At 38.9% G+C, this 129,585-nt stretch overlaps 3 protein-coding genes across 12 annotated transcripts; all 3 read right to left on the reverse strand.

Moving 5' to 3' along the window:
- Window positions 1–1,982: 1,982 nt before the first annotated feature.
- RNF43 (ring finger protein 43) lies at window positions 1,983–47,301 on the reverse strand. The gene is made up of 9 exons (XM_026708517.2): window positions 45,394–47,301; window positions 28,287–28,409; window positions 20,453–20,527; window positions 16,685–16,816; window positions 14,400–14,501; window positions 12,968–13,123; window positions 12,003–12,105; window positions 7,879–9,309; window positions 1,983–5,654 (listed from the first exon to the last, which is right to left on the reverse strand). Exons 1-9 carry the CDS (start codon window positions 45,628–45,630, stop codon window positions 5,611–5,613), a joined length of 2,403 nt encoding a protein of 800 aa, XP_026564302.1. The 5' UTR covers window positions 45,631–47,301; the 3' UTR covers window positions 1,983–5,610.
- A 2,170-nt stretch (window positions 47,302–49,471) lies between these two features.
- HSF5 (heat shock transcription factor 5) lies at window positions 49,472–63,515 on the reverse strand. The gene is made up of 6 exons (XM_087927740.1): window positions 62,665–63,515; window positions 57,486–57,857; window positions 54,853–54,950; window positions 53,552–54,082; window positions 52,187–52,364; window positions 49,472–49,994 (listed from the first exon to the last, which is right to left on the reverse strand). The coding sequence occupies exons 1-6, from the start codon at window positions 63,362–63,364 to the stop codon at window positions 49,924–49,926; spliced, it is 1,950 nt and encodes a 649-aa protein (XP_087783866.1). The 5' UTR covers window positions 63,365–63,515; the 3' UTR covers window positions 49,472–49,923.
- A 7,528-nt stretch (window positions 63,516–71,043) lies between these two features.
- Window positions 71,044–123,383, reverse strand: MTMR4 (myotubularin related protein 4). 10 transcript variants are annotated; one of them, XM_087927771.1, is made up of 21 exons: window positions 123,286–123,383; window positions 116,192–116,419; window positions 110,584–110,648; window positions 110,375–110,470; window positions 93,466–93,555; window positions 87,196–87,312; window positions 86,285–86,367; window positions 85,431–85,597; window positions 85,129–85,225; window positions 83,963–84,076; window positions 82,739–82,935; window positions 82,064–82,192; window positions 81,512–81,623; window positions 80,682–80,877; window positions 78,736–78,921; window positions 77,855–78,025; window positions 77,308–77,462; window positions 75,438–76,656; window positions 74,820–74,930; window positions 74,249–74,337; window positions 71,044–73,118 (listed from the first exon to the last, which is right to left on the reverse strand). In XM_087927771.1, exons 4-21 carry the CDS (start codon window positions 110,465–110,467, stop codon window positions 72,941–72,943), a joined length of 3,504 nt encoding a protein of 1,167 aa, XP_087783897.1. In that variant the 5' UTR covers window positions 110,468–110,470; window positions 110,584–110,648; window positions 116,192–116,419; window positions 123,286–123,383; the 3' UTR covers window positions 71,044–72,940. The 10 variants fall into 10 exon arrangements, with proteins under 10 accessions (XP_087783897.1, XP_087783933.1, XP_087783919.1 ...); XM_087927807.1 differs by lacking the exon at window positions 110,375–110,470 and having other exon boundaries at window positions 110,584–110,630; XM_087927793.1 differs by lacking the exon at window positions 110,375–110,470 and having other exon boundaries at window positions 110,584–110,633.
- Window positions 123,384–129,585: the final 6,202 nt, after the last annotated feature.

Here is a 129,585-nt window from a genome sequence, read left to right on the forward strand (position 1 = left end):
TCTCCTCATTAAAACCTGCCAGACTCCAAACTTTCAAAATAAGAGTTGATCACCAGTGCATTCCCACATAATAACTGTGGAGAAGGAACAAAATGAGAACCTGATTCAAGTAGATGATCAGGATTACCAACTGATTTTGACCATACCATGCAATGTATGGGAAACTTCATATACAGGTGAAACTCGAAAAATTAGAATATCGTGCAAAAGTTCATTTATTTCAGTAACACAACTTAAAAGGTGAACCTAATTTATGAGATAGACTCATTACATGCAAAGATAGTTCAAACCATGATTTGTCATAATTGTGATGATCATGGCTTACAGCTCATGAAAACCCCAAATCCACAATCTCAGAAAATTAGAATATTGTGAAAAGGTTCAATATTCTAGGCTCAAAGTGTCCCACTCTAATCAGCTAATTAAGCCATAACACCTGCAAAGGGTCCCTGAGCCTTTAAATGGTCTCTCAGTCTGGTTCAGTAGGAATCACAATCATGGGAAAGACTGCTGACCTGACAGTTGTGCAGAAAACCATCCTTGACACTCTCCATAAGGAGGGAAAGCCTCAAAAGGTAATTGCAAAAGAAGTTGGATGTTCCCAAAGTGCTGTATCAAAGCACATTAATAGAAAGTTATGTGGGAGGGAAAAGTGTGGAAGAAAAAGGTGCATAAGCAGCAGGGATGACTGCAGCCTGGAGAGGATTGTCAGGAAAAGGCCATTCAAAAGTGTTGGGGACTTTCACAAGGAGTGGACTGAGGCTGGAGTCAGTGCATCAAGAGCTACCACACACAGATGGATCCTGGACATGGGCTTCAAATGTCGTATTCTTCTTGTCAAGCCACTCCTGAACAACAAACAATGTCAGAAGCGTCTTACCTGGGCTAAAGAAAAACAGACCTAGTCTGTTGCTCAGTGGTCCAAAGTCCTCTTTTCTGGTGGGAGCAAGTTTTGCATCTCATTTGGAAACCAAGGACCGAGAGTCTGGAGGAAGAATGGAGAGGCACACACTGCAAGAGGATTGAAGTCCAGTGTGAAGTTTCCACAGTCTGTGTTGATTTGGGGAGCCATGTCATCTGCTGGTGTTGGTCCACTGTGCTTAATTAAGTCCACACAGCCGTCTACCAGATTTTGGAGCACCTCATGCTTCCTTCCACAGACGAGCTTTATGGGGATGCTAACTTCAGTTTCCAGCAGGACTTGGCACCTGTCCACACTGCCAAAAGCACTAAAACCTGGTTCAATGACCGTGGGATTACTGTGCGTGATTGGCCAGCAAATTTGCCTGACCTGAACCCCATAGAGAATGTATGGGGCATTGCCAAGAGAAAGATGCGAGACATGAGACTGAACAATGCAGAAGAGCTGAAGGCCACTTTTGGAATATCCTGGCCTTCCATAACACCTCAGCAGTGCCACAGGCTGATAGCTTCCATGCCACGCCACATTGAGGCAGTAATTGCTGCAAAAAGGGCCCAAACCAAGTACTGAGTACATATGCATGCTTCTACTTTTCAGAGGTCCAATATTGTTCTATGTACAATCCTTGTTTTATTGGTTGCATGTAATAGTCTAATTTTCTGAGATTGTAGATTTGGGGTTTCCATGAGCTGTAAGCCATAATCATCACAATTATGACAACTCACGCTTGAACTATCTTGCTTTGCATGTAATGAGTCCATCTCATATATTAGTTTCACCTTTTAAGTTGCATTACTGAAATAAATGAACTTTTGCACGATATTCTAATTTTTCGAGTTTCACCTGTATATCCTGATGATAGGAATGGGGCAACCTCATGGATTATGCTGTTTTGCTGCTGTCTCCTCCTGTCACAAACTTGCTTTTCAAGAAACAAGCAAAGGCTAGGACTGTTCCTGTACAATCTAGGAAGTACTAAAGGAAACCCATCCAAACCATACCCCAAATTCCTTCCAGTATTAATTCTTTTGTACATTACAAGCCAACATATACTGGTAGATATTTTAAAAAAATTTATTTCTGACAAATAAACAGGAAGAGGCATCTCTTGAACATAGGCACCCATGATTTTATACAGGAAAAAAAAAAAACAGCCACATGAACAGCTTTACACGTGGATAAATATATTAGCAAAATAAATAAATTTGAGCATGTCCCCATATTCAAACGATCTCTCTTAGACATAAATATTTGGTTTTGCATATGTATATACATAAACATAATTTTTCCCTTTTGGTTTATAAAAGTACCCAAGTGCCTGAAAAGTAGATTCAAAAAATTAATTACAAAGTATAAAAATAAATTCCTTATTCACATTTCAAAGGGTCTGAGGTTGCCAGGAGGAAGGAGCAGAACAACTGCAGCAGACGAAATTTGAAGGCAAAGGTGCTGAAAGGAAAAGAACTATTCAATGTGTTCTCACTGACTCACTGTTTCCCTGTGGAGTAAGTTTTTTCATCCTTTCTATGGCTTGTGCTTTGACTCCAACTGAAACAGAACTACAGCCAAACTGGTGCCTAGTCTTCAGATGTTTTTGACAGGTTTCAGAACATCTAAATGAGCGCTATTTTTGCTCCTGAAACATTTTCCAGTCTAAAAATACAGCAAGGTTAATTCCAGTTTTTCTAGTCTCTCTTATAGTTGCCACTAAATTGCTCCATTTGAAGTACTCCTAGCATACAAGAAATTGTGTATTGACCTGAAAAGACTAGTACTTTCCCCTGAATGTGTAACTTTGAAGTGTGAGAGAGGGGCTGGGTCCATGTCTTGAAATCAGTGAGAATGAGATAATGGGACAGGGCTTTTTTCTGTGTAATTTTCTTGGATTTGGGTTGTTGTTGTTGGTGGTGGGCTTTTTTTTGGGGGGCTTGGGAAAAAAATCATTGTGAATGTAGGATGCTCTTCCTGTTGTGCAGTATGGTGGAAAACATCCCATCAAACTTCACCAATAAGGCAGTGGTAACTCCGTAGAACACACAACCTGTGACTTGGGGCACTCCTTTATGAAAAGATCTTCTGGTCACTCTGTTCCTGTTCTGTACCCAAGGGGAACATAAATCTTTTCCAAAGCAATGTAAGTCTTTATCCTATGATACAATGCTTTCTTACCTGTGGTGCTTTTTAATACATTTTAGGACCGAATTCCTTATTTTGCATAAAATGTTTTCTTGCATTTACAGCTTTCTAGCACCTACATGCCATGAACCTTCTTTATCCATGAATATGTCTCTAAGTTCACATCCAATTTTGGGATGACTATTCATCAAAAGATGTATCTGTCAGCAATTTCTGTGAATTTTCAGCCTTTTTTTTTAACCTGCATTAATCACTGATCTAATCTCATCAATATCACCTATAATAGTTCCTCAACCTAATATTCTCCAGATGGCGTAGGATTATAATCACCAGAATTTCCAGACACACTACCATACTATCAAGCCCAGATAGCTCAGCAATTCTGATTTAAATCTTGGAAAGCACTATAGATCAGGGACCATACTCAGCTCATCCTGGAAATGCTATGGTTTGAATTTTGTTACTTTTTGCATGCCAAACAAGCTCTCCATCTTCTCCCTCTTTGTACCTCCAATTCATTAATATCACAGATGCACATAACCTGATCAATATTTTCCTTACATTATTTTATCAAATATGAAATGAATAAAAATAATAAACTCCAAGTATATATTTTGCATTTCCATTAATCCTAAAAACATTTTAAAGATACATCCCTGGCCAACTTGGTCCTCTTTCATTAGTTGCAATGCATTATGAGGAAAGCGACAGTAATAAGTACACGCCTCTTGGTTTCCTTGCTCACATCACAAAAAGCCTGGAATCTCTGTTTAACCTTTGGTGGGTTCTTTAGAAAGGAATCATTTTAATCATAAATCATTTTCATTTTATGTCCCGTTCAAAATCTTTCCCAAAGGATGAATGTTTGCAATGCTTCAGGAGTTAATGGTCTTGTATAGTCAGTGAGATTCTGAGTATATCTAAAGTAAAGATTTGTATCACTCTTTATGCCAATTCAACTGATACAGTTTCTCCCCAGAGAATGCAGGACTATTAGTTTGGTAAGCATGCTGATTATTCTCAGTCAAATTTAAATCAGTGCATAGATGTACCTAAAATGCCAGAGTATTTTAAATCAGAAAAATATCCTTAGCTACATCTCTAATTTGCCACATTCACAACAGTACCATACTAGTATCCCAAAGCTTCCTGTTTGACTACAGATTACATTTATCAATAAGCAACATCACAGTATTGCTATTCAATTATGCCTCAGGATGAGGTGTTTTAGACATGCCAGTTACCAAACCGCTTGCCTGTATTCACTCAGAGCAAAGAGAAAAAAAGATACTTGGACATATTAACTCTAATTTCACAAACTTCAGCTCTTTGTCTTCAACATGTAAAGTGCAGCATGACTGTCTTCAGATGGGAATTGTTACCTATTCACAATTGGATACTGAGGAGGAGGAGGAGGAAGGAGGAAGAAGAGAAAATAATATTGTGGGATATGTTGTGGAGAGTGCTGGATGTGAGGATTAAAGAGAAGGGTTTAAATCTTTGATTAGGGCTACTCCGAGAAAAATGGAAATCTTGGCCCTATCATGGCAAAGACACCTGGAAATGTCTGAGAATCCCTTTGGGGGCTTGTGCGGGGGGGAGGTAGTTTATTTTTTGACAATTTTGAGAAGCTAGGCACAGAGATTCTTGGTCCAAATCCAGCCTCTGAAAATCTCTTCCCTCCATATCAGTATTAATCTAGGGCTGAAAGTTGTATGGAGAACTGAGTTTTATACTGTAGTTAACAGATGTTGTTAGTTTATGGCATCCTGAAATATTCCTATCTGCCATATTTCAATTCAGTTTTCTAAATGGTAGAAATCAAATAACAATCAATTGGTGCTATTTGGTCTTTTTGCTCCTCAAGGATCAGGCATTTCAGCTGGTACAGCCAATAGCTGTAATTCACATGAAGCAGATTTGGAATTCTCCCATGCTGTTATCTGATGTAGCAGACAGTATTCAGAAGGGAAGGAGATATGCCCCTTCTAGATATTTTGGCAAATTGAGCATTAACAACATTCCTATGTTGCTGAGGATGGGGAAGAGAATTTGGATCTTGCATACTACATTCCTCTTGAACCAAGACTGATAGGCACATCGGAAGAAAAAAATAGCAGGAAAAGAATGGAATGATTCCTCTGTCTAATTTCAACCTGAATATCATACACGCTCTTGGAATTGGGGGAAAGTGTAGGGTTGTTCCTGCATTCTATTTTGCAAATGTAAAAAGCAAATGTAAGTGAACTTGGTGGTGGCTCTTTTTTCCCTTAGAAATTTTAAATGATTTCACTCCACTCTCCTTAAGGAACAATATGAACAGTAAAGATCCTCCTAAATGAACAAGTCTTCAAGATGGCAGCTTCCCAAAACAATGCAAGTGACATTGGCAGCTTATAGTTCTGACAGGCAGGTGACCACTTGTGGGTTGAATTGTCTGGACAGAAAATTCAGTAAGCCAACAAAAGAGGCATGAAGAGTTTGTAAGAAAGCACATTCTCACTGAGTTTCTGGTCTCTTCTCTTAGGCTGTCTGATAAAGTTCACCTCACATCAAACTGAATGTTCATACACATTGGGGATATCTTCTGTAGATCCTGTAATTAAAAAAACACACCAAGCAACTAGATTGAGAAAATGGATCTCCTTTTATGTTGATCAACTGCAACCTAAACTGATACTGAGACTTAAATAAACCTTTAAGTGACATTACATCTTCATTAGATTTGTTCTTACAATGAACACTGAAGACATGGCATTACAGTAATGTCAAGCCTGTTCTCATTTTATAAATAGAAAATTCAACAAAGAGAATGCATTTATGGCATATTTCAATACATTTTCAGGCACAATTCAAAGTCATAAACTTTTTGAAATTGGCAATATTAGGGTTATTCCTTCTCTTTCCAATTGTAAAGCTGTCATCATTCTCAGAGGTAAGTTGGATTCTGAATAGCCATAAAGTTTGTCATGGTTTCCGAGCTTTAGGGCCATTCAGTCATTCAGTTTCAAATCTATCCACCCATTTTTGAGACAGCAGTAAATTATACCCAGTATTTAAAACTGTTTTGACAAATTCCTTGTTTCTGAATATCTCTCATTACCATAAAACCACCCACAAATTATAACACTTTTGTCATTGCTTTTGACAGATAGCTAGACCTACCAAATGTTGATATTTAAATTTATATTGCATACTGGATATATGTTTTCTTCTTTGTTATATATTTATAATAAACAGGTAGTTCTGCACTTGTGACCACAATTGAGCCCAGAATCTCGGTCCCTGAGTCAGGCAATCATTAAACAGGGGTCCTTGGGGCTCTCTGAGCTTACTTGTTTTCTTGAAAGCATTTCATTACCCTAACTAGGTAACATCATCATTGTTAGTGAATGGTTAGGGTAATGAAACATTTGCAAGAAAACAAGCAAGCTCAAAGAACACCAAAGACCCCTCATTTCAACCCTGAGTTATAAATATTCTCCTTTATTGGAATCATTAAGATGCAGGTGATCATTTTGTCTAGTGACTGCAATCCCAGCTCTCCCAGTTGCAATATTTAAGCGACTGTGTGAGTTGTTAATCAGAGCTGGATGAGGTAATCTCTCAGCACATTGAACGAATGGCCTCAAATCTGGCAAAAAGAAAACCCTAGCCAATATTACTGCTCTGCAAGACTCAGAATGCTGATGTTCACTAACATTTTGCCCTCCAGAAAGGAAAAGACAATAGTGTTCACTAAAGTGCTAGGAAATAATATTCTGAAAGGCTCAGAATCCTGGTGTTTGCTAGCATTTTTCCCTCTGAAGGGATGGAGACAATGATGCTTGCTAAAACACTACCAAACGGCAGCATTCTGAGCTTTTCAGAATACCGGCAGTCAATAGCATTTTCACCAGCTTTGAAGTCCATTCCTCCAGTGCACCGAGAGGAGGGGAATTCCCTTGGCATGCTGGGGAAACGGAGCTCAAATCCAATGTCCTCTCCACTCGCAATGTTTCCTCCTGGCTTCCCCATTGATGTTCTGAGGAAACTAGCAGAAGAGAGTGCAAATAGCAATCACATGATTCCAGGGCACTTGGCATCAGCTCATGAATGCCAACAGTTTGCCAAATGCAGTCATGTGACTGGGAGGAGAGGCAATGCAATGTTTTACAATAGTGGGAAGTTCTGAGGGTGCTGTGATTGTGAATGGTGATTAGGCCAGATGTAAATCAAGCACTACCTCTATTGCAAGCCACTTTATACAAAAAGATAAACATACAAGATAAATTTTATGCAAACAGTAAGTTCACAGCAGGGGCAAAATAGCTCAATAGCACAATTGAGTTGGAAGCTACTTTGTAAATCATTTAGTCCAATGCCCAGCCAATATAGATGCGACTCCTATAACCAGATCACCAGAGTATGCTTCCTTTACCAAATAATGCTTTAATAATAAGCTTTCCATTTTGCAATACTCAAAGGTATTGTCATCGGAGTGGAAGTTTAAGTGCTGATTCCTAGAGAGAACGTGCAGAATGAGTAAAACACATCATGCTTGAGTTCCCATAAACTGAAGGGGTTGGCATCTTTGATCAAAAGCTCCCATCCCATTCGTATTATGTTGAATACAGTCCTCTAAAACCAGGATTGTATTAAAGGCCACTAACAAACTAACTTCTATTCCCAGAATTCTATGAGGGCAGCTTGACATACATTTTAGAGGCAGGCATTACAAGATGTTCAAAAGTACTGAGTCTACATACTGCAGATGGAAAATAGAGATGAAATGACCCTGGAAAATAAAGATATATGAGACTCGAAAGGTTCAAACTTACCCTGAAGATTTTGCAGAATTCTATTATTGAGGTAAGAGCTTGTGCTGCTTCTTGTTGCATCCATGTCTGAACATTCTTCTGGAAACATGGGTTCACAATCCAATTGTCCCAGCGTGTCCCTTTTTTCCTGGCTTTCCATGGTAAAACATGGAGTTAGGCATTTTGATACCCCCGGCAAGGCTGCAAAATTATGTGCAGGAGGACCACCTACTAAAAGAGGTTGAATTTCTGAGGAACCCTGGTTTCTAGAAGAACCACCAGGATGGCTAGCAATTCTGCATTCCAGGGTTGTGCTGGAGTCCTCAGGTGACGTCTCCAGAGGACACTTCCATCTCCTTCTACTTGGATGGATTTGCGCATGGTGTTTCTGAGTACCCCACAGTCCAATAGATCCAGCTTGGCTACTGGCTGTCATGTTAATGTCAGACCCATCTGCCAAATACAGTTCAGTGTGTCCTTGCCTAGAAAGATCTAGCAGTTGCATTTTCTCTTTCCTTTTTGGAACCGAGATGTTTTGTGACCCTACCTTTGTCCTGGAATATTTCATCTTGCGTAAGTTAGACTCTTGGTTTGATCTGCCACTTGGACAGTTGGAAGGTTTCTGCCCATAATGGTGATGCCTGTGGTGATGGTGATGATAGTGGACATGTTTACTGGCTAGTTGTGCTCTACTTGTTACCATTGAGTCTACTGACTGAAGTTGCGAATCCTTCCCAGATGAAGAAGAATCTTGTTTGTTTTCTGTGGTCAACTTCTCTGAACCACAGAAGGTGAACGGATCATAATCACTGCTCAGGGAGCTATGAAAAGTAGAGCAACTGCCATGGATAGCCTGAAGACTGATGTCAGTGCAATTCAACATGGAGTCACTGGAGCTGCCATGGCAAGGACCTGAACTGGAGTCACTACCAGGGCCATCAGGAAGGTATCCACTGGGTTCTGTAAGATAACTCTCCGCAGAACCACTACTGTGGTGATGGTGATGCCTCCCATGGCGAAGTCCTCGGTGTAAAGGAACAGCCTGATTTATCTGAGCCCTGAGACCTTGGCAAGACGGCTGGTGTTGAAGCAGACACAGCCTATGAGGGGGCAGGGCTGGCTCGCACACTGGGGACTCCAGGTGATGCTGAGAACGTAACAGGCTTCTGCTGAGAGGAGCTTGGTGGCTACACCAAGGCTCAAGGCCAATTGGCCTATAAGGCAAGTAATGCATAGTTCCAAAATCCAACTGGGAGAGTTCAGGAGAGTGGAAAAAAGGCTGGCCATGGGAGCCAACTGAAGAGCAGTTCCTGGAGGGCATTTGAGGGACAGTTTGTGAGAAGTGGTACAAGGCATGCCCTGGTTCTTGCCGGAATAAATGAGGCCTCTGTCTAGATCCAGAATTGTGTCGATCCTCACGAGATTGCCTGGGTAAAGTAGGGGGAATCCGATCTGGAAAAGAAAATTAATTTTGAGCAGAGACTTAAGCCTTTGTGAATCCTAATCATGCAGTATGGTAATTTAAAAAAATTCTTCTCTAGGACTAGCAGCCATCTTTTTATCTAAATGAGTTTGCAATGTCTCATTTGGAAGCAAAATGCAGGGCCTCACTGTGTTCTGGTAATGACCAACATCTTCAACTTGGGCAGCCAGATTCTCTTCAGCCAATCTGTTTCTTGATGAACTAACTATTGCAGCAGTTTGACCGCAACGTGTCTGGAGCCTCCAGTATGAACTCAACACTATAGCAATACAAACAAATGAAAGTTTATACTGAGTCAGACCATTAGGTCATCAATCTTAATATGATTCTGCACTGATATGCAGTGCCTCACACAATTTCAGCCAGGGGTCTCTCCCAGCCCTACCAGGAAATGCCACAACACTGTTAATCTGCAGCAGTGCCTGAATAAATACCTGATAAAGCGGTAGCAGACAGATCAGCAAAGAACAAAACTGCTTCATCAAATTGGGAACAAATTTAATTTTACTAGTTTCTCAGCCTCATTTGTGGAAGCTGGACGGCTGTTTCCTTCTTTTTTCTTAGTTTTAGAAAAGAATAAAAAAAAAACCTGGAGCACCCCAATCTAGGTTTATCCTGTCCCTTTTCTGTCTTTTCTACACATTCATGAGGGATTCAGAACCAAAACAAATATGGTGTAACAAGAGAAAGGTTTTTGCAGAATCATGCTACTACTATGCTGATCTTGTATCTAGTGATTGGAATCTTATGTTAAACTGACTTCCCATTTGGTATGGAGAGATGCTAAATTTGCAGTCTCAATCTTCCACTATCTTTTGACTGCTTAACTGGAAAATGGAAACTGGCAAGGAAAGCAAGAATTATCCCCTCATCTAAATGGTGAAAGGTCTAAGGCCCAAGTACAGCTAAAAGCCAGAATTATTTCTGACCCACAAGAGAGAGCTCGTAAGAAAGTAATAGGAAGTTACATGAAGTTGCTTATCTATTTAAAAGCCTTTTCTCAGGATTCACCACTTTCAGAAAGACTGAGTTTATACAGGTAAAAATTGCAGAGGGTGAGGTGAAGCAAGGTTTTGAGGATAAAGCAGAGAATTCTTTATATCAGAAAATGAAAATCCTACATGTTGATTAATATGTAAAAAAAGAAGTAGGCTGTTTGGGAAATATGATAAACACCATGACCATTGAAACAGCATTGAAATAAATATTCTAGATAACATAACCCATTTACAGGATCTGCTTCATAGAAATAATTTAGTTTTTAAATATAATACTCAGGAAGATCAGTCTATAGTAGTTTTATAGAGAAGTTTAGATATAGAGATTAAAATTTCTATAATTTAGCAGAGTTTACACCATAGTTCACACAGAAGCTAAGTGAAAATACTTTGGCTTCAAATAATCTGAATGCTGCTGGGAAATACCATCTTCCTCTGCCATACAAGAAGACTGTCAAAATGGACAGAACAATGTGGGTATTGCAAAATGTGGGTGTTTCATTTTCCTGATGACTGGATTACAAAGCTCAGGAATTTAAAGTAATTCACCTATTCAGTATTTTGTTAGTCCAGAATCCAGGGCAACTTCGGGGTGGGGGGGTGGGGGGCAGCTTATAGTCTATGATATGAGGTCATATCCTGTCTTTACCTTGGCAAACAGGATTTTTGGAATGGTATACAAAGGTACTAATATTTTTGAAGTTGCCTCCACAAACTCTTCAGGAACATAGACCATTTAATATAGCTTGTTTGGCAGCAGAAAAAAAAGTGTCTTGTGGGATTTACTAAGGATGCCTTTTCAGTCTTTTAGTTAAGACATTAACTAAGTATAGAACGCCCATCTTTTTTTAAAAAAAAAAGAAGTTTTCTTGCTTTCCGGAATGCCAAGCAGGAATGCCAAGCAGAGTCATTCTGGGGGACAATACATTCTACGATTCGAGGGCAGCCATACAGAAGACCTGCCTTGATTTTCTCTTTTTCATATTTTATTCCCCCCCCCCCCACTTATTTTTCTTTCAAATGTGTATACTTTCATTCTATTCAAAAATTCTAATAAAACTAAAAAAAAAAACCTGCTTTCTTGTATACGGTTTTCTCTGATCTTGCAGAGACTGCATCTTAAACAGAATTTTCTTCAGAAGTCCTAACAGTAAACACATATTGCATAATATAGTCTCTAAGATAACCCCCTGCCAAGCCACGCAAGGTTTCTAAGTCATGTCCGACACTTTGAATTGGATCCAAACCTGAGTGGCTATCAATACAGAAATCACATTTGGTATTTCTCTCAATAGCAGCCTGACTACTGTATTCTGCGCCAACTGTTGCCTCCAAATTATCTGCAACGGCAGCCCCATTTAGTTACTCTTACACTTTCTAGTCCAAGAAATTAGAGATTCATTCAACCAAATACAGCCGAGTTAATGGCTACAGATCTCTTGTTAAAAAATTCAGAATCTTTATGCTCTTAGGTAGAGTACCTCTGAATTCTGAAGTCTGAGTCTTGAGAACAACTGTGGAAGAAGAGTATTGTGCCCTTCATCTGTTTGTGGAATTCCCAGAGGCCTTTGATTGCCAGTGGCATACACTGTGTAGTCTTCTGACTGATCCAGCATGCCTGATTTTTAACTACTACTCTCAGAGATGTTTCTGCTCAATCTTACCAACAATGTTGAACATGCATAATGGACATGTTTGGTGCTGCTGGAGCCAAGGGTCCACACACTGCCGATGGAACTCATGGGAACAGGTGATGATCCGTAGTTCCTGCAAAATAGGAAAAGGCAATGGGATGAGAAGGCAGTGTTCTAGATTCAAAGGAAGGAAGAGTCTTGATATGGGTGGGTCAGTCTCCTGTTACCTTGTGGCTTATCTCACTGGAAAGGTCTGATGGGAATGTGGTTAAATCCCTGAGCTTCAAACAAGTAATAAGGTTTAAGAATCAAAGTCTTGCAAAAACATGTCTCTGTCTCTCAAACCTCACTACTCATTTGAGGCTTCATGTGTTTTTAATCTAGTCTATAGGTAATTTTTTTTTTACAAAATGATGATTTATAAAGATTAAAATAAGATAGTTGAATGATTGGGAAGAATTAAAATAGGCATTAATTCACAGTTAAAAGGGGTTTTTTTTTGACATTGCTCCTTCTCCTGTTCACAGATGGGGCCAGGGTGATCCAACCAGCCTTATAGCACACATATGCCTGTTTTCTACATGCATTATATCATCATACTACCCAAAGGGGACAGAACTTGCAGTGCGATGTTGTTTTCACCATGTGAAAAATGCACTAAAATGCATTTTAGATTTATTTTTCAAGTTTATATAGCCATCAATATTATAAAACATGACTCTGAATGGAGTACAACGAAGTTCAAAATAATAATTAGATCCCACAAAATAATCCAAGACATTCCACAGTGCACACTGAGGCACTCTAGAATATTGAATGCACAAGTAAAGAGCCATGTTTTAATCACTTCATCCACAGATTGGCTAGACTTGGTTTTCCCCTTGCTCTAAAAACAGGAGGCTTTGGCATTCTTCTCACTCACCAGTCTCTGAAGGGCCTGCTTATTTGACCTGAGAATCTATGTGAGAGCTCCCAAACCAGAAACGGAGGCTTACCTGCCCCTCACAAAATTCTTCCAAACAGATTGCACATATGGGAGGAGAACTGCAGGTGCTAACGGAGTCCCCCGTTGGGGCATGCCGATGGGGGTTTTGATACCTCCGTATGGCCATCCGGTTGATTGCTTGTATGGTTGCTTCCTGCACATTGGTCTGAGGAAGGATGAGAATATAGAAGGAGAAAAACTTCAAAGGCCTCACTTCCTGTACAGCTGACATGGGTCACAACAGTCAGCATTTCCTTGCAGTTTAAATAGACGACCAAGTTAAAGGGGTTTGGGTCAACCTAGTTCAATCAAACCGCTCTTGCTTAATACAGGGATTTTTTTAGGAAGCCGTATCTTCTTACAGTGTGCTGCTAAACCATTGCTAGGGCAATGGCAATGGAGACTCACCCATACAAAGTCATGAGAATTTCAGGAGAATCCTCTTGTAGCAGCACAATGTACGGCAGATATGGTTGGGAGGTTGCAGACAAAAAAAACCCGATTCTTTAATCTGCTACTGGGAAGCTAGGCTGAGCCAGATTAGGAAGCGTATCTTGCTTTCCTTGTACAGTAAATATTACAGAGTTGTTGGGAGTTGGATGGTATATACATGCATACATGAATAGCTAAACTCACTAGGCAACTACTTCTTCAAAATTCCCATAAAATCCTTCTTTAGTATATCTTGATTATATCAGATCAAAATTTAATTGTGTCCATCTGTACCAAAAGCCTGATATAAAACAACTTGCTGCTCAGAGTTTCCAAAAATGGAATGATACAAGTTGAAGTACAATATTAAATAAAGTACAGGTAGTCCTCGACTTACAGTGGTTCACTTAGTGACTGTTTAAAGTTACAACACTACTGAAAAAAGCGATTTGTGACTATTTTTCACACTTACGGCGGTTTCAGCATCCCCACGTGATTTACATTTGGACGCTTGACAACTGACTCACATTTGTGACGGTTGCAGTGACCTGGAGTTACGGGATCCTCTTTTGTGACCTTCTGACAAGCAAAGTCAATGGGCAAAGCAGATTCACTTAACAACCGTGATACTAATTTAACAACTGCAGCAGTTCACTTAACTAATGTGGCAAGAAAACGTGTAACATGGGGCAAAACTCACTTAACAAATTTCTCACTTAGCACCATAACTTTGGGACTCAATTGTGATAGTAAGTTGAGGACTACCTGTACTATTACAGGTTTGGAATGATACAATACCCAGTTCTTGTGCTTTGTGAGTTTTTGGTGCCACTGTAAAACATGTGTCTGACATCTAAAACCTATAGTTCAAATTCTGTGGGGACTTAGGTTGGATACAAAGACCAGGAAATACTAATTAAAATCTTAATCATGTTATCAGAGAGAGGAACGTTTTCTGGAAGGATTGAGAACACTCGATATCAGATGGAGTACTACTACACAATTCTTACCTGATTTCTGCTTGGCTGACAACGAGTGCGAACGAAGAAGACTACAACAATGACCAGTACGGTACCCACAACAGTGAGGAGTATCCAAACATCATATTCTGGCTGTTGGGAAGACCCGAGAGATTAGAGCTCTGCCATTCATTCCAATAGGCAACCTCACATGATATGCCAAAACAAATCAGAATAGTGTGGTGATTAAGCGTCGATTCAAATCTCTATACACCCTTGTCATTCACTGGTTTATACTGTATTACATTATTCTATAATTTAGTCAATAATTTGATTAAACGATATAATTTGTTTGAGCAGGAAATCAAACGATATCATGGTAACATGCAGGAGAAAAGTAAGAGACATAAATATTGCTAATGCAAAAAGAAGTAAAGGAGAAAAGGTTAGATTAAGCTGGAATAACTAGAAATTCCACATTAGAATATTAAGTTTCAGATGGTGATGATTAGGCAGAAAATAACAGAAATATGTAGAAATATCAAACATAGATACATATCATCAACATAATAATAATAATACTTAACTTCCAGATATAGGAAAAAAAAACTACCTGAGAAGGAATTATAAAAATATAAAGAGGGATTAAGGCTAGAAATATGAGGGATATCAGCAGAAAACAGAAAGGATAAAGAATGAGAAATCTGAGTACAAAAGGAACAAATAAAGAAATAGGAATGAAAACTATTAAGAACAAATTCTACTTCTAATCAACAGATTTACTACAGGGGAAAAAAATCTGATAGTACTATAACTAAACAAGAATGCAATAAAAGCTCACACATTAACAAAGAAAAGACTATTAAGATAGGACTGAGTGGTTCTCCAGAGTAAGAAGCTTTAAAGCTAGACTGATAGGCGTCGAAGATGAAAGACAACTAAGACAACGCATACAGAGAACGGGACATGAGGCAAAAAGATGACTGCAACAGGTCTGCAACCAATATGCTATTGAGCCAGACTGGATAGGTGGAATTATTACATTAAGTGAAGGAATCAAAGTTTAGGGTTTTAGCTCACCTAAAAGTGTTAAGAAAAATTGAGAAGAATTAATCAAAAGAAACATTTCTGATATAGCAGCAAGAAAAAAAAAATCACGAAAACTGGGATTGAAAAAAACATGAGGATAATACAGGTAGTCGTTGACTTGCAACAGTTTGTTCAGTGTCTGTTTGAAGTTACAACAGCACTGAAAAACGTGACCTATGACCATTTGTCCTACTTACGACCATGGCAGCATCCCCATTTATGTTTGGATGCTTGGCAACTGGTTCATATTTATGATGGTTGCATTGTCCCGGGGTCACGTGATTATCTTTCGTGACATTCTGACAAGCAAAATCAATGGAGAAGCCGGAGTCACTTAACAACTGTGTTACTAATTTAACAACTGCAGTGATTCACTTATGAGGCAAGAATAGTAGTAAAATGGGGCAAAACTTGTATTTAACACATTTCTCACTTACAAACATAAATTCTGGGGCTCAATTGTGATCGTAAGTTGAGGACTGTCTATATAAAAATCACGGAGATGTGCAAATTTGGCAAAAACTGTTTTTTTTTAAAAATAAATAATATTTCCAAGAAAAAGAGCAAGAAACAATTTCTGTTACATTTCTGTTTTGCTTCAAAAGTAAATGGCCAAAGCAGAGAATAAAGGCATTCAACAAGTGGAAAACCCAGGACCATTAGCCAAAGAAGCAAATAATAGTTGAAAGCAACGGGGGAAAAAAGGAGGAAGAACGGATCAAACTTCTTCACAATGCAGATCTCCACAGTGATAGGATTAGTGGCTTCTTTTGGCAGCTTTGAAAGTAAAAACAAAAAAATAGCTTAAGTTGGAAATAACCGAGGTGCAGGTAAAAGAAGATCATAGATAGATAAAATAAATAGAAACTTCCTTGAGAACAGCCAAATTTAGCCAAGGTATGAAGAAAGGATGAATAGAAAAATATGAAAATCAGCAGCATAAATATCACAAATATCCCGTGGCTAAACTTCCCCAGTCAGCAGTTCCTTACATCTAAGTTGGCTGGAGAGGGATTGTGTTATAGCCAAACACATCTGGAAGGGGAATTAATTTGAGAAAAGTTGTCTTAGGCTAAAGAGGAGAAAAAAATGCAGCAGAGATAGAACCATGGCTAATTGCTGTAAGTTGTCTATGATAAAATGGAAAAAACTGGGGCTAGTTAAAGTATAGGTACGCAATAAACATTATGGTGACTTCAGATTTTCAATATGAATCCAGGGAAGAAAAAACTCAGGTGCTTACTTACCCAAGCTGGCATTTCCTTCACCTCAATCTTCACATGGGCTTCACGGTTATTGTTCACTACTCTCATGAGAAGTTCAGCATTGTGGCCCCAGATCAGAACAACAGGATAACTTAGCTCTTGAGGCTTCCTCAACTGTGGAGAGATGGAATATGAATAAGGCTCTCTGGACCATTCTACAGAACGCTCATTTGGCTTGGCGAAAACCTGGAAATCATTTCTTTAGCGTGTTTCAGCAAAGATTGGATTCATGTCTCATCTCTACTGGGGTGATGACTATCTTAAAATCTCATTGAGTCATATGGTATTGACCAGAAAGCTGCTTGCTTAACATAAGAAGACAATCCTACTAACCAGATGAGACCATCAAGCTGCCTTGAAATCCAAATGGTACTCCTTTCTGATTTAGCTAGTGAGCCCTCATACATTGAGTTTGTTTAATTAATTCATTAATCCAATGAAACTCTGGACAGCAAACATAAAATGCAAAATATCAACAGTTGTAACAAGCAACCCCCCACACACCACTGGTCAATGTTTCCTCAATAATATATTAGGATACCCATCCTATACATTGACACTGGATCTTCAGAACTATCAGCCCGAATGCCTGAAAGAAGAGTTAGTAAGGTTATGGGTCATCCATATATTGGGGCAAAGATGTTCTATATGGCAGGCACCATGACAGAGAAGACTTGCTTCCTAAGATCCACCAGGTGAAATTGCCTCACTGAAGCTCCAGGAATATGCCCATTCTACCAGATCTAGTAGGTCAGGCAGAAACGGTTGGGGAGAGGTGATCCCTCAATTACTCTGGCCCCATGCCATGCATCACATTAAAAGAGATAACTAGCCTCTTGAAATGCAACCAAAAGCCTGCTGGAGTCACTGCAGAGCACACAGCTGTGCGTTATGTGGGTGTGTCATGGTGCATGCAATTCTGCATGTGCCACTGCATTCTGGACCAACTGATGCTTGTAAATACTTCTGAAGGCAGCTCCATGAAGAATGTGTTGCAACAGTCAATATGCGAGAGTGATTAATATGACAATGAGAAGTGCCTCCAATCCAGGAATGGGTGCAACTGGTGCACAAGAACATTTTGTGTGAAAGCCCTCCTGGCTATCTGCTCCTTAGGTATAAGCTGCCAGACCATGAAGACCCTAAGATTGCAAATGAACTCTAATTGAGGAAATGTAACCCCATTCAGAGTTAGCTGTGGAAAACTGCCAGGTATGGGGAGTTCTAGAACACACAGCCACTCAGGGTTGTCAAGGTTGAAATGAAGCTGGTTCTTCCCCATTCAGACCTACATAGCCTCCAGGCATTGGGAAAATGCAAGCGCTTCAATAGCATCACTTGGACAGCCTGAGACATAAATGTACAACTGAGTGGCATCAGCATACTGATGAAACTCCACCCTATACCAAACCATATGCAGTGGTTTCATATAGACATGAAATAGGACCCAGGAGCGAATCAAGCCCTGTGGCAGCTGAAAAGCAGATGGCCTAGGGCTGGACCTTTCCCTCCTATCAACCCCAACTGGAATTGGGGAAAGGAGAACCACTGTTTACAATGCCTCCTACCTCCCAGCACATCACAACTGATGGTATCAAAAGCTACTGAAAGATTAAGATGGGCCAACATGGGCACATTACCCCGATCCCAAGCCCAACAGAGGCCATCTGCAAACATGATCAATGCCATCTCAGTGCTACATATAGCTTGAACCCCAACTTCAATGAGTCCAGTTCTTCTAAATCCACTTCCTCCAAAGACATTTGAAGCTGTATCTCTACTACTTCCTCAACAACCTTGATTGGGAGTTGGTCAGAGTTTGTAAGAAGATAGGCAGCTATATAAACTTTTTAAATAAATAAATAAACCTTCCCTGTTTAGATATTGGATGAAAATTGTCCAGTACAACTGGGTACAGTGATGCTCTCTTAACGAGGGGCAGACTACTACCTCTTTTAAGGCAGGTGGAACCATTGCCTCCTACAAGGAGATATTTACCATTGCTTGAGTCCAATTACATGTCACCTCTTAGGAGGCTTTAACCAGCCAGGAGGGACATGGATCTAACACAGGTAACATTCCAAGGACCATGTCCATTTCTTTAGAAGTAACTGAATCAAATTCAGCCCAGATAACTGGGCAGCACAACTCAAATCAGGATAATTCTAAGAAGATTCAAGCAACTTTGTCTATCCGATGCTCAATGTAATTCTCACAATGAATTGGATCCCCAACTTCACTTCATCCAAAAGGGACTGAATCACTTAAAACAGGGTTGCTGGTCAGTAAACTGCAGGTGCAATAAGGATGAAGAAATAAGCACATTTCACCACTCTAATTGCCACAAGGCACTCCTTATCTGTATTAAGTCTTGCTCTTTGTCTTTCGGTTTTCCTGCACATATTTATTTTAAAGCGTGGGTGCTTTTTTGCCATACCGATTATTGTAATCACACTTAGTGGAAGTTTCTATCTTGTTAACCCAATATGAATTAGGGAGACAAGAACAAAAGCAAGCATCATCACAAAATATGTGGATTTAAAACTGTATTTGCAGAGGCAAATATTCAGTCTTCAAAACTACAAGACAAGGAAAAGAGTTAGACCAGATAATCTAAAAAATCTCCTCCAACACTTAAACACCATGATTGTATGACTTAAGGCATTCTCTTTCATGGACCAGGGATAAGATGAAGACAATGTCATGGGGGACAATAAAAAGACATTATCACAACAAGTTTGTTCCATGTTTAACTCCAAGTAGGGAATAGGTCCTTACAGACTCTGATAAAGCAATCAGAAGCTGTAATATTATTGTGTGCTACCCAGTCACCTTATAAATTTGATAAATAATTAAATCTGATTAGCTTCACTGTAAAGACAGACTGTTACTTTTTTTGAACAGGATTGCAAAATGTCCTTGGTTATCAACAATTAGATCATTTCTAGCTCCGAGATTAGAAAACACACTGAAATCTACACCATCAAGAGGTACCAAAAGAAATCTCTGAATACTGTTTTCCTAGTATTCCGTTTCAGGGGTGAAATATTTGTGGATGTAGAGTGATAGAATTGAATTCCAAAGAATAATTGGATCATATCCACTTTCCCTTAAAAAAACCCAAGCATTGCCCTAGCATCCATTTTTCCATGTTTCATTATGGCAGAATGGTAGGTCTAACATGAGGAAATATGAGGCTACCTGGCCCAGATGGGAAAATCTGTAGATCACATGAAAGGACAGCTACAATATTTTTGTTTTTACAGGTCACCTGACATAGGAGAAAAGGGAGTCACCTAAAAGCCAAAATAAGGGAATATTAACAGTGCTGTCTTTTCTCCCAGAAGCTTAGTTGCCCTTTTCTCATATGCATTTCTGTGCTGGTGACCAACATGCTTCACATGTATGAAAAGAAATGGACCTGACAATTCCCCCACAACAGGGGCATGCAGTCTGAGGAAACAGGGCTACCAGGGATGAAGAGACAAGAGAACCAGGCTGCGCGTAGTCAGCTCAAATGAGATTCTGGGATTTCTGTTTGCCCACCTACTTATCAACTGTCCCAATTCATAACAGCACATCTGAAGGTCATTGCTTTTGTCAAGTCCTCTAACTAGCAAATTGGAAAATATTCAGAAATATTTTAAAAGAGGGGAGTGAGAGAAGGAAGTGCTGGCCTCGCTTCTTTTTAAAAGCAAATCGGTTAAAACAAGAAAGGAACATTTCCTCTTTTCTTCAGAACCTCCTTACCTGGTCAGCAGCACTCTGGTCATCTGTAATGTCAAAAAGAACAGCCCGAGCTCCCCTCTCGCCTGCCAGTTTTGCCTGCAAAGAGAGGAAAGAATTCAAGAGAATATAGGTGAATAACTGAACCATTGTGACCACTTAGCACCTCTCATCCTTTGTTATCCACCTCAGTTACTAGATTGGACATCTATGGAGATTTCTCAGTTATCCTGGTCATGGTTGTCCCAAAGGTGCTTTTTTTTCCCAAGAGGCAACTGGACTTTCTGGGTTTTTTTTGAAGACGTTTCGCTTCTCATCCAAGAAGCTTCTTCGGCTCTGACTGGATGGACAACACAACATACATACATAAAACAACATACGTGCACACTTCACACCTAAAAATACACTAAGGCAGAAACTTGTTCACCCCGAGGATAAAATACCAGATACAAACTGAGCAACCTGATATATGCAGTACAATGCAGTGAGCCATGTGCAGATCTCTACATTGGGGAAACAAAACAATCGCTTCATAAACACAAGGCACAACATAGGAGAACAAACCCATCAGGACTAGATTCAGCAGTCCAGCTGCATTTAAAAGACAAAGGCCGCTATTTTGAAGACAGCCAAGTCCACAATTAGGAAAGAGAGGACCACTGGTTTGAAAGAGGGGTCAAAGAGGTCATCTATGTCAAAACTGAACAGCCTTCTCTCAACACAGTGGGATGGATAGGGACTTCATTTATCTCCAGTCTACCACAATCCTTTCAACAGTTCCAAGAAGGCTCCTCACCCATTTGCATCACTGGTGACCCTGATGACACAGATAAACCTCCAATTTTAACTACTCTCTAAAAGAATGCAAATGACCAGCTGTCTTCAAGGAGTGTAAATCCTTCCAATCCCCACCCTCCAGTCAGAGCTGAAGAAACTTCTTTGATGAGAAGTGAAATGTCTTCAGAGAAAAACCGGCAAGTTCAGTTGCCTCTTGAAAAAGTACCTTTGGGACTAGAATAGAATAGTATAACAGAGTTGGAAGGGACCTTTGAGGTCTTCTAGTCCAACTCCCTGCCTAGTCCCTACACCACTTCAGACAAATAGTTATCCAACATCTCTTTAAAAACTTCCAGTGTTGATTGTACTGCTAGATTGCACGTTTATTCTGTGGTCCCCGTCTGTGGGAAAAGAAGGCTGGTTTGTACTGAGTTGCCTGTGTAACTCAGTACAAACTGAAATAACTGGAAAGCAGGCTATTGGAAAGCAAGCTACTGAACTTGGGAGACCCACACTTCATAAAAGGTTGTTCTGCACTTCTAAACAATGCATGTATTTATTTACACACATTTTCACAGAACACAATCCCAGTTTGGGGAAAGGAGGATGCCTAGATTTAGAGTTGTACAATATCACAATTGAAAAGAAAGAAATGGCCACAAAGTGTGTGATTTGTAGTGCAGGTAGTCCTCAACTTACAACCACAATTGAGCCCAAAATTTATATTGCTAAGTGAGACATTTGTTAAATGAGTTTTGCTCCATTTTATGACTCTCTTGTCACATTTGTTAACTGAATCACTGCAGTTGATAAGTTAGTAACCCATTTGTTAAGTGAATCTGGCTTCCCCTTTGACTTGTCAGAAGGTTGCAAAAAGCGATCACACGACCCTGGGACACTGCAACTGTCATGAATGTGAGTCAATTGTCAAGCATCCGAATATAAATCACTTGACCATGGGGATGCTGCAATGGTCATAAGTGTGAAAAATGGTCATAAGTCACCTTTTTCAGTGGTTTTGAACAGTCACTAAATGAAAAGTTGTAAGTTCAGGACTACTTGTACTGAGTTGCGATTAAATCAAGGAGCTCTAAATGTCTTGGGATCCGTAAATTTTATTGCCAGCCCAGCCCAGTTGTTCAGATATTTAGAACATTTAGAAACAGCAATCTTCCTCCCTGAGCCCGGAAAATGTTCCCTGTAGATTGTGTCCCCCATGGGCCAAAGCAACGCAGTGCCCCCCTCTGTCATGCTCAGAGACACTTATAATGGAACTAGATTGGCGCAGCCCACTCCTTATAATATCTGATCTGAATCCTTGGTCAATACTCTCTGCTTGAAAAAGGAGTGATCCGATACCTCCATTTAAAACAAACAAACAAACAAAAAATAAAATAAAAACCCAGCCCTCTATCAGCTATCATAGTGAGTTTTTCTAAGCAATGTACAACTTTAAAACAGCTTTTATTCAGCTTAAAAATAGAAACGTACCAATATATTAAAATACAGAAACCACATAAATCAGTGGTCATGAGCAGTGGAGCAATATCATGAAATGCAAATGTTAAAATGAGTCAGCCTGCTTTCAGAGTCGGTCCAGACTATAATTAGGACTAGGGATGGGCCACAACACTGGCACATTGAGACTGCTTTTTGCTTCAATCCTTGGCATCTCCCATTGAAGATTTTCTTAAACTGGAACTGGAGGAAAGGCCTATGGCTCTGAAAGGATAGCCCCTCTCCAACCTTTTGGTCTGCTCCAAAGCCGAGGACTGCATCCAAATTGAAAAGTAACCAAAAAAGTGATTTGAGACTTCTGTGTGTATGTAAAGCCTTCATATGCACACAGATGCTGATTCCTGGTTTCAGCTCAAAAGGGGACAATGCCGCAGCCACCAACAAAAGGCAGGCCTGCCCTGGGTCAGCAAGATGTGATCTTGCCTCTCTTTGGAAAAATTCAGGAGCCATCCAGGACTTTGACTTTCCATTTGCCTCCTCTCCAGCCCAGCCCAGCCCAGCCTTACTCGGAGGAACAAAGCTCTCCTCTGTTCCTGCCCCACACCGAAAGCAGCCCTGCCACCCAAGCGCCGCAATGTACACGCCTGCTCCCACTTCTCCCTGGTCTACCTTAAATTCCCTTCCCCACCCCTTCCGCCCCAGCTAGCTGGCTCACCTGCTTCCCTCCCCCACATCCTATTGGCACTGGATCCCTGCCAGGCCCAGCAGGCCCCAAAGCCACCCGCTGGCTCTGCTTCAAAGCCTAGGATGCGAACCGCAGCCCTGCCTCACCAAAGCCTGGGGCTGTATGAGCCATTCAGCAGGGGCTTTTCGCCAGTTCTGAGCTTTGAGCTTTAGTGCGGGCAGCCTTCAGGCAGGCACATGAAAAAGGCAAACAAAGGGGCAGTGGGCACTGCCAGGCTCAGCCTCTCCCTGAAACAGGAATTTGGGAATTAAGTCCCTCAGAAGACCTAACCTGTCCTTTAAGATCTGATAGAGGTGAGCAAAGGACACAGGCAGACACTTGAAAGCACTCTGCTTCCTTATCACTCTTAAGATCTAAGGCTGAGTCCTAGCATGTTCTTACAATTAACATATCCATGGGGAAAGCAATACCATCATCAGGGCACTCTGTTTATGGCCAAAGACTTCAATGAAGCAGGCAGGGTTCATTTATGCTCAGAATGTAAAGGGGACAGGCATACTCCAAGTGCATTAAGAGTGCCTGCCTACTGGTAATCCTCGACCTAGTACCACAACTGAGCCCACAATTTCATTTGTTAAGTGAGTTTTGCTCTGTTTAACAACCATTCCTGCCACAGTTGCTAAGTGACTCACTGCAGTTGTTAAATTAGTGACCCGGTTGTTCAGTGAATCTGGCTTCCCCATTGACTTTGCTTGTCAAAAGGTTGCAAATGGTGATCAGACGACTTCGAGACACAGCAACAACCATTAAGCAGCCAAGCATCTGAATTTTGATCACAGGGATATTGCAAAGGTTGTAACTGTAAAAAATGGTCATAGGTCACTTCTTCCAGTGCTGTTGTAACTTTGAATGGTCACTAAATGAACTGTTATAAGTCGAAGACTGCCTATATTTAAGACAACTGGATGGTCTAAACAGGGAACTTCTTCCCTAAAGGACATACAATGACTCTTTTTCTTTTCCCCCCTATTACTCAGACAGAGAAGTTTAACCCTGCCCTGATGATGCAATGGGTGGGTTTGGGCAGTAAGGCCAAAGCATAGGAGCCTTCAGCCTTTTTGTCAAGAAATGCTGGCAGAGTGGGCCTCTCCTTAGCCAAGCTAAGCCAATAGTGACTTCTTGACTCTTTTTACTTCCTCCTTCCCTTCTTTGTAAATCCCACCCCACCCACCCCCATTTATAATTATACACAAGCCCCGGAAGACCAACTTCTTACATGTTTGTGGAGTCAAGATTGCAATATCTTTCCCTCCTTCCTCACTCTATTCCCAGAAACTGACTGGCTATCAGGATTGATGCAATGCCAAAAAAATGTACCTTTGATGATTTTGCAACCTGTTCCTTTGGAAGGTGACATTTTTCAAATTGGTATAAAAGCTGTGTGGTATCCAAAAATCACGTCTCCAAAATCCAATGTTGCTCGGAATCCACAGATTGGTCACTTAACATTTGGGGTAGCAAAATGGTCTCTGCTGCCCTTGATCTTTGTAACCATCTGGTTTCTTACATTGCACTAGGAAGTGGGTAACCTCTGGGACACAGAATGTCCCCAGCCACTATCTGTGGTCCCAAAATCCACGAGACCCTATGCAATGGTCAACCACCAAATCACAGGAGGGCAACATCTGCTTTGCAAAAACAGGAAATCATCGGAAAGGTGCATTAAGAATCCAATAAGCTCTTTGTTATTTTAATAAACCCAATCCCCAGAATTTAGGAAAATAAGGACTGAACATTGTAGCCCTAGACCTTCGGGTGACATTTGTATGTTACTGTCTTGCAAGTGCCAAGAGCAAAAGCAAAAGGCCTTCAGCTACAGTCTTATCTGTAATCCATTTCTTGGCTTGTTTATTTGCTGCCCTCTGTAATATACATGATGATTTAAACAGGCCACTATACAAGTAGTCCTTGACTTACATGCCCAAAATTTCTGTTCCTAAGCGAATTGTGCCACATTTTATGATCTTGGTCATAAAATGGTCATAAGTCACTTTTTTCGGTGCTATTGTAACTTCGGTCACTAAATGAACTGTTGAGAGTTGAGGAATAGTTGTACTATTAGATTTGTAGCTCCTCTATTGTTCATGCAATCTAAGAAAACGTAGAACAAGTTCCTAGAATTGATCTGAACACGTTCATCAGAACTTTATGATATCCACATTACATATAACTTTTAAGGCTTTGTATGCTGTTCTTCCAAAGTCTGTTATTAAATTATATGATAGGGAAATACTAAATATTTGAGCTGCATATACTTTAAAAATGATTCAGAGGAAGAGATTCACACCTCACATGAACACAGCACCTTTTTGCTACTCATTATACTTAAAGCGTATAATTTTCTTCAGGTTTTCTGAAAGATGCTGATGTTTTAAGGAGTCAAATCATTAAAGCAAGGTGCATTTAATAAAACTCTCAAAGCAATGGCATTTTTTTTTTCAGGTTCAGGCCTTGAAAATAAATGCGTGAGCTTTAATGAACAGCAGAGAAGAGCTGCCCTTGCACAAGATCTGAAACATTTCTGCTAAATTATTTTTGAAGCATGCAATGCTAACCGTAACCCTAAATTTATAGTATGAAATCTAATTAACTAACTCTAATTAAGATACATTTAAATGAACTTCAATGCCATTTCTATCCTAGTCCTATTCTTGTTTTGGAGCGCAAGCACCAGCACACTTCTCCAACAGCAAGTTCTAGTTCAGCCCCCATCTCCCCCTTCACCTCCCTGCTATTGATGTACTTTTGGAGTACAACTTTGGACTAACTATTACTACCCATGTTCGCCCCACAGAAGCAATTGGGTCCATCCTCCCCACCCCAGAAGAAAAACCACTAGCAACAGTCATCTTTCCCTCAAAATCTGATACTCTGGAGTATGTTGCCTCTGAAGATAGAGTCTCCACTGATAATTCTTATGGGTAAGAAACAAAACCTCCTCCTGGATGAGATCAAATATCCATTTAGCCTAGTACTGCTCGGTTAGAATCTCTCCAAACTAGGCAGGAAAATAAAAACTGTCTTCTTCAAAAGCTTGAGGCCCTTGGTTTGGAAGGACACACTCAGGCCTTTGGAGTAGATCAGTATTCCTCATCTTTGGCAATTTTAAGAGGCATGGCCTACAACTCCCAGAATTCCTAATGGCTAGGGAATTCTAGGCGTTGGAGTCCCTGTGTCTTAAAAGCTGCAAAACTGAGAAACACTGGAGTAGACTATGGGTCCCTTTGAATGTTGAGTGGGGGAGGACTTGCCACTATTTCTGAATAGTCCCTAGCACCTCTAGCACTGAAGAATCACAGTTGTGGACAACTCTGGCATGAAAATGGTTAACACCTGCCTCTTTTTGGAAGGAAGGAAAAGAGGAAGTCTGATGAGCAAAGTGCAGAGGCTGGAACACTCTCAGCAGCTGCCTTTGATCTCAGCGTCCTTGGAAAGCATGTGTGAGCAGGTATCCGCCAGAATTGCTCCAGCAGGCTGGCTTCGCGACTGCCAAGCCTGCCTTGAACAGAGAGGTCAGAGGTTAGCAGCACAACTTCTCAGCTGTAAGATCAAAGGCACTGCAGAATTCAGGCTCCAGGATTGCCCTGAGAGGTTGGGAACTGAGAGAGCTCAAGTTTTGCTGTAAAGGTACTTCTCAAACTGGGAGACTGGTTCCACTTACTTTAAACCTTTCCTGCAATTCAGCTGTGGTTTGCACGCACATTTGGGATGAATTCATTTCACCCTAAATGAATTTATCCTAATAGAATGTAAAAGACAAACTGATAAAAACCTTAATATTCAGCAGCGACCCTGTCTCTTAAAAATTATATTGATCCAATAAAGATGGGCTTCATAGCACCACAGGTTCTACAAAGCTTTTCAAGATTCTTTGGTCCAAGATATGAATTCACTAAAGGAAATGCAGCTCTCAAAACAAGGAGCATTGCGCAAATTTGCGCAATTAGAATCCAAACATGGATTCTAAGGAATATAGCAGAAATTGTATATGAAATCATGATTAACAGGGATGGCTAGGTATCCCACCGTTGAAGTCAGGCAGCAGTTCTAAGCTGAGTTCAAGACACAGGCTAATTAATCAGTATTTCCTCCCCACTTTAGGAAATCCAGTATTCCCTTATATCATGCTGAGTATTTTATGGAAGCAACAACTAAGATAAAATCACATTTCCACAACCAAATTTAACAACAAGATGTTTTTTTTTCCCTGTTCAATTGTATCCAGTTTTTGGAAACTGTCAGGAAAAGTCCCTGCAAACTGCAAGTTTGTGTTCGTGGCAAGGTTTTTCAGAAGTGGTTTTGCACCACCTCCTTTCTAAAGCTATGAGAAAGAGACTAATCCAAGATCACCCAGCTGGCTTCATGCCCAGGCAGGACTAGAACTCATAATCTCCTGGTTTCTAGTCTGATACTTTAACCTCTATAGCAAAATGTCTCTCTTTAAGTTAAAATATGGTAAATGCATTTCTGGCAGATGGATTGATAGGCAAGTAGGTGAAGAAAGCCAGCCAGACACATGGAAATCTGACATACATCGCACACATTTATTATGTATATGGAATCTTTAAATACCAGTTCCCAAAGGGTCTGCTCCCCTAGTGTCTTTGCTAATGGAAAGCAATACCAGCTCAGTTGAAATGATCTGCAATGATAATTTCTGAAAAGTATTGTTCGTCCATTTTTCTCAATGGAAAAGAGTGTAAGGAAGAAAAACTAGAGTGTATGAGAGACCGTAGGTCTGCCCATCTAGTTTGGGCCTTACCCTACTTTGAATATAAAGATACATACCCAGGAGCTTAATTTGCAATCTAATCAACCAAGGAGCTGATCAAAAAGTTTTCTGAAGGAGTTTATTAAGTCTATTCTCAGCACGTATACCTTATTGGCCAATGACAGGCATGGCCGGAGATCCCGCTCAGGCCTTTCCAGTTTGACAATGGAGACAAATCCTGGAACTGTATGTTCATCCTCGCTGGTATTACACAAAGACAGGGGGTGGAACTGTGAAGAGAAAGGAAGGGAAAGTTACTATTGATATGTCATAGGACAATTATAGAATCATAGGGCTGGAAGACACGTCAGAGATCTTTTAGTACCATTTTCTGCTCAAAGCAGGGGCCTTATACATCCTAGTCAAATGACTGTCCAGTCTGTTCTTGAAAACCTCTAGTGATTGAATACCCACAACCCTGGAGGCAAGCTATTTCATTGATTAATTGCTCTCACTGTCAGAAAATTCCCCCTTTCTTCTAGATTGAATCTCTTTGATAAGCTCTCACCTATTGCTTCTTGTCTTGCCCTCTGGTATCCTAGCGAATAAGTCAATCCTCTCTTCTTTGTGACAGCCCCTCAAGTAATGGAAGACAGCTATCATGTCCCCACAATCCTTCTCTTCAATTGGTTAGTTATATCTAGCTCCCTCAGCTGTTTAGCCTCCAAATCCTTTATCATTTTTGTTGCTCTTCTCTACACACTTTCCAGTCTTAATATCATTTTTGTACTGTGATATAATGGTGGTATAATGATGGTGATATAATATAATCTTGTAATACAGAAGACGGACTCTGCATTATTGAGGAAGGACTGTGGATCAACACGATGTGCAAGTAAGCTACAGGCCAAAGTGCTACAGTAAACTTTTATCAGTTTCGGACAAACATTTACACTTTTTCATTATCATTGAGTTTAGGCATGCTTCCATTTCTTAGACACAAACTTAAGAAAAATATTAAAATATCTTCTGGATGACCTAAATGGCTTATCTAACTCATAATCCATCATAATTCACAATCTATCCAAATGGTACCTTTCAGAAAAGCTTGCATTACAACTCAGTTACCATATTTGTTGGGAATTCTGAGGATCTGTTGACTCAATGGCTCCAATGAGCACAGATTACAAGGTGCTCTGCAGATTACAAAGTGCTCTGCAGTCGGATATTTGATTAAGAGGTTAAAAAAAAACCCTGTGCTCTACATATAGTTACCCTTGAAGATCTTTTAGTAGCTGCCACCAATACAAAAATGTTGCTGCATTATTTGTTAATATAGTAGAAGGTTTCCAGGAATGCTTGGGATTTTTCTTCTTTCATTGCACCACTAGTCAGTTTGCTTCTTAACCCAGTTAAAGATTATCTAGCAAAGTCCTGGCTAAAATTGGGCATGAATTAGTCAATTGCAAAGACACTATCTCTAGACTATTTGTCCAGGTTTAAATCTTAGCTTTCATTTAGCAAGTTCCATTTTAAAGATACCCTCATAATTAGTCAAAAATTCTAAGGAGAACAAACAAGACTGAAAGAAGGAACCATTCCTGTTTAGAATAGAAAGCTGGCAGCAAGGAAAGGATTATTCTTGCAAGATTACAGTTGCTCCATAAACACAGAGAGGTGTTTCCTTTGAATTCAAAATGCCCTCAAGCTTTGTTCATGCGATCTTGAATCACAAAAACATTTATAAATACAACATACATGCATATAAGTGTAAGAAAAATAATTTACTTTCATTCACAAGAATTTCCTTTTGGAATTTTAATGGAAAATTATTCCATAAAAAATCTAGAGAGCCTTGCTAAACCAATGCAATGTTCACCAGCATTCCAAGTCATTCAGTAGCTAGTCAGATTGATTTAGGAAACATACAGTCTAAGCACCCCTTTTCCACCTTTTTGGTCCTGTTTTCAGTTCTACAATGCTTTTTGAAGTATGGTAGCTATTTCACTTGTACTGTATTGTTATGAACTGGCAAGTTTCTCCACAAAGCCAGAGCTATTACCATTGTAGACATCAAATGGAGGAATTGCTTAGAATCTGGCCAGAGAGAGAAAGAGTGTATGTGTTTTGGGGAAGTTGCTCCATCTCCAATACCATTTGGTTGCTTCCAAAGGTATGGGCTACTTAAACATAGCCGTGTCTAATGGCTGGGATGGGGATAGGGATAGAATATTTCAATCACAAAACTGAGCTTAAAAAAATAAAAATAAAGGGAGCAGTTGATCAGTCAACTTCAAGTGAAGTGAAATTACTTTAAGAAAACCTTTGCAACTGGATGATAAAAGGCAATTAAACTAACAAAAATGACCATCTACTGGAGTCTGGAGGGAGTTGTTTTGTCAACTGGCGTCAACACTTATTCAGCTGGTCAGGGGAAGAGTTTATGGCTAATGTAATGCCTGTTCTTCTGAAGAAAGAATGGCCATCTGTGCTGTTGCATCTGTTGTCTGATAGACCAAAGGTGAGCTCACACCTGCTGCCAGCTTTGGCAAAAGATCAAGGGAGAATTTCATTGAAAGTCTGATAGCATCTCTCCCCCCCATATACTGGTTAAAAGAAAGCTGGCACGCCTGTTTTACACAGCAGCTTCTCTGTGTGGGGCCAACAGTATGTCTGATGGATCAAAGCAAGGAGTGCTGCATCTCAAAGATATGGTTCTTCACCTGCTAGCCATCAGGGCATGGTTCACTAGTCTTAATAAACCAAAAATTGCAATCTCTTTGCTGCTGCACTTCCAGAAATCTTCATCACTGCACATGTAATTCTATTCAAATTTTTAGAGAGATTGTGGCTATTTAGAGTTGAGGGATCTGTGGTCCTGCAGATGCTCTTGAATTACAACTAGAATTCTTCAGCATGGGCCATACAGGCTAGGCTACTAGTAATTCAGAAAAATCTGGAAGGCTATAGATTCTTTATCTTTTGTTGCAGTTATTTTAATGTACAACACACACGAGGACATTAACTCTCAGAATGCTGAGGGAAATGCCTCTTCTCTCTCAGCACTGATGTCACACACTATAGATAAAATTAGATTCTGAATTTAATAATCTAACTAAGCAGACCCTACATTACTAGTCCAGAATCCTGCCCTAATTGCACACCCATTGCTGATGTACAAGATTATTATCAGAGGCTAGGGAACTATATGCCACAGAGACTGCCGTTTTTGTGCTCTCACTGTTGCCAAGGTGTATTTTGAACTCCTAATAACCTACTGTGGGACAATGAGACTTTGTAGCCTATATTTAATGAGAAAAACAAACACCCTCCTGACTTCTACATTACTGGAAGGCAGGGTAGAAGGTTGAGGTTTTTTTTGTTTTTTGTTTAATAAGTGACTGCAATAGAAAGCAATCAGAAGACAGGAAAGCAGAAATTCCCTGGAAAAGCATGTGTGATTTCCCCATAACTCGAGACATCTAAGGGGGCTGCCAACGGCAATTACTAAGACTGGAAGAGAACATATCTGGTGGAGAGGTGGAAGAGCTGCAAATAGCTGGTAAAGGGAGGTTGGGCAGCCTTTCCCAGCTCAGTGCTAGCACTGTATATTGCAAGCTTGCCCTTGACTTCATTGGTGAAATACAGTATGGGCGATCTATCATATACTGCAGACTTCCCCATCCTAATTTCCAGATGTTTCGAGACTTTCAGAATTTCCAACAAGATGCTATCCCAATTCATCCAATATGCTTAGCCTGGATGCGGAATAAAATCCATTTTCTGTGCTTCCCCAGTACAACGCACTACAAACTGAGCTCCCACTGAGTTCGGGGCTCCCACAACACACCAAAGCTGGGTGCAGCATAACCAGGATTAGCGAGCTGCGGAAACACAGGCGGGTGCGTTTAAGCATGTCGTGTGAACACAACCATCGAGGGGGCGCTAGCCCGCTCCACCCCGCTGGCTTTGAAAGCCAGAGGCTCAACTGAGCCGCCCGGGCCGGCCGAACCGAGGGCTGAGAAAGCGGCCACGAAAGACGCGCTCCCGCCAGCGGCGGCCCTCTTCGATTTCGACCACGTGCGGAGCAAAGGAAACCTCCTCCGTTCGCTCCAGGGCGGTAGGTTTGAAGGTCAGCCCTTCGCAGCGAGGCCCTTTGTCTGGGCTGGCCAGGCCTGCCCGTGTCCCTTGCGGCTTGCCTGCAGGCCCTCGTCTCCAACTCTCCCCACAGCCAGCGGGAGCGGCCAACAGGGCCTGCGAGGCTGCCTGTGGCGCGGCGAGATGAAAGGCGGGCCGCTAATGTAAGAGCCGGTGGCCTCCCCAGTGCCGTTTGAACTGTTTACAGATCGAGTTAACTATTACAGGCCGTGTGTATCTTGGCCGCCTGCCCGAATTCTTCCGCGCCCGTCAGATATTATTAAACAACCCTTTCGATGCTCGCCTGGAGTTCTTCCAACACACCTCAGAGAGTTGCCGACACTCCAGGCGGAGCCTTTGGTTGGCACTCTTGTTCCCGAGGCCCAAAGAAGAATCACGGTCTCGGGCCCGGGGAGGGGGATTTGGCTGGCTCGCGGCGGCGAGTCAAAGGGAGAAGAAAACAGGGAGAGTCAGGCTTGGTAGACACGGAAAAAGCCTCAGGGTGGGCATAGAGCCTAAGAGCACCCCCTCACCTCAGTTCCCTGGGCAGGGCAAGAAGGCAAATGCAATCTTAAACTGCCGGACCCGCATCTGCAGGCAACTGTAGAGTTGGATGGGTGTCTCTGGGCGGCTTATTGTGACCCGGCTATTTCCTGGGGGGGCAACAGAAGAAACTCCTATGGAAGCCAGGTTGAGGAAAGCCAGCACGTTAATGCAAATCCCCCTCAGCATTTCGGGATTATTGCCACCCTAGTTATCTGGTGGTGCTTCTCATAAGAATATCTTCCAAGCTGTGCGTTTTATTAAATAGGGCAACTTATAACAATTATGGCTCACGGTTGAGAGCCCTTTTTTTTTCTATTTAGGTGACCTGTGGCACAAGTACTGACTAAATGGCAATTTATCAGTGGCCATAATTGTGAAATAAATCAGAACTGGTTGGACGGAGAGAATTCACTCAGTCATAAACAGTGGTTTTTAAGCCACCATAGATGGATTCGGGAAAACCAATTCAACCACTCTGTGGCTCACCCTGTCAAATGCAACTGATAGTTATTTTGCCCCTGCATTGACCCAAATTAGCTTAATAAAAAATCTAGTTCAACTATTAATACATTATGAGAACCAGTGTGATCTACTGACTGGGGGAAAACCCAATCAGGTCAGTATTATCTTCATTTCAGAGACAAGATGAGTTTGAAAGACATTTCTATTAAAACCACCAAGCTCAAGATAGATGAGAGTCGTTTTGTGGTATTTTGGGTGTCGCCTCCATTTTTTCCAATGTATTGTGTTTTCAAAGAACTTGCTGGCTTAGTTCTGGAACAGAGTCTGTCAATGTGAGCCCTAGATAGTATGAATCAAGACAGAGACTTCTTGGGGCATATACAGAATGTCTTTCCTTCAATACAAAGCAAATATATACTAATTGTAATACACCATTTTGGGGGTAAAAGAAATGAGAAGCATTATATTTTTAAAGCTAATTAAACACCTCTAAATGTTACATAATGAGCAATTTATGGTCATTGTTCAGTAGCAACAGAAAAGTTGCTCTCTTTTGGTTTTGGGTCACCAGTTCATTAATGACCTGCATCAATCACCGTTCCAGATCTTTTCAAGATACAGATAGTCCTTGACTTATAACAGTTCATTTACTGTCTGTTCAAAGTTACGGCACTGAAAAATGTGACTGACCATTTTTCACACTTAGAACCATTGCAGTATCCCCATGGTTATGTGATCAAAATTCAAATGCTTGGCAACTGACTCATGTTTATGACAGTTGCAGTGTCCCAAGGTCATGTGATCACCTTTTGTGTGCTTCCGACAAAGCCAATGGGGAAGTCACATTCACTTAACAATTGTGTTCCTAAACAACTGCAGTGATTCACTTAACCATGGCAAGAAAGGTCATAAAATGTGGCAAAGGTCACCTAACAACTGTGACTTAGCAATAGAAATTTTAACTCAATTGTGGTTGTAAGTCGAGAACTACTGTATTCCCAAACCACATAACCAAGTAGCTGTGTCTTTCTGAAGAGACCCAATTTTGTTTATTGCAGATCGTTTCAGTGGGTGATATTTTTTTAACTCTGGTTGTAGTAGCAGAAGTACATTAGGATTGTCATGCTGAGTGCTGTAACATTTTCCCCCAAGGCTCTTTGCTTCCACTACCTCTGAAGGGGCAGACTGCTTTTGGCTGCACTCCAGCCTCTATAAATGCAGGTTTGAGAAAGCCAGTGTGCTTTGAAGGGCTCACTCCCCCCATCCAGGCACAGCAGCTGTTTTTTTATCTGTTACCCTTCAGGTGGGTAGGATTTCATTTCTCTGAGTTCCCCAACAAGCCATGGGTTGAAGCCCTACCCATCTACTGTAGAGAGCAAATAGAGAAGCCAACCAGAGAGACATAATTCAATGATTGTGCCCCAGATCAATTAGCACCATTGTAATGGAATTTTGATACAGTACATTACCTAAATTGTGCTAGAAATCTTAGCAACTATGACTGCTCATAAACTGATGCAACTTTCTTTTTGTAGAGTTTTCCCTACCACCATTATGTTCAGAATCCCTATTTAAATCATTTCCAGTGTTCTTAGCAACTTAGACAATGGCAGATGGGGAGCCTTGGCTCAGGCAGGGAAGCCTGAGAGGAGCTGAGCGGGCAGGAGGTCTGTAAACAAGTGTGCAGCTTGGAACTCTGGGCTGAGTTAATGTGCTCCTGCTGGAAAGCCTGGGAGCTTGCTGTTGGCAGGTTTGGATCTCCTGCATCCCGTGTCACTAGGAGCCATTTGCTGGCTCCTCCAGCTTCCCAGCTTGTTCAGGCAGGCCTGTCCTGCTAAGAGAGGGAGGAATTTGATTCTCACCCCCAGGGGCTTGCTAAGTAACTCTCCTGCACTTCAAAGAAGCTCTTTATTTTGCCTTAGTGATCACACCCTGCAAAAATTTCCCACTGACAAAAGAAATCGTTTTATGGGCAAAGGAGGGATTGGAATGTCTCCTCAACTCTGATGAAGGAAGAAGGGCTCACACACCCTGGAAGAGACAAGGCATGGAGTTGTGGTCTCTGCAATGATAAGTACTGAGACGTAAGTTGATCTTAAAGTTGGAAGAATCCTTGTGGATCCCATCCAGCATCTTGTTTCCCAAAGTGATAAACCACATGTCCTCTAAAAGCCCATAAGAAGGGCGAAAAAGCTCACCCCTAAATATATAATTCCAATGTAAAATATCATCACCAATCTCTGTCATGGATTGTGATCTAAGATTGTTATAACAATGTCAATCACAGTCTTCATTCTGAAATTCTATGGCATTATTCCCCAATCTTAATGCAGACAGAGACACAGGCTTCCATTAGTAACCTTGAGACTGGACCAAATCTAATATATTTTCATTCTTAGATTAAGCTAAAAGGTCACACTACCTTCTACTGAACTCTCTCTAGATCTCTGGAACTTCAAGTACCATAGTTTCCAAGAAGTTTTTGACCTTGCTGGTTTGGGAATAATAAAGGTTGAATACCAGTAACTCTGAAGGGCAATGAGATGTTTTCTGGATACCCAGAGAAAAAATATTATCAACTAAGTACAAACCTGGATAAAATGCCCTGTTCATGCTTTTGTTTAATAGTTGCAATATCTGCTCTTTGACCTGTGTGTAGGTTGCTAGAATTAACTAGCCAAAACCCAAGCACTTTGCAGTGACCCAGATAGACAGGCAACCAGGCCAAGAAGCTTGAGCAATAATTTGGGGAAACATTCTGTTAGTGAAGCTGCATGCAGTCTGGATAGTGCACTTAGTACCGACATTGCAAATTAACAGAAGATGTGGGATATGGATACGGTATACATTTGGAATAGGATTAGCTTCTTTTAGATTGTAGCCTCATCTGGGGCCAAAAGGTCTTCCTTATCTGCCCGTAGTACTTATATCTGATATCTGAAAAATCAGATATCACAGAAACTGACATAAACTTAAGTCATGGCTGTGTTCACACAGTATATTTATTATCCTGGTTAAGTAATGACTTGGCAAGGGCAGCATTTGTAAAACATTACAAACTTTGTTAGTTTTAACCTTGGCTAGGGGTTTTTGTGGCCCAGCATTTTGTAAAAAACACAGCTCACTGGGTTAACTTATGGATCATTATATTTGCAAATCCAGAAAATGAGTTAATTAGTACCCAGGTGAAGTGGGCTGTGTGAATGCTGCCAGTGAGGGATATTAATGGAAATTCTCAAAACTTACCACACAAAAAGTTTACATTTTTCCATTCTCCCTCTCACCCTCATCCCAACAATCAATTGCAGGTGATAACTCAGGTTGCAGGAGAATATGTACCAGCCAGCACTTGTTGTCAATAAATAACAATTGTGGGACTTAAAGCCATAGTGGCTTCAGTCTCCCACAGAAATACTTTCAAGCAAGAAAAAAAGTTAATCATCTGCTATGGTCCCTTCCATGCTCATTAATGTGATTTGAAGACATGGCTGCTCCAGTCCTTAAAGACAAGTATAGTGCAAGATAGTTCATGAGGGGAAGCCTGTTCCAAAGCCAGTTGCCTCCATAAGACCTAAAAAGAGCTATTTTGTTTGCAACCAGTTGCCTGAATGCCATTTTTTAATTGGAAGGGACGGCTAGCTATAAATGTATGAAGCTATATTGTGCACATCTTTCCACTAAGTGTTGTTAGGATAATCCGTGCTTTGAAGGTCAAGATTAAATTCAATGTTTGGAGAGGGAGCAGAGCCAGAGGAACTTCATCTCATCATGAATAGAGCCAGGATCTGAGAAGCTTTTTCTTTGCAACATGGTATTAGCATTGTTTCATACTTTTATATTTTGGGGTTGTTCCTCAAAAGAATTGAAAGTTGTAGATCTGTGTGGCTGCTCAATTCTCAACTCTGCATTAGATGAAATAGAGTTTGATCCATGAAACATGTGAGTTTGCAGCTATTCATAAAATCTACAAAAGATCCTGATCTTTAATTTATCCTAGCTCTCTTTCATCTTGGATCTTTAAATGTACTGGACTTGGTGCTGATGAGAATTGTGGGAGTTAGACACATTTAATGAGAATCAGGTTGGGGAAAATAATTAATAGTTAATATTTGACTGAGCACAAGCCGATGCCATTGGTTTATGCAACATCCTGCAAACTTGGAAAATCCCATTGGTAGAACTCAAAATGATTCTACCACTCTCCAGTGGTGGTATTGTATATGCAATTGTTCTAATACTTCAGAATGGAACTTTTTAGAGACTCTACAACTATAACATCTGAACATCTATAGATCCTTCAAAGATCAGACTACATGCCTATTTAACATGATCAGCTAATCTAGTGGGATTACTAGATTGAAATATGAAGGTTTCAGTCCTCCCTCTTTGCTTGTTCAGGTGGGTGCTCTACAGCATCATGCCACTATATTTTCTCCATAATTTTTTCTGCTTCAGAATGCAACCCTAAAACCCAACAATTCAAGGGAGCAGAGTTTTGTTAGACTCAGTGGGGCTTCCTCTCAAAAAACATGTGGATCTAGAGATTTCAATTTATATTCCCCAGCTGTCTAAAATGGTAACTTGTTTTCTACGCCTGAGTGATCTTGTGATTCCAAATATATACCTAGTTTGGAAGCACCCTTAAGTACTTCAAAAGAACACGGAAATCTAACTTAGAGCCCCTGTGCTGGTGTTTAAAGAAATAATTGTTAGGGGGAGAAGAAAAATGTGAGGAATATTAATGCATGTCTGTTCATGTTTATTCAGAAGCAGCAGAAGTGATGCTGTCCTTTTAACATTTGCTGCTCATCCTAGATCAGCATTCCTCAATCCAGTGTTCCTCAGACAACCCATATGGCTAAGGATTTGAGGAGTTGTAGTTGTCCAGGTGGGGATGCTTCTCAAAAACTTCTTCCAGTAGGATCTTTTCCAAGGTGGGATTCTCTACAGTTTTGTCTTGTCAAATTTTAAACAGAATACTAAGCAATCAACATTTGCTGTAGCTTTCTTTCTATTTTGCCTTTTCAACTTTTCTATTGCAAAATCTCTGCTATAATAGATTTTTCTTGAAGCTAATAAAACTTTTCAATTTCACAATTCAAATTTCAATACATTTAAGAATTTAAATGCAGTTAAGCTTGGAGGAAGACAGGAATTTTTGTATTCCCTTATAAATTTCACTGGTCAATCTACAGTTATTGTACAGTGTTTGTATAGCTAAAGCAGCTTTTTGAAGCTGCACTGTATTAACCCTTTTGATGTAACATCAGATCTAGATCTGTGTCTCAGCATAAGAATGGAGGGTCAGTCTTCACAGCATCCATTTCAAAGTGCTCCATAGATCAATTGTACTTTGTGCCCAAAAGCCCACTTATTGGTTAATCATTATACAAATCAGCACTAAGGAAATGCAGTCAATGGACAAGAGAAGTTAAAGATACCCATTAAAAAGTGTATGACCCATAGTGGGTCCAGGACAGTCAAAGGATATTAAATTCAGCTGAAATTACAAAGACAACAAATCTCAAATTATCTGTGAGATCCCGCTACCATTGTGATATTAGATACTTCTTTATAATAATAGAAAATATATGGCAGTAATTTCTTTTTAAAAAAATAGCCACTTAATCAAAAACCTACAAATTGGTTTCCTCAGAAGTTCAGCTTTTCATATAAAGAGCTTGCCTTCCTTTAAACTAAAGTCTAAATTTGAAAATGTCCTCTTTGATGGCCATATGTGTTATTAACATTTCTCTTTATATTAAATTAAAACACACACACCTGTAATACAAAACTGGGCCAGATCTACATAGGCTTTTTATCTTGGCACTATGACACTCAAGATTCACATGACACATCAACTTTATCTCAGCATAGCAGTTTTCTCAGCTTATTGCCTTTTTAATGAGTCGGTGGTGTAATATAACAATTTGTAGTGCCCAGTGGAATGTTTTTTGGTATTATAGGAATATTTAAGGCAGCTTCCGATACGGAAAAATGTTTGCTGTTTGTTAGAAACAATGAGGAAGTAGTGAAGGAAGAAAAAGAAACAAGGTCATGGAGATAATTAATATAAAATATATACAAAATAGGTTGATGGGAAGAACAACCCACTGGGTCTAAGAGCTTGGAGATAGGTCTCTAATGGATCATCATAATAAGAATTGAGATTTGGCAGCTTCATTAGCTAACTGGATACCATAATTTGTATTTTATGAGGAGTTACTTCATTCGCTTATGTATTCCTGCATCTAAGTGGAGTTTTAGAATCCATCACAGAAAGCAGCAACTAGAGCTTCTAATGAAATGTATGTACCTCATTTAAAACTTCCAAATTCTTAATATAGTCTTAGTATTGTGAAAATACTCCACTGCACCATAGTGCATATGCCATTGTATTAATTGCCATATGTCTTTTAGATGATTAGTTATAGCAAATATGAAAAGCATGGTGTCTCATTAAAAAGGGCTCTAGTGTAAATCCTCACTAGAGAAATAGGATTTACCTTCATCATCAATTCAATTTATGGCAACTAATATAAGGGACTGATCGGTTAATTAAGGATTATCACCACCAAAGTAAAGAGCTCTGAATTGGGAGAATGAGACAAGGGTGCTCAACCCTAAGTATATTTATACCACCTGTTGAAACAAACATGTTATGGCTAACTATTTGTGGGCAAGACAGGTGGATGAATAGAAAATCAGTTTGAAATGAAAATAATAATTTGCATAAAAATTGCAGACCCTTAGCAGTTTAGATTTAGACTTCAGGAAATGGATCTACTTTATTGTTCAAAGAACTGTGGTTTACAACCAGACTGGAGAGTCTGGATGCATCCACTGTAGCTTCTACCTGAGACTCCAAAAGACTTTAAGTGATGTTGAGGTCCCCTGTAATTACTTCGCCAATGTAAGGTAGTTTCTCCCTGATGTTTAACATCAGTTAACATTCAAGTTCATTCATACCTTTTGAAATAGAGTATCAGTTTCCCAAGAATTTAAGATATATCCAGATGAGGCTCTTGTTGTTCAATCACCATGTTTCTCAGAATGTTATGAGAGTCAGATGTGGTCCTCATCCATTCATAGCATCCCTTTTCCCCTTTTCACAAAGAAATATGTTAGCAGCCTAATAATAATTTTGGGAACCCATCTTCTAGAAGCAGCTAAATTAGACAAGGGACTATAATTAACCAACCCATCCATGTGTGAAGAATTGTGCCAATTATAAGTGATCTTATCACAGTAGGAATCCCAATCTTTTTGACCAGGGGCATCTTAATAACTCTATCAAATGGTGCCCATTTATTACAGAACCAATATATCTTTCTGCACATTAAAGGAAAGCATCAACCACTCCCCTGTGGCTTTGTAGCGTTTGATAGTTATATCAAAACATTTCAGCACACAGCATATTCCATAACATGCAGATGTAGAAAGTTCTCAAATATGAAACTTAAGATGGCACTGTATGAGGATTGTACTGGTTCAATGTACATTTCTGGATCAAACTTTGTTTTACTCACATTTTTCATCAGCTTAAAACAAGCTAGCACCATGTGGAAAACTAGATATTAAGCATCTTAAAACTATTGCCACATTAAAGGACATATTAATGCTCCTCTTCCATATATTTAATTCTTCCTCTTTATAGAAATATCTGTGGCTTGCACAGGAGGGGGATAGAAAGATGTGTTTTTCCTCTCCCTAGAAATATTACTGCCAGAATGTCCAAATTGTTGTGGTTAGATAGTTATATGGTATAACACAACATAGCCTACTGAAGAGTATGAACTGTTGGGTGAGTAGCAATTCTGTATGCTTTGACATCAGAGACGAAGAGAGAAAAGCAGGGCTGGTAGAAACAACAAAAAAGTATAACAGGCAGAAAAAAAATCTGCAGGAAGAACAGGAGAGAGAGAAGAGCTAAGAATGGCACAGAAAATGCAAATTCTATGAACTACAGTGATAAGGGAAGGGGGGGGTTTCAAAGAAAGGCTTGGCAATGAAAGTATAAACTGAGATAGGTAGAAAAACATGAATTCATATAAGTTAAAAGGATTGGGTTAAAACTATGGCAAAACATTTTATATTGTTGCTATAGTGATGAAGTTCTCTTGGATTATTATACCTGTTAAAAACCAGCCTTTTGAGTGTCCAGTTTATATTGCACACTTGGGTTGTCTTGGCATCAGGATGCACACTTCCAATTCTGCAGGTGTATTCCTAGCTAAAAGCTTGTATGTATCCAAATGTGGCTTTGGATTGCAAGCTATATCTTTTCTTAAAATACAAAATTGGAAGAAGTGGAATGTTATCCAGTCTCAGGACATACCACCTTCTATGATGCAGCATGAGTATACAGTATAATAAAAAATTATTTACAGATTTCCCTCTTCTCTCCTATTATAACATGGGACTACCACTAACCTGACTTAAAATGACATTGTTTTAAACTCACATTGAGAATTTGGGCTTCAAATTTAGCCTGTTTAAATCCCTATCCCATCCCTTATGCGTCTTTCTTTTCAGCTGCTCCTTTTATTTATCTCACTTCCTCTTCTGTTCTGTACTCTTTTCTACAGATAGCAACACTTGAACTTATCATTCCTTTAATGGTCAGTTACTGATTCTCTTGGGGGACCGGCTGAATGTTGATTGCATGAAGATGGATAAGCCCCACAGTTCATGTCTATAACTGACTCTTAGCAAGTCTCAGGTTCATGGCTACATTACATTCTGCAGATATTTCTTTTGTCTCCAGATTAGCAAGTGTGTGTGTGGGGGGGATTTATTTCAAAGATATTGTGTTACGGATCTAGAGACTATGAGATATTTTCCCTTATTCTTTTTCCCTTAGCCTTACTCAACTGTCAGTTCACTCCCCTATTGAGTTTTCAACTTCTAATGGCTGATCACCTACTGGGATCCTTTCTGTTTCTAAATGCACCATATCTTGAGCATTTCCCATTCCCATCTTCCACTCGTCTACCTTTTCCATGAGGAACATCTGACTTGGGAGATAGTCTATTGGTGCCAGTTGCCCAGTGAAATGGCAGATGTCTCTCTTTTTCTTTAGCCACATTGACACTTGCCTTCGCACCAAGCTAAACTATTAACACAAACAGCTGGTCAATACAATAAAATCCTTCAATCTGGCAGTTGTAAACTATCCACCTTCAGCAAGTCAGTTTTCAAATTGTACCAGGTTTGGTTCCTCAGAAGAAGTGCCTGCATGACAACTTCTTCCTCTTCTAATACAAAAAGAACATCCGCTGCATCCACCAAAATTAATTGCCCTCTCCTCTGGGATCATTTTAACATAATATGTAAGATCCAGGATGCAATCTAGTGTTTTAGTGGAGCTGCTCCTACTTCATTTAACCTGAAAAACAGTAGCTGTTTGCTTTGAAACATCTGGAAATAGAAATCTGTCTCTACAAAATAACTGGTTAGGTGGTTGAGCTATTTGTTTAATCTCTAGATAGAGTTCAAGATACTTGCTTTCACTAATGCAGTCCAAAATGGTCTTGAGTTGTGATCAAATGAATAATGCAACCGTCAGCCTATAAAGCAAAATTTTGAAAATCGTACAATAGTTCTAAAAATAAAAAAACACTTGAAGCTTTCTTTTTTGCCTTTCAATTCTTTTTTTCCCTTAGGCATTGCAGTTTCCCTTTTTATTAGCTAATACATTAATAGGGTTTTTTTTAGTAATTTTAGGATTGATACATAATCTATCTTCTTTTGTAAGCTGCTCTGAAGACATTTTAAACAATGGCCATGATATTTTTTAGAATATCATTATTCACAGTAAACTATACATAGGATATCACCTCAGTCTGAGGCCATAAATACATAAAAACTTATCAGAGCATTGAATATGGTCCATGTTAGTTCCCTGAAAACAGATCCAGGTTGCCTTACAGTTAGGTGGAGCAGACTGTAGCAAACTGACAGTGTTTTAACTGGCTGAGTTCAGGATGCTGATCTATAGGTATAATAAATTCCTTCTACTTTCTATTACAGTATTACATCACAAACAAAAGCACTCCCAATGTGGATGTAAAACGTTAAAAAGAATAAATTTTTCTCCTTTTTGTATCTTACTGTAACCTAACCCTGTAATTAAACCTACAAAAATGCATTTTGATCAATTCCGTATTATGTCACTTCCTCTACTTCTTTTGTTTTTCTGTTTGGGTATGCTGTATGCCTTGGTTAAACAGGGATTGTCCTCTTCCACTTTGTAAATTGCTGTGCACACAGAGGGTACTGCTATTACTATGAAGTGTTATAATTTTAAATGACCTCAGACTGGTCACTGTTTCAGGCTAACTTTCCTCACAGGTTTGTTATAGAGATAAAAGAGAAAAACACTATTTACAATAATATTGGGAAGAGATTGGGCAGGAAAGTGTGATATGAAATCATGAATTGTATAGCAATGGAGGTAGTCAGAAAATATCTGTATTAATTTTTTGGCTTAAGCCCTTTAAAATTTGAAACAGCATGCACAAGAAAATACACACCTTATTCTGACTTTTGGTTTTTTTGGAGAAGTCCTATGTTAAGATCTATTACAGTGTGTTTCTAATTGATACACTTTGGGAACAGAATGGTGGTGATTTGCTCAGAATTACCTAGAAAAGGATTTAGAATCAGGACTTATATTGTAGACATCACTGTCAGCTTGAAGCCACAATATACATTGCAAATATGAAAGACTACTTTTCCTGACACACACTATGATTATATTTTCAAAAATAGCATATGAGCCTGTTTTATGCGGCGGTGGCAGATTACAAGATCTAAGGCTGAGATTATTTCTTCCTTGTTACTCACATACATTTAATAGGCTTTGTTAGCCTGTAGTTCATAAATTTCTCATCTTAGGAAAAAGTTCTGTCATTGAATTAGGCTTATTTCAAAAAGGACGCATGTTCATATAAACAGAGTTGCCTTATGTAGTCAGAGGACATCCCCGTTTTTTTCTACTGGAGCTTTCTCAGGTGGGAAATCTTTTTTCAGTTCCAATTGAGATCATTTGAACTGGATATATCAGAAACGTGATTGGGGATCGTTTGCTTGCAAACTGGGTGATCTACCAATGGACAGTTGTCTTTCCTAAACAATAAAATAGAAAAGTAGTGTGCAATGTTGTGATTTGAATTAACTTCACAGGAGAAGCCAACCAGAACAGTTGCAGTGCCTTGATACAATGTACTCTGGCCATTCATCAATCCCTAACACGTTCAAGTTCTTTTCTCTCTCCATCCCCCTGCAAAGTATCCTGATTAACTGATTGATTCAATCTAATCAACTGTTCCAACATCCTTTCCATTTCAATTTCACCCTGAACCTTACTACTGAAGGCATCACCTACTTAATTATCTGCATTTTGTATAATATGACATTGCTTGAGTTTTGCACCATTCTGCTTGTGAACAATGAATTCAAGTCATGTGAGGACCCTGTAAGGTGAGTCACAGGTTGCAAGACAAGATGGCACATGAAGTCAGGCCAGCAACTGCACTTCATCACAATAGACTGAACTTTACTACAGAGGAGTTCATTCAGTCTTTCCATTTGGTTCTTCTTGCTCTAACTATGGAAAGTTCCTCCAAGCATCTCTTTCTCTGATCAAAGTGAGAATCCAAGACCGACATTCCTGAGTCATTGTGGGAAAGAAGAGGCTTGGTTGTCACTTAAAGCACTTTCTGAAAGGCATGATAAGATCAGTAACATGTGGAAATACCCAATTCAATATATTCCTTATGCCTAAAAAGAATCAAGGGAACATAATTTTTTATATAAAATCATAGAAGTAAAACCAAAACCATGCGTCCAATTAAAATGTCTCTGATAGTTCATGCCTTTGTATTTCATTCATACAGAACAAAATTACAATGTCCCTGGGAACAACAATGTGCACCTGCCCATTCATTTACATTTGCTTAGCTGAAGAGTAGCTATAAAAAGGGATACAATGAGGAAAGCTTTGTGAAGCTATAATGTGGGCACTTCTACTTGGTGGCTTCAGTTACAAAGCAAAATAAAACACCAATGGGACCAGCAGATCTTCCATGGGACTGAACAAGTGCAACAGAATAAAGATTTGCTTACCTGCAACAGTTTGCCTTCAGCAGGGGTGATCTCTGCAATGCTAGCAAAGACTCCTTCCAGTGTGAGGGGTTCCAGTTTGAAAGGAATTACCCGAATTATTGCCTTCTGGGCCAAAGTCCGCTCGGCTTCCATTGCTGCCACCAGTGCCAGTCCCGAATAGCCTAGTCGTATCTGCAGCATAGCCATTAGCAGCCAAGGCCAGAGGACTGCCAGCTGTAGCTGGGGGCCAACACTCATGCTCCCAGCTGCAGCAGTGTGCTCTGGCCACACATACTGCTCAGGAATGTGTCCTCACCCCACCAGCAGGTTCCAACAACTGGTAAAATTGTTGAGGATTATAGCCCTCTGTGCAACGGCAGTCAATGGGGCAAACAAGAAGCAAAGGATAGTTACCTGGAGCTTCTTCCAGGCTTTCCTCAAAGTTTCTTCATGCCACGTGTTTGTAAAATCCTTGAGCTTCACAAGATTATAAGAACCCCAGATCAGGTCTTCCTCCTCCTCCTCCTCCTCCAGATAAATTCAGACATAGTGAGCAAAACCAATGGGGTATGAATAGCATATGGTATGAAGAGTTCTTGGTTTCTTCTAGGAAGACTGCTATACCTGATTTTAGACAGTCCCCCATGGAAGACAATATCAGCTGCTCAAATCCTTTCAGGCGTTTAGTTCCTAGGATGGCAAACAGGATCAAACCTGATATCAGATGACCTTAGCAGCTCTTGTTGACTCCTGAAAATTGAATTTTTTCATATATTCTTTTCTCTGTTAATGCCAACTACTTTTGTCTTTTTCTTCTATTTATGCCACACATTAAAGCACAGAGTAACCATGCATGTACTTGCATTTAGGCATTTGAATGCAAACCTGGTTTTTCTTACTCATTGTCATCTGTTTGATCTTTTATTCATAATTGCATGCCTCCAATGCCTGCGCCTCACTCACTTTGTTGAATTAAAGTTTAAGTTGGAATTTTCCAGCGGTTTGTCATTTTTAATACAGAAAATATAGTCCGTGGCTCCCCAAATTTATGAAATAAAAAAGGCATTTCTCAGATGTTTTCCAAAACTTGGAAGCTAAAAAAACAGGAAAAACAACTACAGATACACCTGTTTTATTTCATAGCTGTAGAAATCTCAGAATGTGTTTCCTTTTAGAAGTTAAATGCAAATTAAGACAACTAAACATTAAAAACCATGCTTGTGATTATATCTATAGAAAAGCTGCAGACATTTATCAGTTAAACTGTTTGATCAGAGAAAGAAAACATAAAATTAAACTGGTATGCAAACCTGTTACATAGTTGTGCCTCTAAAAATCTGTGAGAAAAAAAATACCAGCAGCTTTTTGAAAAATCTTGGACAAAATATTTCAATTATCAAAATGTATTCTAAATCTTACCTATAAATTTCAGGTAAGGAAAGGGAAGTATAGAAAACTCACAGAAACTCTTTATACAGGTAAATGTGAAATTCCACAGTCTGAATCAGAAAGAAAAATTCACTCCTGGCTGAAGGCTTGTGAGTCAGGCGTGGCTGAAATCTAGTTTCCAAAAACAACCTAAAAATCTTGCTAAAAATCCAGGAAAATTTCGTTTTGAATTTGAGTAGTCTCCCCTTCTTTCAGCAAACACAGTAGGCATATCTAGACAGTACGCAGGATGGCAGTTGCTTGAAACAGCAGATATCCATCAGAAGACTGCATGAAAAACACAATGCAATCATTCCTCAAAGGCAAAACGGCCCAATGGGATGAAGTGAACTTGAAAAGTTCTGCAGAGCTCTTGAAAAAGTCTTCTTTCCCGAAAATCGCAACTGGCTTAGCTCCTGGAAGGCAAAAGTAGTTTGTAGCTTGTGCTCTTGGCTTCCCTCCTCTAGGACTACAAGCACTTTCTACCTGCTGACACAAAGTGAAGGTGGAGCAGCCAAAGGCAATAACTCCACCCCCTGAATGTGATTTTTCAGAGTTCTTAGACTCCCTCTCCTGATTCAGTAGTAAATTGCACTTAACATTAATTTCCTTTTGACATGAATTGGCTAACTAGTCTATATGAGCAAGATGCACTTGCTGCATTTTCCAAAGAATTATGTACAGAGAAATGGAAAATAATTTGATCAAATGTGTTAAGACAAATCTGTGTTTCAAGATTTTTAGTATGACACGTTCAATTACACTGAAATTAGAACTACAGTAGTTTCATCACTGAAGGATTGACTTATAAATGGAAAAGCTAAAGTCTGCAGCTACCATAGCTTTTCTTCAAGTCTTAATCTTGGTTGTGTTGTTTTTTCCCCAATAGCCACTGCAAGGAAGATTTTAGGTAATGCTGATTTTTAGAAATCTGGAATTCAACTATTACTGTCTTCTGACATCAGCTGGGTGAGTAATACCACAGGCCAGACAGGAAACTTCAAAGGAAGATTACCCATTTGAAACTGTAATTTAGAATGTGGTATAATTCCACTGGGTACAGCATTCAAGTTACTAGAAAGTCAAGTATTCAGTAATGTACAGAACTCCATGCGAAAACCAGTTTTGCAATAATTTTATTTAGATATGGAGAAAGGTCAATTTTCTTCAAATAAAAGAAGGAAAATATGGATATTTGATGTTTTGATTTGTTCTTTTTATTATAATGAAGATCTCCGATTTCTAGACTGTTACTGATTTTTTTCTTTTAAATTGCTTACTATATAGTGTTGAAATGACTATGTGGATTGTCCTTTCACTTTAGTACACTTTTGAGGGTATAGTACACTTTTGAGAGTGGAGTGATTTAGTACTTAATTTTATTCAAATGAAAATCAAATACTTTACTCTCCCATAGGACTATTAAGACCTAAGCAGCAAAAATCCTAATAACCACTAGATGACAGCATATAGATACAGAAAATTCAACTTATCATTCTTCTGTCTAGTATTATGGATTTTTGCCAGAAAATCTGGTAGTCCTGTTCATGTATTATTATAGCAAACACTGGACTTCTTTGGAGTAAGCCTTTTTATTGTTTATTAATAGAATACATTTTAGCTGAAAGCTGTGAAAGTACTGAGAAAGTTGTTCCAGATAGAGTTATGCTGAGTATTAACATCAAGCAATATTGTAGAGATTTCTTAAATAGTTTGAATATTATTTTCTCTTTTGCCAGTTTGAATATTGTTTGTTTTCTACAAATACTTAAGAGTCAAATACATGAGTCTATAAATATGGTAGGAGATCCAGCTCCTTGGCCTCATTTTCCAGTTAGTTTACAGACAGATGTAAAGATATAAATATCACCATTTCCAGACTGAGCCTTAAAAATAGAGGCTCATTTAAATGTTCTTTATTAATAATTTTGAATTATTAATAAAACTGTGCTACAATACAAATATTTCCTGTAGTCCAATCAGGTATGATAAAGAATGAGCTTCATTTGCAACATTTATTTGGATCTGCAACAGATCTGAATGAAATGCCTTATTTTTAATTTAAGTCAGGACTGATATACAAGCACCTCTTACCATTTTTAAAAAAAATTCAGAGACCTTGCTAAGTATTCTCTCTACTTGTGTAGCATTTTATTTTTCACTTAATTTTTTATCTTAATGTTAGACTGAATGTAAATAGATGGACAAATGGAGCCTCTGAAAAATGATTGGAATTATCTCAAAATAATCAATATGTTAAAGCAATGGAAGCTTTGCAAGAAATAATATACTACTGTCTTGCAAATCAATATGAGGCGATAGCTGAGTTTGTGTAGTTGACTTTGGTTCATCCTGCCTTTCATTGAGAGATAATGGATATAAGAAATCTAGGAATTGTAGAAAGTCAATTGGAATAACAGATCTATTTGATCTGAGTTTTTAGGAAATTGTATCCTTATGCATTTTTCAGAGTTCTGGGAAATCAGAATAGTCTTAAAACACATTCTCATCATGCTACATCATTTGCATGTATTCTAATTACAACATATATACATTCAAGTACAAAGTCATTACTTTTAAAAATCTATTGTCAATAAATACAATTATATTGAACAAGTTAAATAGTTTGCAAAGACATTTAAGATAAGCAATAAAATAACATAAGCCTTAACATTTGTTTTACATTCGCCCTAGAATGAGGAAATTATTAAAACACAAGAACTTACCATTAACATAAAAATATCCAGCAGCTATTAGAGATGGAAAATGAAGAAAGAAAGAAACCACTTATGTAATTAACTAGAAAATGAGATAAACAGTCTTCAAATGAAATTTGAACAATCCTATGGGGACATTTGTGTCAGCTGTTTGAAATACAGCTTTTCCACTTTTAACAGACCTGGACAAATAAGTTTATTAATTATATGAAACAGATTAAAAATAATTTAAACCTATTAAAGAAGCATATTAAAAACTGGTGGGATTATTTACAATTGTGACAAAAATGAGCAATGGAAGAGTTTTATTTGTCATAACAGTCCTCAAAATACTCCTGGAATGAAAGCCACTGCTCTTCCCCAGCTGGCTACCGCTCTGCATTTGTACATACTTTCCACCAAATTCTCACTCCCTTAATTCTTCTTCCTTTGGAAAATGTTCTTGCTTGCAAGCCACATCCACTAGCAAATGTAGATCTAGGAAGAACAGAAATGGCAATCCAATATTTATTCTTTAGTTTGGTTCTTAAGATTTAAAGTACCTCTTAAGAGACAGAAAATGTACCCCTGTCTGTCTTAATTAATGGGGTTCCAAACTCATATTTGCCAGGTAGAGTTCCTTGGCAGCTGTGGCAGAACAGCGATTCAGTGAAAAATTAGACATTTTCTTTCTTGCTACATTGAACAGATACAAATTGGTAGGGGAAGTAATGCACATAGCCACTTAAAAATTCACAGCTGCAGATAACTGTATTTGTGTGGTCTCTTTCTATTATGTATATAAGTGAATAGTTAATAATTATAGTTAAAGAATATAGGATATAACATCAAGATACAAGGGAATACATCTACTGTTCAAGATCACATCTGCGTTGGCTTTAATATGTTATCGGTAACACCAAATAAAGGTAGTGAGTTGAAATTACAGTTGTTTATGTCAAGTAGACACCCTTCTCAGAAAGGCAACAGGTAAAAGCTGAAGCGTAATAGACTGAACTTGCAGATTTAATAGTGTTACAATTAATATTTTTATCTAATACACATGTATGTTAGTGCAGTCCAAACAGACAACAACGAAATCACAGCATACTATGTATTTCAAGAAGAGACACCTGATTAGCATCATCAGAACGAGGATGGTGCTGCCATGATTTTTACACTCCTAAAACAAGATTTCAAAAGCCAAAGAATTCATGTCTCCAAAGAGAAATGTAATTCCTGGACCAAATAAAGTGGAATCAAGGAAGAAATTATTAAAGTTACAAGGATCCATTCCTAATCATCATGATGCCAAAATGATTAGATAGACATTGTGAGATCATGAAATAAACTCTACTCTTTCATATTGTATCACAACAGTGTGCAAGTACATAAGTACAGAGTTTGAGTACAGTGATGTCGCAACAATATTTTGTCAATTACACTCCCACGTAGATGCCTATTGTCCAAATACCAAAATTTCCTCAGCAAAATAGAAAGCTCTCAGAGAGGCAAATACTATGGGGATTAGAAAAAAAGTGAATGAAAATCACCAGGAATAAAACCTATGACCTGGAAGGTAAGGGTGGGGCTTCCTACCAAAGATCTTGATTTTAAAACATTCCAAAAATACTTCACACAAGCCATAAACCATAAGCACTGCAGTTACAACCAAGACATATCATTGCAGAAAAAATGATTTTGGCATAACAGTTCAAATTTAGTTATAAGAGTATTTTAATATTTAAACAACCTATTTTACTGGTTACTGGTTTTTGTTTTTTGTTTTGCTAGAGATATATAGGGCTGTGAAGTTTCTTTCTGTCCTGCAATTCCTGCACCGAGCAGGCCTAAATGACACTCTAAATCATTTTCTGCTCTGACTATATTTTGATTGTAAGGTCAAGAAATCAAATAAAGGTCAACAGATTATACATTTCATTTTTTCTCCATTCTAATGCTTAAGTTCTCCTTCAGTTGAAACACACACACACACACACAAACAAATAAATTCTGCTGCACATTTCTTCATGCACAGAACTGCATGAAGGCTATTCAATGTTTATTATGAGGGATGATCAATAGTGCATTAGTAATCAGAATTATTAGCATGTCCCATACTAATACAGATAGTTTGCAACTTGCAACAGTTCATTTAGTGACCAAAATTACAACAGTGCTGAAAAAAGGGACACGCCCGTTTTCCACACTTGTAACATTGCAGCATCCCTGTAGTCAAATGATCAAAATTCAAATGCTCGGCAACTGGTTCATATTTTTGACAGTCATAGCATCTCAGGGTCATATGATCCCCTTTTTGTGACCTTTTGACAAGCAAAGTCAGTGGGGAAACTAGATTCATTTAACAACCATGTTACTAAATTAGCAACTGCAGTGGTTCACTTAACACTTGTGGCAAGAAAGGTTTTAAAATGAGGCAAAACTCACTTAACCTATGTTTCATTTAGCAACATAAATTTTGGGCTCAGTTGTGGTTGTAAGTCGAGGACTAGCTGTATTTGAATCTTTGTACAAAAGGTAAATGTAATTCATCTTAACTGTCCTTAATGCTGGTATCTGAGGAATTAGCAGAAACAAAAATCCTCTAAAAATTGAGGAAAAGCATGGCCTTAAGTATTTCAATATAAATACATTTATATGAGAAGACACCAAAAGCCTACCATTCTTACCAGGGGATTTGCCCTTCTGTGAACTGCTCCTTCTTTCTCTGCATTTGGTTTGGATGGATGAAACTGAATCTTTGGCACATTTGTTGAGAGGACCCACCTCTGAAACGAGGAAACCAATTTGTTCTGAGGATGCAACAGTCTCTGATGTATTTGTCTCACACTTTATATTAGGATCCTCCTTATAAAGAAGTAAAACACACATATAAGCAATACATTTATTTCAAAAATTTTGGAAACTGGCACACGTCCTTGAAGCCTTTCTCCACAATATAATATTTATTTCATTACTATTCCAGAGGCCCAGGATAGTCTATGCTGTTTCCCACGCATGATGCCATAACAAAGACTTAAGAAAAGTGGGAAGCCTATCATCGAAGATTTCTTTTAAAAGGTTACCTGTGCAAAGGCACATTCAGAACAACCAACAGAATGCATGGGTTATTGTGGAAAAGGAGGCTATCTTTCAAAGAACAATTAAATTTTACTCTTAAAATGATCCCCATCTCTTAATTACCAGTGTCATCCAAATAGGCATCATGACAGCAATAATGGTAAAAACATTTCAGAAACACAATTATTTTTGGAACAATTATTTGGTTAAAATATTTCAGAAATAATTATTTTCAGATATTGTTTTCATTATTTAATGCCTTGAGGCATGACTTAGTTAACCCTAACCTTACTTACCCTAATTGGAGGGGCTTTCCAGAAACAGAACCCTAACAATTGGTAAGGAGCTACTGAATATAGTTTAGAATGCTTTATGAACCAAATTAAACATAGTTTAATGAAACTTATATACCCAGCCAGGGGTGATTGATCTAAGGCAGTCAAGTAAAACTTTCTTGGTTGGTTGAGGATTTGAATTCAGACTTCCTTAATTACAATTTGACCTATGATCACAATAATCTTAATATTATAACTGCAATCATGCAATAATATTAAGCTGCTTTTAAATTTAGCCCATTTTCTGAGTTTACACAATTCAGTCAACAATAACTAATGAAGCTGGGTTCACACAACATGTTGAGTGACAAAAAAGCTAAGCAAAGTTAATATTAACCAAATATTAGCCATAGAAAGTTGTGTAAACACAGCTGCTACTTTTTAACTGACCTGTCAAGTATGTTATATGAACACAGGTGAATTTGCTTTAACAAAACTTTAATAGTGAACATTATATCCAGTTGTGTTAATTATGCACATTAAGCAGTATTTGTATTTTATAATTTTGAGCATCAATGATTTGATGATGCCATGAAATATATTGTTTTAATTCTAATTTAAATATTTGCTTATTACTGAAGAACGTGGAGATGAGATTATCAGTCCAGAATATATCATAGTTGTTACTTTGTTCCCTACCTGTGGCTGACTGAAAGGAAGCTCCTCTTGAACAAATACCATGGGAGACACTGTGGAAGACTGGTTCAGTTGTTCCTTGACCTTTGCTGATGTTTGTGGTGTGACTGTAGGCTGTTGCACTATTTGAGCTGTGGTATTTTCCACAGGTTCTGTGGTATGAATAGCGTAGATAAACTCTGGAGACTGTGGCAAGGAGCATGCTATAGCTTGTTCAGACTCTACAACAAAGGATGTGATATCTGAGCCTACAGGTGTTAGAGGTTCTAAGTGGCTGGTTTGACCTGAAGAAGCTGTATCACTATTCCCTGAATTAACTATTAATTGCTGGTTTCGATTTGACTGTGAAGTTGGACATTGGTTCTCCACTGGTTCTACTTTTACCATTTCCAGCTTTGGGGATGAATGCATTTCATCAACAATCTGGAAGACGGCTTCTAGATTGACTTCTGTCTTCTTGTTTTCATCAGAGGTGTTGCAGGACCAATTAGAAGGCAAAAATTCAACTGGATATGAAGATTGCATTGGTGGATTCTAGTGAGACACAGACATTTATTTGTGCATTTTAGCACTGCTGAGTAAAACAAGACTATATAACCCAATAATACAACTGTCTTTAGCATATGCTGTCTATAATAATTACTTTTTAAAAAAATACAAAGACTCCAAAGTCTTCATTAACAAATTTTAATTCTGGAATCCTCTTTGTTAAAAGAAAAGGCTATATGTAAATAAGCAACTAAATATTTGAATTTAATATAACAATATTGCTGCAGAGATTGAATTTGAATTGGTCTTTCTGACATTATTCTTCAAAAATCTTGGGAGAAAATCTATTGTGTGAACAATTTATATTACTTCAGAGTCAAGCAATATAGAACATTTAAATATAGATGTTTATGGTTTTAGGAACTATTTTCCTTAAAAAGAAAATACAACAGAATTTTTAAAGATTATATATCATTCTACAACTAATATATAGGAAAAAAACTAACATCTACTTATTTTTGTTTTTTTGTAAACAAGAAATTTTAATTATTGAAATAATTTACCATGAACAAAAATTTTACATGTTCAGGTACAGATATAATAAACTTGTGACCAAGGGGGGAATTGATTTGATGTTTCTTAAATTTATTTTTTAATCTTAATGCCCATACACCTAACTACTACAGAAACAAAGTGAATTTTCAAAACTTCATGATATTATGACATGCCATCAATGTCAGGATTCAGAAAAGCATAGAATATATTGAGTTGGACATGCTTTAGATAGCTCACTGGAACTTAGCTAATTCATTCACCTGAAAATAGCTGCAGTGTGTATAGATTGAAGCTGTAGGACTACCACAACCACTTAGGGGATCCATGTGGGTAGGTGGAGAACAACATTGCAATACAGCTAGAAAGAAAAAAGGAAGAAAAATTAAAAAGCAGAAGTGATATTCCCAGTTAATTAAAAGGGTTTTCTGAATTGCATTTAATACTATTATAGTTCTCCCAACTGTAATCTAGCAGGGAATTATGGTATAGTATAGGATCAGCAGAGATGGGCTACAGACCTATATAAAAAGCAAACATGATTTGAGGACTAATCCTTTCCCCTAAGTAAATGATTTATATGTTTTAAACACATTGTTTGAAAGTGTTCTTTTAAGTATAATAGGAAATTCGAAATTAGTTCTCAGCTGTGTAAAGTATACTAATATACCCCCTCTCCCAAATCAACAGCATGCCTTGAGTCCCATAGAGTATGTTGATATAGAGCAGCCCAAGCACAAGAAACATGAAAAAGGACTCTTTAGGGAAATTCTTTATTAATCCAAAATTTGTGAATAGCTAGTTCAGGGTTGGATTACCAAACACAGTTTTGTAAGGAATTGTGCCTAGATTACACTGCCTTAAAGCCTAGGCCTCTGATACAATTTAAACCTCACTAAACCTAAAATTTAAGCCTGGATTGGTTAGATCAAAATAGTTGGGTCTTCAAATGGGCAAATGCAGAAGAATGCATAACAAAGGTTATTCTATTTCTCCCACCACTGGGTCGTTAATGTGTTTCACATAAAGCAATTTTTGAGTCCATTAAAGTATGTGCAGTTTTTCACAATTACTAAGGCCAATTTATATAGAAAGTCAGGTAGTTATCACTCAATGATTTATTTAGTAAACTTTTAAAGGCAGAGCATTACCAAGGAGTATTGTGGAATTTATGAAGGCAATACAGGTAGCCCCCAATTTACAACCATTCATTTAGTGACCATTTGAAATTACAACGGCATTGAAAAAAGTGATTATAACTGCTTTTCACACTTATTACCACTGTAGCATTCCCATGGTTATGTGATCAAACTTCAAATGCTTGGCAACTGGTTCATATTTATGACAGTTGCAGTGTCCTAGGATCATGTGATTACCTTTTATGACCCTCTGTCAAGCAAAGTCAATGGGGAAGCCAGATTCACTTAACAACTGAGTACTAACTTAATAATTGCAGTGATTCACTTAACAACTGTGGCAAGGAAGGTCATAAAATGTGGCAAAACTCAATTATTTTGCTTAGCAATAAAAATGTTGGATTCAATTATGGTCATAAGTCAAGAACTACCTACACTGCATAAGGAAAGAAAAGATTAGCATTTAGTGATAATATTAAAACTCACTGGATACTTTACACAACTAATTTATAGAACCATTTAAGAACTACTTTTAAAATAAGTTTCAAATATAAATGATCAGATAGTCATTCAGAAAAATGATTTGTGTTGAATGAATCTTCTCTAGTCTTTGACATTAAACACTTCCCCCTCACAGGCTTATAATCCGACTACTCAGAAGTCATTTTTAACCAAGTATCTGCTTATGACCTCAGTAGAAGAGCACAGCTTTGACAGCACTGCTGTTTAAAATAGAACAGTCTGTCTGAACATTTTGTTTGCTTGTTGTGTTAAGGCAAAACCCCAGGGCTGTTTTAACTAATATGAACAGGAAAAACTAATATGACAGAGCCATAAGTCCCTGCTAAAACTTCAATGGGTGCAATGTAAACATTAAATAAATGTATTCCTTTGTATGATGACATATACTAGAAACATTGCATAGTTTATGGATCTGTGCAGCAGGTTTCCAGGATATTTGAAGTTTAAAAAAATAGACATATTGTAAATACTTCATTAGTCCATGTTCAAAGTGTATGGTGGACTCTGAATACATATGAAATAGATTTTAGACTTAAGTCATAAATCAAAACACTGCAATTTTCTGACATTATTGAAAATAATAGAGTATAGATCTTTTGGGTAGGTCACATCAAATATCAAGTATTTAAGAAGTAGCTGTGTGATTCCATAGTAAATACAATTCTAAAGTATAAAATTAAGTGCAAATTAAACTATAAATTCCCGGCTAGGTTTTTTTCCCCCTTACATTTCCAGCTAAAAGAATTGTGGGAAGCTGCTATCATTATTTTAGATGATAGCTCTGGGCTGGATTATTGCATTGCTTTGAGACAAATGATTACTATTGCAGAGATAAGAAAAACTATAAATTCAGATATTGTTGGACTATTACTGTTTCCTTCTATTCGCTGCAAGTGGTACAGCCAGTGGTCGCAAAAAAATAGCTGTAATACAATATGTGGCAGGACATAGAAGCCCCAAATATTCCCTAGGGCTCTTTTTGTCTAAACAACAAGCAGATTTGCCATGGTATTTCTATATTATCAGGGATACCTTGTTACGAGTCCAGCAATGAGACAATCTACATACTATACATTAATAAAAATTTGCATCTGTATTTTTATATATCAGATATTTTAATAATTTTGTGGTTGGATGGGAACCTTGCTGGAGATTGTTGCTGCTGTTAAACATTAGACTTGTAAATTTTCTGTACTTTTAAATTTTTGATGAAATAAACTAATATTGGAACTTGTTACCTGTTGGATAGTAAGCTTGGGAGTATGGTGCTGAAGCTGCATAACTGGTATATTTCTGGGAAGATGGGGCCATTGTCTGAGGCCCTTGTTGAATATGCACAGATGTAGAGCTGGGCTGCAGAGTATAAGTTACTTCTGTTGGGAACCTCTGCAACACAGGAAATGGAACGCCTTTGTCTGAAAAAGCTGATGTTTCCACCTGACCTGGGAGCATTCCAAGGGAGTTCTGCCATGTTCTGGGAGGAAAAGGAGTCCGATCGGAACCTTTCAGTGGAAAAGCATTTTGGTTGTGAGATGATGGTGACAGGTAGGAATAAGGAGATAAACTGTCTCGTCGAAAAGATCGATGAACCTGTTCTAAAGTCAATGGTGCTGAAGATAGAGAGGAAAATGAGAAATTTGATATATTATCAAACATGTCAGAAGCCACTAATCACTGCTAAGCATATTTGCCTAGATTGGTTTTAATCAAATGATATAGCAAACAGTACTCAAAGAAGTAACTTTCTAGTTAGAATTGGAAAACTGTTAATTTCCATCAATTGACATATGTATATGATTATGGATAGGATTTCTTAAGTGAGTATTAGCCCTGCTTTGGATAGCAGCGAATTCCTAAAACATTGCCATAGGATTAGGAAGAGTCTAGAGTGATAACATATTCTGAGCTAATGTACTAATTTGTCATCACCCCTTGATTACTGTATTTAATTTGATACTAGGACTATCCATTTCAGAATCAGATATGATAGAGACCTTTGTAATAATATTTAACAGTAATAATATTAAATTCAATTAAAAACTATTAATTGAACATCTAAGAAATAATCTGGAGTAAAATAAAAATATACCTAAAAAGTGTTCATCTGGACCAAGGAAATAGTAGACCGTCAGACTATGCAAAATGAAGATTTTTTTCTCTGTTTGCTACTTGCCATAACTCTGAAAATGAGTTATGGCAAGTAGACAAAGGCCTCAATAATCATCTACAAGTAAATTATTAAAGTGTTCTTTATTTTCAAGTTGTGAAAAGTGTTTTTTTTACAATTTCTGAGCTATTGTACCTTTTGGGATACATTCATATCAGGTTTTTTAATAATATTTATTTTTGTTGCTATCTCTGACTGTTCTATGATCCCCATAGTTGCCTTTGGTAAGATGGATGGCTATATAAATTTTACAAATAAATAATGCAGTAGTCTAATCTATAGACATATTACTGTGGGTTAGTGCATCTACACTTACTCTTGATGATCACACCTCTATGACACATACCTTAGGAATATCTTGCGTGTGTGTTACAGCAATATAGTCTATATGAAGCTATCTTTGAAAATTGTTGAGAAACTAGAGTTGACCCAGCATAGACTTAGGCAATTAAAGAATTGTCACCTACTGGAAGTGTGTGATTCTCTTATTTAAAAAAAAATGCATTGGCTTCTCATTTATTCTGGACTAAATATAGAGAACAAGTTATACCCTTTAAAACATTTTGGACCAAAATATCCGAAAGACTACTTTCTACTGTGTAACAGCTTGAGGAAATTTTCAACAGAGTCCTGATCCTAATGTGCTCTCAGTATTAGTCTTACCTGGAAAGAAAGCTTTTTCAGTAGCAATATCTTTTTCCTCCCAAATGAGATTTGTTATAATCATTGTTTTAGACCTACATTGGATAGTTCAAATATTCTAAGAATTACTATTCTCTTTGCTTTAACTTGCTAGGTACTGTTCAGTTAAATTATTTAAAGGATTACATATAAACATAACTTGTTTTTTTCTGTTTTATCAAACCCTTATTTTATTATTTTACAATTATAAGAAGTATTTTGTCAACAGCAATAGCAGTAGCACTCAGACATACATACCACTCCATAAGTACTGTCTGAGCAGTTTACAGGGTCAGCATATTGCCCCAAATGATCTGGGTCTTCATTTTACCGACCTCAGAAGGATGAAAGGCTGAATCAACCTCAAGTTCAAACTGAACGAATTCCAGGCAGAGGGCAGCCTACAATACTGCATTCCAATCACTGCACCACCAGGGGTTTAAAAAATATTTTTAGCTTTCTTGAGCTTGATTGAGGAAATGCAAAAAGGTATAAATAACAGTTAGGAGGAAAAAAATGCTAACAAAATTTTTACCAAACAAGAAGACAAGTAGAACTACAAATGAAGTATGAAAGCGGTATCATATTGGTCTTTTGTTTCCATGCATGTACTGGTAACCGTCACTGAAGTAGGCAAGAAAAATGTGTACATATTTTTCATATGTATGTATGTTGTATTCCTCTGATTTCACACAATAGATCTGGTATACATGTATTTGTTACTTCTTGTGATGTACATGGGCTTTTCTTACATGGGTATATTTGTGTTCCTAATAATGGATGCAATGAAAAATGAGAATGTATAGTTCTTCTAAACTGCTTATGATGACCATCTATGAAATACTTTTTCCAGCTGTTTGTGAGATTTCTACCTTTTCTCCTCTATGATGCTGGGTCTAAATGAAAAATAATATACCCTATTAAAAATAGAGAGAATATTATAGAATGCCTGCTCCAGTGCTCTCCCTCCTGTTCTTTTTGTTTCAATTTTATTCACCTACTAGCAATCTCCAACTGATCTTGATAAATAATTTAATCTATTTTCATCCTGGTCCTATCCATAGCAAAAGTGGGCACATTGGCTCAGTGGTTAAAGATGCTGAATTTGTAAATGACAGTCTAGGTTTGAGACCTGAGTGCCACATGGTGGGATAGATCTCTTTACTTGCTTCAGCTCCTGCCCATCAAGCAGTTTGAAAGCTTGCAAATGCAAGTAGATAAATAGATATCACTTTAGGGGGAAGGTAACAGCATTCTATGTGCGTTAGCATTTAGCCATGCTGGCCACATGACCATGTTTTCTGATAATGCTGGCTCCCTCAGCTAAGAAACTGATAAGCACTGCCCCCTAGAGTTGTGTTCTATGGAACATGCATAAAGCATATCTCTTATTCCAAATCAGCCAGCTAAACTTAGTTTTTCCAGATTTTTTTAAAAAATAAATTCCCAGCTTTGTTAGAGGAAAAGAAATTCTGCAATTAAATCATGTTTAATTATTATTTATAAAATGAATTGACTGGATTCACAAAACATGCTAAGCTCAAACCTATTTTATGATTTTTCATGATGTAAACTCAACAACTGATCAAGTTATATATAGATTTGGCAGAGTGGTTCCAAATAGGGATAATTATTCTGAATAATTTGTCATAGAGCAGGTGCACTATCTAAATGAATAGGTGAATCCTCTTCCTCATTAAATCTATCAGCCTCTCAAATAGAGAGTAGGAGATAATTGTTAAAAAACAGTATTTTAGGCTTAACAATTAGCTTTAAAAATTTTTCAAGCAGAGTGGATTCAAAATGGATTTTCCTTCAGTCCTTCAATAGGATGCAATAGATAGTGATTGAAACTTGTATGAGATTTTGTCATAGAGTGTTGTTTCATAGTGCAAGGATTTATCTGGTGATATCTTTAACATTAAAGAAATGTTTATGTTCTTGCAAAAGAATTTTGTTGACTTCAATGAGATCTACTTTAAAACTTTACCTAGTAAATTGGAGGAGTGGAGATTCTATAATTAAAAATCTTCTATCCACAGACTTCTAACTACTTAAAGACTACAGGTAGTCCTCAACTTATGAGGGCAATTGAGACCAAAATTTATGTTGCTAAATGAGAAATTTGTTAAGTGCGTTTTATTCCATTTTATGACTTTTCTTGCCACAGTTAAGCAAATCATTGCAGTTGTTAAATTAGTAACATGGTTGTTAATGAATCTAGTTTCCCCATTGACTTTGCTTGTCAGAATGCAAAAAGTGATCACATGACTCTGGGACACTGCAACCATCATAAATAGAAGTCAATTGTCAAGCATCTGAATGTATATCATGTAACCAGAGTAAGCTGCAACTGTTGTAAGCGTGAAAAATGGTCATGTCATTATTTTCATTGTAACTTCAAATAGTCCCTAAACAAACTATTGTAATTCAAGGACTAATTGTATAGAATATGCATGGCAAAGGACTCTAATCACTAGACTGCAACATAGAAGTGAATGGATTCTGCATTGACATTGGATAACCAAAAATTTGAACTAGGGCCCTTGCGTGATTCATATTGCTTGTTAGTGATTACGTGGCTTTATTCACACAATACTTAACTTGGTTACAGAAAATTCATTTTCTGATTTATATAATACATTGAACAATTGACTAGTCAAACAGTGTGGCTTTGAATAACATACTAGGCCACATAAAAGCTAATGGAAACGAATAGCAATCAAGCTTAATATATTGTGCAAATACAACCACTAGAACTTTAATTGATCTGGCTAAGTGTGTTTTGTGAACAAAGCCAGTGAGTTATTAATGTATTCCTATGAGATACTGAAGAGCCAATCATATTTGACTGGATGAATCTCGACTATGTGTTTTGTACTTTAAAATGCGCTTCCAGAATGCTAAGTTGAGCAAATAGCAGTCCAGGTGTGGTAAAAATGATATACAAATACTTGAAACCACAATTGAGCCTAGAATTTATGTTGCTAAGTGAGAAATTTATTGAGTCTTGCCCCATTTTATGACATTTCTTGCTACATATGTGAAGTAAATTAGTAACTGGATTTCCCACTGACTTTGCTTGTCAGGTCTCAAGGGATGATCTCATGACCCCTGGACACTGCAACCGTCATAAATATGAACCAGTTGTCAACCACCCGAATGGAAATCATGTGACCATGTGGATGCTCCAATGGCCATAAGTGTGAAAAACGATTCTAAGTTGTCATAACTTTGAAAGGTCACTAAACAAACTGTTTTAAGTCGAGGACTACCTGTACAGCCATAAGGGCACAGAGAGAGCTCGCTATTCTTCAAACTAAAGGGAGTAACTCTTATTTTTCTTATAAACTGTTAGATGCTCAGGATGAAATGGGAGAGCTTCTGAACATGAACTTTCTCACTGAACTGGGGCTGAACTCTGGCAGGCTGGTTCCTCAGTACCATGTGCCCAACACTGAACCTTTATTGTCATTACGATATTGTTGTTATTGTTAGTAACTTTCTCATTGCACAAGGGAGAAGGTGATGACAATCGTGGTGATGACAATCACGCCCTCCTCTCTCACCGGGCTTGTCGTTCTTGGCAGTTACGGCCCCTGCATGTACCGGCGGGGGATTGTGATGGTGCTGATGTTGCTGGCTGAGGAGGGTCTCGCCACCGTGAAGGGAGGTGCTGAGGAGGCGCTGGAAGCGGTTGGGTGGCCGACTTGTGACTTCCAGGCCTGCGGCGAGCTTGGCCTTGTTCGCGCTAGTCAGTCGTTTGAGGTGCACCAATAGATCGGGCCGGTCGCGGCGAAAGTGCGGGCTGTGAAAATGGTGCAAGGGGCCACCGGGAGCCGAGGCGGCGGCTGAGGCGCCTGCGGTGGATCCGCCGCCAGACGAAGAGCCCCCGCTTCCTCCCGGCGGACCTAGCACCACTTTGCGGAAACCGTACAGATTGAGCTGCCGGATGAAACTAGTGAAATTGGTTGTCTTGAACAGCTCCGGCGAGGAGGAGGTGGATGACGAAGACGGAGACATTGAGGAGCCGCCGGCGGAGGTGGGGCCGGCGCCATCCCCCCCGGGACCGCCTCCCCCTGCGACGGCCATTCCGCTGCTGCCCGCCCCCAGGAGCTCGGCTTCGAACAAGGGCTGATCGATGAGGAGTCCCTCGCCCCGGGCGTCCCAGCGGATGGAGCGGAAGCGCGGGCTGTTGACCAGGCGCCACAGCTTGGCGGGGAAGTTATTGGGGTTAATGGGCGCGGCCGATAACAGTGGGTCCTCCATCGAGGTGGCTCGGTTTGCCGGGAGCCGCCAGACTTTCGAGGCCGCCTCGCGCCCGTTCGCCTTCTCTGCCTGCCTCCCTCCCTCAGTCCAACGGACGGTGGAAGGCCCGCGTGAGGCCGATCGGCTTTTTTCCAACGGACGCCGCCGTCAATCATCGCCGCCGTCGAGGCAGAGCGGGGGCTGACCGGGTTGCTTGGCGGCACGCGCTCTGGCCACCTCCTCCCGCCAAAAGTCTTGGCGAAGATGCTATGCTGGCGGCTGACCGGTTTCAGCCCCTTCAGCTTTTTGCTTAAGGCTGAGGAAACATTTAAAACCACACCGCGCCCCTCTTGCTGAAACAAAAGGTCCAGGCAACACAACCAGGCCTGATAGTTGCATTTTTTTTTTTTTAGTCTTCTCTGACCAGTGATCTTGGAGAGCAGAAGGTTCTGCTGCTCAGTGCTACCCACACTTGGCTTTGACATTTGTCCTTGATTAAAAGAATAACTTTTAAGAAAGATGTAAATGATAACAATATATAATTATTACATATAATAATAAAGTACTTTTGCAGAGGACAGAACCTTTGTTATATCATCCGCAGGCTGATTCTCATTCAGTATTCTTAGAATGGTAGAGAAGGGACCATTGAAGTTCCCTGCAGGAATCCACATTAAAGCATCTCAACAGATGGCTGCCAGACATCCAGAGCACCAAAGCTCATACCAGAAATTAGCTTAGCAAGACAAATTCTGGTCCCAGTTGTGGTCATAAGTCAAATATTACCTGTAATTATTACCCTATTGAACTGCTATTCAACATTTCTAACATTCAATTGCAATGTACCTCGCTGTTATGTAAGACTATTTTTCTATATTCTTTTTTTTTCTGGGATGTTAGGTGATCTTGTACTCCTTCCCTTGGTTGGCTTTTCTCCAGATCCCCTATCAAGATTTGATCAACCCTAATTTCTCTGACCAGTTGGGTAGTCTGCAGAATATAGTAGAACTGATATGTTATTGTGAACTAAAAACTACTATTCTTGATGCACTGCAAAGTTAACATTTATATTAGCTATATCATAGAGCTAACTCATTTGATTCATGATCAGCTACAATTTCAATATCTTTTCAAGACCCAGCTATAGTTTCAAGATCCTTTCCACACATGCCTATGCATAAGTAATAGTAAGAATCCTCCCAGTACATTGATGCATCTGATATGCAGTATTTTTCCTCAGTGAAGAATTTTATATTTTTCTGGATTAAATTTAATTCTGTTATTTACAATCCATGTCTCACCTTTCAATATAACTTTTAATTTTATTTTTTAATAGTTTTAACCATTCAATCCAGTTTTGTATCATCTGCAAGACTTCCTTTCCAAATCATGAATTTAATGTATTTAACATTTGGGTTAATACTTCATGCCAGATACTTTAAACAAATAATTCTATCCCAATATAGTAAAATTTAGAAGCTGTAGGGTTGCAGTGGTTAGAATGCAGTATTACATATTAACTCTGCCCAGTGTTAGGAGTTCAGTCCTGACCGGCTCAAGGTTGACCCAGCCTTCCATCCTTCTAAGGTCGGTAAAATGAGGACTCAGGTTGTTGGGTGCAATATACTTACACTGTAAACTGCTTAGAGAGTGCTATAAACACTATGAAGCAGTATACAAGTCTTAAGTGCTATTGCTATATAAATATTCTAACTGCCACTCCTCAACTATAACTAAGATCCATCCATATTTATTCTTTTCTCACTTTCCCTTCCCAAAGGCCCTCTGGAAATGCCAGGTCTTAACCATCTTCCAAAATACTAAGAGATGAAGTCATCCTTGTCTCTAGAGACAATCTGTTATAGAAGAGGGAGACCATCACAGAAAATTTGGAGTAAACCCTGCTAGCAAAGTCTGAAATCACATAGGACTTTATAGGTGATAGCCACCTTAAATTGCTCCTGGAAGCTAATTTTCACCAGTACAATTCCTGTGATAATAATGCTAATTGTTAATCCAAGCTTAACCATTACTAAATGGGCAAGTCTCATTTAAACTAGCTAAATGGTCAGCAGGGACAGTCCCATGTGAAAAAATATACAGAAGTCTAATTGTGATATATAGAAGCATTATACAAAAGGAAAGGTTTTACACAAAAAGGTTGCACATATATTTTAACAAATAGAAAAAAAAATTAAGCCTGTCCTATAATTTTAAGAGCTTAAAAATACAATATTTTTGTCACTACTTAAAATGTCACAGGCTTTGCTGAAAAAAACATGAACAAGCTGCCTCCAAGTATTGGAGACCATCATTTTTAACTCCTGAAGCTAAAAAGTGAGATAGACGAGACTGCTCTAAATGGATAAAAAGTAGTTCTACTCATTTGCATCATTAGACAGAATTTTTAAAAGTTACAGTGATCCTTTGTGCGCATGGCAGATAGAACTGTTACGGGGCTGAAAAGCAATAGGAGCTTCAAAGTCAATTCAAAATAACTTTTTTTAAAAAAAAAATCAATAAATTATTATGTTTTCTCTGGATGAGCATGCTACAGATACCCTCCATCCATTGTAGAAAAGGACCTATCCTACTAAATCCAATTTTCTGTTACTGTGGAGAAGAGTAATCTGAGAGTTGGGAGATATTGAAACAATCCCCAGGACTGATGCAGTTCATAGCTGATGCTTCTACTGTCACGATGGCTGGAGCTGATAGCTTTTGGAAAGAAGAAAAAGATCTTCATGTGCAGTGATTGTGTTGTAAAATTTATAGACTTGATCTGAGTTTAATAGCATGGGATGTAGGCACTGGCCTGAGAAAAACAAAACCTAAGGAATGCAGCCTTAGACACTGCAAAGACCAGTTAACCCAGTTTGAAATCAGACCGGAATGGAGACAACTAGTAAAAAGTTCTCCTCGCACTTATGTACTAGTCGTTTCCGACTCTAGGGGGCGGTGCTCATCTCCATTGCAAAGCCAAAGAGCCAGCACTGTCCAAAGACGTCTCCATGGTCTTGTGGCTGGCATGACTAAACGCCGAAGGCTAAATGCTGTTACCTTCCCACCAAAGTGGTCCCTATTTTTCTACTTGCATTTTTACATGCTTTCGAACTGCTAGGTTGGCAGAAGCTGGGACAAGTAATGAGAGCTCACTCTATTACATGGTGCTAGGGATTCAAACCACCAAACTGCCAACCTTTCTGATAGACAAGTTCAGCATCTTAGCCACGGAGCCGCCGCGTCCCTGTAAACCACTAAACTATTGCGTCCCTTATCTCATTGAGACAACTAGTAGGTGAAAAATGACATCAAGGAGTACTTCGCCCAGGAACAACAGAACCTATGGTGAAGAGTGTTATTAACATATTAACAAGTGGCTAGAGATAGGGATCTGGATGAAGGGTATTATCATGTGTACATGCAACATCTAGATTGTGATCCATTTCACTCCAGATTCTTGATCTGTTACTTGCTGGTGTTTTGTAAATCAGTAAAGTTTTATGGGTGTGTGCTGAGCCAAAATCTATATTGTAATTAATAAAGCAAGGGATTCTGTGTGGTCTCATCCATTAGTGGTGTATTATTTTGCCTGATTACAATCTTATGGGGAAGGTTGGTATCTTGGTATCTCTTTGATAAGTATGGTATGTGTGTTCCTAGTATAAATTCCTAATCATTGACTAAGGCAATGCTACAGGACCCCAATCTGGATCGGTCCTCTGGTTAGATGACCGACCCAGATTGGATCCTCCAACGTTATCCTGGGACATGCATATCTGCCTTCATTCACTAAGGCTATGTGTCCAGTGGATGTTCATATCCAACCATTTCTTAGTCATGGAAAATTGCAACTGAGAACTTATGTGTGCAATGGATGATGGCCAAAAGTGGATTTCCAATGATTTTTCCCCGTTATCAGTGATTTCCTAAAGAGCAGATACTCTCAACTATGAAGGAAAGTAAAAGAAGTCGTTAGTGGCACTTACATTAGTGGCACTTTTAGCAAAACCCTGATAACAAAATCCTGTAATTCTAAGGAAAGATATTCAGCCCAATTCTGCAAATCATTACAATGGATTTGGCCTACCAGAGCAAGCAGGAAGATATTCAAGTTAGGAACAATGTTTGTAATACTGTAGTGTAAGTGTTGTATGTACACCAGGGGTGTCAAACTCATGGCCCGCAGGCCAAATGTGTCACGTGGGATGTGTATAAATATTTATACACATGCCCCCCCACCCCCATTTTAGCAAAGGAGAAAACATTTGCAATATATCACATGATGTGTCGTAGCAATTTTGACACCCCTGATGTAGATGGTCACTTCACACAAATATAGAAAATACCTATGTGATGCTAACACATACCCCATTCTTTCTTAGAGATTCTCCCATTATTCTTAATCTCCTCATCTGCATTCCGGGTTGCAACTTGCTTTTTTTGTGTGTGGCCTGACCTAATTCTTAAATATATATACACATCCCAACCATATAGTATATAGACTATTCTTGTAATAAAAAAAAAATCTCAAGACACTCCCCCAAATTTCCTGTGTCATAAGATTATTGCTGATGACGTTTGTTCCATTATTCCAGAAAACAGAACATTCCAGTGATAAGAAACATTTCATTTAAGTACAAGAACTTTCTGATGGCATGAACTGCTTACCGAAGGCACAGATTGCTTTAGGTGATGGACTCTTCCTGTTAAACGGTCAGGATTCTGGCAGTTACCCCAATTAAATCATGAGTCTCAAACCAAACTTCCAAAACTTCAAAGGATTTTTTGGGAGTTAACACGTCCAGCACTGCCTGGCTGTAGCCGACTCTGAGACACATAATTCATTGTCACCCTTGACGACCCTGGTTTTCCCCCCACCCCCTGGGTGTGTCATAATTCATATTCTCCAATGAGACACATTCATAGCCAAGAGTCGTCAATCATGTTCTCCAATTAGATTTTTGCACCTCAGAAACTTCAGTCACCTAGTTACTATTTCTGAAAAACTATGTATGGAATGCACTTTTGATTTCCGAGCTGCCGCACTGCTTGTACAAACCCCTTCCCCCCCCACCCTTTTGTTGGCAACTCTAAAAAGACCATAGAAATATTTTTTGAGTTGACATAAATATTTTTAGCGACTTACTATAAGTGATGTTATTGAGGCTTCCTGGACTTGCAGCTCTGCTCAATGATCATGTAGCCAGAAAGACCTTTGGATAGATTCATCTGGTGTGCCTGTTGCACTTTTTCCAGATTAAGGGTTACTTCAGTCACTCCCTTCATGGCTCAACTGCTGCAATGTAATGTGAATGAAGCTTCACCTGATCCAGAATGCTGTAGTATGGATAATGATGGGCACGCCTTGATATACTCATGTAGCGCCTCTTCTTCATGCTTGGCACTGGTTGCCAGTTTACTTCTGATATGATTCAAGGTGTTGCCATTATCTATAAAAACCCTTCATGACATAAGGTCTAGTTACTGAGGGCCAACCTGTCTGTCCTCGTGATTGATCTGGCAAGGTTCCTTCAATTAAACAATGCCACCTATGAAAGCCCAGAGGGCTATGTTTTCTGTAGCAGCCCATCCTCTGGAATGAGTTTCCCCTAAAAGATTTGACTAGCCACCACCCTGCTGGGATTTCAAAGGGCTCTGAAGACATGGCTCTTTGCCTAGGCCTTTGGCAAGGATGAGTGAAGCCACCTGGACTGAATGGTTGTTTTTTCTTGTTCCTATCATCATATTTTATTATACTTGATTGTATTCCCTCCGTTTTTTAATATTTTTGTGTGTGAATCATCAAGAGACATTGGGAGTCAGGCAGCACACAAATTTAAATAACAAATAAAAAATAGTAATAAGCCTCTGTACCTACTTTTACCAAGATTAGCCTCTACTTCAAAACTGGAAGAAAGGAAAAACCTGTGTTCTTGAAAGAAATAACAGATAGGGGTTTGGCAATTTGGATGCCAAAATTAAATTAAATTAAATTAGGTCCAATACTTTGACAAAATGGTGGAAAACTGATTGCCACATATTTAAGAAAGACTGAGGAGGGGTGAATTGTTGTGCAGTATAAAACTAAAAGCATGTTCTCTCTTTCTCTATTCTACTGGTTTTTATTAAGAACACTGCGGTATATACACTGCTCAAAAAAATAAAGGGAACACAAAAATAAGACATCCTAGATCTGAATAAAATCTTATTAAATACTTCGTTCATTACATAGTTGAATGTGCTGACAACAAACTCACACAAAAATTATGAATGGAAATCAAATTTAGGAACCCATGGAGGTTTGGATTTGGACTTTATGGTCTCACAAACGGTCTGAGGATCTCATCTCGGTACCTAATGGCAGTCAGGCTACCTCTGGCGAGCACATGGAGGACTGTGCTGTCCCCTAAAGAAATGCCACCCCACACCATTACTGACCCACTGCCAAACCAGTCATGCTGGAGGATGTTGCAGGCAGCAGAACATTCTCCACGGTGTCTCCAGACCCTGTCACGTCTGTCACATGTGCTCAGTGTGAACCTGCTTTCATCTGTGAAGAGCACAGGGCACCAGTGGCAAATTTGCCAATCTTGGTGTTCTTGGGCTGTAAGCGCAACCCCCACCTGTGGACGTTGGGCCCTCCTACCACCCTCATGGAGTCTGTTTCTGACCGTTTGAGCAGCCACATGCACATTTGTGGCCTGCTGGAGGTCATTATGCAGGGCTCTGGCAGTACTCCTCCTGTCCCTCCTTGTACAAAGGCAGAGGTAGCGGTCCTGATGCTGGGTTGTTGCCCTCCTACGGCCCCCTCCACATCTCCTGATGTACTGGCCTGTCTCCTGGTAGCGCCTACATGCTCTGGACACTATGCTGACAGACACAGCAAACCTTGCCACAGCTCGCGTTGATGTGCCATCCTGGATAAGCTGCACTACCTGAGCCACTTGTGTGGGTTGTACACTCGGTCTCATGCTACCACTAGAGTGAAAGCACCTCCAGCATTCAAAAGTGACCAAACCATCAGCCAGAAAGCATAGGAACTGAGAAGTGGTCTGTGGTCACCACCTGCAGAACCACTCCTTTATTGGGGATGTCTTGCTAACTGCCTATGCTTTCCACCTGTTGTCTATTCCATTTGCACAACAGCATGTGAAATTGATTGTCAATCAGTGTTGCTACCTAAGTGGACAGTTTGATTTCACAGAAGTGTGAATGTAACTTGGAGTTACATTGTGTTGTTTAAGTGTTCCCTTTATTTTTGAGCAGTGTACTTTCACCACCTTGCCTGCCAAGCTAATTTCTGTTGCTTAAAAGCCACGGTTGATAAAATTAAACTGTCTGGAACTAAAAAATGATTCAATCATGGATTTCATTGTGAATAGTGATTATGTATAAACTGTGAGTTTTACTGAAAGGTGTTACTAAGCAATTTAAAAAAATACTTCTCAGTTATTAAATATTGGAGTACACTTTTCAAATAAGGGAACTGTTTTCATTGTTATTTGCAAAATCTCATAGAAACGATATGCTATGAAACCAAAAACCCAGAAGCAGATCTCTGGTTATCTTAAATTCTCATTTTTGAAAGTTTAGAAGAAATAAGAGTAATTCTGTATAATATATCCTGGTGGAAGCCAGTATCCAATGGAAAAGAAAAATATTCAGTGAAAATTAAATAATATGGTCCAACAAAGCAGCACTAATATAGAGATTTTATTCAACTGTATTGAATTCTTACAGCACATTGTTTGTCACAAAGCTATTGATCCGATTTTGGAGTTCTTTTGCCTGAAGACAGTGACACAAAATTCATGAGAGCTGAAAGCAGTATTGATTAATCATGGCTAACTTGAAGGGTCTTTTTCTCTCTTTGTTTTCAAATTTTTGTTTTACATCTGTGCAAATGAGCTGAAAAAGGAACCAAACCCGAACTCTCCTACTAATTACATCACTCTGTACAAAGTTCAGTGTATGGCAAAATCAGATTTCATCTTTTACCCCTTTGAGGTCATGCTGCCTGGAAGAGGCCAGAGGGCAATTCAAACAGATCCAGTGTATAAAGATGATACTGGCTCTAGGGTTTTTGATTCAAAGCAGATTGAAAAATGGAAAGTAAGAAGTGGCAGCCTGAACCATGAATTCTCCCCAAAAGTAATCAAGAATGGTAGCTGATAAGAATTCAACCCAAGTGTGAAGTCAGTATCTTCCAATTTTTGAGGAAAGAGATATTCATGCACCCATCCTTTGTGACTACCTAAGGACTGTTGAGCTGGCTAGAGCCACCCCCCCTCAAAATCTTGTTCATTCTATAGTCCTACATAGATGTACATTTCAAAATAAAATGGTTATGAACACTGCTCATAAAGATCTATGGAAATGGTGGTAACATTATGCTTGCCTTTCTAAAACATTTTAATTTTTGTTTAGATTACGTGAGAGTAGCAGGGTAAAATAACTGCTATACTGCTACCACAGTGAAGCATCCGTAAATCGGAAGAGTCATTTTGAAGGGAAATTTATTGATGTCAGAATGAACAGAAAAGCATTCTTGCAGTGATGATGATCACCATCTATAGTGTCCCTCACACCTTCTTGGGTGTAAGAGGGAGAATCCCTGTTTGTCAATATTCCCTGTTTTCCATCATAAAATTAGCACCTTCCCCCAGCCGTTTATACTCCAGATAAATTTTAAGTGCAGAGAAGTAACATTAGCAGCATTTTGGACTGAAACCCTCAAGCACACAAAACAGCACATTCCAGGAGGTAAAGAAAACCCACATAATAGTCTGCATCAGGTTTTCGGAATAAAGAGCAACCAGAAATATGGAGATACAAATGCAGCATAAGGGAGAGAGAATACACACTGTGATGTGACTCAAGAGGAGATTTAAGCTGTTGCTCCTGTAAAGATACTGGTTAGGAACCAGCTGTTCAATACCCACAGTGGGCAGGAAGTGCACCAAGCCAAAGTTAATTCTGCTTTCCATACACAACAGCCCAGCTGCTGGGATAAAGTCTATTCCCTCAAGGAACACAAGGAAAATGCAGAGATATACTCTGCTTATAAGGGATCTCTTCCTGGTACAGTACTAGTGCTGGCCTTGGGCTGGATATCCAAAAAGGTTGGCAAGCTGAATATGACTGAAATATGACTAACACAGCCAAAGAGAGCTTCTGGAGATATCACACTCTGGGCCTGCATTCTTCTTTCTTACTCAGTTTAACTTGACTGCTTTCTGACATGGGAAGGAGGGAGTTCTGATTAGGTTCATGCCTTTCTATTGCTTTTGGAGGGCAATTATTTGCACTATTATCATTTGCCATCCCTCTAAAGAAAGACACCGTGGTCTCTAACTTGGCTTTATGTCTTGAAACCACAAACAGTACCATAATGTAGGCCATGTCACACTCTTTAATCCAAATTCCTCATCTCCAATACATGGGGCACCAAGTGGGGAAAATTGCCGACAGTGCATACAAGGCTTGGTGATCAAGTGCCGCGCTACCGACCTCTTCAGCTGCAGCAGTGGCAGCCTTCTCCTTCCAGTCTGCAAGTGAAAAGGCCAGGCTTCCACAGATTTCCCCTGCTGGTATTCAGCTAGAAGCTGTGGCAATAGGCTTCTTCAGATGCTGGCTCATAAGTTCCCTGGCACGGGATACCTGGATGTGATCGTAACAGGAATTGCAGACAAGGACTGGATCATAAAGCTGCTGATCAGGAATGGGCAGCTTTAGATGGCAGCAGCCGGCACAAAACACATTCCCACAATTCCTGGGTAAGAAATAACACATAAAAGCAACAATGATACTGGAGCCAGGGTAGGATGATATATGGGGGGTCCTGTTTTCAGTTAACTAAGCAATAAAGCTGACAATGCAATCTGGAATCTTAGGTATCCTGTTGTGCTGTATGTTTTTGCAAAACTTTCCTGAAGCCTAACTCATTCTTTCACTCTCCTCCCCCCCGCCCCCCCAACCTCTCTGTGTATGTGTCTTATAGATAGGAATAAAATAATAGCAATTTTGAGACAGCCTGGGCAGGGCCAAATAGTCTTGATTCAGAATAACTGAATTTTGAGATACACAAAATAGTACAGCACAGATTAAGATGGGTTGTTATAGGCAGTGATAGGAAGGGACATATGCAGGACTTCCAAAGTTCTAGGCAAACCTCACAGATGGGGTCCCCAAATAATCAACAAACTCCGGCACAGAAGGAAGACAGTGGCTGTGCTTTCACTGCAAGGCCTAGTTCTTCCTTGCCCTACTTCCAGATAATCCAGTTTATTAGAGAAGGTGGGCAGTGGTGGCAAGGGTGGTAGATTGAGATTAGAGCTGTCTCAGGAGCAATAGTGGAGGAAAATGTTATGGCTCTTACCAGGGTCATAAGACTCCATGTTTGTTGAAGGCATTCACAATGCAAAGTTTTCTGTTCCATAAAACTTCAGTCTATTTACACAATACGGCCAATCTCTCAGGATTAAGTTTTGTTTAAGATTTTTTATTCTTTTTCTAAAGAATATTTTTCCAATTGCTTAATTATCACAAAGCTACTTTTTCCTGTTAAAGTATTACATGCTGCCACTTAACATACTATTTCCAAAAATAAAGGTTATTAAAATCTTAATGATTTTCTAAGTATGTCATCAAGTGATTGGAAAATGGTAGTTGATTATTATTATTATTATTGGTTTGTCAAATTTTGGCTAAAATAAATATAATGAACTACTACTTCCCAAGAAAACATTACTCTACTATATTCCATTTATCCTCTATGTAGAACTTGTTATTCCCTTTCCATCGCTCTCAATATTTACCACATATTCTGCAACATACTTAATAAAATGAAAAAAAAAAAAGAGAGAGATGGGAAAATGAAATGTGTCATAGTAATTACATTACCTGCAATGGTGTCTGCGTTTGGCCAACCAGAACTCACAGTCACAGTTAAAGCAGTGTGATGCCATGTGGTCTGGAACCCAACGTGTGACCTGTTTAAAAACAAAGTGTCATGGATGATTTCGGTTCTGTTTCTTATAAATAGCAAATCTGTAAGGGAAGAAGTTACATAGCACACACATTTTAACATGTAAACCACATGTTAAGCTTTACTTTCAAAACAACTGTCTGAAGAATAATTCAAAAGGTGAAAAAAAGGTTTAAAAAAAGTGAAAAGGTGAAATATTGGTTGTTCCGTTAAAAAGAGTAATGTTTATTAAAAACTTAAAAGAATGTCAGGAAAAAAAAGATTCTTGCAAGTAGACAACAAAAAAGGAATTATCTGTTTGAGAATGTTTTTTTTACTAAGGGGAATCAGATACAAAACATATGCTTATACCACAGTAGAGGAGAGCAGAATAGGGAAAAACAGAGGAGGAAGCAGCAATGAGAATGGTTTCATTTTACATTATACAAAGTTAAAACACATAAACTTATCTCAAAGCAAACTACCAAATAAAGAAATGTAACATGCCTCGGTTTCCCTTTTATCAACAGGCTCCCAGCTTGCTTCAGATAGACAGTCTTCACTATGATCAGAGTAAAACTCCTCATTTTCACTGCCATCTGACTCCTTGAGGCAAGTCTGCAAGGAAAACCATGAAAGCCATCAGATTATCTATATTACACATATGATCACTTCCTCAAGAGTTTTGGCCTCCCTCCAAATGAACTGAAAATAACCACAAGATCACAGATAATAGCTTTCTATCACATCAGGCGTTATTCCAACTAGCTCAGTATCATCGACTGTGATTTCAGATTCTACCATAATTGATATCTGATCTTTTAACAGATGTGAAAAAAAAACCTGGGACTTCTCTGTTTAGTGTGCTATTGTCCATGCTATTATTATATTCAACCCAGCAGAAATGTGGGAGATAGCATGGAATGATAGAATGAAATGTGCGTGCTTGTATTTATGTCCAGAGAGAAAACCTGTGTCTTCATTCGTATGTTTACACATTTGTGGGTACAGAATGCCTACAAACATGTTGATGGTAGCAGAATCTGTTCATTTTACCTAACTATGCATGCCTTCTTGGGGAAAAGTTACGGAAACTACTGAAAAAGCCCCATCAGTGTCACTTACAAAGTCATCTTCATAGTCCATCTGTGGTTCAGCTGGAGTTGGATAGCAATGACGGATGTCTAATCTATGCTGAAGTTCCCGCACCTGCCTACGCAACTGCTCAACCTCCTGCTTATAGGTAGCTTCGATCTGCCGCAACCTATGCTGGATTACATCTGTGGGGAAGGGAAGTCCATCATCATCTAGATAGAGGGGAGGCACTGGAGAAGGGCTGTTTGGTGGCATGTGTTTGGAGCCAAGTGCCTGCTTCAATTGGCAAGGGAGCCACAGCTTGCTGGATCTCCCCACAAGGCCTGTGCAGTGTGTGCCAGAATGGATGGAGCAGCCAGGCGGCTTCACACTTTCTTTCAAAGGCCACTGGCCACTGAGGCACAGTCCAGAGGTCCAGAAGTGCCTACTGTTCAGTCTCTTGTTACAACAGCCATAGGACAGGAGTCGTCGGGGACCCATATCACCCCCAGGAAGTGATGTCCCCATCCCTTGAAAACTGTCCCAATTTGCTGCTAGAAGAGAGAATTCACTCATCTGGCTTTGAGAAACTCCTTTTCGCCACAACTCTGCCTGAATTTTCCCTGTATGGTTGCCCTCCTCTCCATGCTTAACGATGCCAATTTTATCCTGCCAATCCAGTTCTTCTTTTTGACAACTTGGAGCACTGTGTCTTGGAACAGTCAGAGCTGGCTGGCCTGAATTGGGGGGACCTGCTGAAGTCTGGCTGGAGGAGGAGGATTCTGGATGAGAAGTTTTCACAAGATCCCAAGTGCCATTGGATATCAGGCCAGTGTCTTTGACATGATTGCAGGATAATTTTTCAAACACTTGTGTTTGTCCAGAATTTGGAGCTGGGACTGCGTCTTCTGTTGCTTCTGAACCCACTCTGCTTACTACTTCTACCTCAGAAGGGACAGCACTTAACTGCTGAGACACTTCATGCTTCTGTGGTCTATGTGGCCGACTGATTCTGTGACTGTCAGAGGTGGCGCTGCAAGCACTATGCAGGGGATAGAATTCCTGCTGCTGCTGAGGTACTTGAAGCAACTCATCTTCTCTGGTTTCTTTGCTCGCTGCTGTCTCTTCAGCATTGGGATGTCGGGGTTCCAAACCCACCCTGACATCTTGACAATGGTTGTTCAGATTTGGATCACTTGATGTGCGGGTTAGCAGGCTGCTAGGATCACATGCTGAGAGAAGATCATCCATGGATCTTGTCTTTGGTAATCTGAAACCACAGAAGTCAATTCAGGCAACAGAGATAATGTATGTATTGCAGACAGATACACTTACAAGAAGTTGCGCACTGCAGAGCCTTAGAGGGAAATATATGCATGCACATATGTTCTCTCCCATTTCACCCCATCATGCTTGAAGCACGCACACACACGCGCACACACAACAAGCCCTTTCATAATTCAAAGATTTTCAATTATTTTTTAGCATTACAGTGAGTAGTCAGAAGCAAAGTAGGAAAACTCTTTTAGTCAGGGCTGTAAAGACAAAACTGTTCCTTATGGTATTTTTCCTGGATATAAATAGTTAGGACAGATCCTTGTTTTTTTCCCCTAAATCATTTTAAAGACTCATAAATAATCACCAAGTAAATGGGAAGCTTTATTTCCTAATCTATAAAATGAAAAAGGTCACATCAAACTACCCTTTTAAAGCAGTGAACATTTTCAGAGAATTCGGATAAGTAAAATGATTAACACAACCCTAAGTCCAACCCTCTAGTATAGTCTACATACACTGCATTGTAATTGGTCAGGATAAGCAAGGCTCTTAAAATAAATAGAGGTCATTACAGAGGTACCCAAAGTAGCATTAGAAATCCTGAATTGCACAATTCATAGAATCTTAACTATTTTTCTCCTACCTGTCAAGTGACCGACTGCTGAACTCTTGAGTCTGAGATCCAGAAGGCAAGTAAAGATCCATGCCTTCTTCTCCTAAAGGACATGGAGATGAAGTTGGAAGATATACAGCTGTCCAGAGATGCAATGCACGTACATGGCACACTGGATGCAGCACCTTGACATCAAAGATGGAAGAAAGCAGATTCAGGAAGAGGAGGAGAAAATCAGCATCAGCCAGGAGTCTGGTAGCTCATGAAGGTGCACCTCTAACTAATAATTGATATGAGCTATGGTTACAGTTGTCCTGTCTAACTGAAAGATACAGAGCAACCACTGGACCTTCTTTCCCCTTCCATTTTCAAGGAAACAGTGGGGAAAAACAAAGGCTTCACAAAGCCCAGCATACCAAAAGGTGGCAGAACTCAAAGCAAAAGGGGTGCTCCCACAGTAAGGGGTGTTACAAAACTTTTAATCCTGCATGAAGAAAGCTGTATTTGGTCTTCTGTCGCCCACTGCATGAGAATTTTTCTCTCCCGCCCACCTGGCACAAATGGGAATTTTACTTACTTGCTCATTAGCAGGCACGTAGAGCAGATTGTGGAAATTTTTGTTACCAGCTCTCAAAAGGGACCAAACTGAGCAGGTGCGTTTGGCAATGTTGTGCAGCTCACGTTCACAGGGGCTGTTTCCAAGGAAGGTCCCATAAAGGCAGGAATATGTGTGTTGGACTAACTTTACCTGCAAGTAAAAAAGAAATTTAGGGATTTGAGAGAATTTTTTCACAACAGCCCATGTTGGAGGCAGCTAATTGATATAGTGCTACTTTAACAACAATGCAGTGCACTATGTCAACCCTTTGCAATGGATAAGCAGAAGTCAAATATATATATATATATATATTACAATTTGGATTTGGTTAAATGTTCCGAAGATTTTGCTCTTAGCTTGGTTAGACACAAAAAGCTTTCTTAAAAATAATAATAATCATCATCATAATATACTAATTTTTCTGGTTTCTTTTACTCTTCATAGTGGAATTAAATGGCTGTATCCGCTAACTAAACAGGTAAAAACCAGGATCGTACAACATGTTACCTGCCTTGCTCGGTATGAAATATATGCACTTTGATAAACAAGTCTCTTTATTAGAGAAATAAAGCACACACACTATGTTAGCACACATATTATAGCACAGCATTTTAGTAGCACTTCCAGAAAAATAAATTTTGTATAATAATTCAGTGAAAGGGAAATAAGTACTTTTTTCAAAGGTTTCACATTTTAGCTATACTACAGAGAGATTTATCATAGTAATTCAACTAGAGTGGACAATCAAAAGGAAAAATGACACCATAAGAACACTTTTGCTTTAGAAACATCAAGCTGTCACTGAACACTGATCTATCTTGGTACTGAAATGTATATCCTCTGCTAACACTTGGCCTTACCAAGAAAGCTTCGTTAAATTCAAAGAGACAGGGAAACTGCTTGAGCAGCTGGTGAACAGAATCCAGCCACTGTAAAAACACTGGACACTGTTCATTCTGATCTTCCGCCTTTTCCTGGTGTCCACATCGATCTCCAAATTTATGGCCAAAATCCAGCCAATCTGATTCAACCAGAACCTGGAAACCCTAGCAATAAAAGGAGATAATTTAAGTAATATAGATTTTCTGAGTAGGCTGCAATAAAAAAAGGTAATTCTATAGCTGCCAACATTATTCACCTGATCTCAAATCATTTGTGGATGTATCACAGCATCTTTAGTTCTTCTTCCTTATTTTCCTGCCCTTGCTAGTTGATGATACTATCAACTATAGTGTTTCATTCCTCCTGTTCATCAACTAGGCTTCAGTAGGGGAGCTTCTGCCCAGCTTTGGCTACTGCCCAGCTGCCACCCTTTTTGCAACAGGATATTTGATTGACATCTTGCCCTCACCTCCTTGAAATTAAACCTGTACAGTGGCAGTACTAGTTCGATGACAGTGCAGCACAGTCTATTTGGGACTCCCTTTAAAAATTCAACAAAAACTGCAGTTATTTGTGGCTGCTTAGTTGCTAGTAAGTAAAAGTCAATGCAGTAACATGAAATTTGTTTTGTGGGTATTGTATTGACTTACCAGTAAGGTTTTGAGTACAGTTCAAATGCTGATGTTAATTTATAAAGTATAAGCCAAGCCTATAATAGGCTTGGCTCTCTTGTAACCTTGGAGACTATTTTCTCTGTACTAAATCATAGGGGTTGCTCCAGATCTCCTCCCACAAAGAGCAGAGAGAAAAAGGAGAGAACTCTCCTGCCATTATTGAACAGCTCATCCTTGGACCGTAGACATACTTTGGAAGCCATAACAACATCTAAATGACACTGGATGCACCATGAATTATAACATAGGTATATTCTTTTATCATGATGCATACAATAGTATTTGCATGGCTGGCTACTCCCTGGCTACTTTGCCCCACCACTGGAGATGCCCAAGTCTCGAAGGCCTGGATGATTTCCAGACAGTCCATTTTCAAGAAGGGACACTTTCCCTGATCTTCCTTTTGCCAATTTAATATCAAGCCACGGGGGATCTTTTTTTTATCAAGAACTAGAATTCCTTATCAGACAACTGTCAGGAGATGCATGCCAATGATAGGTGAGTTAAATACCAACTGTAAGAGCTCAAGCCAAAATGTGGCAAGACTTCTCTTTTCAATCCACTTTTCTTACTCCCACTAAGTAAACTAAAAGATCTATTAAATGCAGCATTTTCTTTCCATGGTGACATCTAACCAGATGTTAATGGGGAGCACATAAGAAGGGGCATAAAGATAATACTAGTGCTCCAATTTATATTTCCAGCTGTTGCTATCAAAAGACATGATTTCCATTACCAGCTATCATCAAAGGTTAATCAGGTCTAGGTTCTCCAGGACATAACTGTATCTTTACTGTGAACAAAACATATACTGATCTAATCTACTAAATTCTAAATTACCTTTGGAATCTAGTATCATTACCTATTGCATTTGCTAACTGATTTCTTGCACAAACTTTTAAAATCAGGCTATGACTAAATGGAATTAGCTTTTAAGGCTACAAATTGCCAATTCCTGCTTTTTAAGATACCACAAACACTATATAAATAACAAAACTTATGTATAACTTTATCCACGTATGGCATGTATTCAACTAACTGACTGAATCCTGAAATAAAAACTCAGGCTTATCCCAAACAAAAGAAAAAAATATAAGACAAACATTTATTGTCTCCAACTGCAGATCAGTCAGACAAAAAGAAGAAAAAGATGAAAAAAGCTGCTTTGCTTTAGCATCTCCCATGTAAGTTAAAATTCTCATAAAAACTATTTCTTCTTCTAAGCTGCTAAAACAACTGAAGCAGAATACCTCCATAGTCCTATAATAGGGATCCAGAAGGATCTTTGCCAAGGCAACAATCTGAGGAGTCCTGTCCCAACCATCAGAGCAGTGAACTAACACAGGCCGTCCTTCTCGGTCAACAGCATTTGAGACCAGCACAGCTGCCTTCAACATGATGGAGAGATGCTGTAGCCATTTGGTGCTCTCTAGTGCTGACAGCCAGCTGAAATGGATCAATGAAAGAAAATGCATAAAGATTGTGGCCAATATAAATATTTTTTTAAGTGCTGGAAACAAGAAATCCAAATCCAGCTTATGCCAGATAGAATGTTTTCACTGAGAAAAGGGATGTGCGAAATATTTCAAAGTTAAAATGAGCTTGTTTCACCTCAAATGGGTTGGTTACCGATTCTGGAATATTCCAAGTTTAAAACAGCTTTACTACAAATTCAAAAGTTTCTAAACTACCGAAACATCTAAAACAGCTTGCTAACTATATATGATGGTCTGCACATAAAAATATTTTTGACTGACTGTTTTAAACCTGGCATTAATCAGTTTAACTTGATGACCTAGTGCTGTGAAGGATCAAAGGAAAAAAAGTCTCCTGTAGCCAAACTTCAGTATTATTTACAGTTATATGAATCTCTTTGATAATGTTTCTCTATCAGATTATTACGTATAAACCTAATGAAAAACAAGTGAACAACAAAGAGATCACTCGCACTGGATATATCTTCAAAGCATTCCTCTTTTCTTTCAGTTCTGGCAGAAAGAAAATCTGTGTTTTATAGTCCCTCAAATAATAGAATTCCATAAAGAACATAGTTGTTTGACAAATGCTACTTGGAACTTACTTGCTAGGATCTGGCATCTGACTGCATACTGCCCTTAGGTACTGGAAGCTATTACGGATGGAATGAATGTTAGCCATACCCATGAACACCACTTCACAGTTAGGGTAATATTCTGAAAAACATCAAACAGAAGAAGAAAATTAGTTGGGAAGTTAAATAAGTCTATCTATCACATGAAATATCTTCAACTGTACTCCTCTTCAATGGAAATAGTTCACACTGACCTATCCATAAGGAAACACCATTATGATTATGATATGTGTACTGGAAACAGTACCTTGTGATTCTAATTCCATACAAACTAAGTAACTTTATTATTTCAAGTGAGTTGTAGTTTCCAATACATTCTGTGGATTTTTATAATTCAATGGTTCCACTTCAGTCAAACAAGCCTCCTAAAAGCTCATCATAAACTCAAGAAGGTGGGATGGAAATAAAAATAGAACACTGGCGGGGAAGGTGCTCAAAAATAGGTTTTTCTTGCTTATGCACCCTTAGGATGCAATAGTGAATAGGTTGCCTAAGAAAGCCAGAAGAATATCATGCTTGTACCTTCACATTCACAGCCTCCTCCTTTGGCTCTGTTAGCAACTGCTGCAGTGTAGGACCGAGCATCCAAAATTAGCAGTTTCTGAGGTGTTGCTGAATTCTCTACGCTTGAACATGCAGTCAATGATGAATCTGCAAAAGGTCAAATAGGAATTTCTTATGTCTTAAACAGATGTACAGTTTCATCAACAATACAGAATTCAGAAGGCTTCAAAAGCTGGTTACAATGGACATTGTCATTCATACAAAAAGTACAATCTTTCACAATATGCTCTTTTGGAGTTTCACTGGCTCACTGAAAAAAAAAAAGCACAAGTAATGTTCAGTTTCTTAAGCACTATGTTCTAATAACCATAGGGATTAATTATATTGAATACACTATAAAAGAGTAGTTGTGGTTTTTTATTTCTACTTTTACTTTTGTTTTTACTATTGTTGGTTTATGTTTTACACTGTTTCATTGTTTCTAAGCCATCCAGAGTTCTGTTTAAGACAGGCAAGCTATATATATATTTTAAACAAAGATACATCAACGGCATAATTTTATCCAGATTGATAGGCATTACAAATGAGATTATATTCAGTATTGCCTTGAAAAATTCACCAAATTCTGTCAAAGGCAATGTAGCATTTGTGCAGCAATGGAAATTAGAAAGGAAATAGAATTGGTTTACTTACCAAATCCTGCATCGCAGGCCTCATTTCCATCACTAAGCCCAGACTGTGGGGTCCCCCCAGCCAGCCTCTGTCCAGGGTTCAAGGCACAGGCTTTGGCAATGGAAGTTACAAGATATTCATCATCTGCATTGCGCCAGCCCCACCAACTAATCTCAGGTTGACTGCAGCGTGCAATCACTGCCCCATTGCGCAAATGCCTAAAAATGGAATCAAGCCCTATTAGTAATAGAATGCAAAGTGTTTCAACAAGTCCCAGTTTGATTGAAATATCAAATTCTCCTTTCATAGTGGAGAGGAAACACAGAGTATATGCATATAATAATAGATTAAGGAGATGAGGGGTCCTTGGTGCTCCCTGAACCTGGTTGTTTTCTTGTAGATGTTTCATTAACCAAATTAAGGGTTAATGAAATGTTTGTAAGAAAATAACGAAGCCCAGAGAATACCCCAAGGACTCCTCATTTCAACCCTGAGCTACATTCTCCTTTATTAGATTAAGGAGAATCTTGGTGTAATTTTGACTGATGAGCCAATTTAAGACAAGGCAATATTCCTGACCCTCAAGATCTGGTTAAATATAGCTCCTATCATCATCATTGTATACATCTAGAAGACACAAGTTGAACTAGGAGATTTCAGATATAATAGTAGATGCAATTAGCAAATATGAATTTTTTTTTGCTTATGAAGGGAAATGCAAGAAGTCATGCACATAAAAAAGGATTTAATTAGCTTAATGTGCATTAGAAAATTGAAACTATATAATCTGAGATACTGTTAAAACTCAAAATAGGATAATACTCTTTCCTCCTAGTAGTACCTGTACAGGAAAAATGAACATTAGGTATATTTTCCACCTCTAATTATTTACAAAAATTAATAAAGATGGGTGAACGAATGAATGAACAAATGAATGAATGAATGAAAAATCTCTGAGATAGGTAGGCAGGTACCAAATTGTGCTTTATATGTCTTATCTGATACGTTCTCATTTAAATCTCTAAGATCTATCCTAAAATGATACTACTGTTTCAATAATGGAAACATTTAATGGAATAGTGTCAATAATTGAATCTTAAAGAAGAGCTTGGCTACACAGTTAAACAAAAATTAGAAGAAAGAATACTTTATCATTAGGGTATTAGAAAAAAATACCCTAGTGATAAGCTTTCAGTTGACACATAAGTCTTTGCACAGCCTTATTATAAGACATAAGTTTTGTACCTATACACAACCACTGGAATCCTCTTCCAAGATCTAAAAGAAGCTACATTCTCCAGTTCCTTGTCAGTGATCCAAACAGGAACCAAAAGTTTCTGTGGGTAGCTGGTACATAACCTAAGGAGAAAAATTCAAACAAATGATCAGAAATTGGGGCAGGGGGTGAGAATAAAAAACCAAGATAGAATTCTAAATCTTTAACCTGCCAGATCATATGTATAACTAATCAATATTTTTGATATTTTCAAGTTTGCTCTAGTTTACATAAACAGGTAAGATGACAGACAATCTTAGTTCATCTATAATAGTGTTTCTCAACCCTGGCAATTTTAAAATGGGTGGAATTCAACTCTCAGAATTCTGTAGCCAGCCATGTTCAATACTGATCTATAATCATACAAAAACAGCAAATATGATTCTGTATAAACTGCAGATCTGATGTTCTTTCGGATGGACATATGAAACATCAAAATTCCTAACAGATCTAGTATAAATAGATTCATACTATTAATGACATTATGATTGAAAACCAGAGGTGGTATTCAGCAGGTTCTGACCAGTTTTGGAGAACCGGTAGCAGAAATTTTGAATAGATTGGAGAACCAGTGGTAACCTTCCCCCAGGAATGGGGAGGGAATGGAGATTTTACAGCATCCTTACCCTGCCAAGCCCACCGAGCCACACCCATCAAGTCATGCAACGCCCACCACGCCCTCAGAACAGGTAGTAAAGTTTTTTGAATCCCACCACTGCTGAAAACGGTTAGAATCCCCATAAACATAATAACAATAAGAGCAACATCAATTTTAATTTGATTCAAGGCACCAAGGATAGAATGACAAGGAACAATAGATAATGGTCTCCTTTTGGACATGCAATGCGATGAGGGCATGGGAATATAAAAAGAAGTTCTTGGGATATGTTTGTGAGGCACAAGTAAGAAAAGGCTACTGTAATAACGCATAAAATAACAATAAATGCTATTTCATTATCATAAGGTAGATATTTTAATACTACATTAGCTTGAACTACTTTACATGTTGTCTAGATATAACATTATACCGTTACATCCTAGCATTTACAAGACAGAGGATATAATGCTGTTGATATTCCCTCCCCCTCAACATACATACTTCTTTTGCAATTATCTGGTAAATTTAAAGGCGTACTTGTAGCTGTTGTTGATGTCAGAAACCCTCCACACGTTCTGCAAGTCAAAGCCCATTCGAGCTAGTTCCATTTCAAACCGATATTTCACATGGTCACCTGAAAAACAAACAGTAGTTAATAATCAACAACAATCAATTCTTTCAAAAATTATGGCAAAATAACTCAAAAGATCTCCTTATTACAATATCAGATAAGGAATTCATGGAATTGGTTGCATAACTAACTCTGAATAGTGGCCTTCAAGAGGCTTGGATCTGTAGTTGTAGATGCTTAAAACCTGATGTAACTTATAAGAACTTACCAGGGCGGCAAAGGTGGGCATGCTGGTCTTCCTCATCAGCACAAACTCCTAAGCACCAGGCATGATAAGCAAATGCAAATAGGTCTTCTAGTTTGGTGGGGCGTGCAATGGCTCGGCTCAACCTTTTCAGCCATTCCTGGCATTGCTTAAACGTAGAGAAATGGCACCTATAGGAACAGAAGTACACATGTATATATATTCAGTGCTTAGGAAAGATAGTCTGACAAGGGAATTTCAGGTAAACTCCTGAGGGGAAAGGGAAGGAAAAACAACCTATTGAAAAATGAAAATGCTAGGGACTCCTTGACACAAAGGGCTGCAGTGTTACTTAAATCACTTTAAAAACTTAGCAACAATAGCTAAAAAAAAAAAGACTTTTATAATAGAAAAATCTATTAATGGGCATCAACTGTGGCAGCAACTGAGCCTTTTCTTATGTATATTTTTCAAGACTCTTAGCTGTCCACTGCTGGAAAGCAAACAGATTAATTTTTTTTACTTTACTTCATGTTGGCAGCTTCTATGTTTAGAGTGACAGAAACTTGGCAGCAGGTTGTTGGGGGCAATAGGCTGACTCTGTAAACCGCTTGGAATGGGCTGTAAAGCACTGTGAAGCGGTATATAAGTCGAAGTGCTATCGCTATCATGGTTCAGAGCAGAAATAAAAAAAGATGTGCCATCCCAGTTTGTTGCTGGATTACATTTTCCACCAATAGCTATGCCAACATATGTTGTTAGAAGCTGGAAATCAAAAACATCTGTAGGTTGCATGTTATCCATCCCTAGTTTGAGCGAATCACATTTGCTGACCCTCACCAAGCTATAAGAGCAGGATGTTAATAGACATCCCCTACCTGACTACTTTGGAATCTTTGCAGACAATATGGAGCTGGAACATATCCCGACTTTCCACACTTTCCATCATTCTCAAAGGCACCTAAAAACAAAGGCAAGGGATGAATGAACAGGTATGTAGACACTCAACCACACAATAAGCTCACCGTATATAGTGTCTGGTATTCTAATGGTATTATGGAAACAGCAGCATTAATTGTAAGATATAGTAGGAACAGGAATAAACTCAATTTGGCATGTTCAAGGTCATATCCATTAAATAGTGTCATCAGGGAGGGAGGGAGGAAGAAAGGAGATTAAATTGTCCGATATATGGTAAAAAAGAAATGAATATTGGGAATGTATGAATTTTGGTGCAATTAGAAACCATGTTTTATGATTGAATATACATAGTTTACTCCTTCCAAAGCACATGGCAATATGAAGCTACAGCTTTGGCATAAACAAAGCAAAGATCGTGCTAGGCGTTTGCCTTCCTGAAGGCAATTCTTCCTTAAAGAAATAATTCCCTAACCCAAATTGACAAATAGTCTCTTTGAAACATTTTGCAAGGCATTGTGGGTACTTCACTTGGAACATCTGAAGCTGTCTGATCAAGAGAGCTAAAGGACAGAGCAGGGACCCCCAATCCCCAGGCCTTGAAACCGCGCAAGCGGTGTATAAGTAGAGAGTGCTCGCACTTGCATGCACGCCTACCACTCACACAAAACCATCCCCTCTCCTCCTCCCCCCTCCAGGTCACAAAGTTGGAAAGGTTGGGGCTCGCTGGGACAGGGGACTCTTCAAGTTTGTTTTGCAGCTTAGCGAAAGGATAAGCTACATAATTTGTTTCAAAAGGGAAAAAAAAGATTAACACAGGAATCTATCAGCTCTGCCAGAAATAACCACATGATATATTAACAAGACTTACATTGATTACAGAGTCCTTAAACTTGATATGGAGCCGGTAGTTAGAGATGGCAATGATGGCATCACTTGCATGGCCCAGATATTCCACACCCTCTCCTTGTAGCACAGTAAATGGAACCTAGAAAAGGGAAACTCACATTTTAAAGTAGTTGCCAATTAACCAGTCAAGGTTACAGGGAAAGAGAAGATTAAATACTTGTTTTCCAGACCAAATTTCTAGTATTAAATTTCTTCATGTGCTGCAAATACATTATCTGAAGAAACTTTTGTTTTAGTTTGTTCCTACCTGAATTAAAATATCATTTTCAGAAATTCTACTCCAGGCATCCCTCAACCCTGGCCCCTTTTCAGTGTGAAGCAATTATGTTTTATTCTCTCAGATATTTTAATATTAATTTTGTTATGTAGCAAATGAAGCCTTCTACTACATTACATTCTTGAGTTTTTAATTATTCCCACCTAGAAATGGAAGTTTCAGCAGGTGGTGGTCTCTGGGCAACAATGTCTGGGCTCAGAAATGAGCAAGGTCAAGCCTGGTGCTTGGATGGGACACTACCAGGATGTTTCATGACAAGAGGTAATCCTTGACTTATGACCACAATTGAACCCAAAATTTCCTGTCGAGCATAGGAAAATCAGAAGTCCAGACAGTTTGAACAAACATAAAGATTTATTGCAAGCTTATGCTCTCTACAAGAATCTGAACTAGTCATGGCCAAAGCAAATTGGTTGTAGAGAAGAGTCAATGGAAATCAAGGTGGGCTGGGCTCAGATGTCTTGGGGATGCCAAGGATCTCAAGGCTGATGACATGTTTAAGCCCTCCTGTGGGCTTAGCCTGCTCATCTCCTACATTTCCAATGCTAAGCAAGACAGTTTGCTCCATTGTTAGGCCTTTCTTACCACAGTTGTTAAGTGAGTCAGTTGTTAACTGAATCTGGCTTCCCCATTGATTTTGCTTGTCAGAAGTTCACAAAAGGTAGGAAAAGATGAAGGTTGCAAAAATATAACCCCGGAACACTGCAACCATCACAAATATAGTCCATGCCAGTTGCCAAGCATCTGAATTTTGATCATGTCACAATGGAGATGCTGCAATGGTCATAAGTGTGAAAAACAGTCATAAATGCCGTTGTAACTTCAAACGATCACTAACTGAATGTTTTTAAATCGAGGACTACCTGTAAAGGCTATAGTGGTAACCTGAACAACATCCTAGAAGAAGGGAGTGGCAAACCATTTCTCTACTTCTACCAGGACAATTACATGGTGATGTTTCATCTGATACCCAGGACTAATACTTAAGTAGAGATTGCCTTTCATTTTGGAAATAGTTTTTGCTTTAATATTTTGTACTTTAACCTGTTCTTTTAGCTTACATTTCTTAGATTATGATTTTGAAATATTCTGTGAACTGTCCTGGGAATGCTTTTATTTTGAAGAAAGATACTGTATCCCATTTATATTATTTAAATAACATTTCAGGTCAAACACATTGTCCCTGGCACCTTATTAGGAAGCATATAGAGAATGACAAAATCTATTTGGAAATGACTGGGACAAGTAAGAAATACTATAGGGAAATCCAAAGAGATGTATATCATGAAGAACGATACCAGCTCTACTATGTATTTATGGATGCACAGCAGTTAAAATTTCTGATGTATGCACCCTTTCTAAAATTAAAATTAAGAAGTAAACTACTTTCATTTTCTCCTCACTTCTTACATAATCTCTATGGATGTATTTTAAAAAGTGACATCAATAATTAATTGTCTGAAAGGTCTTTGTTGTTGGCCTGCACTGCATTTGAATTGAACTAAAACAAACTTTTTTCCAGCCTTAATATTAAAGGGATGCCTTCTGTATTGGCTAAACACCTTTTTTACTTGTTTTTATTGGATAACTAGAAAATTTAACACATCCAGTGTTGAACAGAGGTCAGGGTATTCCCGCAAGACTGGAGTGCAATTCAGGCTATGCTGCTTCACTCTGAAAAAATACAAGATGGAAGACTTGGAAAAAAATACACCCGGGGAAAGAACAAAATCAATTTTTAAAAACCCACCCAAACAACGTTGAGTGCATACATGCATTATATATTCATACATATGCTGAGTTACTGAGAAATTATATGCTTAATATATCCAAAAGAACACAGGATAGCAATATTTACAAAAATATTATTACTATATCTAATAAATGATCATAGAGTTTTGGAAGATTTGTTCTCCCAGGGAATAGTTTTCATGCATCAAATTATCTATATTTGTTCTATCTCACCCATGGTCAAACATACAGATCTAATAAAATACATAATTTAGTTTTTCAACCTTTTTCAATAATAAAAGTGGAAACAAGCTAAAGGAATTGTATTATTTTATATGCTTTAGAAAATGAGTCAATAAAAAAATGTTGGGAAAGACTGTTGGGTGATTTTTCTGAATTCTTTGAACATTTTTAAACAGAAGGACTGACTAAGTGGACAATATGTACTAATTTACTTAAAACTGATCCAAAACAATTTAGAGAGATGATAATTCATATAATGTAATAGAGTGTCACATGGATTATCTTTATAGTTGGTTCTTGATGAATTGCTCAAACGGGTTAAAAAGATTTGTTGCAAAGATTTCCATGACATTCATCTATTTCAAATTCCAATAGTTTTCTATCTGAATTTTAAAAATATGTTTAATGAATCTGGGTTGTGATTGTAAACATGTTTTAAAAGTCACCCTGGGAAAATCTTTATTTTCAAGGGTGGCATATAATTTTAATAAGTAAATAAATGACATCCCTAATCAAATACACTGTCACTAACACCTTGGTAGAATATTAGCAGAGAATGACAACCTCTGCTTGGCAAAGATCAGATAGGAAATAGAGGATATATTATAAAACAGCAGGGTCTAACACCACTATCACCATCTGGCATGCTCTCAGCTTTTTGTCCACTGATAAATCAAAAAGACACCAGTTGGCCCAAGTTTTTATATAGTTTCTTCTATATTGCCCTCCCACCCCAGCCTCCCAGAATGAAGCTTTCAGTTTCCTTTTCCCTCAATTCTAAAATAAGAATTTATATCTGGATTTTTTAAAAAAATATTATTGAGGGATAACAACAGTTGATTTTCTAAATATACTTGCTGTCAATCTGATGAGACCCAGTGTTCGTAGTGCTTAAGATGGTGAACTAGGTTCAGCAGAGACCCAGATTCTTCTCTGAGCAAGGAAATCAGCTGAGTGACCGAAAGTCAGCCACTCCTTCTTTGCTCAAACAGCATCAGGCTCCACTACATGCTGGGTGAAAAATGAAACCCTTTGTCAAATCATGCATTAATAAGCTTCACTGTAAGAGCTAGGTGAGGAGCAGTCAAAATAATAAACAGGACAAAAGCTAAGGAGAACAGCCACCTGGTTGTCAATCTCCATTGCATTGGAGATGAAGTGCAAAAGGTAGAAGGGTTTGTTTCTGTTTATCTTCCTTAATGATTTAGAAGTAGTTTTTGTTGAGATTTATTTCTTTGCTCTGGTTAACTGGAATTAAAACTCACAGGTCTGTATAAAAATGTATAGGTGATATGAAATTTGCACAAGAGTATACTACAATTCCCATTTAATTAATATTTTCACAGCTCATTTTATATCTTTGAGGTAGTTTTTTTTTCTTACAATTCTTTATGACCAAAATGATACAGTAAAATTGAAGAAAAGCTCAACAGTACTTCATAGGAAGCAGATAAAGTATTTTTTTTAAATCACTGCTTTTTTTTAATCTAAAGGAAACAATGGTGTAAGTATGCTCATACCTAAACCAGCAAGTCCCAAACTGACATGCACCTTTTGTTTTATCTGACTGTGTGGACTTATTATGAAATGTAAATTTTTAAGGTATTTAAAAAATTATACAAACCAAAAGAAAAATGCATGTTTTAAATTCATTCCTATGAAATTTTTAATTATGTTGTGCCAAGAATGCCCATTCTTAGATTCCTCTTCAAATAAAAGTTTGTCAGTCTCTGCAGGAAAGAAAAGCTCATTTTAACTGGATGACCAACGACCATATTTTCTCTCTGATCCCTTTTTTTCTAGGGCTCATGACAAAATTTATCCCCCCTTCCAAACTATCACTGAGGATATATGCTCAAAAAGGGTAATACTGAAATTTTCCACCTGTTTGAAATTCAGTAGTACCATGTTTATAGAGAATTCAATTATATGACAATTTTTAAATCAAGGTTCAATTATATGACAATTTTTAAATCAAGGTGGGGAAAAAAACAACCACCCCTATTAAGTGAATTAATCTCCTTAAAACATCCTTATAAACCAAAGGAAACCAAAATACAACAGCTAGAGTATGTGCACATTAGCGGTTTGAAAAAGTAATGTGATTTAAAGAACGAAAAATGTCTGGATGTATACTAGTCAATCTGGAAAGCTAAATTTCAACACTTGCATCCATCTAAGACCTAGAAAACCAAAAGATGGATTCTAATTTCCTTTAAAGCCATTTGGAGGGATCAAGGATTGTCACACTAATATCTTGGGAAGTATTAAGCTCTCATCCTCTATCTCACTTACCAAAGCTTTTTAAGGGACATGTCCTCATGATATTAACTCACCCCAGCCTCCTCATTAATCTATACTCAAGAACCAAGTTGAAGCAGAATTTTAGAAATGTCTGTAAATTTAGTACATTTATTAAAAAGAAATAACTGAAATATTACATTGGCATAAGTATTCAGACCCTTTGCAACAACACTTGAAATTTAGCTCCGGTGCCCCCTGTTTCTGTTGATCTTTGCAGACATGTTTCTACATCTTGGTTGGAGGTGATCTGTGGTAAATTAAATTGATTGGACATGATTTGGAAAGGCACATACTTCTCTATAGAAGGCATCACAGCTGACACTGCATACTGTAGGAGAGCAAAAGCCATGAGGTCAAAGAAACTGCCTGCAATGTTCAGAGACAGGATTATTGCAAGGCACAGATCTGGGGAAGGCTACAGTATAATTTCTGCTGCAGTGAAGGTTCCAAAGAGCACAGTGACCTCATGGAATTCTCAAGTGGAAGAAGTCTGACACAACCAGGCCTCTTCCAAGAGTTGGTCACCTGGTCAAACTGAGCAATTTGGGGAGGAAGGGCCTTAGTACGAGAGGTGACCAAGAACCCGATGGTCACTCTGACTGAATTCCAGAGATCCTGTATGGAGATGGGACAGAATTCCAGAAAGACAACCATCACGACAGCTCTCCACCAATCTGGGCTTTATAGCAGAGTAGCTGCCAGAAGCCTCTCCTCAATACAAAACACATGAAAGCCCACTTGGAGTTTGTAAAAAAGCACTCAGGCTGTGAGGAACAAGATTATCTAGTTTAATGAAACCAAAATTGAACTCCTTGGCCTCAGTTCTAAATGTTACGTCTGAAGGAAACCAGGCACTACTCATCATGTGACCAATGTCATTTCAACAGTGAAGCATGGTGGTGGCAGCATGCTGTGGGGGTATTTTTCAGCAGCAGGGACTGGGAGACTGGTCAGGGTTGAGGGAAAGCTGAATGGAGCAAAGTATAGGGATATCTTCAGTGAAAACCTGTTCCACAGCATTCAGGATCCCAGACTGGGTCGAAGGCTCACTTTCCAATATGACAACAACCCTAAGCACAAGGGCAAGACAACACAGGAGTGGCTTAGGGACAACTCTGAATGTCCTAGAGTGGTCCAGCCAGAGCCCTGACTTGAACCCAGACCTGCAAATGGCTGTCCACCGACGGTCGCCATCATTCCTGACTGAGCTTGAAAGGGTTTGCAAGGAAGAATGGCAGAAAATCTTCCAATCCAGGTGTGCAAAGCTTGTCGCATCATACCCAAAAAGACTCGAGACTGTAATTGCTGCCGAAGCAGCTTCAACAAAGTATGAGCCAAGGTCTGAATACTTATGCCAATGTGATATTTCAGTTTTTTTCTTTTTAATAAATTTATAGAAATTTCTAAAATTCTGTTTTCACTTTGTCATTATGGGGTACTGAGTGTAGAACAATGAGAAAAAAGTGAATTTCAACAACTTTAGAATCAGGCTGCAGCATATCAAGATTGACAAAAACTAAAGGGGGTCTGAATACTTTTTGAATGCACTGTGTATTTTATTCTCCTCAAATACCAACTGTATGGAAGAAGATATTCTTTGCATCTTTTGTCCCTATTTCAGACATATGGTTTTGTATTATACACCATTCCTTTGCTAGTGAAACCCAAGTAACTTACCTGTAAAGACTCTTCTTCTTTAATCAGTTCTTTATGTGGGAACAAATCTTTAGCTTGGATATATTCTAGACTGGGGGGACCTTCTTCACCCTAAAAACCAAACAGAAAAACAAATACTTAGAGATGCATTTTACCTGTCAAAATATATAAAACATTTACTTATTTCTTTATGAATTCCATATTTTTACTCAAGGTGTCACATATTACCGTCTCATGGAATTTTTGATTCTGTATGATACATTGTGTTTGGAGATAGTAACTGATTGATACAAGCAGTCCTTGACTTACAACAGTTCACTTAGTGACCATCCAAAGTTACAACAGCACTGAAAAAAGTGACTTATGACCACTTTTCACACTTATAACTGTTGCAGCATCCCCATGGCCATGTGATCAAAATTCAGACGCTTGGCAACTGATTCATATTTATGATTGTTGCAGTGGCTCAGCGTCATGTCATCACTTTTTGTGATCTTTTGACAAGCAAAGTCAACATGGATGCCCGATTCATTTAACAACTGTGTTATTAACAATTGCAGTGATTCACATAACAACTGTCACAAGAAAGGTCATAAAATGGGACAAACTCACTTAACGTTTCACTTAACAGAAATGTTGGACTATGTGGTTCTAAATCAAGGACTACCTGTAGTTTCCCAGTGAATTTACATAAACGAGGGTGGATATTAATCAGAATTCTTTACTTTGTGTCCATCCACCTTACCACCATATCCACACTACTGTCATATGCACAACCCAAATATAGTGTTGATGTCTTGTATATATAAATTCTCCAGGCATCCAATATCCATAAATATAATTTAATACTTTTACTAAACATTTTACAATAACCAGTTTGGGATTAAAGGCAAACAAATATAAACTAGCAATTCCAACAGTATCCCTTTAGCTCCTTCTTATAATTAACCGCCCAGTGCTACCTTCATAACATTCATAATGTACAAAAATGACCTTGTGTAATAATAGTAACAGCAGCCACAGCAGCAGCCACAGCAGCAACAACAACAATTTGGAAAAACAGAGCTAAATTTCTTTAGTTTACAGTGGAAATATTTCGGTATTTCTATTTTACAATTGAAACTTTTGGTCTAACCTCTACTTGAGGATGGGATCTTCTGATATTCCCTCACAATCTCAATATGGTTTCTGACCTAAACACAGTCCACTACAATGGTATTCTTTTTAAAAAATATATTTTTATTATAATTTAAACAACCACACCTTTAATAACACATTTAAATGGTGCCATTTCAAGGATCTTTCAGAACTAGATTTATCACAAAAAGTTATTTTAATAATCATAATTATAAGTGTCCCCCTCTGGGATTATATTCAAAATGATCATCTAATACATATTCCTGTTTCCCATAATCAAATATTTCTGAAAAGTCCACAATAGGCACTGAAAGTAAAAATTATCAGTACTGTTAACAACAAATTACAGTTTATCTAATTGTAAAGGTTTCATAAGGCTATAGAAGAGAGATTGGTGAGACTAAATGAGCTAGATTTGTTTTGTGGATAGGTTCCTGTTACTTTTTCCAGTCTGGCAGAGATTTATCATCTTGATATGTCCAAAGTAGAGATTTTTAAAATTCTAAACAATAAAGTTTCCTTAACACTGCTCTTATCTACCCAGGAAAGCCCTCAGACAGTTTCTTAGGTGAGATTGAATTTTTCTGTTTCAAATCAAAAAAAATTAGTGTATGGAAGAAGCTCTGAAGTAAATAAGCTATAGGAGCATTGTATGATTGGAAAATACTTCAAATTCTCAGAACTGGCCCCAGGATTAGCCTGCATATTTTTACATGATCATGATGGGTAAAGATGAAGAATTTCTTTGCTCTTAAAACTGTTTGGAAGAAAAAGTAGACTCTTAAAAGATAAATATTCACCCTCTAAAAAGAATATTTGCAAATCATATTACCTGGCTTTAAATTCTATGAATTTTCTTATGATGCCTAGTACTTTTTCTTACAAAATGTTGGATTTAATCCTAGATTTTGTTGATAGGACCAGCATTGAACTTTAAGTGCATATGTACTAAACTGAAGAGGCCCAGTTTCCAAGAAGGGGGAGGGGGAAGCAGGACAAGGGCAAATGTCTGCCTAAAAACTTGAGCAGAAATACTGAAGCTGATGGATTATTACTCTGACCTGGTATGAAATAGCTTTGTATGAGAACTTTCATCCTGAAATATGTTTCTGATGTAGATCATGCTGATATAGGTGGTTGAGTAATCTGAAATGTTCCTATATTAATGTATGTATTCCATTTTTCTTCACCTGATGTAAGATTTTCATTGCTTGGTATAAGTAACTGTTATCACCAAGAACAGCATTAAACCAGTTTTATTAAAAGAATGTTAAGTGCAGAGAGTAAAAAATAGTATAACTTTTGTGGAGCTAGCATAAAACAAACATTTCCATTTGAAACTGGGGACGCTATTTTCTGAAGTTGATAACTAAATTTATTTATATTTATTTATCATATCTAATAACTACCCATCTCCCTCACACAGGACAGTGTACAATAAAATATGAAAAGCATAAAACAGTATATAAAAGTTAAAGGAAGAAAGAATGTTACAATTAATGAAACTGGGGGTGGTCTTCAGGGCACTAATCAGCGCTACAGTTATGTGCTCCTTTGTGTGCCCCAAGAAAGCATGTGTTTTTATGCCTTTCTTGAAGGCCGGGAGAGTAAAATTAATTAGTGATATGGAGTTGCTTCCTGCTAATCCAGTAATCACTTCTGCCCTCAGATATTGATAAAGTATCAGTTCATCTAAATATGTTTTTTTAAAAAACCTCTTGTAAATGATACAACCCTTCCCCTGAAATTCAACACTAAAACACTCATGTACATCAATCATTCCAAATATTTCACAAAGGGTTTTCATTTTTGCTCACATTAATACATTTCACAATATCAATACATTCACATTGTATTAAAAATATTAGCCATTTAAAACTGAGGAAAAGTCAAACTACTGAATAAAACAAAAATCAGGAAGAAAGCTGCTTTCAGTAACATCTAGTTAAAATTTAAGACAGCGATATATATTAAACAACTGATAATTCTAGTCAAAAGTTATTACTCCTATAAATAAGTATCTCATATATCTTGTATGCTGCTTGTACAAACATAAGACATATAGTATGTCAGGTGGCAATGAACGTGATTCAAGATGATAGCACCTAACTCATGATAAAAATACTCCATTAGCATAATGGAGTGTGTGTGTTGTATATTAGATCTCAACATCTTGATTAATCATAATTTTAAATACAAGTCCCTGATATACAAATGGATAGGCACAAAGGCAAAGTACTTTATTCTTACCATTCCCAATGTCATTTTACTATTAGGGGACTGGAAGACAGACAGATATGCTCAGAAACATCCCTTCATATAGAATGAAGCTGCTAAACTATTCTTAATCTGCAACTATGTGTGCTCACACACGCTTTATCGTATAGGTCTTGGAAATATAAACATTGTATACTGTGCCAAAGCTACTACACACACACACGCACATACACCTTCGTACATACCTGATGTCACTTTTCTCTCATCTAAATACATAATATTTTCCCCCTCATAAATAGCACAGGTTTTCATATCTTAATTAAATTAAACCTCAGAGCCCTGTGAAACGGTTCACATTTCCCCATTAGATTTCTCAACCCTACTACTTACTAGTAAATGAAACTAAACTGGCCTCCCACTTAGGCACTAACCAGATCTAGACCTTTAAAGCGCCAGACCACACCTCCAGGGAAATCTCAGGGCTCAGATCAGTCTTTTGTACCCATTCCCTTTTATCAACCTGTGTATATAGCACTCTTATTATTGTGACAATTGGACAGAGTGAATCATACAATTTCTGTCGTGCTTTTAACATTTGTGTCTGCTCTGTCACTGAACAAATGTTTCCCTATGGTTGCCCATTTAAACCTCTTCTCAGACACACTAGCAATGGATAAGGTTCTGTGTATTTTGGGCACCAACACAAAGCTAGAATCAGGACAATTTTTCACCTATATGACATTGTAAACAGCTAACAAACCTTGAGAACCTTAGACCTCCCAGCAAACATTCCCCTGACTTGTCCAACAAACTCGTGTTTTCAGGTAAGTTTTATTCTTATTATGCTTCTTCCTCAAGTTTTTTTTTTCTCAGCAGGTTCAAGTCAGAATCCTAGCAGGATGTACTCAGAAGGCTAGAGGTTACTAGAGCACCATGCTGAGTAACTGTACTGAGAAAAGCTGCCAAATGCTGCCCACCTTATGAGGCCAGCTTCAATTGGTATGAAGTGGGTATGAACCATACTTTCCATCTTCCCTTATATCACAAAAGGATTTAATACATGCTAGCAAACACAGTGGGGAATTCTAATAGGAAGACCCATTACTCAGTAAACCTAAGCCATTTCTTTGGCAGCTACAATACGTGGCTGCGATTCAATGAAGCACAAAGCAGCCAGAAAGTGGGAATCACAGGTTCTGTAGGTGAATGTGAACCTGTTTTCAGCAGGCCAACATCAATATACTGGAATAAACTGATGCCCTAGATTATGAAAACCAAACTTCTCCTTGTACATTTTGCTCAGACAGTTCTCTTCAGTGAGATCACTGGAATAAATTTGGCATCCCCAACTGGAACCTCTAAGGTCCAGGTGAAGATGTGATACCTATTCTGAGAATTATTCAAAAACAGAACTAGGATATCAACAAGAAGCACGTAAAATTAAGATAAAGAAGAATGGGGAAGAAGAGCCACTCCCCAAGCATTAGGGAGAGCCGTAAAAAGGGCCAGATGTCTCCAGGCAGACAGTACGTTTTCTTCCTGGCTCCGCCGCGCCACCCCCACCCCAAAATATCAAATGCAGAGAGAAATGCAGACTGAGAAGCAGCCTTGCATGCAGTCAGTGGAAAGAAGAAAAGGGTGGGAAACAGGGAGCCTACTTACAAAGCAGTTCAGCATGGAACAGGAGACACGGCCCGGCAGAGTCATGGTCGTTTCCAAAGCAGCTTGCTGTGCCTGGGGCATGCGAGTGGCATTGCTTCTCCCTGCCCCCTTTGGCATAAATGGCTCAGGCAGACGGACTGTGAGAAAAGCAACCTCCTAAAGCACGGTTAGAGCATCTCTGTCGCCAGAGATGGGAGCAGGTGCGCTGGCTGCTTCAGCAGCTGCCGACAATGGAGGGGAGGGAAAGGCAAGAGAAGGAGGAGGAGGAAGAGAGACTCCACCTCCCTCTGATGAAACCAAGATGAAGCTCTGCCATGCTAGGGGTTCCCTGACAGCAAACACAGAAAATGGAGTCATCACTTCAGCCTACAAGGAGAATTCATGGCTCTGCAATTCTCATTGTCCTCTATCGTGGGGCTACAGCACAAGACTGTTTGGTATGCAGCTTAGCAGCCAGGCAGCATGTGCAGGAATGTCTGGAACAATAGCAGCCGCCGCTTAGCTCAGTGTATTACAGTAAGAAAAGGAAGCAGTAAGGATTCGGCTTGGTGCTGGTTTTCACACGGTAAGGATGGGAATCCTGTTGGCAGAGCTCTGCCAAAGGGACACAGGATCTGCCAGCTCTGCTGCATAGCTAGCTAGGCCTGCAATCTCCTCTGGCTATGTGCCAAAGAATATATAGCTGACATCTCAGAAACATCCCCAGTTCACAGAAAACCTGACACAATCAGGCAACAACTGTGTACACAAATTGTATATTTTCACTTTCCTTTTCAACATGTTCTTTGACCTATAGCTAAAGCTTTTCTGGGATATACATTAAATAGAAAAAATTAATTTTAAAATATCATAATACCTAAATTTTACTCTAAACTGTCTTTCAAAAGCTATACACATGGTACGTATAGGGGAAGGGATTTCTTTGGGCTTGTTACAAACTCAAGAGGCAAACCTACAGAATCACAAAGGGACTACCAAGGTGATCTAAATCAATCTCCTCGTAATACAAATAATCCATCCTTGTACCACATTTGAGAGGTGATCTGTCTGCAAATTCTAATTAAATAAAAAATACAGTAAGAACTCCACCACTTTTGAAGACCAAGAGAAACTGCCAGTTTCTACAAACATACATAGCCATCACATTATTCCTTTTCAAGTTAAGCAACATTGTGCAGAGCATAGAAAAGGAGGAAGAAATAACAAGCCAAATAATTTAAAAATAAATTTACAATTTTTCTATGCCTCCATCCATGAGAACTCCAAATAGTTTACAGATGTTAAAACAACAATAAAACAAAAATACAGTTTACTTTTCAACAAAAGATCAGGCAGTAAAAACCACAAACACACACACACAAATGCACACACATTGACATAAATAATATATATGTACATGCATATATGTCCCTGTAAATCTACCATCGGTCCCCAAAAGCCTTCTGGAAAAGTTCTTTATACCTTTCACATCTTTCCTTTGTATGGTCATTCACTTTTTTATTCAATCCTTATTCTTTCAGCACGCATTCATTTCTAATCATGTTTTCTTCCTCAACACAGACACTTCAATTTCTCATTGCATACAACTTACTTTTTGTTTTTCTTAACATTCAATAAGGGTTACCATATAACAAAGTAGGAGGAAGAATATCCTTACACACATCCATTTTCACTTATTCAGGGGTTTATTCCTTGCAAGAGAACACAATTTACTCACCACGTTTCAATAATAGTTTGCACATCTTAAAATTCTTTATCCATTTTTTCCACCTTATAAACATTTTACTAAACACTCAAATTCATTCATTTGCTTTAGATTGTCATCATTTCTATGTAATTTGCACTTGTTCATTCTATCTTCTGTAGGTAAGTAATTTGTTCTTTGATCAATTATTTTTTAGATCCATCTCCCTTGTGCTATCAAACCATTTAACTTTCACTGTAAATCATTCAGGTGTTCTGACAGCAAGCGTTTCAACTACATATAAAAATACACATATATCCTCAACCATAACACTACAAAGATCACTGTGAACATTTTTTATTCTTTTATCCATAAATATACTAAGCAATTAGTAGAACCATTGGCTTAAAAATAAACCTGAAAAAGAACCAGGTTATGTTTAATGAATTCATCTAAGAAAGAAAAAAATATATATCTGGAGAACTAGACATAGTAGACCACTCCATATACCTTGGCCAACAAATCTCAATGGAAGGTGATACAATAAGGGAAATTGAATAGCGTGTTAAATTGGTCGGCAAGCATTCGGCAAACTAACCATAATTTTCAAGAACAACCTCCCCCTATGCCTGAAGAGAAAAGTTTTCGATCAGTGTGTGCTACCTGCTCCAACATATGCTAGTGAAACATGGACACTAACTTCACAATCGATACAAAAGCTACGAGTGGTGCAAAGAGTCATGGAAAGGTACATGCTCAGCATTACAAGACAAGATAGAAAGACCTGTAGATGGATTACAGAACAAACGATAAAAAGCATCCATGAAAGAGATGTAAATGAGATGGATCGACAACATCAGCAAGTATTGCAGGCCCAACTGGTAAAAGAAAGCTCAGGAACATATTGGTTGGAAACATGCAGAAGAGACCTTCATCCTGCAGTGGACAGACAATGACTAAAATGATGAGCATGATTGATGATGATGATGACACTAAACAATCAAGAGGATACCATACATCTTTATACCCTACTCAACAATGAACCATTCACAGGGTGTTCCACTTATACTCCTGTATTCTTGATTTCCATGATACACTGATGTTTTTGCATTCAGCAATCAAGCCTCATTTTTTTGTTGACAACAATGGGGGAACCAGTTGTCATTCTATTTTTTTAAAAAATGTTTCCCATACCTTTGGGATTTCCTGAATGAATTCCATTCAAATTCCATTCAAATATTAACCAGCTTTGATTCTTTGAGATCAAGCAAGATGTTTAGATGCTATCGTGCTCTGTGACACTCTTACTTTTAGGATTCTTCAAAAAAAATTGAAGCTGTATTAATTGTTCAGTCAAACCAGTTTCTTATACTCTTGAATGCCATTAATCCAAAGAAAGATGTACTTTAGATGTAATTTAGAAGTGAACAAGAAGCAATTTCTTATACGGCATCAATTCATATAACTTTAGGAAAAACAAGAATTTGAGAGCCAGTTTGACATCTCAGTTAAAGGTAAAGCACTAGATACCGGGAGGTTGTGAGTCCTGCCTTAAATGTTTAGCCCGCTGGGTGAGTTTGGGCCAGTCACCCCTCTCTCAGTCCTAGGAAAAAGTCAGTAGCAAACTATTTCAAAAAATACTGTCAAGAAAATAATGTACTATGTGGTCTTCTCCAGAAATATGCCAGAAGTCAAGTCTAACTCCAAGATGCACATATACATAAAGTATTTATTATAAGAACTGATGAGTTCATCTTTTATATTTCAAAATATCTGTTGGAAAGAAATAATTTGACACTTCCACTAAAATGGAACATGCAGCGATTGCAATATAGGTAGTCCTCGACTTATGATCACAATTGACCCCAACATTTCTGTTGCTAAGCAAGACAGTTGTTAAGTGAGTTTTGCTCCATTTTACGACCTTTCTTGACACAATTGTTCAATGAATCCCTGCAGTTGTTAAGTGACTCTGCCTTCCCCATTGACTTTGCTCCTCAGAAGGTCATAAAAGGGGATCACATGACCCTGGGACACTGCAATCATCATAAATATGAGCCAGTTGCCAAATGTCCAAATTTAATCATGTGACCACAGGGATGCTGCAAAGTAAATGTGAAAACCAGTAGTAAGACATGTTTTTCACTGTAACATTGAACGAGTACTAAACAAATTGTAAATTGAGGACTACTTTCCAATACAGTTTAGTAAAGTTGCAATAAGTTGATGTAAGGTGGAACGAAAGAGGACAACCAACAAGATGGATGGACTCAGTTATGGCGGCAATGAGTGCATCAACAACCTGATGGCACATAATCAATCGATCAATATAAGCTTAGCAGATCATGGTGTTCCTATAGATCATAGTTAATTTTTAATGATTTGGTAACACAGATGTAAAACTGAATTACATACAGTAATTTGCCATTCCAATCTCTTATTATTCCTCCAGAATCTTCTGAAACTCAAGATAATCGGTCCTGTTTGCAGAATGGGATGCCTCACCGTGGCCAGCTTGCTACTGCCGACTCACCTTTGCCAACCTGCCACTGCCAACTTGCTGCAGAATAACTCCACACGGCCAACTCACCATGGGGATAATTCACTCTGGGCAGCCAGGAGAACTGGGCAGGCGGGCACACAAGTAAGCAGCGGGCACAGCACAGAGCGCATTGGGGCAGGCACTAGGGAGACAGCGGCAGCTGAGGGCTTCCCATTTTCACACCTCACCTTCCCATTGTCTGTCCTGATGCGCTATGCGCTCTGCCCCCTGGTCAGCTCTCCTTCCAGCCACTTGGGAGGTGCTGGAAATGTGAAGGGGATGAGCAAAGCTGTGGAGAGTTTAGGGAGGATGACCAGGGGTGCACGAGAGGCATGGCATGAGGATACATGAAAAGCGTAGTGCAAACGTAGAGGACCTGGGAGATGATGCACAGGTGGGGGTGACTTACCCCAAGGACTTGCAACCTTTATCCACTGACTTTCTGGGGAAACCAAGGAAGACTGCAAATGGTGATCATGTCATTGTGGGATGCTGCAATGGGTCATAAGTGTGAAACAGTTGCCAAACATCCAGATCATAATCATGTGACTGCAGCAATGCTGGGACTGCCAGAACCTCAAGGACCATTCATAACCACCATTCATTTGGCATTGTTATGGTTTCAAATAGGTCAAGGACTACCTATAAGTCATAAGTCTGAGAGCTTAGCAGGAAGAATAGCACCAATGTTAAGGATCTCAATATTCCCAACAGACAATTAAGGTATTTTTTTTCCCTCTTCTGAAATCCAATGATGATTCAGACAAAGAAAAATGACCTCAAAAGAGATACGGAATGCTTCCAATGCCCCACTTATGCAGTGTTTAAAAGAAAATGACAGGAACAGCAGCGCATATGCACAGTGGGCAGAGTACAGTTTCTATCAAAAATCTTCAGCTTGTGAAAGTTATTGATGTAGGCTTTGTGTGAAACACAAAGGTCATGATTAGAGTTTAAATCAACGTGCATTTTCATAGAATCACAGTTGGAATGAACTTTGGCAGTCATCTGGTTCAATTTTTTGCTCAAAACAGATTCAACAATCCAGGATGCTGTAGCCCTTTCTCTCTGGCTCAAATATTTACCCCTTCTGTAGGGCACTCGATACCAGAGTTCTTTTAATTAGCTAGACTCTTCAGAGATAGTTTCCAAATGCAGCATTGTCACCCTTTTTGTTTAAGCTGCCACCACCAATTTTAGTTATGGGGTCCCAATACCACCTCTGGGTCCCATCACCTGTAGATAAAAAGGAAATTCTCTTTATTTTCTACTGTCACACTTGTAAGTAACGTGGACCATTTTTTTTAGCTGTCTTGCAGGTGCACAGTAACTAAGGACTGACAATGATGAGTATAATCTAAGATACAAAAGTATGACTTTACTAACTTTGACCCTACAAAACAAAACTACTTATCTGGACACCAGAGATTAGACAACCATTTGAGTGAAATGCTATAGAGTTTCCTGCTTTAGCAGGGGGTGGACTAGAGACCTCAAGGTGCTTCCAACTCTGTTATTTTGGTCACGAATCCTTCTCTGCAATGATAATGCTTTGATATTGGGGATATGTGTTTAAAAACCTTTCCCTCAATATGAGTTCACGACAGGGGTGGGATTCAAATTTCTTAATAACTGGTTCTGTGGGTCTGGCCTAATTTGGGGGTGTGGCTTGGTGGCCATGTGACTGGGTGGGCATGGTGTGTATGTAAATATTATAAATATTTATGTAAACAGATTTTGTTTTATAAAAAAGAACTTTTACCCAAAAGCAGGCAAAGCAGGCAGGCAGATTGAGTTGCTCACAGAATCACAGATTCACTTAGAGATCTATCTATCTCCAATTGGCTATCTGAGTCTGTCACATAAAATTTGCTTGCAAGCAAACTCATAAAATTTGCTAGTAAGCAAACTCACAAAATTAACTCACAACACACCATAATATTGATTTTTTTGTAAAACAAAAAAAAGAACTTTTACTTAGAGATCTATCTATCTCCAATCGGCTACCTGAGTCTGAGTCTGACTCTGCACTGAAAAGTAGAAGCTTCAGTCCTAAGGAAGGTTCAGCTCTGCTTTTAGATTAGCTAGAAAGCAAGAAATCCAAGGATTTCCTAGCTAATCTAAACCTCCAGCAGAGCAGAACAGCTGATGGTTGGGAAAAAGAAAAAAGAAAAATAGCAACTTACCAAACCAGGTAAGATGGATGGCTCGCACGCCAGGATAAAGAGTGAGTGGGTGGGGAGGGGGTGGGGCCAGCCAGTGAAGCAATTTGCCGGTTCTCGTGTGTGCAGCTTTTGCAAGAAATCAGCTGTGCCGCCTGGACAGCTGACAAGCGTTTTGAAAATCCTCGTTTCCTGCTTTTTCAACCTCAGCTGTGCCGCGCAAAGCAGCTGAGGGAAAAGCAGGGAATAAAGGACAGCCTAGAGCCCGGGCTGAACGAGGCTGAACTGGGAGCATCCCACCCCTGGTTCATGGCAAGAATTCCTTGACCAACAGGGCCCACAACATGCCCCTTCTGTCAGCAAAGATGGGGCAGGCCAATCCCACTGGGGTGAAACAGGTCCTCACATAAATTGTGTGAGCATGCTTGGAATAAAACTAGGCCTTGGGTGCGCACTTATGTCATACTGGTCAACTGCTACAGACCTTCCCATTAGCAGGAAACCAAGCCTACAAATTATTTAGCTTCCTAAGAACATTACATGAAAATGCCATAACGGGAAGTCAATATCTGTGGGCCCACACAGTGAAGATCATGGCATATGAAAATTGCAACCTGTAATGAAACAGGAATATATGGTGAAGAATATAGTGAATAACTGCAAAATAAGTTTGAAGTAGTTTCATTCTGTAGAATAAAATTCATAAATATATTTGGGGAAGTAAAGGGTAGGTTTTAATTAAGAATGATAACATTAGAATATAAAAAAGAATGAATTGGGATTATCTAGGTTATTGTGAGTTCATATGAAAGTAGAAATCCCTAGGTGGTAATAGTTGCATTAAGTTATACTTCATTGAATGGTGATAATGGAAGAATCAGGGATGAGTTCTGGGAAAAGTTGTAACATTCTAAATGAATGAGAATGACATGGGAAATACAGAAAAAGTTATTGGACCACTTGGAGAGCCAAGAATGAATAAAAAATAATTATTATTTGATAAAGACCTGCTTAGAGAAGTATCTGTTTCAAATATATGGGTTAAGCATAAATAAATCCATGTATGGGAAATCAATTGGAAAGCATGGCTGATTGTATTTTTAAAATGAAAGATTGAACAAATTAGTCAAATGCTATGAAGTGCTATGAGGTTCTTGATATGGGACAGGTCATAACTTGGCAGTGTCCCATGTTCCAAGTATTTTTACATCTTGGGAAAACTGATATGCAAGAAAAGGAATAATGTGAAAGCAATACTAGAGTGCAAGCAGAATGTGTGCTGTCCAGCCAGTGTATGGGAATTGGACAGTCAGGTAGCGATTGGGAGTTGTTCCCTTAAATGTAGTTAAGGTATCCTGGGAAATGTAGTCCATGTCATGTGACCACATCTGTAATCCTAATTGGTCACTAAATTGACCCTCGATGGGTTGGGGGAGTTTTCCTCATTCTTGGCTGAACTCATGGACTCGTGGGAACTGTTCTATTTCCATCATTACAAGATGGGAGAAAAGGGATAGGAGGTAGACCATCTTTTTACCTACAAGACAGATATGCAAAGGATTGGTCATTAAAGAAGATTTAAGATAAAACAGTTAGGAGAAATCAAACAATATCTTGGTTTAAAGATAGACAGAACTAGGGGAAGATACAAAATCTCACAGGCAGATAAAATTAACCAATTTCTAAAAGGTTTTAAAATGGAACTTTGTAAGCTGGCTAAGACACCAATGAGCCAGGAGTTTAGCCATAGTGATGTTCAAAGTCCTGTTTTTGATAAGAACATTTATCAGTCCTTGATTGGTAGTTTATCTTATCTCAGTAATTGGTCAAGGCCAGATATTGCATACAGTGTTAATCGACTATCTAGATTTAATGTTGAGCCAACTGAAAGGCAAGCTGCTAAACGTGTGTTAAGATATCTGAAACAAACAATGCATTATGCATTGTATTTGGAGCCTAAAGATGAACTATGTTTAACTGAATATGCTGATGCAAGTTTTGCTACAGACATAAATACACAAAAATCTACATCTGGTACTGTAGTATTATTGGGAAAAGCATTGATTGGATGGAGATCTATTAGACAGAAACATCTAAGTTTGTCAACAATGGAGGCTGAATTCTCATGCTTGTCTTTACTATGTACAGATTTAATTTTGTATAAGCAACTACTAATTGACAGGGGAATTGATGTAACAGATTCTATTGTTATTTACGAAGACAACCAATCAGCAATACAGATGGCTTCAAATATTGGTGTTAAAACAAGAACAAAGCACACAGATTTAAGATATTTAAATCTGAGACAATGTGTGCAATGTAAGATGATTAAGTTAGAATACTGTATGTCAGAAAACAATATAGCAGATCATTTTACAAAGGCCCAAGGCTCTATAAAGCATAAGGCTTGCTGCAAGGATTATGGACTTAGAATGTAAGGTTGTATATATTGTCCTACCGAAAAGGAGAGAATGTTAGGAATATAAGTCACCTAACAGCTATTTGGGTTGGACAATATATAAACCAGGACAGACATTTTAATACTGTCTCTTTAAGAGAATCCTAAAAGTGTAATTGGGTGTGGTTTCTCAAACGGCCATAAGATGGAGCCAGAAACCTGGGTTGTTTAGTCTTAATCTTAGTCTCAGAAGAAGTCTCAGTGAGTCTCTATTTCCTTCTGTTGGAGAATTTTGCCATTCCTTCATTTTTCCTGTATTGACTGTTATTCTTGGATTTGATGTAATTCTGTTACTGAACTGTTTTTGATACTGGACTTTGTTATTGGATTATCCCTGGACTAAAACTGACTGATTTACTTATGAATGATTTTGGACTGTTTGAACTTTGCTTAAACATTTATGGAAAGTAAAAACCTACATTTACTGTACAGTGTATCTGTAAGCTGTGTGTGTATTATTCAAACACTACTCTCAAATACGTCTCCCTGTATGCGTTCATTCTCCTAATGGGAAATTACCTCAACAACCCTACTCCAACGTCTCATGGCCTGCCAGGTGAGCAAATTAGCCCACCAGTGATCACAACTTCCCCACAAGTAGACATGCCACCAACAACACCCGCCACACTCAATCCACAAGCAGTACCATTCCAGCCACAACCTCCACACCACCCAAGCTCACAGGTACAACAAGATAACCGTGGCCAGCCTACACAACACTGTGAAGCTCCACCATCGCCTCTGGAATGGCAGAACGACATCCTCCATAAGCACTGGGAGGAAGCCTACAACCCATCGTTGACATACAACTTGAACCTACACTCTATGTCAATGCCTCAACCCAACTCTACAGATGATGGTGACTACTAGAGAGAGTTGGCAGTAAACAGAGGAAAGCTAGATTTGGCTGCTAACAGTGTATACAAATTCTCTGACAAGCCAGGCGGCGAATATCTCCTATGGAAGAAAGTTTTCCAGCACCCCATTCAGGCTCCACGCCTGAAATCCGATTAAATACTCATACACTTGATGGCGTGGCTAGGGCTGCAGTCTGCCAGAGATAAAAAGGCACTTTATGCCTCCCACTTAGATGACCCAGACGCTGCCCTACGGTTGTCATGGCAAAGACTTGACAATTTGTACGGCGCTGCCTCAGATGTACAATCAACGCTCCTGAATAGCCTGCACAGATTTCCTAAAATTCCTATCGGCAAGCCTCACCTGATCGCGGAACTCTCTAATATACTCATACAACTGACTGTTGGAAGAGAAATGATAACCTATATGCAGAATACAGATTAATTTCCCAACAGAATGAATAGAAAGTAGAAATAAAGAAAGACGATGTAGAAATTTTTTGGAACACAATGAAAACAATTGAAGGATGTGGAGTTATGTTAGTAGGAAATATGGATGTTTAATGGAAGAATGAGTTAAAAGAAACTGTCAAGTGAGATAAAAGATACACTGTTGAAAATGGCAAAATGAATGTGAAGTTGTAAAGAATGTAGTCAAGTTAATTAGATTTAATTAGAATTTTAAAAAATATTTTGGAAGAAAATGAAAAAACCTAAACAAGAAGCCTCAAGCAAAATGAATGGAATTTAAAATAAAGATGATGGGATGAACTGGGATGAAAGTAAGTTAAAGGAATGCTGGGGGGAATATTTTAGAGACCTATATAGGAACAATAATTGTATCGCTAAGTACAGAGTTGAAACAAATCCCAGAAATGTTCATGTTCATGAAAATTACTTATATAAAGGAAATTATAAATCTTGAGAAAAAGTCGCAAAATGGCAAGGCTGAAGATGTAGACAATTAAACCGGAGAAACGTTAAATATGGTGGTGGCTTGTGCAGCGGTTTTGGGATTTGTTTAATGCTCATGTGTGAAGATAGCATATAGGTCTGATGACTGTTCCTCTAAGCAAAGGGAAATATTTTTTTAAAAAGTGAAGATCAACTCACAAGGTATTAATCTGTTATGCAAGCCTGGGAAAGCCTTTGGCAGAATTAAAAGGATGCAAGGGATGACAATAAGCAAAATATGAGAAGTGGAATGCATCTTCACTTGAGACAGAGGGTGAACAGATACATTTTTGTTCTGTGGTAAATCACTGAAAAATGTACAGCTAATCGAGCCCATGAAGTTGCCAGTAGAGTCATTAAATTTGCCAGCTGCAATGAAAACATATTGTTCTGTGCAATCATTAAAGTTTCCAATGCTAATGGACTGAGCCTATTATTGTTCAGGGTTAGTTTTGTACATATTCTGATTATTCACACTTTGAAGCCATCTAGTCCAAAATCATCAGAACTTTTCTGCAAGTTTCCTGTTCTACTTCAAGTGAGCTTTAGTTAGAACTTAGTTGCCCCTCTATATCACTTCAAATGAGAATTTGTTGCCTAAAAGAAAAGAAACAGACTCTCTGCAGTGAATTATGCATAGCTTACATTGGCTGATTAACGCTATTTCCATTTAGAAAAAAACCTTTACCAACTATTCATCCTCTAATGGTTTTTCTGACCCATTCCACTTGGAATAATTACATATTTTAAGTAATTAAATAGGGAATCCTTGATCTAGACATATAGATTGACAGATTTAAAATTTCATCTTATTAATCAGGGATCTTTTTCCCTGAGGGTGAGCAAAACTATTGCCATGTTCACATAACGTGCTATTCTTGAACAAATAAACCACATTGTGATTGTTTTGTGTGTGCTGTGTGAACAGAGTCTATCAGCATCACTCTAACTTGCAAAACAACGTGGATTTTCTTCCAGTGATCATTTAAAAATATTATCATAAATGTACAACTCTGAAAAATTACTGGTAATCTCTTTACAAAAGAAAGGTCTTCCCCACCAAAATAGAGTAGAGTAGAACTAGAGTAGTTCGTTTTACGTTCCTGTGGGTTTTCCCTTTGACACCTACCCAATTTCTTTCCATATCCCTGTCTTTATTAGCAGAGTATAAATTATTTGAATAGAATTCCTTTTATGTGGGATCAACACATTAAACTAAAAATGAACAATAAAAAAGTTAGAAAAACCCAACTCTACCTGAAAAATGCTGCATCTACCCCAGTTCTGCAACACTTGAACTTGGATCGGCTCCATTTTAGCTTTTTCTGTAACATATTCTTTATCTTCCATTTACTGTTACAGAAACCAAACATCAAGCAATTATGGAACAAATCCTCTCCAAGCACTACGGTTAAGCTTTGCAAACATATACAACAGAATGAAATAGAAATAAAAATCATATTCACCATGGTTTTCTCTGACTCCTGGCCCACTCTGATTTTTTCCAGAATTGCTGCTGGAGATCCACGTACTGGGGGGAAGAGCGGGGAGAAAGATTTGGTAAGATAATGGATCAGCAAAATGCAATCAGAAGCAAAAGCAAATCTTCCTTAAATGATATTTTACAACACCATTATTTAAAGCATTAAATTATAAGGATATATTACAGGCTATCATGCAACACTGTACCTAGAATGAAACTATGAAACTCCTAAACAGTAGTAGAAAGTAAATGGTTAAACTCTTCCCTCTCTGAAGCTACAAAGGTGAAAGAACAAAGTACAAGAATCTACCACGGTTTCTAAAGCACGCTTCAACAACTGGCTATTAGAAGAAAAATACAAAAAGAAAGAAAGAAAAAGAATGGTTATTAAGCAGAAAATCTAGCAAAACAAAGATCTGGCTTCTGATTTAATCTCCTGCACTTTGCATTAAATCAATTATTTAGTTAAATATGAAAATGTACACCTGTAGTATCTGTTAGAATCTAATTAGGGGTGCATATATGTTTATATTTTACAATGTTTGTATATTTCCTCAATTACAAGAGTCTGGGAAGGACATATGTACTACTGTGTGCAGGGTCTGAGTAGAATGGATATTTTTGTACTGCCCAGTAAACAGTATATGTTTTCACTCTCAAATTGTTCCCGGTTTTGTGCATGGCTGTACTGGCAAGCACAAAACAGGCTGCATATACTCCATTCTGGTCACATGACCATGAGGGAGGGGGAGGGACTTAGAATAGAGTATTTTGCAGCATACCAAGCTGCTACCCAATTGCCTCTCCCATAGGATACATTCCAGATGTATTTTTCTACAGTGCTTCTTTCCTCAGTCTATCAACGAATCTGGCCCATCTTCCAACTTGATCTTTCATTAGCTGACTTCTCTTGCTATACTGAACTTGTGTTCTTTTTTTACTGAGTTATGCTGTTGCTGATAGACAGGATTTCCAGGTTTTTACATAACTTCCTTCCAACTCTTCTGCTGGGTTGCAAACAAGAAGGTAGGGAAAACGAGTCCCTTCTGGAACTGTTTCCAACCTTTTTACTGGCAGGGGTCATGGGAGGGATATCTACTTCTTGTTTTTTACAATGAATTAATGTGCTGTGCTTCTGCTTTCCCCTCAAGTTGTGATTATGTGTACAATGTGACGAGTTGCACCTGTCTTTTTCTGGGTCATATGACCAGAAAGGGAACTGAGAATGGAATATGAACTTGGTCCTCAACGTACGTAGTTCTTGACTTACAACACTAAAAAAGTGATTTATCACTGTTTTTCAAACTTACGACCGTTGCAGCATCCCCATTATTATGTGATCAAAATTCAGATGCTTGGCAACTGATTATGTCAGGAGCAGTATCCCAGGGTCATGTGATCACCTTTTGCAACCTTCTCATAAGCTAAGTCAATGGGGAAGACAGATTCACTTAACAACTGAGGCAAGAAAGGATATAAAACGAGGCAAAATTCACTTAGCAACATAAATTTTGGGCTCAATTGTGGTTGTAAGTCAAAGACTACCTGCATTCCAAGTTCATATCCAACTGCCTATCCCCATGGGGATATATTTGGGCAATTTTTTCAGGCTTATTTTTCCTTCACAGCCCCTGCACTCCTCTGGCTTATCTTGTACTTCAAGTATTCTTTTATCAGCTTCACCTTCCTCACCAAATTTAGTCCCATTTTGCTAAATTGGAAAGAATAACTCTCTGGTGAAACAAATATTTAATCAAAGTTTCTATCAAGTCAAGTTGGCTATACAGATTATTGCCCATTTTTTAATTTACAACTCTATCAATTATTAAAGAACAGTGAGGAAGAACATCTAGTTAAGAACTAAATTGTGTAGAGGAGCATGAAGGTAACCTTGACAAAGAAATGCAGAAACTGTTAAGTAAAAAAATCAGTCCTGGGAAAGGAGAAGTAAGAAAAAATCCAGACTGTTCGGTATAAAAGGGGCAGAGGGATGACATTCTGTTGTTATAGCCAAATCAGTAGTTGAGCATTCAGAAATTGCAATAGATGGAGCGTTGATTTGATTCTGGAGTGGTTCTGTGTGAGGAAACGGGGAAAGAAATGCATATACCTTTGTTCTGGATTTTGCTGGGCACACCTATGACATGTATGTCAAAGGTGTATGCCATGAAGTTTTGGATGAAGTTTTGGGTGTACACCAGCACCTAACAACTATTTTTGAAAAGACCAGTTCTCATGGGATTTTTGGTTGCTGTGTGGAGGCCATACAAGAGAATGAGGTGTGCTCTTGCTCGGATTCTGGAAATCACGTGAGAGGGCTGTCTTCTTGCGTGGATTCGAGTCTCCAAAAATCACGCAAGAATGGAGCTGCAGGTTTTTGGAGGCTGCAGAAGCTGAAGGAAAGCATTTTCCTAAACCACTGCAAGAACTAACGGCTTGTGTGACCTGGAGGAACTTCCAGTAGGCTGCAGGGGCCTGTCAACAGTGCCAGATGGTAAATGGAGTACAGATCCCGGGGAGCACTGGATCATGGCAGACAATTGTGCCTTGAAGAATGACACAGGTGATCTTTTTAAGTGGCGGCAGTGATACTAGGGCTGAAGTCAAGGCCTGGACCTCTACTTCAGATCCAGCCCAAGGTACCATTCAGATTCTCACTTGAAGCACAAACGAGAGACTTAAATTGCAGGTAGTCTGAGCAACTATTTGTTCAGCAACCCTTCAAAGTTATGACAGCACCAAACAAATGGTTGTTATGAAGTTATGGCTATTGGAGCACCTTGCAACCATACGATCCAAATTCTGCCCTTTTGGCCACCCTGTATTCCATCTATCTACTCCGGCCACCCACCTCTCTCCGCCTGACATTTGCTGTCGTCTTCTTCCTGCTGGCCCAGGAACCTGGGACTGGGTGAAGGTGTGAGGTGGGCATGGCTAGTTTAATGAAAAGAAGGTGACATGATAGCAGTGTTCCAATATTTCAGGGGCTGCCCCAAAGAAGAGGGAGTCCAGCTATTCTCCAAAGCACCTGAAGGCAGGACAAGAAGCAATGGGTGGAAACTAATCAAGGAGAGAAGCAACCTAGAACTAAGGAGAAAGTTCCTGACAGTTAGAACAAGGTGAGCACGGCAGAGCAATGGTGCCTTGTCTGCCGAAAGGACATTGTTAGGTTCGGATGGGGAGGAAGCAGCGGGATGGATCTGGTGGAGAGTAGCTATGTGGTTGGCAGCTCCCTGTGTAGGTAGCATCTGACAACACTGAACAAGGCCTTGTGAAACCACCTCCTTTGTCGGGGAAGCCACTGCCTGCACCTCCCATCTCTTCCACTAGTTCTGTCCCACTGCCTCCTCCCTATCTGGGTCCAGTGAGCTCCCTTCAGCAGATGAAGCCCTGCCATCCTGCCATGCACATCCTGGATATGCACCCGGGGCAGCGCCTGGATCCTGGGCCAACATCAAGATGCCAAGCTTTAGCTAAAGGCAGCAGGGATAGTAGCATGGAATCGAGGGCATCCAAAAGTGCAAAGATGGAAAAGGTAGATAGACAAGTGAGGGGAACTGAAGCAGAGGCAACTGTGGCAGGGCAATGATATCTGAAATGGTATCAGATGGTATGAATAAAGAGAAAAGTATCAAAAGTAATACTATTCCTATCCCTGCACATCTTCAACAAATTATAATACCAGTTTTGTCTGTAAGAATGATTAGCAAATTAGAACTAAAGTGATTAATATTAAGTTATCTGAGGTTTTATTTTGATAACATATATTTTAAATAAAACAAACTATGTTCCCTCTTAGTATTCCTTAGTGAACTAAGCAAGACTTACTTGTGGAACAATCCTATATCATCTATTCAGAATTAAATCCCTTTTAATTCAATGGGAGATATTACTCTATAAGTGGGTTTAGGACTACAGCCTGGAATCTTCTGAGCAGAAAACTGGATTATGCTTATTTACATACATAGTTATCCTATACTTCTTTGACCAAAATTTAAGCACTCAGTACTTGGACTCTTCATTCAATAAATTGGCTTACTCCAGAAACAGCTGACATGTGTCAGTGAACACGCTAGATCTGGCACTTGGCTGTGCTAGCAGGTAAGCTAAGCTATATGGCCGTGATGGTGAACCTGTGGCGCGAGTGCCACGGGTGGCACGCAGAGCCATTTGAGTGGGCAAACAAACCCCGGCAAACTTACCTCACTGTGCATGCATGCAGCTGATTTTGGGGCCTTTTTGGCCTTCCTGTGAAACGGGCCCATTTTTCATCCTGCAAAGGCTGCAGGGGCTTTTCTCAAGCCTCTGGGAGGCCGAAAAAGGCCTCAAACGGGCCAAAAATCAGCTGGGAGGCGCAGTGCAGATAAGGGGGCAGTGGGGGGATGACGCGCACATGTGCAGGGGGTGTGGGGACACACATTTTTTGGCACAGGAGCCCCAAAAGGTTAACCACCACTGCTATATGCAAACATTGATTAATCAATTCATTGAACTGCAATTTTGTATCTACTTCCCTGAAAGCTATGACATAGAACTCTATATTTCGTGCTTTAAGCTATTGTCAGCCTTAATATAAAAACGTAACAAATTATGGGTTAAGGACAAATGCTAATATATTATTGAAGATGTAACTGAAAAGTATTTCTGTTTCTGTATTTATGTGAAATAAAAGATAAAATTTCCCAATTTTACCAAACAAGAGTAGGAAAAATAGTGTCATTTGCTGAAATTTTCCTTTCTACATGATAAAAGTTCTGCTGGTAAAAGTTTTTCTCCCCTTGCAGCATTGGCCATCTTACGCATTGGTCTTCTGTTGCTTCCCAGCGAATGCACTTTTGCCAAGAAACCAGAATTTATTAAGAAATCTAACACTATAAAGACAGACAGGGGTGACCTCTTTTCTGAAAATAGCTACTATTCTTTCAAAGTTAAAGCAATTCTGTTAGGTTCATGTCTCCATTCTTTTGTAATTATCATCAGGTACAATTTTCAAAGCTAAGCTCTTTCAATATAATTTTTATTTATTTTCTTTTTCATTTTTGGGAACTTATACCTCCTTTTCCAATGCACCATACTCAGAAACTGTGATGTATCAAAAGTCAGAATCCTGCTTTCCTAAATGATCAGTCAAATTTTAGGAACCAGTGCATGAAAGCAATGACAACTTTCACATAGCAGACTGCCTCCGATTATAGTTTTACATAGCCATTACAGCTACGGTAGTAGACGACAGACCTCTTCTTCTTGAATCTGTCAAAGCAGCCAACCTATGACATTGAATACCAAAAACAAGGTGCAGATTATATAGAATCTTATAAACACCAGGCTACCCCCAACTATCCAAAGGGCATCTAAAAAGAACATTCAATTTTTCATACTGTCCACAGACCTTGCTTTCTCCTGAAGCAGCGGTACTCTCTGTGGTCCATTCAGAAGTAATCAAAATAAGCCGGACTCTATCTTCATAAATGCTTTGTTAGGTGTACTCACAGGTAATTTGTCTCTGTGCTCCCAGAAAGTTTGAAGTTTTGAAGACAAAACTCTATACATCACATAGAAAGAAGTGAAGAAATGTCCCAGCCCTATCTTACCTCGTTTCTTTGTAAGGAGGAGGAGGAGAAGAGAAGGAGGAAGAGGCAGGTGGTCCTAGTCTTCTCTTTTTACAGAGAGGGTCCTTTTATCACTGACATGAGAACGGGGAATAATTCTTCACTGCTTCAATATTAGCAAAGGAGAACTGGATTACAACAGCAGGGGACAGGGTCTGGAGTGATAGTCTTCCTTTTCAGGAAAGGCTTCATAGAATCTTTCCATATCATCTGGATGAATTGGAAGCAAAACATTTTTAATTTGAGCTAGTTTGAATTCAAAACACTCTAACTGGATTTAGAACAAGTTTGATGTCCAATCTAAGAATGTCCTGAACTTCATTATGAAAAGACCTATTGTGAACTTGAAGCTATTTCAAGCCCACATCCCTTCAGAGATAAAAACAACATGTCCTTAGACTAAATGAGGTTTGTAAACTCAGAAAACTTCAAATTCAAACTATCGTGCAAATCCTTAATTTGGACTACAAAGATTTTGCATGGGATTTTCTGCCTGCTCTATGGTGCAAAATTCTCAAGATGCGACATTGCAGTTGTGTGAAAAACAGAAGATCAAGTAAATTAGGCAAAGGAAATCAACAGTGCTCCATTTCTCACAAACTGAAACATGAACACAAACCAAATCTCTAGTTCACAATCTTTGTTCACACAACTCTGAACTCAAGAAAACTGAGCAAATAGTTTCTAATGTGTCATAGCATTTTTCTTCATTAACAAAAATTATGCTTCCCCAACAAATAAACGTAGGTGGTAAAACTAGCTAAACTTGTAAATTTATGGAATGTTTACAAGATTGCTCTGTGAAAGATATTTATCATACACACAGTACGTTAGTACTATAAACAATTGTTTCCCTGGGAAATTTTATCAGCTGTGTTGCAGGTTTCTAACAAATTTGGTTTAATTTTTTTAACATTTTAATTGTAAGCTACTTTGAGCAGTTAATGTGAACTAAATAAATGTAAATATTGAAATAAAATAAAACAGAAAAGAAGATTTTGGAGGTGAAAAGGATTTAAAGGAACTAAAAGAAATTACCATAAGCACACAAGGGTAATTCCAGTGGAAATTTAAAAGCTAACATATACATTACAAGACTTGTCTGATAGTCCACTCTGATACGAAATACATGTTAGATGGCTAGTGATTGGAAATTGAATTAAATTTCTGAATATTCATAAAAATATTTCCCATGTGAGTATTAGAACTGATCTTTTATCTACAAAGCATAATGATTTAAAATATTTTAAAATTTGAGAATATATGAAAATCTGGAAATTATTAACTTTAAAAGATAAAATGCTTAGAAAGTCATCCCAGACAGTTAACTTAATGAAGCTTATACTACATAAGTCTATTTCCTTTATACATTTAAATATTAAAGGATATACATAATTTAAATGTTTATTTTAGTAAAAGCAATTTTTTATTAAAAACAACAAATATAAAAATCTAATACCAGATAATATAACAAAAAGATCTTGCAGGAGCCATGGCGGTGCAGTGGTTAGAATGCACTATTGCAGGCTGACTCTGCCCACAACCAGGAATTCAATCCTGACCGGCTAAAAGCTGACTTAGCCTTCCATCCTTCTGAGGTTGGTAAAATGAGGACCCAGATTGTTGGGGGCAAGAGGCTGACATTCATAAACAGCTCAGGGAGTGCTATAAAGCAGCATATAGCAGAATATAAGTCTAAGTGCTATTGCTATTAAAAGATATATTTTAGCTTCATAACTCCTCCCATGGTTGAAAGAGAAACAAGGAACACTTACCTAAATAGGATTGATTAAACAAACAAACAAAAACTACTTGTCTACAATGAATGTATCCTCAATTGGTAATACTAATTAAAATACTAAGAATGATAAAGCACAAAACTTCCAGAGAAAAAATTGCAAGCTGAAAACAGTGGAACATACAGTTGCTCCTCATGAGGTGACCACAACACAATGATTTCCACTATGTTTAGAGCTGGTTTGTTATCATGGTTTGTTCCTTTAAAAGGATCCTGGGTTCACACATACTTTTCTAATCACTTTTGGAAACTGCTTTTCAACTATTGTTAGATAGATAACTACTTGCTATCTGCTTTTCAACTATTAGGAACCTTTAGATCAGAGGTGTCAAACACACTGGCCATGCCCATCCCTGGTTTAACGAAGGGGGGAAAAGTTCCAATATGTCAAGTGTCGACAATGTGTCATCGTGAGTTTGACAACCCTGCTTTTGATTGACAGGTTTTATACCCAGATTGAGCTTCTTTTAATTCTTAGAGAAAGAAGTTTTAAATACAAGTTTAAGAATTTTTTAAAATGAGATAAATAAGGGTAAGGAGAAAGGGTAAGAAAGGGTAACTAAATTTTTGATTTGGGAAAGTTACAAACCTAAGGGTCCAGATGGATTTGAAATAAGATTTTAGAAATAATTATAAAAACATTTCCTGTGGAACAATGCTTTCATTTTGAATTTTGTTTTAAATGATGTCATGAGACTTTGAAGGCCAACTCTTAGAAGGAACTAAAGAAACTGAACCTACCATTAATGGAGAACACTTAAAATTTGCTTACTAATACAGAATGAAGCAAAATATTTTAACAATGGACATACTGAAGGATATTATTGAATAATGGACCCAGAAGTTAAAATTTTAAGAATGACTTCCTCTATGAATAGACCATGTTCAAAAGATGCTATGGAAGAGTTTTAATGGACCAGACCGAAACCGATCTGAAAGTGGATTTTAAAAATTAGAGACTAAGAACTATGTGGCAAAAAGATGCTATACTGGGCATACAAATGAAACCAGCTGATATCTTAACTAAAAGGGATATACAAATAACAACAAAAGAACAACCCAGGGTAACTTTCCTATATTGGATTTGCAGAAGAGGCTTGTTTGAAGAATTCTTATGAGAAGGGATAAAGGAAAAAAAAAGAAATAAAGTTGTAGATTATTTGAAGGAAATAAAGATCAACATTATTAAAAGTAAAAAAGGAATATAAAGTTGTTTATTTGATCAAGGTTAAAATAGATATATCATCTCTAGTTAACCCTTGCTGTAATTTAAGAGGCGATAAGTTACTAAAATTGTTTGCACTTGTGACGGGAAGTTTATATATTTCTTTTCTTTACTATATTTTTTCTCTTTCCTAAACTCCATACACAAGCAACCAATATACAAGTGATTTAAAAACAGGATCTATGGATAATCTGCAAGCTGCCTCATTTTAAAATTAAGCATATAGTTTTGCTTACACCCACATATCCTATTTTAGAATCTATTTTGAATATACCGGAATTGATCTGTAACATATGAAAAGCTCACTGTTATAATGAAATGAAATCATCCTTCTGAGAATATGAAGTGATTTTCTGTCATCCATCTGTAAGCAATCATGTACCAAGTCCCTTCTCGCATATCTCAAAGACTGCAAACATGACAATTTTTTTCTGCTTTAAGGAATTAAGATGTTCTAAATGAATCAATATTACCCTCTTTATTTAAAGTTCATTTCAAAAGATATTTAATATCAAAGTGAACACAGGGCTATTTCACAATATATACTCCTGCATTCTTCTTATGCACCTACATGAAGGATCTAAGACAGGAGAGTAATAGAGATATTTCTGTTTGGAACTCTACCCTCATTATGTTTAAGATCTCTTATCAAGCCACAGTTCAAAAATCACATCTGGGGACAGCCCATTATTCAATGGAAGAATGCCTTCTACCGTGTTTCTCGCAAAATAAGACCGGGCCTTTCTTTTTTTTTACCCTCGAAAAAACGGCTAGGCCGTCTTTTCGAGGGTGACTTAATTCTCCCCCCCTTGCATCCTCGGGTGGGCGGGCGGCGACAACTTGGATGTTCGGGAGACCTTCCACCACCGTTGCTTTCCCTTCTCCCTTGCTGCCGCAGCGTTACAGCAACGCCGCGGCATTTGGCACAGCCACGTGCGACCAGCCAGGGCTCCTCTCTGCAACCGGAGCCCTGAGGAGACACTTGGCTTCAGGCGCTCCTGTCGCCGCCTTCCCTTTGCCTTTGAAGGTAAAGCGAATTATTTTAAAAACGACACCCTACTACAACAAAGCCTCCCCTGCCCAAGAGGGCAGCCCAACCCCACGTGGGGAGGCGAATCTCCCAGTGCCGCAGCGCAGGATTGGCCCACCCCGGGAGAAGCGCCCAGCCGCCATCCCTGTCTGGCGCTGGGCAGAGCGCGAAGTGCTTTGCCTGGGGCGCCCAGCGCAGCTGACAGGTGGGCCCTCCTTCCCGGTGGCTGAGCTCTCACCAAGGCAGCGAGCGCCTCCTGCCAGGCCCTCCGCTCATTCCGCCAGGGCCACGCCGGAGCCGTGCGGGCTGGGCAGAGCTGGGAAAGCGAGCCGCGGGTGTTTCCTGGCTCTGCCCAGCCCGCATGGCTCTGGCTCGGCCCTGGGGGGATGAGTGGAGGGTCCGGCGGGGAGGCACTCGCTGCCTTGGTGAGAGCTCTGCCGCTGGGAAGGAGGGCCTGCCTGTCAGCTGCTCTTCGCGCTCTGCCTGGCGCCAGACAGGGATGGCGGCTGGGCGCTTCTCCCGAGGTGGGCCGATCCTGCGCTGCGGCACCGGGAGATTCGCCTCCCCACGTGGGGTTGGGCTGCCCTCTCGGGCAGGGGAGGCTTTGTTGTAGTAGGGTGTTGTTTTAAAATAATTCGTTTTACCTTTGAAGGCAAAGGGAAGGCGGCGACAGGAGCGCCTGAAGCCAAGTATCTCCGCAGGGCTCCGGTTGCAGGGAGGAGCCCTGGCTGGCTGCACGTGGCTGCGCCAAACATCGCGGCATTGCTCTAACACCGCGGCAGCAAGGGAAAAGGGAAAGCAACGGTGGCGGAAGGTCTCCCGATATGAAGTGCCCCACCAACGCAGGCAGCACCATATCCAGGCATGCAACAAAAGTACTTCCTAACAGCAAGCCCCGCCCGCCATTCCCCACCCATTTTGCATATTTAATATGGGCCTTAAATTGGGGGAGGGGCTTAATTTGATTTTATGCCAATAAAACATGGTGGGTCTTCCTATTGGTGGAGGCCGTATTGTTGGAGAAACACGGTATGTAAAAAAACCTCAGATTCAATATTGTTCTTTTTTATGCTGCTAATTCAATTCAAAGTGGAAAAGATTCTTGCAATACAAACAGACAAAAGGTTGTTTCTATCCTTTAAATATACAGATGTGAAGACTGAATATGTAGCTATTAAAAATATCTAATTGGAGAAAACACATGCATTTGCAATTTTACACATTCCATCCCAGGACGAATTAGTTTAAAGCCCAGATTAATTGGTCTTGGTGCCTGTATTGATGGAAAAATAAGCACTTGATTCATGTACACATTTAAAAATAGCAGAGAAGAAAAATATAAGCTTTTTGGTAGACAGCATCACTTTGAACTAATATATTGTAAACCTACATACTCAGTATCTTAGGGTACTAATACAATTCTTTCCAAATATAAAGAAAGATAATTTTAGGGGAGGGGAGGGAAATAGCTGAATTCTTCCAAAAATAATGGAATGAAATTTTGAGACAAATGAAAAGCTTGTCACATGGAGAAAAACAATCAAAAGTAAAGAAGGTGGGATCCAGAGAAACTAGAACAGATGCAAAGAAAAGCAGAAAAGATTACCCATCTTATGAGAAGAAACAGGCATGTCTATCTTAGACATACAGCAGAGGATGACTATTACCCTATTGTTCAAATACAAAATGAATCAATACAGATAAGGCCTTGTATTCATTGTGCTGCAACCCAATGAACAGGACATGTAATAATTCTCTTCAAATACATATAGATTCCACTTCAATCTTTAAAAGTTTCTAACATAGTCTATCTGCACGGTAATTGGTTACCATTCCTTTGCAGAAACTGGAAAATCTTCTGTTAAGGATTCTTTAATTTGGAGTTGCCTCCATATGGGAGGAGGGGGCGACTGGCTTGAATGGCTTCTAATTCTAGAGCAAATTATTATACAATACCTAACCGGCTTAAACACAGCAATGTTAGCCTTTTTTTAAAAAAGCACAGTCACCCTGGATAATGTTGCCATTTTTCTCCTGTGAAGATGCACGGGAATATCTTGCACCTACCCTGGCTTACAATCTTAGCACTGAATTAAATAAAATTATTTTAAAGACACAAGTTTATTTTTAGGAAACATATACACAAATCACAGCAGGTAGTCTTAGAAAAAGCATTCCCTCCTATATAACCGCGAAAGAAAGCAGCCTCTACCTTTGTTTTTTGAAAGAAAAACATTGTCTTATGTATGTGAAATATGCATACTTTTTACATTAAAGAACCCACACTTTAAAAAGCTAGTCGTGTGTGTAAAAGTGCTGCTTACAAAAAGTCAGGGCTCTCTTCTTAGACCCCCAAAAAATGTTCAAGGCTGAATTTTGAAATCCTAATCTGTAGCATAAACATTAACATTGCTATTATGTTTAAGAGTACAGTGTAACCACTTTGAAAGGTAAAACATTTTTAATGTAACATATAACAAACCCAAGTCCTCCTTAATGTGAGCAAAGCACGCCGGTCCAATTTACTATACTGGCTTGCGATTTTGACTTTATGCTAACAGGCTCGAACAATGGAAGGCACGGTTTCTCAAGGCTCCTCCCACTCGTTTTAAGAAACGGCACTAGAAACTGGTGGCAGGAGAGGAGGACAAGGAAAAAAGAAAGCCAGACCTACGTTTTCTGGCACTCGAGAAAACGAAAGTGGTCGAACTGGGCCCAATGGAACCGGAGTTCACCCGAGCATGTCCAAAGCTCGCTCTGACAACTCGTTAGAACTTTAGGGGGTGTGGCCTGATATGCCCTCAATAGGGCGAGGTTTGTCCTGGCTCCTCCCCTCACTTTTAAGACTGACAGCAATTAGGGAAAGGCGTCCGGCCTGGGCCTTCGCTTTCTTCCCCGCAAAACGAAGCGAGGCCCGGAGACTTGAAGGCCCCACCCACGAAGCCCGTGGCCGCCACCGCAGAATGAGGGGGCAAGAGGGGAGAGGGCGGCCGGTTGAGCGAGCGCGAAAGGGGTCTCCTCACCTGCGCTCCTCCTCCTTCTCTTGACGGCGCTGCTCCCACCTCAGGCGCCTCGTGCAGCTCCCGCCCACCCGCCTAGCCAGCCACTCCTTCAGAGTGCCCGCTGTCAGCCAATCAATGGCCGTCACCGAGATCCAATCCAGAAACCGAGGTTGCGCCTCCTGGAAGAGACAAGCCTTATGCTTCCGTTGCTCGGATTGGCCAACGCTCCCATCAATCATTCTGCCCCAACGTGACAAAGGAGGAAGAAAAAGGAGTGGGAGGGGAAGGGGCAGGCCACGACGGCCAATGAGAAATCACAGCGCGTCCTTCACGCCAGCCAGTCAGGATGAGAGAGAGAAAAAAAGGCGCCCACGGCCATTTTCACCTCGGTGCTGTCAAAAGAAGGGAGGGAAATGGAATATTCCAGTTGATTGGCTGCGACGAGAGGCACGCCTGGGTGCTGCCGCAGTTAGGACATTACCATACCAACTTCTGTCTCTCAACATTAATCCCACCGCCTGTGTTCAATCACGTCGCCCCGCCTCTGCTACGCCTCCGTTTTAGCCCAATCAAAAGACAGGGCGGGACCTTGGGCTTGTATGGGCCAATTACTGCAGACCTGCATACCTTTGGTATGCCTTGAAAGGAAGGGGGCTGGTACGCGAGTGAATGTGTTAGCGGCAGGCGTTTAATTTATCGCCCTCCGAATGCTTGCATTTTAATAAAATGGATACGTCTGTCAACTCAGATTGTGTACAATAATACTTTTACCGTTTGAAACATGTCCGGGGCATTAATTAAAGTTTAACAGTGGTCGCCCTGATAATTGGTTGATATAATGAGGAAAAGCTTCGGTGGGATGCAGATAGAAAGCGCCTTTCCTCCTGATAAAGAGGCCTCGGCTGGGAGAAGGGCTGCTGCTGATATTACGAGCCTAAATTACGGGCAGTCACAATCTTCGGAGTGAAAGTAGAGAGATGTGGATGTAGTCTGAGTCTCAAGGGAGAAATACACTCTACTTTTTTAAAAGCCACATTTTTGTACAAAATAATCTTTAGTCTTGAAGACAATTTCTTTTAAATTAAAAGTGCAAACTAAAATGCAAACTCAGAAGGAAAAAAAACCTTATATTTTATCTATAGTCATTGGTTTACCATTGATATGTAATTGAACATTAACGTTCAATTATTTCTCCATGCATCAGGCAATATACATTGATGCATCATCCCAAAATATGCTGAATGATCACATTATCACATCAGATAATTCTCCATTTTGTTATACATTCAACATAAAAAAGATGTCCAGATTTTCAAACACGTATTTTGAACACACACTAAATACAATTTTTAATAAATCAACTTTTCCCCCACATTTTAAGGATATGAAAATCTTGAGGAATTTTATTTAGTACAATCATCATCTTCCATTTGTAACCTGATATTTTACTCTTAATAATATTGGCTTTTGTTGATATTTTAATTTTCTGTATAATATATCCAGAGAAATATAATAAATCAGAAATGTAATAAAAATAAACTGCTCTTATGATTACTGATTGTTCCATTATAGCTTAACTGTTCCTTCAGTCCTTCTTCTGTAACAAGAAGGAAAAGATAGAACAGCCAATCTACATGTTTTAATTAAAATAATGAAAAGATCTGTGTCTAGAAGAATCTCCAGTTCTTTATTGCTCTTGCACTTATTTAAATTTGTGTGCTTGTTTTGCATGTCTACTGTGTATTTGGTTCCCTTTACAGTAGAAGCTACATTGGAAACTTTGGGAATCTAAAGGATGGGTTAGTAATGTTAAACATTAAACATTTTTGTATAAATACAGTTTGTTTCCTTCCCATTATTTATTTATTTATTTTGTCAAGCGATTATAAGGTAACAGGTATAAGTATAAGCATAGTTATGAATACATGAAATGGATACATATAAGAAAAATAAAAAGAAACAATAGGACAGGGACAGTAGGCATGTTGGTGCACTTATGCACGCCCCCTACAGACCTCTTAGGAAAGGGGTGAAGTCAATAGTAGACAGTCTAAGGTTAAAGTTTTTGGGGTTTGGGGAAGAAACCACAGAGTTAAGTAGAGTGTGCTGCCCAGACAGTTTAGAAATAATGGGATCTGGGATAGTTAGTTAGGAATTGAGAGCTGTTCCCTTAAGGGAATGCATCATGGTAAATGTAGTTAAGGTATCCTGGGAAATGTAGTACATGTCATGTGGTCACATCTGTAACCCTGATTGGTCACTGAATTGACCCTTGGTGGGTTGGGGAAGGTTTCTTCACTCTTGCCTGAACACACAGCCTCGTGTTAGCAGCTCTACCCGCTGCCTGTATGATATGGGATGAAAGAAATAACAATCTTTTTACTATTCTGGCTGTCCTGTCCTGTCCTGTACAAATACTGTACAAAGGCAGATAGATAAACTCCACAAAGCATCCATACAAAGTCTCTTTTATTGGTTCATCAGGCATCCTTATTAACTCACAGTTATGATGAGATTCTTCTTAATGTCCAATCCTTTGCATATCTGTCTTTATGGGTAAAAAGATGGTTATCTCTTTCATCCCATAATTGTAGAGGCAGGGGGTAGAGCTGCTACCAGAGGCTGTGTGTTCAGGCAAGGGTGAAGAAACCTCCCCCAACCCACCAAGGGTCAATTCAGTGACCAATCAGGGTTACAGATGTGACCACATGACATGTACTACATTTCCCAGGATACCTTAACTACATTTACCATGATGCATTCCCTTAAGGGAACAGCTCTCAATTCCTAACTAACTATCCTAAATCCCATTAACTCTAAACTGTCTGGACAGCACATAGAGTATTCCAGACATTGACCACTCTGTTGCTGAAGTCGTATTTCCTGCAATCAAGTTTGGTGTGGTTTACCTTGAGTTTGTTTCTATTGTGTGCTCTAGTATTGTTATGGTCGAAGTTGAAGTCTTCATTGATAGGTAGGACATTGCAATATATAATTAATTTATATATTAATTTATAATTAATATTAATTTAATTTATACATCTGTGTAAAATATACCTAAAAGAAATCATCAATAGAATATTTTCTAAAATGTACATTAATCTCATTGTAATATTCATTTTGATAACATTAATTTTGCCCCCAAAACTTAATAGGTGTTTTAACCTATCAAGTTAAATCTATTGTATCTATAATTAGAATTCATTATGTGCCATCACATTAGTATTAACTTTTACCAATTTTTTTCCATGGAGATTTTCTCCAAACTCAATTTGGTCTTTCATCTCGTCTAACAGTGTGCTCATTGCTACTTTATAATCCATTCAACTTGCTCCTGGTTATTCTCTTTCCTTTCCTTTCTCTACTTTTCCTAGCATTAGCACCTTCTCCAGAGAATCTTTGCATATATCCAAAATAGGGCAATACACTCTTGGTGTTCTCCCAGGAATATTCTCCCACCCACCCACCCCCAGCCACAATGAGGCAGCATAGCAGGACTGTAGACTTAATTATTTCAGTGTAGTGTGATATATCAAGACATGAGCTTATGGGTAAATGGCTGCTCGTTTTCTGGTACCCTATCCTGATATTTCTCTACTATTTCTATCCAGTGTCTTCAGAGGTGAAGGTATCTGCTCTGTACTGTACTCCTTAGTAGCTCACAAGTATAAGGGGCTGACTGGACTTCTCTACATGTAACAAAATGATCTGGCTTCTGATTGATCTTTATAGTCAAACTATTCTCTGATTATGTTACCTAATTTTGGTAATGAAACATCTGCAAAAAAGCAACAAAGCTCAGGAACACCAAGGAACCTTTAAACTATTCTCTAATTGGACTTTTCAAAACTATTCTCTAACTGGATCCCTAGAAAACAAAGACTCACTTTGGTTGAAGTGATAGATTCCTTTACTAAAGATCAGTGGTTGCTGTGAAAACAAGGCTAGATCTGAGTATTCCCACACAAAGGTTAGAGTTTTCCCTTTCCCTGGCCCTCTTCCCATGACCAGTTTGACTGTGTCCAATGGCATCCTGGTATGATGTTTTGGGAACTGCTGTGATGTCAGGCACTTTTCAAAGTAATTTCACATTCTTTCCCAGGGTAAGCGTCCTTGGGCAGCTGGATTATTCCAGTTTAACACCTCTGGTTCCTGTCAGCGTATTTCCCTCTCCCTTTCCATCCTTCTTTCCTCCTGCTCAAATTTCTCAAAATTCCTTCCCTCCCTTTCCATTTTTGGCAGGATGCCAACAAAGCAAAGTAAAGCAGCTGAAGATGGCAGACCTGACACAAAAGTTTTAGGCAGTTGTGTAAAAATGCTATAAATTAAAAATGCTTTCAGGAATATAAGTGTTAATAATTTATTTTTTATCAGTTAACAAAGTGGAAAGTAAATGAACAGAAGAGAAATCCAAATCAAATTAATATTTGGTGCGACCACCTTTGCCTTCAAAACAACATCAATTCTTCTAGGTACACAGTTTTTGAAGGAACTTGGCAAAGTTCTTTCAAGGTTGTTCCAAACGTCTTGGAGAACTAACCACAGATACTCTGTTGATATAGGCTACCTCAAATCCTGTCTCTTCATGTTCATCCCAAAGGTGCTAAAATGATGTTGAGATCAGCCTAACCATCACTTCCAGAACTTCCCATTCTTCTTTATGCTGAAGGTGTAATTCTTAATGACATTGGCTGTATGTTTGGGGCTGTTATTCTGCTGCTGTAGAATCTGGGGCCAATCACATGCCTCCCTGACAGTATGGCATGATAGATAAGTATCTGCCTGTATTTCTCAGCATTGAGGACACCATTGATCCTGACCAAATCTCCACATCCATTTGCAGACAACTCCTTTACCATGCTTCATTGTTGCCTGCAGACACTCATTATTTTACCACCCTCCAGCCCTTCAGTGAACAAATTGCCTTCTGCAACAGCCAGATATTTCGACTCATCAGTCCAGAGCACCTGCTGCCATTTTTACGCACCCATTCATATTTTTGTGCATAGTTGAGTTGCTTAGCCTTGTTTCCCCATCAGAGGTATGGCTTTTTGGCCACAATTCTTCTATGACGACCACTTCTGGCCAGACTTCTCTGAACAGTAGATGGATTGCACTGGTTTCTACCAGTTCTGTGCTGATGGCATTGACAGGCAGAGTCTTTCATCTGCTGCACTAAGTTTCCTTGGCTGATCACCGTGTCTATGCCCCTCAATGTTGCCCATTTCTTTGTGCTTCTTCAAAAAAGCTTGAACAGCACATCTTGATACCCCAGTCTGCTTTGAAATCTTTGCCTGGAAGAGACTTTGCTGATGCAGTATAATTAATGTCTTGTCCCTGTGCTCAATTTTGACATGTGTATAATCTGACACGAAACCGTCTTCCACAAGTTTACTTAGGACTGTGCTTCCCCAAATATATGACCTACCCCAAAAGTAAGTCCTAGCTTTTACATGTGCACCCAATATAAACCCTACCCCCCAAATAAGCCCTAATTAAGACCCACCCTACTCCAGAGTGCACTCATAAAAACTAAGCTAGGGTGGGGATGGGGGGATTGGAGTTGTCCTACTACTTACCTTTGGACAGTTAAAGCCAGGTCTCACACACCCCAACACCTGCCTTACTGGCCCATTTCTTCTGCAGCTGCCAAGGCTTTCCTGAAGACCTCTGCAGCCAATAACAGAGCTCCAGATCAATCCGGAGCTCTGTTATCAGCTGCAAAGGCCTTCAGGAAAGCCTTGCTGGCCTTTTGCTGGCCAAAAAAGTTCCTGAAGGGCTCTGACAGTGGAAAGGAAGCTGGGGGAGACGCATGCAAGTGAGATGGGTCAGTGGAAGTCTCCCCTCCCAAAAATAAGACCTGGTGCTTTTTTTTGATGGTAAAATATATACTGTATATTAGACAGGGTCTTATTTTGGGGAAAACATGGTATCAGAATGTGGCTGTTCCTCACCCAGTTTTAAGCCTCCTACATAGCTGTCTCTGTTTCAGTTTATGACTATATTTCAACCTACATATGAAATTGATGATTATTAGTACCTGCTTGGTATAATTGGTTAATTGTATACTTAACTCTAACTTTATGAAATCCCCTACTTTGTGCAAGTGTGCAACTGTAAGAATTGATGCTGTTTGGAAGGCAAAGGCTGGTCAGACCAAATATTGTTTTGATTTTGATTTCTCTTTTGTTCATTTAGAAGAAGAACAAGTTAAAGAAACTATGATTGCTTGGGGGAAGAATTTTGGATATGGGATTGATTTAGAGAAATGGCAAAAATTGTGGTCTCAAAATTATAAAATGACAATGTCAACAGCATATA

The sequence above is a fragment of the Pseudonaja textilis genome, chromosome 1 (genome assembly GCF_049901715.1).
Source record: "Pseudonaja textilis isolate UNSWEBS1 chromosome 1, rPseTex1.2, whole genome shotgun sequence".
NCBI lineage: Eukaryota > Metazoa > Chordata > Lepidosauria > Squamata > Elapidae > Pseudonaja > Pseudonaja textilis.

Excerpts from the sequence above, each read along its gene's own strand:
- RNF43 (XM_026708517.2), bottom strand. The coding sequence starts at position 45,630 with ATGAGTGTTGGCCCCCAGCTACAGCTGGCAGTCCTCTGGCCTTGGCTG. Across the intron at positions 20,528-28,286 it reads GCCTGTCATTGGCCAATAAG|GCAAAACTGGCAGGCGAGAG; the intron begins GTATACGTGCTG and ends CTCTCTTTGCAG. Across the intron at positions 5,655-7,878 it reads AATTCTGCAAAATCTTCAGG|GATCTACAGAAGATATCCCC; the intron begins GTAAGTTTGAAC and ends TTTTAATTACAG.
- HSF5 (XM_087927740.1), bottom strand. The coding sequence starts at position 63,364 with ATGGAGGACCCACTGTTATCGGCCGCGCCCATTAACCCCAATAACTTC. Across the intron at positions 57,858-62,664 it reads TGCCAAGAACGACAAGCCCG|CACCATTGACTTTAGAACAG; the intron begins GTGAGAGAGGAG and ends CTCTATCTTCAG. Across the intron at positions 52,365-53,551 it reads TTCCTTTCAGTCAGCCACAG|GAGGATCCTAATATAAAGTG; the intron begins GTAGGGAACAAA and ends CTTCTTTATAAG.
- MTMR4 (XM_087927771.1), bottom strand. The coding sequence starts at position 110,467 with ATGGAAGATAAAGAATATGTTACAGAAAAAGCTAAAATGGAGCCGATC. Across the intron at positions 74,338-74,819 it reads TTGATAAAAGGGAAACCGAG|GTCACACGTTGGGTTCCAGA; the intron begins GCATGTTACATT and ends GTTTTTAAACAG. Across the intron at positions 73,119-74,248 it reads AAACGCAGACACCATTGCAG|GAATTGTGGGAATGTGTTTT; the intron begins GTAATGTAATTA and ends TTTCTTACCCAG.